Source organism: Podarcis gaigeae (genome assembly GCF_964106915.1).
Source record: "Podarcis gaigeae genome assembly, chromosome: 11".
In the NCBI taxonomy this organism is placed as follows: domain Eukaryota; kingdom Metazoa; phylum Chordata; class Lepidosauria; order Squamata; family Lacertidae; genus Podarcis; species Podarcis gaigeae.
Genome location: NC_139687.1, coordinates 8,426,900 through 8,571,078, shown reverse-complemented (window position 1 = coordinate 8,571,078; position 144,179 = coordinate 8,426,900). Strand labels below are relative to the sequence as shown.

Below are 144,179 nucleotides of genomic sequence, written 5' to 3'. Positions count from 1 at the left end.
GTACAAATTCCTGGGGCTGTTTCAAACCAAGGGTTACTAGTGGTTCCATGAAAGAAGGGAGACCAACCTGGCCACGTCTACCGGTCAGTGAAGCTGCAGCTGCTCCAAAGCTTGCTTTCCTCTACCCTCCTCATTCCTTTTTCCTTTCATGCCATGTGTATTACAAAAGTAAGCCTGCAGGCAGAGACTGATTTTTCTACTTGTACCAGCGCTTAGAATATGTTTAGATGATTTGGAAGTATCACACATTAAAAAATAATGCATATGTTCTACTCAGCAAGTATGTCTATATATAGCGGACAGTGTGTAGATTGCCATATGTTTCACTGATCCAGTACGAATGTAGCATTTCTTATTTCTTAACTAAGGCTTGTACACTCTTTCCCCTCTTTCTCATCTCCTATATACATTGTTTATTTTAACCATGGTGCAAGAGTACGTCTGAACCAGAGTTAACTATGGTTAATGTTCCCTCATAATAGGGACTCGAGTGGCGCTGTGGTCTAAACCACAGAGCCTAGGGCTTGCCGATCAGAAGGTTGGCGGTTTGAATCCCCACGACGGGGTGAGCTCCCGTTGCTCAGTCCCAGCTCCTGCCAACCTAGCAGTTTGAAAGCACACCAAAAAAAGTGCAAGTAGATAAATAGGTATCACTCCAGCGGGAAAGTAAACGGCGCTGCTTTGGTTTCGGTGTCCCGTTGCGCCGTTGCGGCTTAGTCATGCTGCCCACATGACCCGGAAAAACTGTCTGCGGACAAACGTCAGCTCCCTTGGCCTGTAAAGCGAGATGAGCGCCACAACCCCAGAGTTGTTTGCAACTGGACTTAACTGTCAGGGGTCCTTTATCTATTAATGTTCCCTGATAAGTAGGGTTTGTAAACACATTTCAAACCCCAGGGAAATGCTGGTCAGCAACCACTGCAGATGTGACACTGTACTGTGGTTAATACAAAACAAGGAAGGAAGGGGAATTCAGGTGCAACCAGAAAGCAAATGTGCAAGCCCATGACATGCTCCCCATGTCCTAATCACGGTTAGGAGACTGGGAATAGTTTGTATGCATTGGGCCACTGTATAAATGCACATGTAGTAAAATAAATGCATGTGTGATCATTAGAGTCCGTCTCCCCTGCCCCTAGTCCTTCCTACATGAAAGTGCATGTTTGAAGCGCCCCATGTATATTGCCCCATGTATATTGTCCATGTATATGGATGCGGGTGGCGCTGTGGGTAAAAGCCTCAGCGCCTAGGGCTTGCCGATCGAAAGGTCGTCGGTTCGAATCCCCGCGGCGGGGTGCGCTCCCGTTGCTCGGTCCCAGCGCCTGCCAACCTAGCAGTTCGAAAGCACCTCCGGGTGCAAGTAGATAAATAGGGACCGCTTTCTAGCGGGAAGGTAAACGGCGTTTCCGTGTGCTGCTCTGGCTCACCAGAGCAGCGATGTCACGCTGGCCATGTGACCCGGAAGTGTCTTCGGACAGCGCTGGCCCCTGGCCTCTTGAGTGAGATGGGCGCACAACCCCAGAGTCTGGCAAGACTGGCCCGTACGGGCAGGGGTACCTTTACCTTTACCTATGTATATTGTCCAGACAAAGGTTTTCGTTTTGCTTTTTCAAAAAAGAAAAGAAAAAAAGATTGAGTTGAGAATGGGATTTCATTCAAGGCCTCAGAGTAATTATACATTTTACATATCTTTCAACGCAATGCTTTATAAAGCCTGGGAATGCTCTTGCAGACTTGTAACAATATTTCCACACTGCACATTTACTGCAGTTACTCATTAAGTCAAATTGTTAGCACATGAAGTCATTGTAGCGGGGGGGGGGGGGAGAGAGAGATGTAAGGCACAACATTTGCTGGATGCAAAGATGAGCCTTAAAAAAAACCATAATTGTGCTTTGCTTCACAGTCAAAGCAAAATTCCATTGACCATACAGATTGCGATTAGTATGAAAATGACTTTTGCATTAGATTTCAAAGCAACTTTTTGTTTTCAGCTTCTTGTCAAATCCCTGGTAGAGAGCAGTTTCAGATCTGTTCCAGTAGAAATTAAATAATAACCCATGAGTCACACACACACATATATAATACAAAATAAAGATTATTAGAACTGCAAGCTTTACTGGGTAGAACAATCAACTAAAGTTTCAGTTGATTAATTGGTGGGGGTCAATTTGAATAAGGGGGAATCATTTCTAATCAGTAAAGATGTTAAATATGGGCAGGATATTCTGGTTCTGGCATGTTACTGAAGCATGTAATAAAAATAAAATGTTTTACATATTCCTCTTTTCTGAAAATGCATGACAGCTTTTTACACAGGGGTGTTGCTTAGGTCACAATTTGGGGGCTAGAAAAATTGCTTTATTATAAATGCATACATGCTTTTTTCCCAGTAATGTATGTGCTTTGAAGATGATTGAATCTGTCTCCAACCCTCCGCCACAGACAACCCCCCCCCCTGACATCCTTTGGCTGTAACATGAAAAGTGATTGATACAGCAAACCAGAAAAGTGATACTGAAATAATGATACGTATTTTGGCTATGTGGTCCAAGAAAGACGCCTGGAGAAAGACAATATTACTATTTGCAGCTGAGGCAGGATGAATAATGATAATTTCCAAAAGGGGAATCCTGACCCGTAGGCATGAAGAGTCCACCTGCCTTATTCCATGCTACAGGCTCAACTGCACATTATGTTCACGGGCAAGTTTGCACTTGCTTCTTGTTTTCTTTCTTTTTCTTTAAATAAGTGCTGGGGAAGAGGACAGAGAGCTGGGTCTGGGCCACAAAAGAGGCAGATATGGTTTTAACCCTTTCTACTCACACCAAAGGGATGTGGGTGGCGCTGTGGGTTAAACCACAGAGCCTAGGACTTGCTGATCAGAAGGTTGACGGTTTGAATCCCCGCGATGGGGTGAGCTCCCGTTGCTCTGTCCCAGCTCCTGCCAACCTAGCAGTTAGAAAGCACGTCAAACTGCAAGTAGATAAATAGGTACCACACCAGCGGGAAGGTAAACAGCATTTCCGTGCACTGCTCTGGTTTGCCAGAAGTGGCTTAGTCAATGCTGGCCACATGACCCGGAAGCTGTACGCCAGCTCCCTCGGCCAGTAAAGCGAGATGAGCGCCACGACCCCAGATTCATTCATGACTGGACCTAATGGCCCTTTACCTTTACTCACACCATTGTGGTGGTCAATTCTGGCCCCCACCAAAAACAGGCTACTGTTTTTTCTACAGAGCAAAGCCACTACAGTCGTACTTTGGAAGTCAAACAGAATCTGTTCCAGAACTCCGTTCGACTTCCAAAATGTTCGGAAACAAAAGTGCGGCTTCTGATTGGCTGCAGGAAGGTCTGCAGCCAATCGGAAGCCGCGGAAGCCCCATCAGACATTCGGCTTTCAACAATAGTTCACAAACCAGAACAGTCACTTCCAAGTTTGCAGCATTCGGGAGCCGAAACATTTGAGAACTAAGCTGTTCAAAAACCAAGGTACGGCTGTATTGGTGCCAATAATGTAAAGCAATATGACTAAATGCAGGACAAAGTGGGGCCTCATCCATGATTGACCTTCCTTCACATTTGGTCCCCACAAATATTTTTCAGTTTTGTATTTATTGACTATCCTGAATCATCAGGAACTCACTTCTCTGTCGACTCTTTGGAACCTTAATTTGTACAGATTTGTCTCATTTTTCGGGAGTGGTTGCCTTTGTGTTCCAGTCTTGATATATGTGAAGCAGGGATGGGAAAATCTGTCAATTTCAGCTTCTCTCATTTCATCATTTTTCCTGTACCAAGTCCAATTCTCCACATTTTCACATGGATATATATATATATATATATATATATATATTTGCTTTCGTAGATTTTCACGGGTACAGGAATGCAGGTTTTGGTGTCCTCGGGTGTCTTCCCGTGTAAAAGTTGGGGTGTCTAGGCGACGTTTCGACGAGGTCTCACTCGTCATCTTCAGGCTGGTGCTTTCGGCTTCTTGTTACTGGAACAGAGCGGGATCTCAATGTTTGAGTTCCTATAAATACTGTAGAGGGGGTGTGGTGTCTAGCCTCCAATGTTCTGGGCAGAGAGGAAGTTCCCAGGCTAGTGTGCCTTTTCTTCTTTTGTTCCTTAATTACTTGAGAGATACCTTGAGTGATTTCTTGAGTGATATCCTGAGTACCACTTAGGTGGGTCATTAGGTGTGGATTAGTTGCAATACAGCCATCTTCTCAGGAAAACTCTTCACAAAGTTCAAGAGGTCAAGACACAAAGACTTTAGCAACTAATCCACACCTAATGACCCACCTAAGTGGTACTCAGGATATCACTCAAGAAATCACTCAAGGTATCTCTCAAGTAATTAAGGAACAAAAGAAGAAAAGGCACACTAGCCTGGGAACTTCCTCTCTGCCCAGAACATTGGAGGCTAGACACCACACCCCCTCTACAGTATTTATAGGAACTCAAACATTGAGATCCCGCTCTGTTCCAGTAACAAGAAGCCGAAAGCACCAGCCTGAAGATGACGAGTGAGACCTCGTCGAAACGTCGCCTAGACACCCCAACTTTTACACGGGAAGACACCCGAGGACACCAAAACCTGCATATATATATATATATATATATATATATATATATAGTCCTTATGAAAATTCACCTGCATTTTAGTGTGAATTTCTACTAATGTACACATTTTGTAGGTAATGTTGCCAAAAATATTTTTGCAAAACAATTTCTCCTACTATAATGCATTTCTATATGCAATTTTCATTAATCCATGAATTTTACGTATGCTTTACCTGAATGCATGCATTATTGTACTGGGCTTACTTGGCTGGAGAACGGAATCGCAAAATTCAAAGAAGTGCAAGTTTCAAAGGATGACAGTCTTTACGTTCATGTATTGTTTTGGAAAGTTGGCATTTTATGTAAAGTCGCCTTCAAAGGTGACCTGAAACAAATTTCTCCTTCATCCCTAATGGAAAGACGTCTGCCCACATGGTTCAGATTCCTAGCATGTCTATAAAAGCCTTTGCAGTGTGGTTGCTTCCACCCTCATTGTTATTCCCATGCTATCTGGCTACCTGTAAGGACCTGCCCAAGCAGTTAAGCTTCCTGGCTTCTGCACAAACCTCACAAGAAGCTCCTTGGGAGGTCCTCTGTTTGTGTGGTTTGTAAGCGTGCCTGGAAGGGTGAGGTGAACCGTACAGGCAAAATCCTCTCACCTGTGTGGACTGCATGTAGCGGCAATTGCACAAGCATCCCGAAATCTCTTGTCAAAGAAAACAGGGTGAGAGGAATAAAGAAGGGGAACATACACGGGGGCTGGGCAAGCTTTCTTCCTGTCAAATGCTGCATTCCTTTGGGGGCAATCTCTGGAGAGCTTCATGGGGGCTGAAGCCGGGAGTGGCCAGAGCGGAAAGTAGGATGGCTAGTTAGACACTGCTAGAAAATAACAGCAGCAGCAGCAAGAAATTCAGAGAATATTTAACTAAATATTGTAATATAAGCTAAACAGAAAATTCTTGGAAGTAACAAATAGGCCTAGGGGTAGAATGAGGATATGTGGTAGTAAATATTAAGGATTAGTATAAGAATAAAGGAGAAGTGGTTAGTTAATGAAAAGGATGAATATTATTAGAAATATGAAGTTGGAGAACTGTTATACAGGTGATATAATGAAATTCGGATAGAGGGGATTCGAGGAAGTCAGTTATCAATGTAATGAAATTATGGATGTGAAGTAATAATTCTCTTTTGTGTGTTTTCTTCTTTTTTCATTGTATGTTTTGTAATGGTTTTTTCCCCTTTCTGTGATAATTGTGAAAATCAATTAAAAAAATTGAGAAAAAGAAAAAGGAAACAACAACAGCAACAGCAACAATAATTTTATTATTTATACCGCACCCATCTGGCTGGGTTTCCCCAGCCAAATTAAGATTTGCATTGGATGTGTGTGATGTGCAAACAACACTAGTGAGGTTTCAAGAAGCACTGTAATAGTTAAGATGTATTGTCAAAAAGAAATAGAAGAGGGAGGGAAGACAAATGGCAATATAATGAAGGGAATGCGTACTGAAGAATAACTATGGATGATTACCAGAGCAGTTGAAAGAAGTCCAAAAGATTTAATTTGTTAAAAAAATTGGATACAATTGTATAATTTTCTTGGAAAATCAATAAAAAAATTTATATAAAAAAAGATTTGCATTGGATTCCGAGAAATATAATGGCAATATAAATATATGGCAATATAATGAAGGGAATGCGTACTGAAGAATAACTATGGATGATTACCAGAGCAGTTGAAGGAAGTCCAAAAGATTTAATTTGTTAAAAAAAATTGGATACAATTGTATAATTTTCTTGGAAAATCAATAAAAAAATTATTAAAAAAAAAAGATTTGCATTGGATTCACCTGGAGTACTGTGTCCAGTTCTGGAACCACAGTTCAAGAAGGACACTACAAACTGGAACATGTCCAGAGGAGGGCAACCAAAATGGTCAAAGGCCTGGAAACGATGCCTTATGAGGAACGGCTAAGGGAGCTGGGCATATTTAGCCTGGAGAAGAGGAGGTTAAGGGGTGATATGATAGCCATGTTCAAATATATGAAAGGATGTCACATAGAGGAGGGAGAAAGGTTGTTTTCTGCTGCTCCAGAGAAGCGGACCCGGAGCAATGGCTCCAAACTACAAGAAAGAAGATTCCACCTAAACATTAGGAAGAACCTCCTGACAGTAAGAGCTGTTCGAGAGTGGAATTTGCTGCCAAGGAGTGTGGTGGAGTCTCCTTCTTTGGAGGTCTTTAAGCAGAGGCTTGACAACCATATGTCAGGAGTGCTCCGATGGTGTTTCCTGCTTGGCAGGGGGTTGGACTCGTTGGCCCTTGTGGTCTCTTCCAACTCTATGATTCTATGATTCTATGAAAGAATCCGAAAGAGAACATCAGTCTGCACAATATTTGCATACGGAAAGGTACACGTATTCATGTAAATTTAGAAATAATGACTGAGATTTAAATAGAAATAGAAATACATATCACCAGAGCAAGGAAGACACCAGGGGACTTGAGTGCCCGCTTGGCCTGCTGGCCCTGTGCTGATATTTGTCGACGGACAACTTTAAGGCTCCTTTTTTAAAGGAAGTCTTATCTTTAAACAAAACTTGGACTGGCTAGCACTCAGAGAACACTTTCAAATGTCCTCTGACAGCTCTTCAGAAAAGAAACAATTGTCCTCTACTGTATAAAGTGGGAGACATGGCCACTGTGGCCAAAATAAGACAGGGCACCTCGTTCTCCCTTTCTCTCTCTCTCCTGTGGGGCAGCAGTGGGATGGCTAAATTACTCTTGCCAGAGGTATGAACTTGTAGAGAGTTTTTGAAATTAGGCTAAGAAGGGCCTTGTGTGACACTAGGGCTGCAGTTTGTCCAATATAGAGAGTGAGCATTGTGCTGCCTCTTGACTAGCCACAAAACAGAACCCATATCTGCAGAACAGGCATAGGCAAACTCGGTCCTCCAGATGTTTTGGGACTACAACTCCCACCATCCCTGACCACTGGTCCTGTTAGCTAGGGATGATGGGAGTTGTAGTCCCAAAACATCTGGAGGGCTGAGTTTGCCTATTCCTGCTCTAGAATGAGGAGAAAGGCGATCACAAGGGAATGTAACCTACAGACCCCAATCATCTGATCTTAGAAATGAAGGCCAAGGGCATAATATGCCTTGTTTGCTTCAACTTGGGCACACGGTTGTGTGTGCAGAATGCTTTAAGTGTGAAGTATTTTTTTTACCATAGAGATTTGAGGACTTTTGAGTCTGGGAGTCTATGAAAAATGACGGGATTTAGTAAAATAACAAATTGGTACTCTCTGAAAGGATTAACACACACTGTTTGTGTGTGTGTGTGTGTGTGTGTGTGTGTGTGTGTCTTTCGACCTCCAATCAGCTACAAAGCTGGGGCCTCACAACAGAGCAAACACAAGAAAGCAGGCAGAACAGCAGAGCTGTTTCCTCTGTCCCTGTGCGAACCCCAGAGCAAGAAACAGAAAGCAAGCAGACAGCTGGCACCTTGAGATATTTGATATGGCATCGGAGAAAGACGCTTTCTGGTTTAAATCCAGAAGAGGAACAGATCCTCTTGCTTTTGCTGATCTTCACTTAAAAGCCTGACTGCCAAAGACAGAGTTGGTTTTAATTTCAAAATCAATACGAGGATTTCAGTTTTCCTTACTTCTTCTTCTGCTCCTTGTCATTGACACATGGACATTTTGTTCCCTATTTGCTCTTCCCAGGACTCTCCAGTCAAAGCCATGGCTGTTTGAAGTGGGACAACACTGCTTTAAAGGGGAAATGAAGACAGGGCCCCATTTTCTGCTGCCTTCTCCATTCCCTCCCTCTGGCTTTTTCCAGCTCCAGCTCCCTTCCATTCCACCTTTTCTATGGCCCACACCCTCTGTAGTAAAATACGTCACTTGATTAGTAAAAATGTTCGTTTTTGCTATCCCCCGCCCTCCTGAAAATCACACTCTTTTCCCCATTTCAAAACGAATTGCATCGAAGTGCTGAGTGGAATCCTGGGCTACCATCGAACAGAGCTGACTTGCTGCATCCAAAACAAATTGTTTTGTTTTTACCAGCATTGCTTCAAGGCAAGCTGTGCATCTTTTTATCCCTGTTAATTTATAAGCACTGTGGATTGTAAACTGTCATTCCACAAGCAAATGCCTCCTCCCAGTTTTACCAGCTGCTGAAATATATTTGGGAGTTTCAGCAGCAGATATAAGCAGAGCAAGTCACGCAAATGGGTTTAACTGATAGCAGTTTATCCACACTTTTGCCAAAACAAGCTACAACGGTGAGAGCGGTTTCTGTAATTCTGTGGTCTTTTAAAGGTAAAGGGACCCCTGACCATTAGGTCCAGTCGTAAAATTTATTGGGGTGGCCCACCACCTTAAGCAATGCAGTATCAGCTATGCCTGTAACCCAGGAGTGGGGAGAGTTCAGGTATATATACAATACAAATGGCTACAGCAGGGATGGGAAATTGGTGCTACACCAGATGTTGCCACACTGGAGCTCCTATCAGCACTAGCCTGCTTAGCCTATGGTTGGGGCTAAAGTGAGTTATAGCTCTGCAACTTCTGCAGTTCCGAACCACTGCTATAACCATGTGGTTTAAGCCACTGAGCTTCTTGGGCTTGCCGATTGCAAGGTAGGCGGTTTGAATCCCGGCGACGGGGTGAGCTCCTGTTGCTCCGTCCCAGCTTCTGCCAACCTAGCAGTTCGAAAGCACGCCAGTGCAAGTAGCTAAATAGGTACCGCTGTGGCGGGAAAGTAAACAGTGTTTCCATGCACTCTGTTTTCTGTCACAGTGTTCCATTGCACCAGAAGCAGATTAGTCATGCTGGCCCCATGACCCAGAAAGCTGTCTGTGGACAAACGCTGGGTCCCTCGGCCTGAAAGCAAGATGAGCACCGCAACCCCTTTGTCGTCTTTGACTGGACTCAACTATCCAGGGGTCCTTTAGCTTTACTGATACCTTTTAGACATACCTGAAGTCCATCTCTCATGTTTAATAGACATTTCATTCCTTTTCAGCCATGCAAATGATAACGCTTTCTAGCCATTTCAAACCTGGAGTGAGAACCAAGCAGCAAAGATGACAGCGCATGAAGCTCTTTTGATGAGAATGTTCAGAATTTGACGATCAGACTGGATGGGTAATGAGGACACATTACATCTGGTAAGCGACATTTCGTACTCTTTGTCATAAAAGCCCAATCTACCTTCCCTGAAACGAAAACAAGGTAATCTAAGCTTTCCGCACCGTTAATGCTGCTAAAGACTTATGGAGGACTGAAAATGCAAATGCAGCAAAGCAAGAGGGCAAGGGAGCTATGTTTTAGGAGATTAATTAATTAGAAAAAAAACACATTAGAAGCAAAGGCACACATGTGAATATTATTATTATTGGAAAGATGATTTCGCTAAAGAATTTTTATAAATGGAAATTGCTTCAAGTTCAAGCCATGCTTGAAAACACAACCATATGGGACAGTTGAGAGCAACAGCTGTGCCTAAATATTTTCCTAAGAGGGGAACATTTGTACTTGTTCTACTCTGTATCAAAACAACATCTATGTCTAGTTGGTTAATTTGTAAGCATGTTTGCAAGAGTCGTTGTTTTTGCCACTATGGAAAATTAGATGCCCATCTTCAAGCAAAGTGCTGTATTGCCCAATAAATGTGATAAAACAATGCTTTGGGGGTTCTGGCTCTCCAAACTGTAACGAGGGGGTGTGGTCTATTTTTCAGTGTTAAAAAAAATCAAGAAAAACATTAAAAAATAAAACATTTGAGAGCAGTCCTAAGTACTGTATTTATTACTATAAAAACATAAAATTGGAGGCCATATTGAAATATATCCTATACATATGATCATAAATCACAAAGTGCCGTAAATTTATGTAGCACTTTGCAAGGAATGGCAATCTAAATAAAAGAGTGACAGGCGCATGGAACAAAGCAACAGTTTTGCAGAGACACAGCGGAGGAATTATTAATGGTGAGAAAGGAGCTGGCATTGTTGAAAATGCTCTGTAGAATAAACAGGGAGGAGAGAATAGAAAAATAAAGAGTTGCATTGAGATGATTAATGCACCATGTGGCCCGGTAAAGTCTACCCTGATACAAGTGAGACGGAACATGACCATGTGTCATATTGTCATAAATTACACCGGCCCTGCCATGAGTCTCAAATTGCACCTCCTGGTAACTTGGTGGCAACAGAAAGATGGCTCCAGCCATCTCAGGAGCCTTGGTGGGTGGCAGCCAAATGGCTTGTGGGGTCAGGGACCCTTCATAAGCAGTGGAAGAAATCTGCTTCATGCTTAGGCCACTGGTCCATGAATTATCTCCGCTTACTGGCAGTGACCCTCCACTGTTTCAAAAAGGGTTCTATCCTAGCCTCATCTGGAGACATCTGGGATTGAACCTAGGACTGTCTGCATGCAAAGCAGATGGTGTTGGAGTTCATAGTCTATGTGCAGCTTGGCAAGGGAGCAATTGGTGCTTTGACTACAGGCTAGGGAGACAGAGCACGGGAGAAATTTGCCTGGAGATAAGAGGACCTAGTAACACCTGAGGTCTCTCATATAGGCAGCATGACTTATGACACCGTTTGGCTAGTTAGGAGTGTGGCAATCACACAGGGTCCCCGGATGTTTCACCATCTATTTATCCCTGTGCCACCACTTTATTTCTCGCTGCCACCACCCAGGTCCTACCTGGGACAATACTGAGTCCAGTCAGTTAGGTTTAAATTGGAACTAAACTTCTGTTTATTTATTGCAGTTTAACAAGTGTATGGTTCCATAAATGGTATTGGTCAATTACAATCATGGGGTGCCTATCCAGACCATAGCTGTCAACTTACAGATTTGAAAATAAGGGACCAGCAGCCTTGAAAATAAGGGACCAGCAGCCAAAATAAGGGACCTGCAGCCTCACCTGTTCCAGGCACTCCAGTCTTCCTGTCCCCCTGCAGTCTGGTCAAACTCATGCTGGGTAGCTTCGAGAACACTGTCCAACCAACTTTGTAACCAGAGGTTCAACTGAATAGAATCTGAATCACATGCACCACAAGGCCTATGCAGCTTCAACTTAAGATGGCTCCCCGGCCTGGCTTTGCACTGCAAAGTTTGCAGCAGCACGTGCAACAAAATGGCGTCCAGCATTCAAAAAACCCCTCAGCTTGCATTAACTAGCCACACACAAGGCATGCAAGCTCCACCCTCCAATCGTTCTTAGACTTCTTATTGGGTGAGCAACACAGCCAAGCAACACAGTTGGAGCCTCCCTCCTCCTTGGCCGGCAGGGAGGGAGGGAGAGGAGCTGCTTCCTTTGAAATTTAAGGGACATCATTTAAGGGACATCCATCAATAAGGGACAGCAACAGGACATGGCGCTGGAATAAGGGACTGTCCCTTCAAATAAGTCCCTTCAAATAAGGGACACTTGACAGCTATGATCCAGACCTATAACTTCCGCTACCTGCTCTCACTCACTAAACCACCTCTCAGATATTTACTTGTCTTCCTAGCCCCTAACTGTTCCTGACTCAGCTTATTTCACTACACTAACTCAACCTACCCACAGACTCTATCCCAACTCACTCCCACTCCAACCAACTACCCAACTCCCAACGAACTCCTCCCTTCGCCCCTCCCAGAGCTGGTTTTATAGTCCCTCTGACTCCACCCCCTTGGGTCCTGACTGGGCAGCCTGTTTAACTATTTCACCTCCAGCACTCTCTCATATGTTAACGTCACAAGGAGTATTCTGGAGTGCTTGGAGAGTGATAAAGTTTGTGTCTGTATATAGTAACTTGTATATAGCTTGTGAGTTTGCTGCCATATATAATAAACTACAAAATCAAGTTACTAGTCGTCAGCTTTGTTCCTGATCATTGTCCTGACTGAGCGGTCTTGATTGTTGCCTAGGAATAGCTGCACTACTCTGCTCCTTACGGGGTCCTCGCCATGGGACCACATTCACCCAGTGCTTTTCCAGCTGCACTGGCTCCCGGTGGAGTACAGGGTCAGGTTTAAGGTGCTGGTTTTAACCTTTAAAGCCCTTCGCAGCCTAGGACCCTCGTACCTACGGGACCGCCTCTCCTGGTATGCCCCACGGAGGACCTTAAGGTCCATAAATAGGAACACTCTAGAGGTCCTGGGCCCTAAGGAAGTCAGATTAGCCTCAACCAGGGCCAGGGCCTCTTCAACACTGGCCCTCATGAGACCAGAGCCCTGCAGGATCTGATTTCTTTCCGCAAGGCCTATAAGACAAAGTTGTTCTGCCTAGCCTTTGGCTTGGAACCAGCCTGATCCCCTCCCCCTCTTTCCTTTTCCTTCTGTGATGGAACCCCTATTTGGGGACTTCCCTGGCTTTTCTGGCCCACGTAGGACCAGTCTGGATAGTTGGATTTGGTGAAGATTTGATGTTTTCTCCCCCCAGACAGTTTTTGATCTGGACTTCCACTGAAATGAGGCTGCATTTTAAGTAGCATTTTAATCTTGTTTTTAAGTTGTATTTTAATCAATTGTTTTTATACCTGATGTGGATAACACCCTGTGGAACACCCTCCCTTCAGATGTGAAGGAAATAAGTAGCTATCCTTTCTTTAAAAGACATCTGAAGGGAAGTTTTTAATATTTAACGCTGTATTGTTTTTAACACTTGATTGGGAGCCGCCCAGAGTGGCTGGGGAAACTCAGCCAGATGGGCGGAGTATAAATAAATTGTTGTTGTTAGCCGTCCTGAGCCCGGTTTCAACCAGGGAGGGCAAGGTATAAATAAAAAATAAAAAAAAAAATAAAATAAAATAAATAAAATAAGGTCCACCATTGAGCGAAGTCACCTACACCTCTGAACACCAGTTCCTAGGGAGAGTGCTGTTGCAACCAGGTCCTCCTTTCAAATTTCCTGTAGGCATCTGATTGGCCGCCATGAGAACAGGATGCTGGAATGGATAGACCTTTGGCCTGATCCGGCAGAGCTCTTCTGATCCTTCTGTTTAGGAATGCTGCCTTCAAGCTCAAGGTGCTGTGAGCAGAGGTGTACCTAGAAGTGAAGGCCAGTGGTATGGAGGGTGGGGTGGTGCAAAAATCAAGAGTGGCCCAAAGGCTAGGAAAGCCCATCTGTCCAACAAGCAGATTATACATAGTCTGAGAAAAGGCAGGCAGAGGAGCAGAAGTGGCAAGAAAGTGGTGGACCTGTAAAAGGGTAAAAGAGTATTGGGAAATAATCCATAATCAATTGAAAAAAAATGTTTAAAAGTACTTTTCCAAAAAAACTCAAGAACAACAGAGTCCTTTTTTGGGGGGGGGGGAGATAATTCACTACTATGGCCCGTGTTTCGTTAGCCCAAAAATGGAAAACAAACGAGGTCCTAATTAAAGAAGAATGGCAACTTAAGCTGACAGAATATGCGCAGCTTGCAAACCTAACATATAGAATAAGAGAACAAGAAGAACATACGTTTAGAAAAGATTGGAAAATGTTTATTGAAAGGACGGGAAAAGATTGTGTACACTTGGAAATGTTGGCAGCATTAAGATAAATTCAGCAGTGTAAATAAGTTTTGATGGCTATAATAATGGAATACTGAATGCTTTAGTTTTTGTAAAATGTGCAGGGATTGTAAAACATATAATTTAATAAAAAAATTATATATATCAGAAAGTGAGGAGGAATTAAAGAACCTTTTAATGAGGGTGAAAGAGGAGAGCGCAAAATATGGTTTGAAGCTCAACATCAAAAAAACGAAGATCGTGGCCACTGGTCCCATCACCTCCTGGCAAATAGAAGGAGGCAGTGAGAGATTTTACTTTCTTGGGCTCCATGATCACTGCAGATGGTGACAGCAGCCACAAAATTAAAAGACGCCTGCTTCTTGGGAGAAAAGCAATGACAAACCTAGACAGCATCTTAAAAAGCAGAGACATCACCTTGCCAACAAAGGTCTGTATAGTTAAAGCTATGGTTTTCCCAGTAGTGATGTATGGAAGTGAGAGCTGGACCATAAAGAAGGCTGATCGCCAAAGAATTGACACTTTTGAATTATGGTGCTGGAGGAGACTCTTGAGAGTCCCATGGACTGCAAGAAGATCAAACCTATCCATTCTTAAGGAAATCAGCCCTGAGTGCTCACTGGAAGGACAGATCCTGAAGCTGAGGCTCCAATACTTTGGCCACCTCATGAGAAGAGAAGACTCCCTGATGCTGGGAAAGATGGAGGGCAGAAGGAGAAGGGGACGACAGAGGACGAGATGGTGGGACAGTGTTCTCGAAGCTACCAGCCTGAGTTTGACCAAACTGCGGGAGGCAGTGGAAGACAGGAGTGCCTGACGTGCTCTGGTCCATGGGGTCACGAAGAGTCGGACACGACTAAACGACTAAACAACAACAAATGTGTGTGTGTGTGTGTGTGTGTGTGTATAAAATCACCTATCAGAATATGGAGTGTATGATGCATATGTGTGCTGTGATGCACTGCCACTGTTGTGGTGAGATCAAACATAGGAGAAGCTTCCTGTCCTTCTTGCACAAAGGCATGTGGCAAAGTGATTAGGGGGGGGGACATCAATACAACTCCTAGCCCCTGGCTGTGGGCCTGAAAAGTCCCCTCCCTATAACCTCTCTCACATGTGCCAATATCTGCCTTCTCAGGGATCTCAACTGAAGCCTCGGAGAGCCCCATCCTTGAAGGACGGCGCTGCCAGTCAGCATCACGGCACCATCCTTGTCTGTCTATTATATATCCTGGCTGCTCAGTCATTTTATAACATTCACATCTCATTTTACAGATGGGTAACTGAAGTAATAATAAAACTACCCAGACCTGATGAGTAAACTTTTGGTAAGGTAAAGGTAAAGGGACCCCTGACCATTAGGTCCAGTCGTGGCCGACTCTAGGGTTGCGGTGCTCATCTCGCTTTACTGGCCGAGGGAGCCGCCGTACAGCTTCCGGGTCATGTGGCCAGCATGACTAAGCCGCTTCTGGCGAACCAGAGCAGCGCACGGAAACTCCGTTTACCTTCCTGCCGGAGTGCTACCTATTTATCTACTTGCACTTTGATGTGCTTTCGAACTGCTAGGTTGGCAGGAACAGGGACCGAGCAACAGGAGCTCACCCCATCATGGGGATTCGAACTGCTGACCTTCTTTTTTTAAAAAAAAAAATTATTAAAGATTTTATTAGTACAATAGAAAAGATAACAGAAAAAACAGAAAACTAAACAAGAAAAGAAAATATAGAATTAGCATCTTTTAGTAACCATATTTTCTTCGCTTTTTGGACTTCCTCACATCTCTCGCTCCTGCGTTCCAAATTTATACAGCTTTAACCAGCAATTTATCACATTGTTTCAGTTCTTATTCTATAAATTTCCAATATTGTGTCCCTAACTTTGAATACTTTTGTCTAAGTCTTAAGTCCCTGATTTGGGCATGTTATTTATTCAAAATTTATCTTTCTCTTAAAATTCACTCATTCTCATATTCTTTTCAACTAGCTTAATGGTGCCATGTTGTTTTCAGTCTCGCATCCATCTTAGCACTCAAACAATTTGCAATGTTTTTGTAAATAGTCCTTAAATTTCTTCCAATCCTCTTCCACTGCTTCCTCTCCCAGGTCTCGGATTCTGCCGGTCATTTCTGCTAGTTCCATATAGTCCATCAGTTGCATCTGCCATTCTTCCAGCGTGGGCAAATCTTGGGTTTTCCAGTATTTGGCGACAAGTATCCTTGCTGCTGTTGTTGCATACATAAAAAATGTTCGGTCCTTCTTTAACACCCTCTGGCCAACAATGCCCAAAAGAAAGGCCTCTGGTTTCTTAGGAAAGGTATACTTAAATACCTTTTTCAGCTCATTGTATATCATTTCCCAGAAAGCCTTAACCCTAGGGCAAGTCCACCAGAGGTGAAAGAACGTTCCTTCAGTTTCCTTACATTTCCAACACTTATTATCAGACAGGTGATATATTTTTGCAAGCTTGACTGGGGTCATGTACCACCTATATATCATTTTCATAATATTCTCTTTCAAGGCATTACATGCCGTGAACTTCATACCGGTGGTCCATAACCTTTCCCAGTCAGCAAACATGATATTGTACCCGATATACTGTGCCCATTTTATCATAGCTGATTTAACCGTTTCATCCTGTGTATTCCATTTTAACAGCAAGTTGTACATTCTTGAAAGTACCTTAATCTTAGGTTCTAACAGTTCTGTTTCCAACTTCGATTTTTCCACCTGGAATCCTATCTTTTTATCCAATTTAAAAACCTCTTTAATCTGAGCATAATGTAGCCAATCTCGCACTTTATCTTTTAGTTTCTCCAAACTGCAGCCTCCAATTATCTCCATCTTTTTCTAATATTTCCCAATACTTCGGCCATTTGGCCTCCATATTGGGTCTTTTCAGAGCCTTAGCTTCCATAGGTGATAACCACCTTGGGGTCTTATTTTCTAATAAGTCCTTATATTTTGTCCAGTCATTAAACACTGCTTTCCTAACAATATGGTTCTTGAAAGTCTTATGGATTTTAACCTTGTCATACCACAGATATGCATGCCATCCGAAAGCGTTATTAAATCCTTCCAAATCTAAAACACCAGTGTTTTCAGGAAGCAGCCAATCTTTCAACCAGCAGAAAGCTGCTGATTCATAATACAACCTTAGGTCTGGCAGGGCAAACCCCCCTCTTTCTTTTGCGTCAGTTAATATTTTAAACTTAATTCTGGGCTTTTTGCCCTGCCAGACAAATTTGGAGATATCTCTTTGCCACCTCCCAAAACACTCCATTTTATCCACAATCTGTAAAGTCTGAAACAAAAACAGCATCTTTGGCAATACATTCATCTTTATAGCAGCAATTCGGCCCAACAAGGAAAGTTTCAATCTTGACCAACTTTCTAAATCCCTTTTAATTTCTGACCAACACTTTTCATAATTATCCTTAAATAAACTCAGATTCTTGGCTGTTATGTTTACCCCTAGGTATTTTACTTTTTTAACCACATTTAACTCTGTCTCTTTCTGAAACCTTTCTGATTCTGAAGATGTCAAGTTTTTTTCCTAAAACAATGTCCAAACAGCCATTAATTTCCAAAGAACCTTCAGTTTTCTTGTAGTTAGCAGAGTTGTTCTTAAAAGCATAACAATGTCTCAAGCAAGTGCAAGAAAATGTGTTTCAGTGTAACAGTTCCAATAACACTCAGCTTGTAACAGACCCAAGTAACAAAGTGTCCAAGCCTGCAATCTGACAGTTCTGTTAATCAGGCAGTCCAACTGCCTGGGTTTCTCAGTAAAGTTGTAATTCCAAAAGAAGAGGTCAAATACAGTCCATACTAAAAAACAAGTCACTTAAAAAGTTAAATCCTGAATTTCCATGAAAACAGCTTCAGTGGATGCGCAGATTGATTACTTTTAGCGCCTCTTCAAAGGCTCCAAACATCAAAGTCTTTTGCTTTAGCTCTTAAGCAGAAGCGGGAGACGGACTTCCTGGTTGCGTCTCCCGCTTTTAACCGAATTTACAATAATTTAGACTCCGATTCTTTCTATCTTTTTTTTACTCACGGGTTGTTGCTTTTCAAATCGGATGTTTCCAGGAAAAAAGGTCAGCGCTCACCGACAGCGGCTATGCGGCTTCACTCCCCAGAAAGAGCGATCGACTCACAGCACCGCGCCAGCCCTTCCACGTTCCGAGACCCCTTACGGGGTCCCTTCTCCGTTTCGGGGGGCGCTTCTGGTGCCCGCTGAGTCCCACGGCCACAGGCTTTCGCTGCCTGTGGGTTTCTGATGTGGGTCTCCGCTTCGCCGTAGCGGACGACCCGTTTTCGCGGAGCTTCCCCCTCACAGCACAAGGAGGACCGCCATTGCCGTTCGCGCCGCCTCCGGAAGTCCTCTCGAACTGCTGACCTTCTGATCGGCAAGTCCTAGACTCTGTGGTTTAACCCACAGCGCCACCCGTGTCCCAAAAACTTTTGGTAGCTGTGTACAAAAAGCAGCAGCAAGTATAGAGCTCCTTTTCAGGTGAAGAAAGGGAAATTATGCAATGCAATAAGGAGGCCAGTAAGGGACAGAAGCAGGCTTGGCTTGGGAGCATGCTAAGTAGAGTTGAAACGGGCGATCTCTGCACATTTATTTAGCTGTATCATTTGCTTTATCTGAAGGGCTTAGGAAGATTAACAGCAATTTCTCATCCAAGTCTGTGTCCAGCGCTATGAAAAGGGAGGTCACAAACTTTCTCAGCGATCTGTCATGGGGAGTTCATGGCTTGATGGGCTGGCTTGTTTCAGCCAGCCGTGTTTTTCTTTCCAACCTCATTTGTAAGTCAATGCTTATATTGGACATTTGCTATATTGCAGTTTAACTACCTAGTGACAAGCCTTGTGCAGTTTCCAAGGAATTATTTACTCTTGGCCTTTGGAGATAGAGCTGTTGTCACCAAAGGTTTTCTCAGCCAGCATCTCCTACAATCACATTAAGATAAAGCAGGATCTTTCAAGGGAGTTTATGATGGCTGGTGTCTATAGAAGGATAGAGCACTGCACTTTGGGGGTTGCTGACATTAACCATTTTCCTGGTGGTTAAAGGATGCTTCCAGATGGGTGTTTATGGTGGATGGTGCTTCTCCTCATTCATGCAAGGGGGTTTTATGCTTTGGGGGGGGGTTGCAGCAGCTACATGACATTGTCAACATCAAAACAGCAGCCTATATTTCCCCCTATTTAATCCAGATTTACCATTTATCAGGGGAAATCTGATAAGTAACAAACAAAACCGTCGCCAACGAGACATTTGCAATATCTCAACAGCCCATTTACCAATTAAGCCCCAGTCTGGAAGCACTGAAAATCTACATTTACCATGATATATTATCTTGTTACAAATAGTGGTGGGTTGTTGTTGTTCTTTGTTGTTTTTTAAAGAAATGATCAATTTACCAGGATTTGGCATAGAAAGAGGTTAACAAATAACACACACACACACACACACATTTCATCCTGGCATTCATCACAGATTAAACAAGCCTTGCAGATTTACATTTGAATCTTTTAAACATCTGACTTCTTCTGGATTGAAGGTGCATCCTGTGAACATGCCACTAACCCATGCTAAATTTCTATGTGCCCTGAAAATCACTAGATTTCCTCCTACTGCCAAAGTAATAATAATAATAATAATAAATTTTATTTATATCCCGCCCTCCCCAGCCGAAGCCGGGCTCAGGGCGGCTAACAACAATCAAACAATCAAACTATCAGATATTCACACATTCTAAAAATATTTCATTATAAAAATCAATTAAAATCGAATTAATGGCAACTAATTAAGCAAGATTCTGTGCAGGTTGCCAGAGGAGGGAGTCAGGCTGTGCCCTGACCAAAGGCCTGGTGGAACAACTCTGTCTTGCAGGCCCTGTGGAAGGATGTCAGGTCCCGCAGGGCCCTAGTCTCTTGTGACAGAGCGTTCCACCAGATTGGAGCCGCAACCGAGAAGGCCCTGGCTCTAGTTGAGGCCAGCCTAACCTCTCTGAGGCCTGGGACCTTGAGGATGTTATTATTTGCAGACCGTAGGTTTCTCTGTGGGGCATACCAGGAGAAAGTAAACTGCTTTGAGGAGTGGGTTTTTGCTTTTGCAAGCTGTTTTGAGGCCTTTGGTGTGTGTTTGTGTGGTATATCATTTTTATGAAATAAATGAATAACTGCCTCAGAAATGTTTGTTGAAAATTTCTGATTTTGAAGTGTTAGGAGAAGTGGGAAAAGCAGCAAAATCTTTATTCTTCAAAGCTGGATGATCAGATATTGGTGCAATGGAGTTCATTTTGTAGGGACCAATTGTTTAATGGGGCAGGGATGGGCAGAGAGGAAGTGTCACCACTGTGTTGTAGGAATTGTGTCATTTCATGTGGTGCTATTTCCCAGTCCTCTGCATGGCAGACAGATGCAGTTTTCTCCGACACAAGCCCACCAAAGCAGATAAGAGAGAGAGAGAGGTAAATGATGACCCACTGTTAAGCTGCCACCTTTATTTCAAGAAATTTATTATGAAGAATCAGAATGTCACAAAACAGTGAGCAAGCTTTGGGTCCACCAGAACTTGTCCTTAGGATGGATGTCAAGCAAAGGAGGGGCAGGAGATGAGAATAAAGCTAGCTTGGCATTGAAGCCATTGGCCAAATTGTTAATTTTTTTTGTATAGTCTTTAAAAGGGCGTGGCTATGCTGGGTGCCACAAAGAGCACCTGCACGTCAGGATTTAGCATTAGGTGGGAGCTAAGAAGAAAGAAATATTGTTCTTTTAAGACAACAAAAAACAGAACCATATTTCTACGTTTGAAGCACATTCAAATCATATTCTGTCCCTCAAAGAATTCTGGGCACTGTAGTATATCATCCACAGAGTTAGTGCTCAGAATTCTTTGAGGGAGGAAATGTGCCTCAAATATATACCTTTTAAATGTATCATGTGTACATAGCCTTAGGAGACAAACCGCCAACTCCCAGTAGTCAGACAATGATGGTTGTAGATAGCACAATGGTAGCTGTCTCCTTAGCTATTCAGATATTTCTTCCAGCATAATGTACACACTTCCCCTGCCTACTGTAAATAATAAAAGAATATCAAGCGGTAAGAAAAAGAAGAGAAAGGCAAATGGACATTTAGGGCAGATTAATGGACTAGTCTTCACCTCTTCTTCAGTTTTTACAGCAATGTCTTTTTGGAGGTTCTTTGCTGAATGAATGACGAACTTAATGCGATTGCAGATAACATAAAAGCCTGTTCAAACTTTCTACCTCTGAATCACATCGGTATGCGAGGGGGAGAATGATGTTCATAGCTGTCAACGTTTCCATTTTCCCCCTTTTTTAAAGGGAAATTCTCTTATTCCAAATAGGATTCCTTGCAAGAAAAGGGAAAAGTTGACAGCTATGATGACGTCAAGCTATCCCCATCAAATAAGCATGAGTTGGAGAGATACCTTGTAAAGAAGAGAGTCTACACAACTCATGCTGGATCTTCTCCAAATTGCACAGGGAATCTACACAAGAAGTTGTTTCCTCACTTCAGCTCATTGAGGGTGATAGAGACAGTGACAGAGGTGGATCCAATGTCCTTGTATGTATGTTGATTTAACTCTGAGGTTGAAAACTTAATCAAGTCTTTTATCATCTATCTATCTTTCCAGCGCTGTTTTAGCATTTTCGCCGCTGGGATGAAAAGATCTGCCCAGCGCCCCCAAATTTAGTTTAGCCCCCAAATTAACTTTTATTATGCTTATGTCAGACACCACGCTTGTACCTTATCTCTTGTTTACAAAAGAAGGGAGGAAAAAGAAACAAACTTTTTAATTTGCTCATTTATTTACAATACACTTATACTTAAGTACACAACACCACCACACTTACACTTATAAGTACAGTGGTGCCCCGCAAGACGAATGCCTCGCAAGACGAAAAACCCGCTAGACGAAAGGGTTTTCCGTTTTTCGATGCGCTTCGCAAGACGAATTTCCCTATGGGCTTGCTTCGCAAGACGAAAACGTCTTGCGAGTCTTGCGATTTTTTTCGCTCCCCCCCCCTTTTCTAAGCCGCTAATAGCCTTTTAGCCGCTAAGCCTTTAACAGCCGCTAAGCCGCTAAGCCACTAATAGCGCTAAGCCGCTAAGCCGCTAATAGGGTTGCTTTGCAAGACGAAAAAACCACTAGACGAAGAGACTCGTGGAACGGATTATTTTCGTCTTGCGAGGCACCACTGTATTGTTTAGGCACCTTCTTAAGAGAAACATCAATTGTTTCAAAGGTGCCGCTGACCCTGCTGCCGCATAGCAGCTCAACACAATACGTAACATAATATGTTGATGTGAGAGTTAATTTTGCGTGCACAGCGTCATTGTGAATGACAAGCGCCACCATTGTGAATGACAAGTGCCGTCGCTGGTGCGGCGTGTCTTTGGTAAATGAGCGTACAAAGCCGAAAGTCCTTTAGTGAAACAGTAGGTATACATTTTGGTAATACCTAGGTATATATGTATTTTGTTTTTCTAGCTTGATCAAAATTATTTATTATTTCATAACAGGTAGATAGTTAACAGCCTAGGTGGCTTCAGCGGCGGGCACCTGGGCCCCCCCAGAATTTGGTGCCCAGGTGCCCTGCACCCCTTGCACCCCTGGGTAAAGATGACCCTATATCTATCTATCTATCTATCTATCTATCTATCTATCTATCTATCTATCTAGGTGGAAGGAGGTCATGTGAGAGCATCCAGAGAAAATTAGATCCTGGAAGCAGAAAACAATAAGCCACAGATAAATTTGCAGCCTCTGCAATTAGAATCCTCGTAATACTTTCATCACAGGCAAATATGGAGAGTTGCCAAGCTTCCCAGCTGTAACTAGAGCAGGTGACATTAAACCGCTCATTGCTTCTGGCTCTCCGTGGAGCACTGACAGGTAAGCATTTGCACACTCAGCCACAGGCTCTTATGATCAGAGGGTTGCTGCTATCAACAGTGACAGCAGGCATCCAGTTTCAGAGATACAGAGCTATGTTTGGGTTGGGAAAATCCTTTAAGGTTTATGATGGTGAGTATGTCATAACATTTCTTGTTTGATGTGATGCAGTGTAAATGCTGTAATGCTCAGTACTTGACGTAATAGGTAACATATTGCCTGTCACAAACTTTTGCATTAAAGCTTATTCGTAAGGCATGCATGTACTCCAAAATGAGATGGCTCAGAATCATGCGCAACCAGAAAAGGGCTTCTGAGCAAACCACCCACTTCTAACATTGATCACTCAGCAAGAGCAACAACACACACATTTAAAGTAAAAAAATCGAGTTAAATCTGAACTTGCATATGGTATGGATTCTGTTCTGCCTGAGTTCTTTTAACTTAAAGTGGGCTTTAATGCATTCATCTGGTCATGGCTGGTGCCCTGCAACCAGAAAACAAACTTTGGGTCACCAAATCCTAATGTTACACACATACTGATGGAGTCTGAACTGGCTTGTGGCATTGGAATTAACAGTGGAGGAATTAGATCCAGTTTGCATTTAAAGCCAAATCTATCCAATTCACACTGCCTCAAACAATATGAAAGTCAAAATGCAGCCAACTTTCAAAATTCACAAATCTGAATTTTGCGATGTCGGAGAGTGCAAATAAAAATGGATATATTTGTGAAAATAACACACACAAATGCAATATATTATATTACATCTTATTAGTCAAAACTGCATACAAAAATGTGTTCCTTAGCTAAAATGCTGAAGAACTTTAATGAGGACCCTTTTTTAAAATTGAAAATTGCTGCAGAAATGTGGAGAACTGAATTTAAGATTGGAAAAATGAGAATCTGAGAGAAGTGAAATTGACAGATTCTTCCATCCCTTCTCTTCCCATCAAGGGAAGAGATCATGGGGGTCATCGTGAGTGAAGAAGAAGAAGAAGAAGAGTTTGGATTTGATATCCCGCCTTTCACTCCCTTTAAGGAGTCTCAAAGCGGCTCACATTCTCCTTTCCCTTCCTCCCCCACAACAAACACTCTGTGAGGTGAGTGGGGCTGAGAGACTTCAAGGAAGTGTGACTGGCCCAAGGTCACCCAGCAGCTGCATGTGGAGGAGCGGAGACGCGAACCCGGTTACCCAGGATTACGAGACTACCGCTCTTAACCACTACACCACACTGGCTGAAAGCTCACTGGCATCAGCTAACATCAATCCGTTGCGCCCAAACAGTGAAAGGGGCATTTTAAATTCTGTATGTGTGCCAGGGGAATAATTTATTATCCAAAAGGCAAAGGGAAGCTTGTAAAAATCCACGAGAAACAGATTATTGCTTGCCCACTGGCACACTGATTAGATCCAGAGGAACAATAAAACAGAATGGATATACCTTAAAGCAGCCTTCTCCAGTCTGATTTCCTCCAGATGTTCTGGACTACAACTCCCATCAGCCCCAGCCAGCATGGCCAATGATTAGGATGATGGGAGTTGTAGTCCACAATACCTGGAATACATCAGGAATGGGGGAAGCTGCCTTGAAGGATGAGCACATGTGAAAGAAGAGCAGTACTGGAAGAAGAAGATGGCGAAATGAAAAAAGGCCATAAAAAAACAACATCTGTAAACTGCATGAACTGAAGGACCAAACAGCTGCATTAGTGTGCTGCTTTGCCCTAGAATAGTAAAGGTAAAGGGACCCCTGACCATTAGGTCCAGTCGTGACCGACTCTGGGGTTGTGGTGCTCATCTCGCTTTACTGGCCGAGGGAGCCGGCGTACAGCTTCCGGGTCATGTGGCCAGCATGACGAAGCCGCTTCTGGCGAACCAGAGCAGCACACGGAAACGCCGTTTACCTTCCCGCTCGAGCGGTACCTATTTATCTACTTGCACTTTGACGTGCTTTAGAACTGCTAGGTTGGCAGGAGCAGGGACCGAACAACGGGAGCTCACCCCGTCGCAGGGATTTGAACCGCCGACCTTCTGATTGGCAAGTCCTAGGCTCTGTGGTTTAACCCACAGCACCACCCACGTCCCTTTGCCCTAGAATAGATGCTGTATTTTACCAATATTTTAAAATATTGGAACCATGGCAGGTTTTGAACAAAAGAGCAACCAATCTTTATTCCCATACAAACATGGTTTTTGTCAAAGAACAAAGTTAATAGCAAACACCAGGGATTATATCAGAGTACTGACTCCTAGTGCTTCCCAATCATTGTTCCTTATGAACTAGCTGCACAAATTGCCTGCTGGACACTCTGGCGCACAACAACAACTTTCTCTAAATTCAAATCATTATTCGCATTCTGCATCCTATCTAGCAGTGGGCAAACCAGCTTATTTGCTTGAAACAGCAGTTATAGTCTATACAAAAGGCACTTTCAGCATATTGCACATTTGGCTTGCAGGCCTGAGGTTCCTCATTCCTGCTCTAAAAATATACAGAAACATAAATATAAATGTAGAGCTACTGCTGTGGAGTTGGTCTGAGAAAGCTCACCTTTGAGTACTCTGGTTATCAGTGTTTATTGTGTCTGTCTCTCACAATTCTGATCTTCTTCCATTATGAAGACGTACCCTCCAACATTTCTCTGGTGAAAATAGGGATGTCCCATTCTGTAAGGGTAATTTTGCTATTTATACCCCATACATCTTACTGGGTTGCCCCAGCCACTCTGGGCAGCTACCAACATATATAAAAAAATAGTACAGTGTTACCTCTGGTTACGAACTTAATTCGTTCTGGAGGTCCATTCTTAACCTGAAACTGTCTTAACCTGAGATACCGCTTTAGCTAATGGGGCCTCCCGCTGCCGCTGCACCGCTGGCGCGCGATTTCTGTTCTTATCCTGAGGTAAAGTTCTTAACCCGAGGTACTACTTCCGGGTTAGTGGAGTCTGTAACCCGAAGTGTTTGTAACCTGAGGTGTTTATAACCCGAGGTACCACTGTAAAACATTTTTTAAAAAACCCACTTCCCTATACAGGATTGCCTTCGGACGGCTCAGCAGTCGGATAACTTCATACCCTCCAACATTTCTCCAATGAAAATAGGGACATCCTAAGGGAAAGTGGGACATTCCAGGATCAATTCAGAAACCGGGACAGCTTTTCTAAATCAGGGACGTCCCTGGAAAATAGGGACACTTGGAGGGTCTGTGAAGAGCATGTGTGTGTCATACAGGGAAAACGTAACACTCAGTTCTTCCCAAAAAGGATAGTGGTGGCCTAAGCAGAAGGAGGGTTATGCATGGGAAGAAAAGGTAAAAAAAAAATGTTTTTCCATGTCCCCCTCCTTAAGGAATTTACCAGCACTACACTTCTCCTCTCCCCAGGCATTCTTTTTTATATAAGGGTACAATAGGGTGCTTAAATTTTATTACTGTGTTAGCCAAGTACTTCAGTCTATATGCTGTATGTCCCTCTAGAGGCCAGCAAAGTATCATAAAACAGCTGCGGCAAAAACAAAACAAAAAAAGACGGCTGCTGTGTAAATCCAAGACTTACTGCACTCTGTATATTGCATTACAAGCTTCCGCCAGCTTTCCAAGGTCTGCCTGGCTGTTTTATTCAGTCTGATTCACACAGCACTTACTGCTGCAATTTAAAACCATTCTGTTCCTTGTTAGGACCACAGATGTTCAAAATGCAAATATACCACTCAGTTAAGGCCTCTTGCCCTGATGTGCGTAGATGGATCTGCTGGGTTTTTCAACATGTACACAAGCACATTCCCAGGAACAAGGAAACCAAACCTAGCCATTGAAACGTGTTTTAGTTAGAAGGATAGAGGCAGGGAAATTAGGGCCCTGCGCAAATTCCTGATTTATAGTGTCTCTGGCATGGATTTCTACCTCTACCAATATTATTTCCTTTTCTAAATAATGGATATTACATTTTATCTCCCCAATGGAATGTCTTCTAAAACGCTTTGCACACGGATTCACATTACTGCTTCCAGTTGCTGTGGCTGGCAAGATGGCGACACCATGTCGGGAAGTAGCAATGGGAGGAATACTTTGAAACTTTCTGACTTGAGGTAAAAACACAGCTAGGCCATTTTTTTTCTCAATCTGGATCAATCAATCTGGATTTTTTTCTCAATCTGGTTTGGGGGGAAATGCACCAAAATATCTATTATGAAAAGAACAGATTCAGGATGCGTGTGAATTGGGGCAAATGTCGTGTGTACCCAACTTCCCAAATCTGCAGTTGGAGCACATTGGTTTAATAATAATAATAATAATAATAATAATAATAATAATAAATAATAAATAATAATAATATTTATTATTTATACCCCGCCCATCTGTCTGGGCTTCCTCAGCCACTCTGGGCGGCTTCCAAAAAAACATTAAAATACTGTAATACATCAAACATTAAAAGCTTCCCTAAACAGGGCTGCCTTCAGATGTCTTCTAAAAGTCTGGTAGTTGTTGTTCTCTTTGACATGTGGTGGGAAGGCGTTCCACAGGGTGGGTGCCACTACCGAGAAGGCCCTCTGCCTGGTTCCCTGTAACTTGGCTTCTCGCAGTGAGGGAACCACCAGAAGGCCCTCGGTGCTGGACCTCAGTGTCCGGGTAAAATGATGGGGGTGGAGACGCTCCTTCAGATATACTGGACCGAGGCCATTTAGGGCTTTAAAGGTCAGAACCAACACTTTGAATTGTGCTCAGAAACGTACTGGGAGCCAATGTAGGTCTTTCAAGACCGGTGTTATATGGTCTCGGCGGCCACTCCCAGTCACCAGTCTGGCTGCCGCGTTCTGAATTAGTTGTAGATTCTGGGTCACCTTCAAATGTAGCCCCTTTGAAGTGTTTACACAACCATGTTTCTTCCAAATATAGCCTATGCCTCTCCAAAAGGTGATGCATTGTGAACTGGATCCATGTCTGCAATGGCTGGATTGAAACATTATTTCTGGTCTAAAAGGTGCATCCTTCATCAGGGAAATCAGGTGGTTTTTGAATCATGAGCAAGGCTCATATTACTCAGAATCAGCAGCCCAGACTGAGGAAGAGAAGGTGTTAAGGTAGGAAGAAGGTACAGTGGTACCTTGGTTTACAACCATAATCCGTTCCGGAGGTCCGTTTGTAAACCAAACCAGGTTGTAACCCAAGGTACACTTTAGCCAATGGGGCCTCCAAAATAAATTAGTTCATAATCCAAAAAGAAAAAGAAAAAAAGGGTTGTAATCGAAAAAAAGTTTGCAAACCGGGACACGCACTTCCAGGTTTGACGTGTTTGTAATCCAAAATGTATGTAAACCAAGATGTATGCAAACTAAGGTACCACTGTACCTGTGACCTTCCAGATGTTGGATTCCAACTCACAATCAACCTGAGCCAATATGGCAGGTTGTCAAGGATGACAGGAGCTGTAACCAAGCTATATCGGGAGAGCCCCTGGTTCCTTTTGTTGTTGTTGTTTAGCCGTTTAGTCGTGTCCGACTCTTCCTGACCCCATGGACCAGAGCACGCCAGGCACTCCTGTCTTCCACTGACTCCCGCAGTTTGGTCAAACTCATGCTGGTAGCTTCGAGAACACTGTCAACCATCTCTTCCTCTGTCGTCCCCTTCTCCCTGTGCCCTCCATCTTTCCCAACATCAGGGTCTTTTCCAGGGAGTCTTCTCTTCTCATGAGGTGGCCAAAGTCTTGGAGTCTCAGCTTCAGGATCTGTCCTTCCAGGTCCCTTACCTCAGGCTGATTATCATGTCATTCCCCGCTCCCACACAAACCAGACATAGAGCTATTAATGGTGTAGCGCATCTCATCATGAAGAAGCCATTGCCATGGGACCCAATTGACATTTGAACAAGCCTGATGTGTCAGGGCGTTCACACAACCGGTCAGCACCACCGCCAAGAAAATTTATTGATGTTGGTAATCTGAATGCTTATCTGAATACCACTTCATGAAGGGGGGAGGGGGGACCCAGTTTGGTGAAGTTGCTTCCTTCTTCTGTTGAGAAACATGCATAAACATGTTTCAATTGCTGTTCTGTCCATTTAGGACAGATATGAAAGTTTTGGATTTCCTCCCATGGGATATATTTTATATGGATTCTTAAGTAAGTAAATGACTTCTATGGGAGATGAAGAAGAATGTGACTGAGTAATGTTATCAAGACTCTTTCTTGTGCAATGTTGTTGTTGTTGTTTGCAGCTGTGAGAGAGAAATACAGTGGTGCCCCGCAAGACGAACGCCTCGCAAGACGAAAAACCCGCTAGACGAAAGGGTTTTTCTGTTTTGGAGGCGCTTCGCAAAACGAATTTCCCTATGGGGTTGCTTCACAAGACGAAAAAATCTTGCGTCCCCCAGCGGGTTTTTTTTGCTTTTTTTGCCCTTTTCCTAAGCCGCTAAGCCGCTTATCAGCTGTTCCGCTGATAAGCCGCTTAACAGCTGATCGCTGGAAGCCGCTTGACAGCTCTAGCACTAATCCGCTAAGCTGTCAATGGGCTTGCTTCGCAAGACGAAAAAACCGCTAGACGAAGAGAATCGCGGAACGGATTAATTTCGTCTAGCGAGGCACCACTGTAATCTGCATGACAGCTAACTCTTCTTTCTTCTTTCTTTCTTTCTTTCTTTCTTTCTTTCTTTCTTTCTTTCTTTCTTTCTTTCTTTCGCGACATTAAAAGCTCCAGATGCAATTTTATCTCTTTGGTTTTACCATAGGGCTGAAGACCCAGTGTGGGGAGCGGGGGGGATTGAAAAGCAGAATTTTCCACACTTTTGTAAGAAGGAGGCATTTTTCAAAGCCCTTCTCGTCATGTGGGTGGGCAAATGGATGGATAGATAGAGAGACGGAAAAGGGAGTTTCCTTCATGGGTTTCCAATAATTGGTATGTGGTTTACATTCCATTCATCTGAAGGGCTGGGATATTAATCAGAACCAGGCACGGGCTACTAAAACTACCTCTAGCATTCAAAAACATGTGCCAGTGTGTTTTTTCACATGTGTCTTTGCCTCAACACCCACAGTCCCCGGAGAGAGCTTGTGGTCATTTACTACGCTAAGCTCAGCTGCAGGTACTATAATAGGAACAGCCTTGGAGATCTTTTTCCAGGGAGAGGTTTTGATGATTGCTAGCTTCAGAAGTGAATTCGTTTTATAGCCGGGGAGGCCATTCTCTCTCTCTCTCTCTCTCTCTCTCTCTCTCTCTCTCTCTCTCTGTCTTCCTGTCAATTGGCTTAACTCAGACGCAGGAGAAATGAAGGTAGGGGCCATGCAGCTTTGGAGGGGGGCGGGGAGCTCATCTGGACGGAGTCATGGAGGTCTGGCAGTTTCGTCTGGCACCTGGGAGCCGGACATTAAAGCGGCCAGGCAGTGAATAAAGCCCTGCTGCTGGCAGTGGGGTTTACTGTGTGGTTAGGAAGCGTACAAAGAATCCGTCTGGAAGTACCTCGTGGTCATACAAACTTATTTTTCAGCTCTCTCCCAGAGGAGGGCGAGGAATGTGGCATTTGGCTTCAGTGGCCACTCACACGGGGAACTGGCTAATAAGAAAAGGATGGGCAAGGATGGCTGGGATCGTGGCCTGCGATTTTTGGCTAGAGTCACTGCAGATTGCATACCAGAGGTCCGAGTTCAAATCCCAGCACTACCAAGCACGTACCAGGTGGTCTTTCATTAGGTGCTCTCCCCACTCGCAAAAAAAATAATGAGGGGGCATAATTATAAACGCCCCTTGCTGCCATCACAGCCGCCCTGTGTGGAAGACATTTAAGGCACATTTAAACACACACACCCCTCCAAATCCTGTGCACTGTAGGGAAGGGTTAACTACAGGATATATAAAAACATAATAAAACATTAAACTTTTTTTAAAGAAAAACAAACCCTCCCTATACTGGGCTGCCTTCAAATGGCTCGGGGGTTTAATAACTCCTTACCCTCCAACATTCCTCTGATGAAAATAGGATCACCCAAAGGAAAAGTGCTGGGACGCGGGTGGCGCTGTGGGTTAAACCACAGAGCCTAGGAGGTGCCAATCAGAAGGTCGACGGTGTGAGCTCCCGTTGCTCAGTCCCTGGCTCCTGCCAACCTAGCAGTTCGAAAGCATGTCAAAGTGCAAGTAGATAAATAGGTACCGCTCCGGCGGGAAGGTAAACGGCGTTTCCGTGCGCTGCTCTGGTTTGCCACATGACCTGGAAGCTGTACGCCGGCTCCCTCGGCCAGTAAAGCGAGATGAGCGCCACAACCCCAGAGTTGGTCACGACTGGACCTAATGGTCAGGGGTCCCTTTACCTTTAAGGAAAAGTGGGATATTCCAGGATCAAATGAGAAACCGGAAAACTTGCGATACTTGGAGGGTCTGCAGGATTTTGTTAGGGGGTAGAAACGTGCTTTAAACGTATGGTGTATAAGCATGCTAATTCTCAACTAATGGGGGTCTGTCATGGGCAGTTCATCGAGAGTACCAGACAAATTTTCTCCACATGCCACAAGGAACTCAAGAGGAGCCTGCCCAGTGCTTGTAGAATTGCTGCACACAAATGGCTCACCCCACAGAGATAGCTGCCAGGTGATGTGAATTGAAGTGGCGTCCAGAAGATAGGATAGACAAGAAGGTGGTTGCTCATCCCAGAATGAATTGTGGCCCATTGAGCAGCCTGGACAAAGCTCCAAAACCCTTCGAGGGTAAGTCTGAAAGGGCCCAGTTGCCCCACTCCTACCAACCAACCCATCCTGTTCCCAAAGTAATCCTAAAACTGTATAAATGTAGTGCTGCTCTAGGCCTTCAGAGCTGAAGGGCAGGACACTCGGGCTCCTGCCATTGGCCAGGAGATTTTAAGAACATGGGAAGTTGCCTTACCCCAAGTCAGGTCCCTCTAGCTTTTCTGAGTACCAGGTTACATGTGGCCATCGTGGAGTCACGACACAGATAAAGCAAAGGTCTAATACTAACACTAGCTGACTTGGAGAAGAAGGAGATTGCAGATTGTGTTTTGTCTTGAAAGACCTACACTGGCTCCCAGTACGTTTCCGAGCACAATTCAAAGTGTTGGTGCTGACCTTTAAAGCCCTAAACGGCCTCGGCCCAGTAGAACTGAAAGAGCGTCTCCATCCCCATTGTCCAGCCCGGACACTGAGATCCAGCACCGAGGGCCTTCTGGCAGTTCCCTCGCTGCGAGAAGCCAAGTTACAGGGAACCAGGCAGAGGGCCTTCTCGGTAGTGGCACCCACCCTGTGGAATGCCCTCCCACCAGATGTCAAAGAGAAAAATAACTACCAAACTTTTAGAAGACATCTAAAGGCAGCCCTGTTTAGGGAAGCTTTTAATGTTTATTAGATTATTGTATTTTAGTGTTTTGTTGGAAGCCGCCCAGAGTGGCTGGGGAAACCCAGCCAGATGGACGGAGTATAAATAATGAATTACTATTATTAATTATTATTGTTGTTGTTGTTGTTGTTGCAAGTGAGTACCAAACTACATGTCACATTCCCTGTGTGATTAAATAGCACTGTTAGGACAGGGCACCAGGGTGAGCCCACTGCATTCTGGGAAAATAAAAATGGCAACTCCCAGGCTCCAATGCCAGTTAAAAAATAAAGTAAAATAAGGATAGTAAACTTAAAGTACGGTATTTTTCGCCCCATAGGATGCACTTTTTCCCCTCCAAAAATGAAGGGGAAAGGTTTGTGCGTCCTATGGGGCAAATGCAGGGTTTTGCTGAAGCCTGGAGAGCGAGAGGGGTCGGTGCGCACCGACCCCTCTTGCTCTCCAGGCTTTGCGCAGCTCTCCGCAAGGCGCTGGAGCCCAGCGCCAGGCTCCCATGGCTTGCGGAGAGTTGCCTGTTCTGGGGGCTGGGGGGGAAATAATTTTTCCCCCATTATTCCCCCCCCCAAAAAAAACTAGGTCACCTTATGGGACTGTGCGTCCTATAGGGCGAAAAATACGGTATATAAAACCATTGCCTGAGATTTATTTCCTTTCAGTAAGTGCACTTATGTTGGGAGGAACTGTAATTGGTATGTAGGTCGAAAGGTAAATGCCTGAGGAAAACTGCACACATACCATCCATTTAAAGCACATTTCCTCTCAAAAGAACATTGGGAATTATAGTTCCTCAGGGGTGCTGGGAACTGTAGCTATGTGCAGGGCAAACTACAGTTCCCAGAATTCTTTTGAGGGGCAAAGTGTGTTTTAAATGTATGGTACTTGCACAACCAAAGTTACAGCCTGAGCAGTCATTTAATCATTTCCCCAAGCCTTACCCCCATTTCCCTTTCTGACCATGATTTTATAGCCCTCTGTGCACATCAAGACCCTGTAATCTGGCTTTCAAACTAAAGCAGCCCCCCCCTAATAAGCATTCAGGTTTGTATTCTCTTTTTCCATGGCCATATGTTGCTTTAAAGTTGTTATGTTTAAGCTTCGGGGGAGGGGACACCTGAGTTAAATAAGTTCGCTTATTCATTTTTGCTGATAGTTGCAATCCGCCCACAGAGCCCTTTCAAATCTTTTTTTTTTTCCCTCCCAGTGTTTTGGAAAGTGGATAAGGGGCTCATTCAGTGACGCACAAGGTTTGCTTGAGCCCAGAATGAAGCATGAATTTCATAAAACGAGAAAATAACCTCAGACCACACACACAGTGCAATTTCTGAACTCCGGCTCACTCCTCCTTTTCCTCCCCTCCCACCGATCCTGCCACCACCCCCCCCCCCCGCAAAACAAGATGATGACTGACATTCTTAAATCCTTTAAGCATCCATCTACAACTAACGGCAAAAGGAGGTTTTCAGAGCTTAGGTGGCTGATTGTTAGCAATAAGCTGATGAAAAAATGGATTACTACAGTATATGCCTGCCATGCTGAAGGGGAAATCACAGAAATCCTTTCCCCCTAACCCTTCTGCTTTTATAGGCAGGTTTTGAAGGGAAAAGGCAGCTGATATCCTTGCAGTTTCAGACACTGCCTATTCAAGGGGAGGCTGGACACCGCAAGAGGCACAACTTTAAAGCTAGACTTCTTGCTGCTTTCAGAGACCATCTCTACATACAAGATGTGAAGGTTTGACAATGCTTTCCTTGAGCAATCAGTGCCTTTTTGTGCAGTAAAATGTGCTGCTTCTTTTGATTGGTGTAACAGGCCATTCTCTCAAGGTATTTCTACTGTTTGTGGGGTTTTACATTTTGCAGGCACTGCTATATTTTCTACCCGGAAAGCTGTGATACACACAGAGCATGGAGTCAGATACTAAGTACAGTCATACCTCGGGTTACAGACTCTTCAGGTTGTGTTTTTTTGGGTTACGGATGCTCCAAAACCCAGAAGTACCTGAATGGCTTACTTCCGGGTTTCGGCAATCACACATAAGTGCTAAATCGTGCTTTGCGCATGCACAGACGTGCCGAATGGCAACCCGCGCGTGCGCAGACATGGCATTGCGGATTACGAACGTGCCTCCCACACAGATCACGTTCGCAACATGAGCATCCACTGTATTAAATGGGTATACCTAGCAGTTCGAAGGCACGCCAAAAAGTGCAAGTAGATAAACAGGTAATGCTCCGGCGGGAAGGTAAACGGCGTTTCCGTGCACTACTCTGGTTTCGGTGTTCCATTGCGCCAGAAATGGCTTAGTCGTGCTGGCCACATGACCCAGAAAAACTGTCTGTAGACGAATGCCAGCTCCCTTGGCCTGTAAAGTGAAATGAGCGCCATAACCCCAGAGTAGACCAGGGATGAGGAACCTGTGGGTCAAATTTAGCATGGCACCAGTCCCAATTTGGTCCACTTTCCTCAAACCAGTTATTGAGCTTTTGTTTTTGTTTTCAGTTTCGTCCAAAGTTGTTGACCTAAATCTTAAAAAAGATAGGTGGAGATGCAGCTAGGTCGATTGTATGACCAAGTTCGTCATGCAACAGAAACCAAGATTTGAAGCCATACTTTTTGCACACCACCCTGGAACCTTTAGATAAAGTGTGACCCCTGGGCTCTCACTTGTGGGGTGCCTCAGGGTTCTGTCCTCTCGCCCATGCTTTTTAACATCTATATGAAGCTGCTGGGAGAGATCATCAGGGGGTTTGGGCTGGGTGTTCATCAGTATGCAGATGATACCCAGCTCTACCTCTCTTTTAAATCAGAACCAGTGAAGGCGGTGAAGGTCCTGTGTGAGTGTCTGGAGGCGGTTGGAGGATGGATGGTGGCTAACAGATTGAGGCTGAATCCTGACAAGACAGAAGTACTGCTTTTGGTGGATGGGGCAGGCAGGTGTGGAGGATTCCCTGGTCCTGAACAGGGTAACCGTGCCCCTGAAGGACCAGATGCACAGCCTGGGAGTCATTTTGGACTCACAGCTGTCCATGGAGGTACAGGTCAATTCTGTGTCCAGGGCAGTTGTCTACCAGCTCCATCTGGTACGCAGCTTGAGACCCTATCTGTCTCACGAGAGTGGTGCATGCTCTAGTTATCTCCCGCTTAGCCTACTGTAATGCGCTCTATGTGGGGCTACCTTTGAAGGTGACCCAGAAACTACAACTAATCCAGAATGCGGCACCTACACTGGTGACTGGGGGTGGCCACCAAGACCATGTAACACTGGTCCTGAAAAACTCCCAGTATGTTTCCAAGGGCAATTCATAGTGTATACCTGAAGGAGCGTCTCCACCCCCATCGTTCTGCCTGGACACTGAGGTCCAGCTCCGAGGACCTTCTTACGGTTCCCTCACTGCGAGAAGTGAGGTTACAGGGAACCAGGCAGAGGGCCTTCTCGGTAGTGGCGCCTGCCCTGTGGAACGCCCTCCCACCAGATGTCTAAGAAATAAACAACTATCTGACTTTTAGAAGGCAGCCCTGTTTAGGGAAGTTTTTAACGTTTGATGTTTCATCGTGTTTTTAATATTCTGTTGGGAGCCACCCAGAGTGGCTGGAAAAACCCAGGCAGATTGGTGGGGTATGAATAAATTATTATTATTATTATTATTATTATTATTATTATTATTATGGTTAAGAAATGAAATGAAATTGTGAATATTGTTCAAGGAGAAGCGGTGGAATTGGTAAAGAATTGTCTTCTGCGCTTTATACTTTTATCCAGATATGCCAGTTTATCTCATTAAATGTTCACTTGACAAATCTTTTATAATGTGGATGTGTTTTTGCTTTCAAAAGAAGAAGCAGCTTATTTACATTTATTTTATTTTTTTGCGGTAGTGATGGAATACTCTGCACCCCTCACAGGCACATGATAAACAGCAACCAACATTTGTGTGAAGTGTAGAAAAACAGAACGCTGCCCTAGTATAGCTTGTATCAACTCTCAAAAGCACTTATAAAAGGTAGGATATTTACCATATGGGGCATGTGCAGAACACATGCTAGATTCTGTGAGAGGTTTTACCCACACTTATATTGGATAGATCATCATAACTTCCTTCTCGTTTCACCACTTGTGAGTTATGTGGCTATCTGAATACAAAAAGGTTGGGGGGAGTCTGCTATCAGACTACATAGTCATTTATTTAGTCCCTTTTTAAAAAACCACAGCTTTTACCCTTAGGGCAAGATACAATCAATATCTGTTGAGGAGAAAACAGAAGCAAGCAATCTTCCCTTCTGGTGGTCCCTGTTATCAGATGTAAGGGCAAACAGGTCGTCCCCACAGTAAATCTTCTCTACCTGAAAGCTGTAATTTATGTGTCTGGTGGGGTGGGTGGGTGGGTGGGGGCATAGTAACATGTTACAGACCATCCTCTGCAACAGAGTAGATTGACTGAAGGGCCTTGGTAATAGCACAGTGGAAGGTTTTGCATGAAACTCTAAGTCAGGGATCCCCAAACTTGGCCCTCCAGATGTTTTGGGACTACAGTTCCCATCATCCCTGATCACTGTTAGCTAGGGATGATGGGAGTTGTAGTCCAACGGCATCTGGAGGGCCAAGTTTGGAGATGCCTGATCTAAGCCATAGAGGTCATAGCCACTCTACTCCTCCCCCAGTGGCCCTACACAACCATGTGCTAAGCCATGGCTTGGCTTAGTGCATCATCCAAACCTGGGTTCGTGGATTATCTCACTCCACACAAACTGCAAGCTGTAACCAAGCTTGTTCTTGGTTTTACAGCTCATGGTTTGTCTGGAGGTGAGAAACCATTAGCCCAGGTTTAGCTGGTGGGAACGTGGAAGCAGCAGGACCAGGGGAGGAGCAGGGCAGTCACAATCTCTTCTCTGGGAACTCCCCTGTTCAGGCATGGCCATGGTTTATATAGAGCAGCAGCAGGCAGAATTAGGTTCTCAAAAGTTCTCCGTGGCTCAGTGAAAGGAACACACATAAAAAAAAGGGTTCTCAAAGACCAAAAGAAGGTATGGAGGAAGGACAACACTCAGTGTGAGTGGATTTTTTTTTATTAGTGTCCTGTATTTTGAGACGGAATCCAGACAATGGTTGTGGGGAGGGCTTCCATGCAGAAACCTTAATCCAGTTTATTTTCTTTCTCATCCCTCTTTTATCAGGATGTGGGATACCACAGCGGCATTCACAACGTGCCAAATTTTATGTGTGGAGAGGGAGTTTGCTGGGGAGATGGGAGACCAGTTTTTCGGACATGAGCAAAATTATAGCAACTGCACTTGCCATGCTCTTTCAGATACCTGCCGAAAACTGTTATATTTCAGCAAGCTTACATATTTCAAGAGTTTTGCTGATTTTATGTTTTAATTTGTTTTTTTTTTAAAAAAAAATGTATACAGTGGTACCTCGGGTTAAAAACTTAATTTGTTCTGGAGGTGCGTTCTTAACCTGAAATTGTTCTTAACCTGAGGTACCACTTTAGCTAATGGGGCCTCCCGCTGCCGCCGCCTGATTTCTGTTCTCATTCTGAAGCAAAGTTCTTAACCTGAGGTCCTATTTCTGGGTTAGCGGAGTCTGTAACCTGAAGCGTCTGTAACTCGAGGTACCACTGTACTTGTTTAGGAGTTTTGTGCGTTTTAGTAGGGCTTTATCAATGATGGAGATGGAGTTGGGTCCCTGTGTCTACCTAACCCAAGAACATAAGAGCCTGCTGGATGAGGCTAATGGCCCACGTAGTCCAGCATCCTGCTCCCACAGCGGCCAACCAGAAGCCTGGGGATCCTGCAAACCGGACCTGGGCGCAAGAGCACTCTCCCCTCCTGAGGTTTGTAGGAACTGGCATTACTGTGTGGAAGCATTACTGCCACACACCACAGAGTCATGGTATAACCCATCATGTCTAGTAGCCATTTATAGTCTTAAAGGTAAAGGTAAAGGGATCCCTGACCATTGGGTCCAGTCATGGCAGACTCTGGGGTTGCGGCGCTCATCTCGCTTTATTGGCCGAGGGAGCCGGCGTACAAATTCCGGGTCATGTGGCCAGCATGACTAAGCCACTTCTGGCGAACCATAGCAGCGCACGGAAACGCCGTTTACCTTCCTGCCGGAGAGGTACCTATTTATCTACTTGCACTTTGACATGCTTTCGAACTGCTAGGTTGGCAGGAGCCAGGGACTGAGCAACGGGAGCTCACACCGTCGCGGGGATTCGAACCGCCGACCTTCTGATCAGCAAGCCCTAGGCTCAGTGGTTTAACCCACAGCGCCACCCGCGTCCCTTATTTATAGTCTTACCCTCCATGAATTTGCCTTATCCCTTTTAAACCTCTTAGGGGTACCATATAAAAACTCCTGCTTGAGAAGCCACTTCCAAAGAGGAAATGACTTGAATCCCACAGGAATTTGGTTATGTGTGGCCAGGGCAAATGCACCTGCTCTGCCACTTTGTATATTGCAGAGAATTTGTTGCATGCCCTCCTTTTTGGCACATGAACACACCGGGGGGGGGGGGAGCACAAATATATATCTTAGCATTAAGCTAGAGGAGAAATAGTAGTTTTCTAAAGGCCATTTTAAACTTAAGGCAGAAAACATGAGACCCCCACAGCTAATTCTCCCCTGGCCTCCTCGCTGGCCCAAGTAGGACCAATTCAGCCAGCTAGCCCTGGGGATTATCTAATACTTATTTCCCTTAAATTGATTTTTTATTTTTGAATTTTTTGTTATTCATGTTTTTATACTGTATTTTATGCTGCTTTTATAAGTAAGTGTTTAAATTTGTTGTTAGCCGCCCTGAGCCCGGTTTTTGAACCGGGAAGGGCGGGGTATAAATAAAATATTATTATCATCATCATTATCATCATCATCATATCCTGGCTGTACTTGGAATGACAAGGTTTATGGTAATTTTATTATTCTTGCACACTTTAAGAGACATAACTCAAGTGTACTTTTCTATTATGAAACATGTTACGTACCCGGAGCAATGAAGCCACCTCCTTGGAGTCTGATGTTTTTATTTACCGTATTTTTCGCCCCATAAGACGCACCTGACCATAAGACGCACCTAGTTTTTAGAGGGGGAATGCAAGAAAAAAAATATTCTTTAAAAGGAGCGCTGGGCAGAGCCTGTATGCATCCCAGGCTCTGCTCAGCGCTCCCTTTCACAAGCTGCGTGGAGCGTGTGTGTGGCGCTTGCAGGCTTTTCCCCAAGGAGGGAGAAGGGCAGCCTCTTTATCCTCGGGGAAAAGCCCCCAAGAGCCGCACACATGCTCCGCGCAGCTCTTGGAAGCTTTTCCGGGAGGTGGGGGAAGGGACTGAGGAGCTAAGCCAGAAGCTAGAACAGGAAGAGGGAGTGCTGCGCAGCGATGCCTCTTGCTGTTCTGGCTTCTGGCTTAGCTTGCGCAGCCTGCATTCACTCCATAAGACGCACACACATTTCCCCTTATTTTTAAGGAGGGAAAAAGTGCGTCTTATAGAGCGAAAAATACGGTATGTAAAACATGTTGTCAGGGGCTCAGGAGTGGAGAGCGAAGGGGAAGAATCCGAGGGGAGCGTAGGAGAAGAGGACAGTGGGCCGAGGGATTCCATGAGCCTCTCCAGCAAATCGGAAGACTCACAGAAGGGGGTGCCAGTGGCCAGGGGTAGGGGGTTCACAAGGGGAACGCCCCAGGAGCAAGGGGGCAGCAGGGAAATCAGGACCAGCTTCCCCACCAGAGCAGAGTGGGGGGGAAGAGTCCCAAGTATCGGGGCCAGTGCATTCCCCACCAGGGAGAGAAGACGAGGCAAGGCTGACCACGCCTCCATCGGAGAGTCGGACAATGGAGGGGAGGTCAGATCTGGCCAGTATCACGGAAGAGGGAAGCAGTGGCAGAAGTAGTGTAACGGTTAGGAGAAAGGTCACTGGGTTGGCGCGAGAGGCAAGTTCAAATGTACAGGAGCGCGGGACAGCAGAGAATGAGGATTGGGAACCGGGTCCTAAAGCCCGCCGGAGGCAGGGGGAGGAGCTAAGCGACTCAGCGTCGGAAGAGTCCAGAAAGGGCAATGCCCCAGCGGGCAGGAGGACCCAGAGGAGGAGAGAGCAGCGGAAAAGGTGGAGCAGGGCTAGGATCTTAAACTGGTGTCAGAGGGGAGGAGACTCAGACGGGACTTCGCCGATCTAGGGTTTAAGATGTAGGGCTGCACGCTGTGGCTTTGAAATGGAAACTGAACTTCAATAAAGACTTTTGTACATTACGACAGCCTAGCGTTGGTCCTCTGTGAGCTGGGACCTAGAGGCAGCTCTGACACATGTATATGACACTTTATATTTTGAAGTGTCAAAGTCATGTGTAGAAACAAATAAAACTAAACAATATAAGCAATAAGACACAAATTCATGATTAATATAAAAATCACAATAATTCAGTAACCACAGCAGCTGCCTGGATGTACCAATGGACTAGAAATGCTTGTGTAATCAGGTAGGTTTTCAGCATATTGCTAGAAGCACAAAACTGTTATGCCATGAGTATTTTTGAGGTTGTTTGGTGCAAACTACCTTGAACTTCAATATTTAGCAAACTAAAATGCATTATGTCTACTGCGAGGACAGAGTGAAGTTTATAGCATCTTCCCATGACCTAAAGGAGAATCTGCTACAGATAAAATTTACGTTTATTTTCAACTGGGCAATCCTCCAGACCACAAAACCCACCACAGTTCAGAGATTGCTGTGTTCAGTTTTCAGAACAATTTCCCGTTGCATGGAGCAGCCAAGTAATTTCGTTGTCCCCGAGAGGGGGCAATGACAATAAAGATATTATTATTATTATTATTATTATTATTATTATTATTATTATTATTATTAAACAGCTTATACAGGCAAGGACACCCACAAATCCTTTTATTAATGTAGTGTTAAATCTGAAATTTCAAAACTTTCAGGAGTCATACAAATCAAAATTGCTTTCCCACCCCTTCCAGAAACTATGCATCAGAAAAATCCCTCCCATAACCTGGTCCATTAATCCTTAGGCTATGCCACACAGTTTGCAGCAAACAAGAGACTATGCTGCTTTTAGTATTGTACAGGCAACTGCCCATTTACGCACTCACCACATGTTTAAGTGAAATCGCATATACAGTGGTACCTCGCAAGACGAAATTAATTCGTTCTGCGAGTTTTTTCGTCTTGCAAATTTTTCGTCTTGCGAAGCACGGATTTTGGAAAAGCTTCAAAAATCACCAAAGTCTTCAAAAACCTCAAAAAAGGCTACCACACCGCGTGCTATGAGTTGCTCCTCAAAGTCAAGTCGCAACTGCACCCCCTGAATGCACCCTGGGTATTAACGGTTTTAAGAAAAAGGAAACAAACTTGCAAGACGTTTTCGTCTTGCGAAGCAAGCCCATAGGGAAATTCGTCTTGCAAAGCAACTCAAAAACCGAAAAACTCTTTCGTCTTGCGAGTTTTTCATCTTACGAGGCATTCGTCTTGCGAGGTACCACTGTATTTGAAATACCATTGGAAAAGCCTGCAAACACCACATTCCTCCACCAGCCTTTTTGTGATGTTTTTGGGCCACTTCCAGGTTTGGTCTGATGTGTGTATGTGCAGTTGCACGAAGATTCAGCATCCATAAATGTGAGGTTGCCAATATAGTAATTTTGTAATCAACAAAGGACTAGTTTCTTACTAAGTGATTGTACTGCACACAGCAATGCCTTTGGAACAAGACATTAGCAGGAGGACTTGAACATATACATTTGTACCAGAATCCGTTCCGGAGGTCCGTTCAACTTCCAAAACTTCCTGCAGCCAATCAGAAGCCGCGGAAGCCCCGTCGGACGTTCAGGTTCCAAAAGCACATTCGCAAACTGGAACAATCACGTCCAAGTTTGGGAGCCAAAACGTCTGAGTTCCAGGGCATTTGGGATCCAAGGTCATCCATTGTATGGATCCATACAACTGAGGTTGTATCCTACCTGAGAGTCTACGGAAAGGACAGTCGAGGCTTTGCCAACCTAGTGCCTTCCATATGTTCTAGACCAGGGGTCAGCAAGGTTTATCTTGCCTGGGCCAGATCGGTCCTGCAGAGATCCCTCCATAGGCCGGATTGTGCATGCATGTGAGTGTACGCGCCTACGATTTTCGGCGTCTGCGCGTGCACAGATGCGATTTCCGGCGCCGCAGAAGAGTCCCCATGCCGCGCTGGTTTAGCCCAGCATGCGAGTGGGCAGCTCAGTTCGGGGACAGCTTATGGCCAACCAAACGACCTCCGCGGGCCGCTTTTGGCCCATGGGCCTTAGGTTGCTGACCCCTGTTCTAGACTACAGTTCCTTTTGCCTGTAGCCATTACAGCTTATATCAGGTTGGCAAAGGATGTGGCTAACCACCTGTTTGCAAGTTTCACGAAAAGCTTTTTACACATTACCTTGTCTTCTGCAGACTATTTTGTGGCATGGCCAAGGGTATTCTCTTCTGCACTGTCTCCTGACTAGCTGATAAGAGACCCCAGGGAATTCTTACTGTTTTTAATGGGGAAGCTGGGTGGCCTGCAGTGCAACAGGGTCATAGTTCTTTGGCAATAAACCTAAGATTTTCATTGTCTTAAATAACTTACGTGGGATGTAATGATAATCTATCCACAGTGCAGGCCATTCATAAAACTGAAAAGTGCCTCTCAGTACAAGAAATTAGCTTTCCTCAACAAATGTTTGTTTTAGCAGAACTCGATAGAGATGTTTTTCATTGAAGGGATTGTCAACAAAGGGTATTAAAAAGTTTTAAAGAGACTTAATTATGAGGTGCTCTACTCCATCTAGTTAAAGCAAACACTACTACATTATGCTTAATTATAGGCTTGCAAGCATTTAGATTTTTATTTATTGTACTTTCAATTATTTAATTCTAACTCGCCCTGTTCACCGCTATTGAAAGGGTGAATACAAGCTTTAATAAGTAAATATAGTAACACAGAAGATTAAAATCTAAAAGGCTGAGAATACTTTTGCAGGCAAAATACAGATAATGGAAGAGGCAAACGTGAGCTTCCAAATTTGCAAGGTTCTTCTCTTGACTTTGGAAAAAAAATAATTTCCAAATCTAGCTATTTAAAAAAAAATGGTTTTTATTAAAGATTTTCTTGGGTTACAAAAGTACATACAGTGTCTCTGCTTTCAGTTCATAGAATCCTTTTTACAGATCAGTTACATTCAATGTGAGACAGAAATGTTAGACCATGGGTAGGCAACCTAAGGCCCGGGGCGGATCAATCACCTCAATCTGGCCGGGAATCAGCGTGTTTTTACATGAGTAGAATGTGTCCTTTTATTTAACATGCATCTCTGGGTTATTTGTGGGGCATAGGAATTAGTTCATTATTATTTTTCAAAATACAGTCCGGCCCCCAACAAGGTCTGAGGGACTGGCCTCCTACTGAAAAAGTTTGATGACCCCTGTCTTACATAGTGCATGGGCAAGGTTACTGTTTCAGCATCGTGTGGGTAGGTTCTTTAAAGGTAAAGGTAAAGGGACCCCTGACCATTAGGTCCAGTCGTGGCAGACTCTGGGATTGCGGCACTCATCTTGCTTTATTGGCCGAGGGAGCCGGCGTACAGCTTCCGGGTCATGTGGCCAGCATGACTAAGCTGCTTCTGGCGAATCAGAGCAGAGCACGGAAACGCCGTTTGCCTTCCCGCCAGAGCAGTACCTATTTATCTACTTGCACTTTGATGTGCTTTTGAACTGCTAGGTTGGCAGGAGCAGGGACCGAGCAACGGGAGCTCACCCCGTCGCGGGGATTCAAACCGCCGACCTTCTGATCGGCAAGTCCTAGGCTCTGTGGTTTAACCCACAGCACCACCTGCGTCTCTATGGGTAGGTTCTTTAACTATTCATTTATTAGCTTTCGTTGGCGATGAGAGAGATTGGGGAGCCGAGGGCTTGCTTATTTGCCTTAGTTTTTACTACCATCTTAATTTCATCAAAAGGGACAGTACAAATCAATCCCCAAAAGGAGCATGTTCTACAAATCTACTTTGGAGGAAGTGAAGCACAGAGGAACCAATGACACATTGCTGATTTTATAAATGCTCACAGCTGCACACGTGAGGTATCGTATGTAAAAGGATTTCATTTTCAGACAAAATGCTTGCAATAAATTCATCCAAGCTGAAATTTCATCATTTTTCTGGCAAAACCACTTGGCAATTCACTTACCAATTTAGTGATGCGAACGTGGCAATTACTTATACACTTAGCCAATTGTAATTAATTCAAGAAAGTGGCACGGTGAAGTGAAACAGCAAGCAAAGGCTGCTATGCAGTTTTGATTCATTTAAATGAGGCTTGTGCATATGTTTCACAAGACACATTACAGCAGTGATGGTCAAACTTGGCCCTCTAGCTGTTTTGGGACTACAATTCCCACCATCCCTGACCACTGGTCCTGTTAGCTAGGGATGATGGGAGTTGTATTCCCAAAACAGCTGTAGGGCCAAGTTTGGCCATCACTGCATTACAGTATCTGGCAACCAGTGCCCAGCAATGCCAAATGCAGTTAACGGATGTACCTACTGAGTGTTCCAATTATGATACCTGCAAAATAATACAAATATTGAAGAACCATTTGAACTCCCCAGTTAAGAAGCTGAAGAACTGTTTAAACTCTCCTGTTATGATGGCCAAGAAGCTGATTAATAATAGAGATGTGTGATTTAAGTTGATTGGAAACAAATCAAACACTATCAACCACCCAGACATCACATGGGTGGAAACACATCCCATTGCGGCAAGTAGTGGCAGGTTGGATCACAAATCACCTTTATAAAATGTGCATTTATTTTAAAATTAGGCTGGGGGGAAAAAGTACAGTAAGGATGTGTTTTTTTAAGTCCTCAGTTTAAAACACTAGCATTAAAAGTTTGTATCCCCCATTAAAATCTGACAGGTTTCTGGTTACAATACTGCTTTTTTTCATACACTGATACCTTCAAGTTTTAGTTTCCAGCAGGTGTGAAATGAGACAACAATACATGCCTGCAAGGCTTGTACTGCTAAAGTTACACACCTTGCTGTATAAACGATCCCAGTGGAACTGCCCTATCTTTCAGAATCGTTTCAGATATCACAAAGTAGCAGAGTACAGCTACCTCTTCTTGCTCAATACCCCCTCCAGGCTAAGGTTGTGATGTCTGGTGATACATACTACTTGATAGATTCGCAGGAATCTCTTACGCTATCAGCTCAGCAGCTGCCAAACTAGTTCATCATCAAACAAGCACTTTTCAAGATGTCACAACGTTTGGGACAGAGCAATCCTGATTAATCCCAAAGTGTTTGCAGCGATTAACTTCGCTTGTGGGTGTTTTTAGATGTCTGAAAGTGTGCTAGTGTTAATCTAGTAGCTCAGAGGAGGTATCTAGTTAAATCCCACACTTTTGCCACTGCTTTGCCACTGCTTTGCTGATAGAAAACATGACAAAAATGTTGGAGTGTACAGAGGCCAACAAATTACAATGAAACATAAAAAGAATGTGGCCGTTCAACCCATGGTGTTGCAAGTCCTGTGCACAGAGGGATCGGTGTGTGTGTGTAAGGCGGGCAGACTTTTCATGTGTGCAGACAAGCAGGGGAAATGGGACTCTAACGGGACTCTGATATGGGTCTTATGGGGATGGCTCACGGCTTTGGAACATTTCCCTCCCAAGTTTAACTCTTTAAACCTGAATTAGGAGCCAGAAGCAAGAGCACTCACAAGTCAACAGCCAAACAGGAGGAAAATCTCCACAGGTGCTGTAAGAGCAACACACTCTTTTTCTTAACGCTAATGCAATGTGTTTTGTATTTCTTCAGCCTCTTTTCAAGGATATTTTCCTTTCACGATTCCTTCAAAACATAGAGGTTTCCTTCTTTCGAGAGAGAAAAGAAAACAACCTTTCTTTTGAAGGAGTTGTGAAAGGAGGGGGAAGGAAACCGGTGGAAAGAGCACTTAAGAAGCTTGCGAATTCATTGGGCCAGTTCCAGGGGGGGTAGGAATGATCTTTTTTGTTATCACCTGTGGATGTTTTCCTCTTGTTTTCTTCGAAATTAGACATCACGTGCCAGACAAAGATTTGTCATCTGTGTCAGTTGCATATCTTTTCCATAAAAAATTGTCATTTTTCTTCCAAAGAGACTTCTCGTCATCCTCTTTCTTCTGGGATGAAGTGACTGTAGAAGCTCTTTCGCACAGTTTCTCTATGACTGCCACGTCTGTGAGTTTTTCGAGGCTCTCATCATTCTGTTCATTCAGCATGTCCCAGAAGTCTTTTGGCCGAGTTCGTGCTTTTTCTGCAGGGCCGGTGAGAGTCTTCCTAGGTGCCTCTGTTGGTCTATTTTCATGGCTCTTGAAGAGGTCGTTTAAAATAGAGATGTCTCCTAGCATGTCTGCGAAAGAGCTTTTCTTGCACATTTGAGCATGTCTGCTTTCTGGTGGAGACAGAAAGGGTTCTCTTGGCGACTCCATCCCCTTCAAGTTTGGCTGTCCTTTTGCAGACAGCCCCTCAATTATTCCTGATTTACTGCTTAATGAGTCAGATGCCATAAAGTCCTTGAATGCCTGGCTGTTTCTCCTACTAACGCTATCTTGGGTAATGACAGTGGGCAATTGTTTATCTTCCACATTATGGCACACAGCAGCCTGTATGAACGGATGAAATTGAAACTGCTTTGCTTCTGCGTCATGTCTTTTTTGGCCGTAGAGATCTGTTGAAGACTCAGACTTTGATTTTCCACGTTTAGAAATTGCCTTTCTTTTTCTAAACGGGGTTCTGTGCACATCTCCTTCCTCACTTCCTTCTGAAACAGATACTGGAACATCAACTTTTAATAGGTCCTTTAACTCTGGATATTTAGCACTGTAAAATTCTTTCAGCATTTTCTGCCTTTCTTCTGATGTAGTTTTGATAATATGCTTGGCGAGTTCTTCCACTGAAGCCTTCTGAAAATGAGATGCCATTTCTTCAAACTGTTTCCTACAGCCATCAGTGAAACAAAGCATAACTAATTATCCCAATAATGTAAAAAAATAAAGAAAAAAAGTGAATGGATATCTTACAACATGAATCAGTAACACTAATTTCCAGGTTTCCAGAAAAAAGAAAATTCAGAATTATTGCCAAGCCATAGTTTATAAAACCATGGTTTACAAAAAGCTGATATAACATGGTTTGCAAAAACATGAGGTGAGATTCACCTAATGAGTCCCAGCAGCGGAAGTCCTGTGGGACTTTTCCTCCTCTCCTCCCCCCATTTATTGGCTAGACAATAAAAGTTCTTCTAAAAATTGCAATTCCAACCATTAAAAGGAGGACACAATTCCAGCAACACTAAACTACTGTGGAAAAATTTCAGGATACATCAATATTATGTTTTAGACATGATTATTCTCATAGAAAACTAGAAGAATCAACATGCTCTAACTTTTCAGAAAAGGTGAGCAAACCTGACTGAAGGTATTTGCAATGCACCAGCAGAACTGTTCGTTTTACTGTCTTTCCGCAATATTTTCTGTTGTTTATTCCCCAAAGGTTACACTTAAAATCACAAAGGTTTCAAAACAATACTGCTTTTAAACATAACATTATGAATAATCCCCACTGAAAGCTAAAGATTATATAAAGCAAACTGAGAAAAGGCAGTAATGGAGGTCATTTTTGCAAATTGTATTCTTACCTGCGGATTCTTTGGGGTGTTTTTCCAACCAGGAAGGCAATGGCGCCAACTCGGTGAACCTCCTTCTTCTTTTGACAGACAGGATGTCTAATGTAAAGTACTGAAGGCTTGCTGGTTTCATTTACTGAATTATCCTTTTTGGTGTTCCTCTTCCTTGAGAAAGCTTCCCACGGACTCTTCCTGATTTTCTAAACCAAATGTGAAATATAACATGTTAGTCGTTTTTCACCTAACTTTTCTCCTATGCTCCTAGCTGAGGTTTGGTTTAGGTTTTTTTTACAGGGGACAGATGTGGCCTTTTTGAGTTGTTGATGTCAAGGTCCCCCAACAGCTGTTTGATATTTCTATTAGGAAATCGGACTGCTATGTTTTAATAAGTGATAACTTGTCCCTGGAGCCCTAACATGTCAAAAAATGCTCTGTGAAAAAAACATCACTTTCAACTGTCTCTGTATTCAGTATGCAGTTAGGTTGCTGACACCAAAAAAGGGCCCCTTCTAAAATGGGAGAGGGAGAGCTAGTCATTGAGAAACTGGTCATGTACACTTCATTACTATGGTCTCATTTATGCCCCACTTTTCCACAACAGGCTGCATTCAAGCAGTGTACAAAAACTATTATTATTATTAGTTAGTAGCACATTTATTTAAATATTAATAAGTTGAACATTCATAAAAATACGCTATGCACAATTACAATAAGAATAATTTTTAATAATTTTTAATAAATTAATAAAGTTAATAAATATTGGCTAGTAAAATATAATTCAGATTGCAGAGTCACATCATTTTAGGAGATGTTTCAAATGAGGCAGGACCGATTTCTTGCTATTTTTGCACCCAGGTTTCTCAAAGCAACCTGCACAATGAAAAGGGAAATAATGAAGACAACAACAACAACAGTCATCTAAAATAAAATAAAGATAAGTATGTAAAATTTAAAATACAGTAAAATTAACTGTAACTGTCTGAACACTGCAAACTAAGCAACATCATAGAATTAAAACAAAAACAAGCAGAATGGTAAGCATTGAAAGCCAGTCTGACAGGAGTAGTCCAGAGTCTGTTGAGGCTTTCTCTGGTGCTTGCTGTTGTTTAGTCATTTAGTCGTGTCCGACTCTTCGTGACCCCGTGGACCAGAGCATGCCAGGCACTCCTGTCTTCCACTGCCTCCCGCAGTTTGGTCAAACTCATGTTAGTAGCTCCTAGAACACTGTCCAACCATCTCATCCTCTGTTGTCCTCTTCTCCTTGTGCCCTCCATCTTTCCCAACATGGAGACTTTCCAGGGAGTCTTCTCTTCTCATGAGGTGGCCAAAGTATTGGAGCATCAGCTTCAGGATCTGTCCTTCCAGTGAGCACTCAGGGCTGATTTCCTTAAGAATGGATAGGTTTGATCTTCTTGCAGTCCATGGGACTCTCAAGAGTCTCCTCCAACACCAGAATTCAAAAGCATCAATTCTTCGGCAATCAGCCTTCCTTATAGTCCAGCTCTCACTTCCATACATCACTACTGGGAAAACCATAGCTTTTACTACATGGACCTTTTGTTGGCAAGGTGATGTCTCTGCTTTTTAAGATGCTGTCTAGGTTTGTCATTGCGTTTCTCTCAAGAAGCAGGCATCTTTGAATTTCGTGACTGCTGTCACCATCTGCAGTGCTCATGGAGCCCAAGAAAGTGAAATCTCTCACTGCCTCCATTTCTTCCGCTTCCATTTGTCCCTGGTGCTTACATATTTCAATAGTAATATAACATAACTCACTGAATAGCAATTGCAGTTTCTGAGCAGCCTTCAAAATCTCCCTGCATATCACACATTTCAAAATATTATTTATTAAACTGTGTACCAACATCACCAACAGTTTCAACTTCTCCCTTTTCAGCGCAGTCGATCTAGAAGGTCCACACTATAGGCTGCAACCCACAGTCTCCTTGATGAACAAACACATACCCCAAATTTCACTTAGCTACATCACCACCTAAATTGTCTGCTGTGCCACAGAAAACTTCGCTCTTTGATTCCCTGGTTCTATTTTCACCCATTTTGTGGGATTTTGTGCTGTGTTTTATTTTTGTTTCTTGTTTGACTCACTGTCATGGGCCAAAAAGACCATTGGAAAACCTATGGGCTGTGCATCCTCTTTCAGCTTTTTTGACCGAACCTAAGATCTGCACAGATGCTCTGCGCTGAAATCTACTGCAGGTGACAGAAATCCTTTTGTTTACATAACCTATGAAAAATACCTATGTAATACAAAATACAAGTGGCACAAAGGGTTCTTAATAACGCTACCTTTGTATTTACAGTACTCCACAGAGCACTTAAACCTGCACTGGGCATAGAAAGGGCACGTCATTGAACCCCGGGCTGACAGAATGCTTAGTTCCCTCATTTACACCACACTGCAATAACATAAAGAGGGGTTTACCATTAATCCAGGTTTTACTACAAAGCATCCTGTTATTTCTCTGTCAAAACACTGTCAAGAGTGCCAAGTGTCTGTCATCCAATTCAGGGGATTAAGTCTTCTTTTATAGTGCGATACTTGTACCAATTTATAAAAATACAGATATAGTTTCTTAGGGCTGGTCATAGTCTATATTTTGGACTGGATTCACTCCGCAAAGGTTGAATATGACAGCTGGCAGGAAGCTGAGGGGAGAATACATTCTCCCCCTTTTCAGTCACCACATTTCAGTTGCCATAGTGATTAATCCTCCATTCAATGGCTGTCTTTGTATATTCCTTTTCAGTAAAACTTTAAGTAAACTTAAGTTGAAAACAAGCAATTGATGGGGGGGGGGAGAGCCTCCGTATAAAACCAAGGTACAGTATTTTAAAAAGCAAATTAATTCTATTGCGGAATATTATTTCTTCAAACCTTTGAAATGTATCCTGTTCCCTTTCATATAATTATTTTTCCTCCTTTTTGCTACCAAGGATGGGGGTGGGTGGGCATTGCTTAAAGAGGATATCTTACACATAGTGTTCAAACAAGCCAAACAAGGGCCATTCCAGAAACCAGTAATTTCGAATTCTTATTTAGGCTGTTTCACAGAAGCTGTTTTTGCCAATTAACACATAAATTAATTAAGGAATCAAATGAGGTACCCAGACATCCAATTCAAAATAGACTGGCAACAGTAGAAGAGGATGTTTTCCCTGACTCCAGAAGGCTCAAGTTACTTTTATGTTGTTGGAGTTTTTATTTTTCAAAAAAGGATGCAGGCAACCTTTAAAACAAAATAAATTAAAGGAAATAAACCTGGAACACCCAATATGCAGACCAGTCAGAATGCGATGGCTTTCCCCCCAACATAGCTGTAATGTAAGCAAAGTAGAAATAAAAACTTAACAAATATTTAGTGGACATTTTAGTTGGCACACTTCAATTAGAATGGATATATCCAGTTTTATTTAACTCCATAAGGGTATTCTTCCATTTTGCTCCCATCTATTCAATTTTGAATGGAAACAGCTATTATTATTATTATTATTATTATTATTATTATTATTATTATTATCATTATTACTACTACCTTGAAATGTTTTCAAATTAGATTTACCTCCTCAAACAATGACAAAACATACATACATAACAATATACAGTAGTACCTCAGGTTACATACACTTCAGGTTACATACGCTTCAGTTTACAGACTCCGCTAACCCAGAAATAGTGCTTCAGGTTAAGAACTTTGCTTCAGGATGAGAACAGAAATCGTGCTCCAGTGGTGCGGCAGCAGCAGGAGGTCCCATTAGCTAAAGTGGTCTTCAGGTTAAGAACAGTTTCAGGTTAAGAACGGACCTCCGGAACGAATTAAGGTACCACTGTATTAGTATTTGCAGAAAGAGCAGTAGCAGCACTGAAAGAAACCGAAGCAAGATAATCTGAAATTGATCTGATATCCACCACAGAGGAACCAACTCTATAGACCTGAGGTGTTTTCAGCTCGGTTGGGATGGGGCTGAGGCACCCACAATCTGAACGGGGCAGAGGGGGTGAAGCACGGCCCCTCTGCCCAGCACCTTTCTCACAATGGGGCAGCCAGGACCGTCCGGAGTGTCCCGGGGGTGTGGCACCACAAGAGTGGGGGCCCTGCAAGGCTGCCTGGAGCAGCAGCAAAAGGACAGTTGCCCCTCTGGGGCGGCTGATAAGGGACAGAGTGAAGTTTATAGCATCTTCCCATGACCCAAAGGAGAATCTACTACAGATGAAATGTAAGTTTATTTTCAACTGGGCAATCCTCCAGACCACAAAACCTACCACAGTTCAGAGATTGCTGTGTTCAGTTTTCAGTGTTCAGAATAATTTCCAGTTACGTACCACAGAAAAATCCCTCCCATAACCTGGTCCATTAATCCTTAGGCTATGCAACACAGTTTGCAGCAAACAAGAGACTATGCTGCTTTTAGTACTGTACAGGCAACTGCCCATTTTTGCAGGGGTTACGCTCCGAGGCAGCACACGTTTAAGTGAAATCGCATATACCATAGATTTTGGCGTATAAGACGACTTTTTAACCCTGGAAAAGAGGTTAAAAAGTCGGGGGTCGTCTTATACGCCGGGTAGGGGCGGCGGGCGGCGCGCTAGGAGAAAGCCAGGCGGCGGGCTTATAACACAAGCCAAGATTTTTTTCTTTGAAAAACATGAATTGTATGTAAAAGCAGATTGTATATAAAAGCAGACGGCTCAAGCTGCCCACCCACTTCATTCAGTGGAACCGAAAGAAGACTAACTTCCTCTTAGACTGTGCCCATTAAGAATAAGTGAATAGCCAGTAGAAAAAGATAAGAGACCAGAGCAGCCACGATTTCCTATTTCATGAAACGTTCTTTGAGTTTATTACAGGGGCTGAGCTATAGAAAAGAGGAGGAAAGCAGAGAGAAAGTGTAGTCTTTTGAAAAAAAAATTATATGAATCATCAGCAATTAAACAGCGCACATGAAAATTAGCCGTACACTGAGGACATAGCAGTCAAAGACTGCAGAAAGATTAATGGCTTTGTCAAAGTATGTGGTAAAGGCAGTAAATGAAATCACTAGGCATTTCACCACCACCACCAACAGCCCTGAGGTTCCATTTCCTGTTCAAACTTTTCCCCAAGTAAGTATCTAATGCACATCAAGAATCTGGCATCTCCATCTTCACAGAAGGGGTGGTGTATGTGGTGCCAATCCACGTCCCGGCAAGGTATGATTCTTAACAACCACTACGTTGTTGTCTCCTGCTTCTATCCCTGCATTTAACACTTTCTGGGACAAGTAAGGTTAACATATATTGCAGCCTCGCAATGTAAGTGGCTTGCAAAGGCACTGTTTGAGAAATGATGCACCGTAGGTTTAAAGGTTTTCTTGCACTGGTGTATTTATGCACTGGTGAAGTAAGTGGGCAGGATCATGAATAGAGATAGCAAAATAGGGGAGCAAGATCCGATGGTCCTAATGAGGACTGTGTGCTCAGATAGGAGTGCGTCACAAAGGAAAAACTGGAGTCAGGGTCAGAGATTGGAGGGGCAGCAAATCTTCAAAAAAGATTCTCATTTCTTCTCTTCTGTGAGCTTTTGCAAACCTGCAGGAGTCTTCAGGGATCTGTGTGTGACTATAGAGCTGATAAATCTGTATACTTATACTACTTTGAGCATTAATATTTTTTATAATTTAGAAAAACTACTAACTAACATACATTACTAACAGCAATGAAAGCGTATTACGGGCTTATAAATCGTTTGGAGACTATTTTGTAGTGAACAGCTAACAAGTCAAATAAATAAATAAATATCATACAGTATAATTAATCTTATACTGCACATATAAATCTTAAAAATATTATACTGCGCGCACACACACACACACACACACACACAGCACATATAAATCTCTGGGAGAATAGGGGTATGAAATAGTTGTTTAAAAAGCAGATTCACAGCACATACCTAAAGCATTTCAGCAAACACTTTAAAGCGTACGACTTTGCCCATAGAATGCTGGGAACTGTAATTTCAACCTCACAGAACTACAATTCCAAACATCCTTAAACTACAGGCGCAATGTTTCACTGGGCAAAGCTGTGGGCTTCACATGAGTGATAGATGTGCTTAAAACACATTGTGTGGATCTGCTCTTAGTATTGGCACATGAGGAGGAAATAGATGAACTGCCTCATTGGATGTGTCACTATCAGTCCCACACGCCAGTCCTGTCAGCAAAAACTCCATCCCTGCAAAATGAAACAGATGCAGCTCTCCCCAATGCTGAATCCCTAATCTGGGAAAGCTACAGATTTTCCAGTCATAGCCTTCCCTGAAGCTTTTGAAGATGCAGAAACCATTCCACAGGCAACCCTACACACAGCTTAAGCACACAAAGAATGTGTAAATGGGAAAAGTACGACTGCCAACTTCTTTCTAGATGTGTTTCCATGCCATTGACAGTAGCTGACAAAGAAATTAAGTAGGTCAGATTTTCCTCATCACTCTATCTCTCTGCTAGGATACGCTTTCTTAATTTCTTCATAAAAAGCTACTGTTAAGGGCAGATATTGGTTCTTTAATCTGTATGAAATGGCACTTATGACAGTTGAGACTCTGAAACCAATTCAGGGAGAGTAACAATAGGTTGTATCCAACAAAGTTGTGCCACTAGCACAAGACCTTCCACCTACACAAACAGAATTCCTCTTCTTGACTGGTACAGCACCACCAATGTATTACTGGGTTTCTCCAAACCTTCTCCAGCAGATCTGAACAGGGTGCAAGAGGAGAGGAGGGACAGAGATCCTTGCACCTAATGGGAAAACTCCATTGGGTACAACCTGATATTTGCATCAACATGTGAACTGCTCTGGGAACAAGAAAAGTTTTACAATGCAGTTTTTGTGAAAGATGGTAGCTGTTTGGCTGGGATTAAAAGCTTCTCTGACTTGAAAGCTGACCTCGGGGATGTCTCAGAAGAAAGAGTACCAAAGGAGAAGAGAATCTAGGGGGCAGGGGAAAGAGGGTTTGAGAGAAAGGACTTCAGGCTCCAGGGTAGGGAGTCAAGTAGCTTATGACTGCCATGTCAGACACCGAGAGCTCTCCTGTGTCTGCAAAAGCAGTGCAGAAGGAAGACATTTGTCTGGTGCAGTTTCTACCATCACTGTAATGTTGTGGCCTGTAAATCCTAAACTGGAATTAGAAGCCAAGAGAGAAAGGAAGATGTGTGCTTAAATATATACAGTGGTACCTCTGGGTGCAAATGTTCCAGAGCCCCATTCGCATCCAGAAGCAAACGCAACCCACGAGTCGTGATTCGCTGCTTCTGTGCATGCGCATGACGTCATTTTGACCGTCTGCTCATGCGCGAGCGGCAAAACCCGGAAGTAACGCGCTCCGTTACTTCTGGGTCGCCACAACGTGCAACCTTAAAATACTTATCCCGAAGTTACTTCAACTCGAGGTATGACTGTATATTATTGAAATTAAGCAACACATGCATAGGAGACAGGCTTCTAGGTTTGCATGTATTATCAAACAAAAATAGGGAAATGGTATGCTTTTTTGACAATATTGTTGTTGGCATCCGTCTGCCTCAAGAGACAATGGCCTGTGCCTCTGGGGGTGAAGTCAAACCGCTGTGTTAGGAGCACCAAAGTGGCCTCCTCAGGGCGCAAGCCTGGGCAGCCTGCATAGAGGTCCTGGGCTGCCCAGATGCCAAGACCTTGGCCTCGCTGATGTGGTCCAAAGGAAAGCAGAGCATGCGCTTTACAATATTAGTTTAAAAAAAAAAATACTGCAAACAAAGGTACACAACATTGTTGGCTATTTGCAGTATAGTAGCACTGCAGAGAGCTTGCCGGGGAGACCATGCATTAAAAAGGGACTCAAAAATAACTTAAACAAGGTTTTAATTACAAAAACAAAAACTCCTTTTACAGTAAATACATTAACAAACATGACCCAACCACCAACCCATCCCCCAGGGTAATGGGAAAGCTAGGTGCTTCTCCTTATATACTCTACCCAATTGCTGACACAGCTTAATCAATACAACTCAGCAGCACCTGCTATGTTTCACAGCTGTAAAGCTGGGTCTCGTTATTTTGCTCTGGCCCCTTAAAGACATACACATCGGGTGGAACAATGATGGACCTTTAAAGAAACCATTCAACAATGGACATCCTTGGGATGTCCATTAAGTATTTCAGAGTGAAAATATATTTTATCTTTTGTAACGTATTATCCACCGAACTCCTAGCTCCCTTGATACAAAAATAGCAGCAAGCGCTTTGTTTGGACTCTGTTGGAGGCACCTTGTCCAAGGAACTAGGCCTTTGATCACTCACGGTTGCTAATATTGAAAAGCAAGGGAAATACTGAGGTCGAAAACCAGCAACAACAGAAGCAGAAAACATTCCACAAATCCTTCTCTTTACCTTGGCCGGGCGTATGGCTACATTTGCAGGGAGCTGCGAAAACTGCTGCAGTTCAAACACGTCTTGCACCGCCCACCGACTCATCTGATTTTCCGCCTTGCTTGAACCAACCACATTTTGATTTGAGTGAACATACGACACTTCTGCAACATCACCTATCAGTTGAAAAAAGAAACACAAGAGTTCATTCATCTAAGGATACAACACGATTGGCAGGTAGGCATTCAATGAAACAAAAGGAAACTTTGCACCAGCAGGCATTGTTAGGGGAGGAATGAGCCCTGAATCTCCTGCCCTTTCCCTCTTTTCTTTAAGTCCTTTTAAAAAAAACAAACCACAACACAATTTGTATACAAAACAGTTTTCTTTCTGAACTTTGGTCTGCGTTTGCATCTACTCTTAAGCAAATATTAAGCTTTGTGAGCCTATTCTTGAGTCTCTAAGCATCCTAGCAACTTAATTCACCCAAATGTGAATTTCAAACCTACAACCTTGAACTTTTAACCTTTTAAGGAAGATTAACCTCTCTTAAGGTGAAACCCCAACCCCCTTTTGTGCTGTGCTGTGCTTGGCAGGGGTCTGAATTGGGCAAAAGCTGTCCCTCCGCCCAGCTCTGCTGGCATTCATTTACAAAGTGATACCAGCGCCCCGTTCTGGCTGCTCAACAAACAAATAGGCAGAAGAGCTGGTGCCCAGGGGTGGAGGAAGGGGGTGCGGTGGGTGTGGTCCACCCCAGGTGTCACCACTGAGGGGGGTGACAATATAATAATATGATTATTTATTATTTATACCCCGCCCATCTGGCTGGGTTTCCCCAGCCACTCTGGGTGGCTTCCAACAGAATATTAAAATACAAAAACCTATGAAACATTAAGAGCTTCCCTAAACAGGGGCACCTTCAGATGTCTTCTAAAAGTCTGGTAGTTGTTTTTCTCTTTGACGTCCGGTGGGAGGGTTCCATAGGACAGGTGCCACTACCAAGAAGGCCCTCTGCCTGGTTCCCTGTAGCTTTGCTTCTCGCAGCGAGGGAACTGCCAGAAGGCCCTCGGCACTGGACCTCAGTGTCCGGGCAGGACAATGGGGGTGGAGACGCTCCTTAAGGTCTACTGGGCCGAGGCCGTTTAGGGCTTTAAAGGTCAGCACCAACACTTTGAATTGTGCTCGGAAACGTACTGGGAGCCAGTGTAGGTCTTTCAAGACCGGTGTTATGTGGTCTCAGATGGATGGCACTCACTGCAGGGCCTGCAGCCACAAGTCTCTCCTGCCCAAACTGTTTGCCCGCTGCCTCTCCCCCAGCTGTAGGGCAGCTGAGTGGGAGGAGGCAGGCAGGCTCCAGAGGCCCCACGGCTTGCCCCGCCCTCGCCCTGCCCGTGGGCGCATCACCCCAGGCGCCCAAACAGCTTCCTCCCCCGCCGCTGCTGATGCCCACAGCAGCCAGTGGAAAGTTCCAAAATGGGGCACTCTGGAGGCAGGAAGAGATATAGGCAGGGCCTGTCCGAGATCCATTAGATCCCAAGTCAGCCCCACTGCTGTCATGTGACGGCGTCAGCCCAAATCCAGGCCTGATTGCTCTTTGCCTGCTCTGCTGACAGATGCATCCGAGCTGTGGATCTTTCACTCTGTTAATCCTCATTGGGCAGTAGCCCAGGGTTTGGACTGCACTCCTAAATTGGAACATGGAATCTCTGTTGAAAGCAGCAAAAATTCGGAAGCAATTTTTGATCATCTTGAGATGCTAACAACACAAATGGTTCTGTATTGTCTGTAAGCACATACAATACAAACAGTGTCTGGTTAAAGTAAACACTCCACAATTTAGAGTCCAAACAGATAGCATAAGAGCAACAGTGAATCTACCATATTTACTCAAATCTAATGCTTATTTTTTGGCCAAATTACGTTGCGAAAATTAAGGTGCACGTTAGATTCGATGGCACATTTACATTTTCCAGCAAATACTTTTTTTGGTTTCAATTTTCTGAAAATGGAGGTGCGCATTTGATTTGATGGCGCATTAGACTCCAGTAAACACGGTAGTAAGACCAATAAAACAGAAGAAAGTTTTAATTTGAAATAAAGCTTAGTTTAGACTGTAATGCAGACTGGCAGTAAACCTGTCTCAAAAGCTCCCCTTATTCTAAGTGCTAATGGCAATTTCAAAGAAAGCTTTAATTGTTGATATAGGATTATGAGACAGCTAAGGCTTTGTCTTCACCAATATTTGTTTTTGTTTTAGAAACAGGTCTTTACAATTATTTGACAAAATAATCCTCCAGGTTTGTAAAGAAATTCTTCCCAACCCTGCCTGCTGCAAACACACTCATATAAGGAATTAGAGAAAACTCAAAGTGTCTTTGCTACAGGGAACTAGGCAGAGGGCCTTCTCGGTAGTGGCGCCCGCCCTGTGGAACGCCCTTCCAGCAGATGTCAAAGCGATAAACAACTACCTGACATTCAGAAGACATCTTAAGGCAGCCCTGTTCAGGGAAGTTTTTAACGTGTGATTTTACTGTATTTTTGGTTTTTATGGAAGCCGCCCAGAGTGGCTGGGGAGGCCCAGCCAGATGGGCGGGGTATAAATAATAAATTATTATTATTATTATTATTATTATTATTATTATTATTATTATTATTATTTGCTTTGAAGTATCATTCACAGAACCCTATTGGTTATTCTGCACCGTATGATATATTTGTAATTACCAAGAAGTCTGTCCAGGGATCCCACATTTTTTCCTTGGCTTTCAAATACTTGCTCGCTGAAAGAAGTCTGGCGCTTATCAGAATGGTTTCGTTTTCTCAGAGTCAAAGAGGGACTCTTAGGATACACTGGCGATCTGGGCTTAATTTGAATTCCACACCTCTCATTATTTAGCCTCTCTCTTCGTATATTAATTGGGAAGCCGTCTTCTGGTGATGAGAACTCATCTATGTGAGAATCGGCATCGCTTTCCCCAACACTCAAATTGCTCTTGTGCAACACAGTTCTTGTGGAGGAGGTATCAAGCCCCCTGTTACAGAACCGTTTTTCTTTCAGAATGCCGGTGAATTTCTGCTTTCCTGATCCAGACATCTCAATATCATCAGACTCATCACTGATATCACTTGCGTCTTTCACTGATGTGATCTTTCGGATGTTTTCAAATGGTGTCATTTTGCTGTAAGGTGAAACACTCCTGCTGCTGCTGTGCTCGGAAGTCAAATGCTTTTGCAGAGATGTATGCGTGGAGCCTTTTACTGTTCCTAAACATTCACAATTTGTTGCTGCACCTTTATTGCTTTTAACAGATTTCTGGTCAGTAGGAACTTGAGAAGGAAATATGATATCATCACTGTCACTTGAACTGCATTCTGTCTCCATAACGACCCCAACTTGATTTAAAATATGCATGTCTTTGTATTTATTTCCAGGGTCCTTTTCTTCTTCAGGGTGTAGTGAAACAGGATAATCACAGTCTGTAGTTTCTCTATGCAACTCTTGTTTCGCAGCTTTGATTGGTGACAATAAGTCTCTCCAAGGTCCTGCAGTACTGCAGTGGTCCTCAGTTTTCAGGGAACATTCATTTCGGGAGCTTTCTTTAGATATTTGCCACACTGATTTACCGCCAACACTTTCACCACTGGAGACAGCAATGCAACTATCATCCTCAGTAATTTCAGTGCCCTTTTCTAGTAGTTTAGGAAACCCACACTGCAGCAAAGTAAGCTGTCCCTGCAGAACTTTGCTGTTTTTTGTATTGCAAGATCGGCTTTGTTCTGCTTTCACTTTGGAATTTCTCGCAGGCTCCTCGTCACTGAAGTCACTGCCGCAATCAAACTCTTCCCGTTTTGACAGTTTCCTGGGGCTGGCAGTGTCTTGATCTTCACAACCACCCTCTGTGTGCTGAAATCATGCGAGAAACAGGAAAATATGAAACAAAACTGCAATTTAAAACGTGTCTTCAAACTATCAGTGCTTACTTTCAATCTTCAAATGGCATGCCATAGTCATAATTATTAAAACAGAGGGTGGGAGGAGCCTCCTGAAAACCTGCTCTAGTGCACTGTGGGATCTACGTAGGAACTGGAACAGGGGCTCCCCTCCCTCTTTCTACGGATTGCTGGATCAGAATTCCTGCCACGGAGAGAAGGAGCCCTTCTATTTGAAAAGGATGTGCATGGATCCAGCTCATAAAATACAATGATCAGACATTTAAAAACGTGGGAAAACTGCATTATATATATATTTTTTAAAAAACCACAACTAAAGTTTGTAAGTCCTTCTAGATTATCTGCTTATTGACTGTTATTATCTGCTTATTGACAAACCATTCCCTCTGGTTTGTTACCTACGATTTGGTTATGGAAAAGCTACTTCCTCATTTCCTTACCATATCTTCCAACGTCTCGTTTTTGTGCAGCTTTTAAAGATGCATTATTATTTGACCCGACAGCAATCAAAACTAAAAAGCTCAACTTATAGGCTGATGCTTACAGGGCAACTGGGAAGCAAGTCCAACTGCATTCAGTAGGACTTACTTTTCAATACACTTACAATTACAGGCTTAATTGAATTATTTGTAAGAAGGCACACTGCAGAAGTAGCTAATCTTTAATGACAGAAACAAAAAACTTCTTGATAAAAAAAGACATTTTACATATTCTTACAGGACTTGTTTGGATGTTTAATGGAGTCTCTGTTTTATTGTGTGACATTTTGATGATACCGTTTACAGTATATTTATGGTATAGTAGCTATGTGAGCTACATTGGACTTCTTTTAGAAAGTTTTTTTAAAAAACACCCACACAAATAGCAAAACTAATTATAGATAAGCCAAGGTACCCAATTATAACAACATTAGAATTTAAAAGCAGAAAACAGGCCTTTCTAAAATTATGTAGAATTATACCCATTTGTGCCCACCCCTCTTCTGATGGAAAGCTCTTTGATCCAGTGGAGGGAGGAAGTGGGTCCAGTCAAATGCAACTATGGGGTTGCGGCACTCATCTTGCTTTCAGGCCGAGGGAGCTGGCATTTGTTCACAGACAGTTTTCTGGGTCATGTGGCCAGCATGACTTAACCGCTACTGGCGCATGGAGGACCATGACAATAAATTATTGTCATGGATAGGGGGCACCGTGACAGAAACCAGAGCGCACGGAAACGCCGTTTACCTTCCTGCCGCAGTGGTACCTATTTATCTACTTGCACTGGCATGCTTTCGAACTGCTAGGTTGGCAGGAGCTGGGACAGAGCAATGAGAGCTCACTCCGTCGTGGGGATGTGAACCGCCGACCTTCTGATCGGCAAGCCCAAGAGGCTCAGTGGTTTAGACCACAGCGCCACCCGCCTGCTGGAAGGAAAAAAGCTTCCATCAGCCAAGGAGACACCATTTAACTCAACCTCTAATCGCCACATTTTCTTTCTTTCTTTCTTTCTTTCTTTCACAAGTGTATGCTTTAAAATTACCAATAATTTATTATTAAATTCCTTGTTCCTCTCCATTTATTATTTGGTATGATACGCTGTTCTGCCAAAAAAATCACTTGGCAGATTCAAAATGAAAAAAGCCACATAAGCTCATAAGCCAGAAAAGTAACTTTATACAATGTGCACAGAAATGTTTTGAAGTATGAAGAAGTTTAGGACACTTCTAATCCCGCCGTCCTAGGTTTTTCCCCTCGTTTCCTCCGGGTCTACTCCAACTGACAGGTCAAGACTTTATCACAGTTAGCAGATCCAAAATCTTAAAAGCAGTACATTTCATAACATGTGAAAACAGAAAGGCAAGTTGATAATTTACCGTTTCTGCTGTGTCTCCTTGGGGTTCCTCTTTTAACCATGTAGTAGCTGTCATGACACCAGCTTCCACTTGTCCCTCTCTCTAAAAAATAAAGCAATTTACTAATGGTTAAGTTTACATCATGTAGACTCGCTGGTCTGAACAGTCACCTTTCTGCACATCAGTGCATGCCTGTTCTAGATACTAATAATGGAGCCATTCTCTGAGTGCTGATCCTTGTGTAGCCAAAATGGCAACACAGGCACACACAGAGAGCTATGTCAGGGCATCAGCAGACTTGGGGGAATTGCTTTATTTGCATTCAAGGACAGAGTTAGCAGACCTTAATTCCTGATATTTTCCTGGTTGGGTATTATTAATACACACACAGACACACACACACACACACACACACACACACACACACAGAGTCATATCTCGAAAGTCGAATGCCTTGCAAATTGAACGTTTTGGCTCCGGAACGCCGCAAACCCAGAAGTGAGTGTTCTGGTTTGCGAATGTTCTTTGGAACCCAAACGTCCGACGTGGTTTCCACAGCTTCCGATTGGCTGCAGGAGCTTCCTGCAGCCAATTGGAAGCTGCGCCTTGGTTTCCAAATGTTTTGGAAGTCGAACGGACTTCCGGAACGGATTCTGTTTGACTTCTAAGGTACGATGTATGTGAATAACTAAAATATCCACGATGTGGCAACAAACGAGAGGGTTTTTCTCAGTAATGACTCTCTGCTCAGGGAATGCCGCCTCCTCTCACATTCGACTGGCGCTATGATGGGTTTTCGGCACTAGGTGTTTTTTGTGTGTGTGTTTTTCAATCATTCAGCTAGATTGGTGCAGATGGGCATCTCTGCCCTTGATGGACTTGATTAAGTTGTTTCTTGTTTGCTCTTTGGAACTATACTGGCTTTAACTGTATTTTATTTTGTACCCTGATCTGGGAGCATATTCAATGAAAAGCAGGTTAGGAGTTTCTCAAACAAATAAATATTAAAATATCAAGTTAATGTGGTGGTGAGGAAGCTCAAGCCTTCAGAACTCTTCCCAGCTTATACCTTTTCTCTGTCGGGGGATATTCTGTGCCCTTCCCAAATACTTTTGCCTGGCTGGAATGTTTCTTTGAACTGTGAACATGATGGTTGCTTGCTTGCGTGTAAAGAGGGCCTTGGTCCAGTATACCTGAAGGAGCGTCTCCACCCCCATCGTTCTGCCCGGATGCTGAGGTTCCCTCATTGTGAGAAGCAAAGCTACAGGGAACCAGGCAGAGGGCCTTCTTGGTAGTGGCGCCCACCCTGTGGAATGCCCTCCCAACAGATGTCAAAGCGACAAACAACTACCTAACATTTAGAAGACATCTGAAGGCAGCCCTGTTCAGGGAAGTTTTTAATGTGTGACATTCTAATGTATTTTTAATCTCTGTTGGAAGCCGCCCAGAGTGGCTGGGGAAACCCAGCCAGATGGGCGGGGTACAAATAATAAATTCTTATTCTTATTATTATTATTATTCTGACTGGAAGGTAGCCTACTGTACAAAGGGTTACGCCAACTGCTTGGCCTACTTTTTTGCCTCTGGCCCTAGCCACCATTGGCATGTGCCCCCCAAATGGATGCCCATTAGGGAATGCTGCCCTTGAGACAAAAAAGTTTCCCCAGCCCCAAGTTAAGGAAAAGTTACACTAGCAACTAGACTGGATCTCTCTTCTGTGGTGAGAAAAGCAACATTACTAACTTTACTGTTGTGAAAATCCTCCCACATTTCAAAACATGTGTTTCTTCACAGGCCTGGTAAGATATAGAGAAAAGATGCACAAATATTATTCAAAAGGACCAAGGTAAAACACCACACCTCCAGAATCTCTTTTGTCAGACAGCATCCATGGTCCTGAAGCTTGAAAAGGTTATGAATACCAAAAAGTTCTCCTTGGTGTTGCTTTGATCCTTGCACAGCCTCAAAATACCGCTTGGCATTTTCACTTCCCACTACAGCACAATGCAGTTGCTAAAACAGAGTAGAACATAAAAAAATAATAATAATTCAGGAGCATGTTCCTGCAACATGTCAGAATTTCCTGGCATTTACAGTTTATGTGCCGATTTAGCCAGAGCAGGCAGAAATTCCTAAAAGAGTAAAATATTGTGTTTTATTTTCCCTGGCAGATGCCACCATTGTGGAGTAATATTAACCTGAATAATGTTATTGGAAAATAAAGAAAATGTGCTCTGAAGTCTCCCATGTACCCTGTATAACATAGTGTAATGGCATAAGGGGTTGCTTGTGCGTAAGCGCTAAAACGCTCCCAGTTTTGTGGTTAGTTTTAAACTCTCTCTAGCCGGACAGCCATGAGTGCGTGGCTGCCTTAATCACTGGCAGAATCCGTCAGTGGGCGTTTCCGGAATTTCTTCCAACATAAAAGTTCTTTGACAGAAAGTCTCCTCCTAGATTCTCTGCGCGACAGCTTTCTGCGCAGAGTGGGCGTCCCAAGGGGAGGCCCCGAGCTCTCACCACTGGTCTCGCTTGAAGCGTCTCTGGGCCTCACCTCCAACACTGTCTCCTCCTCCCCTCCTTCTTCAGCGGAAACTCTCCCTCTCCCCCTGCTGGTTCCCTCCTCAGCATCCGAGGGTCTCCCAGCATCCGAGAGCCTCTCCACCACCCTGCGCTCCAATGGCAGTTCCCTAACACATAGGAAACCAAATAACTGTGCTAATGTACTCCAGCAGATACACCGTTTTGCAACACACCCAGCTACATACTGCAAATAAAGAAACGAGCTAGGCAGTAGATTATCTCCAAGTGTAGGCCACAGCCCCACTGCCACCATCCTCAACAATCAAATGAGAATTTAGTTAACATGAGCTAGGGGAAAGCAATATATGATCCACAGGCTACATCTGCACCACCAAGGCTTTCATATTACTTGAGAAACAGCTTACTTGTCCCTTCCTCATAGTCAACGGGCAAAATCCAATGTGGGACTGCAACTGGTGAAAAAAGGCTTCCCACTACTCTCACTTTCCACCACCTTGCTGTAGAGCAATAAAATGCTCCTTCCTGAAAAATCTACATGCCTGAAAAGCAATATGAAGCTCCTGTTCAAGGCTGCCTAGAGCCCAACACTGGAAAAATCCTTTTACAGATCTGCAATGTTTTTTGCATGTTTCACCTGTTACTATGTTGTACCATGTTGTGAGGCTTGTTGTCCCCTGAATTGCCAAAAGCCAGAAAAATCTCTGGACCTCTCTGTTAAGTATATTTGGTTTAATTGACACAGAAATGGAAAATATATGCGTATCAATGAAGGTTTATAATGGAAAATGGCTAAATGTGTATTGCTAACATTGGCATACACAGTAGTTTTCTAACTGGACTCAAAGCTCTGGATGAGTTGATAATTAACTAACTGTTGTTTTCTGCTAGCTAACATGTGATGTTGTAACTTGAGATCAGATGACAAAAGTATTGAGTTGCATCTTGAAGGGATGATGGCTGTTAGCCTTTCTCTGATAGAGAACAAAAGGATAGGATAGTGGCTCTCCAAAAAGAGCTGCATAGCCTTAAGAAGGCTAGAATAGGGGAGAGAGGCACCATTTTAATTCTTGGAGCTATCTTTTATTTCTAAGATGCTGAGTCTGTGCTGGATGGCACATGGATATTTTAGATGTATCTTTGATGCTTATGTTCTGTTTTTGAAGAGTTCTGCATGTAAAAGTTTGAATCATATTTTTATGGGTCTGGACAATGATTTCTTTCAACAGAAGTCAGGTCTTATGCTTCTGGTCGCTTCAAACTGCATGATATTAATATCTGCAATACTCTCTTCCTAATCTAACAAAAAGGTGTAATCACTTGCTGGTCAAAATCCCGGCACTATCACAATTTAAAGAATAATTCGATTGCAAAACGGCATTGTGATTATTATTATTTTAAGGTTTTACACGGATACATGGAATGACACAATCTGAAAATACTATTGGGAAACTTCACATGAATTTCTCAAACATACATGCTGCCTGTAAGCTAATTAACAAAATGTATAGCGGGAAAGATTTTTAGAATGTTTAAAGTCTTGTCAAAGGTAGTTGGCCTAAAAACTGATCTGTTTTGACAGTGTTTTTCTGTAAAAAACCTGAACTTCAGGACCTCAACAATTATTTATTCTGAACTGATCACATTACCAGCAATATTACTTTCCTCCTCCCCAAACAAACAGTGAGACCAACACTAGTAACATTCATTATTTCAAATTATTTCAAGAAGAATATTAGTTGCAACTTGTGTAGAGAAGAATTCATTTCCACACAGAATGTTTAAATTAAGTCGTACTCAGAAGAGATCCACTAAATTTCATGAATTTAAGCCCGTAAGTTTCAATGGATCTGCTGCTCTGAGTAGGACTTAGTTGGATATAACCCAGTATTGTTAAAACCATTAAATGTTGGTTCTTGGGTAATTCTTATTTTAATTTTAATATTTTATCGGCCAGGTGTCAAGAGAAGGAGCTCAACGTTGAAGGAGTTTAATGTACATAACCCATTACTGAAAACACACAATAATTTCCCTGCAGAGGAAAACACACAATAAGGTTCCCTGCAGAGGAGATTGCAGCTGCTGCACTCCTCCTCTGATCCTCTTGCCATAAGCTAGGTCATGGTTTAGTGCAGTCTTTCCCAACCTTGGGTCTCCAGCTGATTTTGGACTACAACTCCCATCATCCTTCACTAGCAAGGGCAGTGTTTAGGGATGATGGGAATTGTAGTCCAAATACAGCTGGAGACCCAAGGTTGGGAAACACTGGTTTAGTGATGTGGTTCTCCAGGCAAACCATGAGCTGTAAATCCAAGAATAAACCTTGGCTACCGCTTGTGATACATCTGGAGAGAGATCAATGAAGAGCCCAGGTTCAGACAACACACTAATTCAAACCATGAGAAGATAAGTTTTAGAAGACCAGTGAACAATGTGAGAAAATTCTAATGTTTATCAGGGCGCTTATTTATAAAGCACCACTGGTGTATACGGCGTTTTACAATGTAATAAATAAATTATTATTATTATTAATAAATAATAATAATAACAATAATAATAATAATATTATATTATTATTCCAACAGAATATTAAAATACAATACAGTGGTGCCCCGCAAGACGAAGGCCTCGCAAGACGAAAAACCCGCTAGACGAAAGGGTTTTCCGTTTTGGAGGCGCTTCGCAAAACGAATTTCCCTATGGGCTTGCTTCGCAAGAAGAAAGCCCATAGGGAAATCTCCGGGGACCCCTTTTAAATGCTAGCGGTGGGGAGCAAAGCCTTTTCCCCCCCTCCGGCCTTCAGAAGAGGTCCAGGAAGGCCGGTGGGGGCCGAAAGGCTTTGCTCCCCACCGCCAGCATTTTAAAAGCAGTCCGGGATAGCAGGGAAGCGCTTCCCGCTATCCCGGATGGCTTTTGAAGGCAGGCAGGGGGGAGCAAAGACTTTTGCCCCCCGCCCGCCTTCAGAAGAGGTCCTGGACCTCTTCTGAAGGCGGGCGGGGGGCAAAGGTCTTTGCTCCCCCCTGCCTGCCTTCCGGGAGAGCGGAGAAACACAGCGCTTTCTCCGCTTTCCCGGACGGCTTTTGAAGGCAGGCGGCGGGGGGGAGTAAAGACTTTGGCCCCCCACCGGCCTTCAGAAGAGGTCCAGGACCTCTTCTGAAGGCCGGTGGGAGGCGAAAGTCTTTGTCCCCCCTGCCTGCCTTCCCGGGGGCTTTTAAATCGCCCCGGGACAGCGGATAATTCCTCCGCTGTCCCGGGGCGATTTTAAAATGCTGGCGGGCAGCAGCGCTGCCGCCCGCCAGCATTTTAAGACCGCCCCGGGACAGCGGAGAAGTCTCCGCTGTCCCGGGAAGGCAGGCGGGGGGGGAGCAAAGACTTTCGCCCCCCACCAGCCTTCAGAAGAGGTCGGGGGACAGACTGTCCCCGGACCTGGTCTGAAGGCAGTTTCCATAGGAACGCATTAATTGATTTTTAATGCATTCCTATGGGAAACCGTGCTTCGCAAGACGAAAAACTCGCAAGACGAAAAGACTTGCGGAACGAATTAATTTCGTCTTGCGAGGCACCACTGTAATCTGTTAAACATTAAAAGCTTCCCTAAACAGGGCTGCCTTCAGATGTCTTCTAAAAGTCTGGTAGTTGTTTTGCTCTTTGACATCTGGTGGGAGGGCATTCCACGGGATGGGGGTGCCACTAGCGAGAAGGCCCTCTGCCTGGTTCCCTGTAACTTGGCCTCTCGCAGCGAGGTAACCACTAGAAGGCCCTCGGCGCTGGACCTCAGTGTCCGGGCAGAACGAGGTGGAGGTGGAGACGCTCCTTCAGGTATACTGGAACGAGGCCATTTAGGGCTTTACAGGTCAGCACCAACACTTTGAATTGTGCTCGGAAACGTACTGGGAGACAGTGTGGGTCTTTCAGGACTGGTGTTATGTGGTCTCAGCGGCCGCTCCCAGTCACCAGTCCAGCTGCCACATTCTGGATTAGTTGTAGTTTCCGAGTCACCTTCAAAGGTAGCCCCACATAGAGCGCATTGCAGTAGTCCAAGCGAAAGATAACTAGACCATGCATCACTCTGGCGAGACAGTCCGCGGGCAGGTAGGGTCTTAGCCCTAAATTTGGACAGTTGAGAGACTACAAAGGAAGTGAAGCAAGGAGCAAAGAAAAGAGGGAAGAGGAGTGAGAAAAGAAAAGTACAGTGGTACCTCAGGTTAAGTACTTAATTCATTTCGGAGGTCCGTTCTTAACCTGAAACTGTTCTTAACCTGAAGCACCACTTTACTAATGGGGCCTCCTGCTGCTGCTGCGCCGCTGGAGCACGATTTCTGTTCTCATCCTGAAGCAAAGTTCTTAACCTGAAGCACTATTTATGGGTTAGCGGAGTCTGTAACCTGAAGCGTATGTAACCTGAGGTACCACTGTATATAAAAAAAATTAATGTGACCCAAAGCAATTATATATGTACTTATGCTTCAAAATCAAAAAGCATGGGCACAAATGCTGTAAATGCAAGTGAAACTTGATAATTCGTTGTAAGAACTAGGTACTTCTTAAGAACTAAAGGGGAGTGTCAGAAGTGTTTAGGTGTTTTATTATTTATGCCTCTGCCATGATAAATGTTGCCCTTTACTAGTAAATGATGAATTAAATGTGAACATTTATTGCAGGCACCCTAGTATATGTTCTTTTGTTCTATTCTCTCTAGGAAGAGTTTAAATTATATATGAGAATTATTAAATTAGCTTAAAAGCCATAAAGCAAAGATAAAGATCATGTTATATTAGGTCAACTTTAATTTTTACACAAACAACTGGTTAACAAGTGCAGTGATTTGATATAAAAAAAATCAGCAATGTGAACAAAAACACAGTGAAAACTTTACCTGTTTATAAACCTGCCGTAAGTACATCATCTCCTCCACCGTCCCCAAAGAGATTAGCCGAAATACTTTCACATCCCTGCATTGGCCAATCCTGTAAGCTCTGAAAAAACCAAAGTCCAGGGTCAAAAAGAAGAAGAAAAGAGAAAGAAAAAAGAGAAGCGTCATCTATATTTCAAAGTAACCAGTTTTTAGCAAGTTGACTGTACCTGTCAATGGCTTGAAGATCATTCGCTGGATTCCATGTTGGGTCAAACAGTATGACAATATTTGCACCAACAAAATTGAGCCCCAGTCCACCAGCCCTTTATAACAACAGAAGAAACAAAGAGGTGAAGAAATGTGTTTTTTTAAAATGAGATCGCCATTTGTACATAAGTTAGCCTTATTACGAGCATTTTTCCTAGACAAACTGGCAGAAAGTTCTCAAGTTTCCAAAAGGCTATAAATAATGCCACTAACTATACTGCTTTCAGTAGAAACCACAAATAGTATTTCTCTCATCATAACGAACAAACTTACTGCAGTTTCACTGTCCCTGTGCAATAGAGCTACTGTCCCATCATCTTCCATAATCTCACAATACTAGCGATGGAAAGTGACATTCACATTTATTACGCTACAAACAATGTACATTTTCCAACCATGTTGTTTTGTATAAGATACCTCAAGGTCATTTTCATTCTTCCCCAAAGCTATACAGGATGAAAGAAGGGGGTACAGAGGTTTACATTAACTACGTTGCTCCATTTACAGGAAAAGTCGCTTGCCACATTCAATTAAACTAATGTGCTGTACTTCAGTTTGAAGGGACAGGACACAATTTATGTTCACTTGGGTTCAAAAACTCCAAGGAAATGAAGCTTACTAAACTTTTAAAATGTTATGCTTCTACTTTCCTTGCAACAATTCTTTTCCACCACTTAATAAACTAGACCGAAAACAGTCCAAAACAAGCCATTAAGAAGACACTCTTTTAAATAAATTGGCTAAACCTCAACCATATTTACAAGTTCCATGGACAAGATGTGATGACTTGCTTTCATTAAAATCCTCAGAGTTTTTGCTTGGATCAGAGATAAGTTACCCTGCATGTATTTTCCAGGGAGTCAAAATATATGTGTCAATGTGGCATTTTTTTCTCCAACAGTTGCATATTGAACACATTTTCCTTACAAATAAAGCAGCTCAAATTCTGGGTAGGCTTCAAAGATGAAATCGGAAGCATTTTGTAGGAATTTTACATCACATCAATAACATCATATGGGTGTGCAGTCTCTCTTTGAACCCAATCCACCAAATTCCAGTGAGTAATCCTATTACATGTCAATTGGCAGGAAATAACTTCAATAACTTCAACCCTAACCCTCCCAATACCCTAGGTCTTCTGTTTTAAGAAAAGTTATTGGAATTAAAAATAGAAAACAAAAGAAACATAGTTGAGAAAAGACCAGTATGGTGTAGTGGTTAAGAGCGGTAGTCTTGTAATCTGGGGAACCGGGTTCGAGTCTCCACTCCTCCACATGCAGCTGCTGGGTGACCTTGGGCTAGTCACACTTCTCTGAAGTCTCTCAGCCCCACTCACCTCACAGAGTGTTTGTTGTGGGGGAGGAAGGGAAAGGAGAATGTTAGCCGCTTTGAGACTCCTGAAGGGGAGTGAAAGGCAGGATATCAAATCCAAACTCTTCTTCTTCTTCTTATACTGTATTGGTATTAAATACAGCAAAACAGAATGGTCTCTTTGGGGGGGGGGGGCTTTGTGAGTGACAAACAAAATGGCATCTTGTGAACAGGAATGTGATATTGTGAAGGGCGAGTGAAAAATATAGACCGATTAACTCTAAGCATTAAATACAGCCGAGGCCATAACTGAATTTTTAACTGAATTTCTGAGTTTCTATTTGTGCATGTCACTACTAATTTCTTTCAAACGAAACTGAGGATGGTAGCTTTCGAAAACAACTGCATTCAAGATTATTCTGGTTCCAAAAGGGGAACAAAAGGGAGGGGGGCTTTTATTTATTTAATATTATCACTCGTCATTTTCGATCTCAAGCGATCCTCAGAAAGGGTAGACGAAGATGAAGACCGAAGAAATATGGAAATACGTAAGGGATATGACTCATTTCTACCCTAATAGTCTTGATTGATGCAGTCTACTTCCCAGTCTTATAACAGCAGACAGTAATGTTATTGCTTCTTCCCAAGGAAGTGACAAAATGCAAGATCAATCAAGTGGGAGTGCAGTAAATTTGCTATAAATCTCTTAACTACCTAGACAAAAGCAGACACAGCGTTTTCTTACATTGTAGAAACGAGGCAAATGTTAACTTCTTCCATGCTGTTGAACTCTTTTACTATCTTGACCCTTTCCTCCGCTTTTGTATTTCCATCAAGTCTTCGGTAATCTAGCCCAGATGCCATGCAATATTGCTCCAGAACATCAAGCAACTGGTGGAAGAGATGGGGAGAACAGGCAATTAGTACTATTTAAAAAGAACCACAATAAAACAGGCAGATCAAGTGTCTTGAAGGTCTGCAACAGCTCAGAGTTTTCCTACCATCACTCTTTCTCCAAAGTCATAGAATCACAAATATTTAATTAACTTGCAGAAACACTTAACGTTTTCCATTTTCCATTTAGTGCAGTGGTATGTTTAAATAGTGTGTGCTTTTCCAGTGGAAGCAACGAACTATTAATTTGATATGGAGAACTCAGATAATGTTTACATTCATTTTTTAATTCAATCCAGGCAACCCTGCCTTATCTCATGTGCCATTTCCCCAAGTCCCATTAGTCAGTTGCAGGAATTCACACATAAGAGAAGGAGGCAAGAGAGCTTGGCCTAGGCACTGACGAGAAAGTTTCGCAGGATAACCCTCATCTCTGCTCAGAAGTAAGTCCCACTGAGTTCAATGGGACTTACCCTCTGGAAGTGTGAACAGGATTGCATCCTCAGTTTATCCAAGAGCTGCCTCACACCTTACATTTTTCCGACAAGGAAATCCTTCTGTGTGAGGAAAAGCATTAAAACTTCATAATATAATAATTGTACATGCATCTGTTTTGTTATGTGCGCATGCGCACAAGGGAGCATGCAACTGAACAGCCATAGGTGTGATCGTTACGGGGTATGAGGAAATACTCCCAAGTTTTTCCTAAACAACAGTGTTCAGGGTGTGTGTGTCATGGTTTGACTTTCTCCAAACTAGAACAAGGTTTGGTCTTGGCTTACGATTCATGGTTTGTTTGAGTAAAACAAACCATGGCTCCTGGTTCAGTTATACCATTAAGCTGAGGATGATGGTTTGTTGCTCCTGCTGGATTGAAGGGAGGCGCAAAGCAGGAGCAATCACCTCAAAACTATGAACTATGAACTGGGCTATTATCATATTTAATACTTTAAGTGGATGATGATGCAGGTATATTCATTGCTTTAGGCTTTACTATACATAGTTACAGTCAGTTCCATGTTCTCTTACGTTGCCCCTATTAAGTCGTACAAAGACTATTATCCCATTGCTTAGAAGAGTGCCCAGGAGTTCCAAGTCTGGAATTTACCCATTTTACTTCTTGAAGACGGAAAACTAGAAATTACAGCATTATTCGCAATATTTTGCATGACAGCCTACAAAATACATCAGTCGTTTTTACCTACTAGGCCAACATAGACTTTCTATCTTTCTTTAAAAATACAAAGTTTTAATTTGGTATACCTACCATTTTATTCTACTTCATTTGAACTGTACTAGTACTTATTGTTTTAAATAGAGTACGCTGGTTTTTAACCATATAACAAAGAAAGCTATAGTCAGTTTTGTTACAAATCAGATGAAGCTCACCTTGGTTGAGAAGGAAAAAAGGAGCACTTTATCTTTGTTTTTTCTGAAGTGATTTAAAAGTTTCTGAAGGACCTGGAAGTAAACCATAGAAAAGAGTTATTGAATAAACCTCAGGCAAAATATATTTTCACATATATTACAACTTTCCAAAGTTGAGGGTTTAAAAAACACAACAACAAATCCAGAAGAAGAAGAAAAAACAAGTCAACTGATTTGAAGTGACATCATACAAACTAAAAACATGAGCAGGTCAAAGAAATGACAGAAAGCCAGTACAATTTATGCTGGGATATGTTATCCTGATGTAAACTTCCCCTGTTCCAAACTCTGTTCAGGAGTAGGCCTACCGCCAGCTGAGCCATCCCAAGCCTAGCAGAGGCAAAAACAGCCTTTAAAATTGTGTTTGCTTTACACCATGCTATTTGCCAATGTAACTTATGCTGGGTTGCATTTGACTGAGATGAACAGAGTTTGGAATAGGGGTAAATTTCTCCCTGTGATGGCTTGTCCCCTGCCACTACCCCAGAATGCCCCATTTGTGGAACTTGTCCCAGGCGAGCTGCGGCTGTGCTAGAATGAAAGGCTTACACCAGTGTATCGCCAGCTGAGCCAGGATGAGGACCCCAGCTGGCCTAACCCCAGGTGAGCCTGTTAGAACTCCTGCTCCGTGATTGCAGTCATGGGATTTTTGTCTATCACATGACGGTTTATGCTTTGAGTCCACAGAGTGGGAAGTGACGGAGACAGGATGTTTGTGTTACTGTGTTACATGAAGTGGGACTATTGTCCTTTGTTCTTTCTCTTTGCTTTCTGATGCTAGAGAGAGAGGGAGCCATGCTGCAGTGCTCCGTGTGTGTTTATATGTAAATAAAGTAGATTAGCCAAAATGCTGAGTTGCTGAGGTCTGTTACGCAAGCTGCGAAGACTCTGCGGATCCCTAAGTGTGCCAGTGTCGGTTGGCATCGGTCGCTGTGATGTTCGGGCTGAAGAAAGCTTTTGAAGCTCCCGAACGATTGACCAGGAGGGAGAGAACATGCCACTCGGGCATGTATCTCTGCCAGGGTCCTACTCGAGTGTAAGACAAGCTCCTGACAGACCCCAGACCCAGCTAATTCTGCTGGAGACGCACTTATTCCAACCTCCATTTACACCAGTGAATCTTGTGTTTGGATTGCTCCGTAAGAAGATATCAAATGATCAGAAATACAGTTGTGCGAACGCACTCATTTAAACATGTATAAAATAAACATTTTACAAAATGTACAGATAACGCATGGCTTTGGTTAAAACAGCTATAAAAGAAAATTCATGAAACAGTGCAGGAGGTGTGATCTTAATGCAAACAAAATGCAAGGATGGCAAATCACATATTTGTATCATTGTAGCTGCCCAGTATGTGATAGCCTTAATCTACAAGGCCATGACCACACAATGACATTTTTCTAAAAACCCAGAGTATAATAGTCACCCTGAAGTGAGCCAACCCCCTTTTAAGCCTGCTGTACAACATCCAAGTTCAGAACTTCTTGGAACTTGGCTTCTCATAATAATCAGCCAGCTGTATGCCCTTCCCCGCTCCCAGTGTCCTCTGTTGGTCTGTTTACAGTAGGTCGTGGCTTCCCAGACTTTGCACAGACCTTGAAATGCCAATAATCCGCCCACACGCAATGCTCTTCTGGTAGGGAAGCAAATAATCGAGAGCATTCTGTATAACAGTGATACTGTTATTCTCCAAAGGAGCATGTCCACATCTGGCAAACAGTAATTCCAGAGCACCGTGCAGAAGCAAGACACAAAAGGGGAAAGAGGAATTTTTCTGTCCAATGTCGGTAGCCTATTCCCAATGGGCAATAAATATTTAAACAATGCTATTGATTCAGTGATAAATACTTAACCTCTTAATTTGTACAGATTTTCCTGAAAGCAAAACATTCCAAATGACAAGAGGAGACTTATCTGATTAATTCTATAATGGCAGATAAAATCTTGAATACAAAGCAGCAATCGTACTGTTCATAACCCACACTGTAGGCCCAATCATCCAATTTCACGGTGAATTGAAGAGGCACGAATTGGAAATATTTGGAGAGCTTTGGTTTTCAATTCAATTAGAAATTGTCAAAACTGGATGGTCTTAATGGGTAAAAAAATAATTAAGTCCTGCCATTTCAGACTCCAATTTTATTTTCTTAGGTACAAGGAGGTCAAATTAATGGGTAAAATGAGTTTACCTACAAAACAACCAGGGGAGAAAGTGAGGAGAACAAATATGCTCACATAATTAATCCCCAAATGGGTATCCTGAAAACAAATCCACTTTGCTTAAAGAAAATAAACCAATGTCATGTCATTTTGGAATTTAAGGGGACTCCACAGCATGGTAGGTATTTAAGTATTCCACAAGGCAGATTAGAAGAAAGGCAAGGAACAAATAGATAAGACTGAAAATGAAAACTATATGAATCCAGAATGCCCAAAGCCTAAAGGATAAGCAGACTGAAACAAATAGAGAACCAATGTGGTGTAGTGGTTAGAGTGTTGGACTAAGACCTGGGAGACCAGGGTTCAAATGTCTAATCAGGCATAAAGCCCACTAGGCCAGTCATTACTTCTCAGCCTAGCCTACTTCTGAATACAGTGGTACCTTGGTTTACAACCATAATCCGTTCCGGAGGTCTGGTTGTAAACCAAAACAGGCTGTAACCCAAGGCGCGCTTTCGCCAATGGGGCCTCTCCCCCCCCCAAAAAAAGAGTTGTAATCCAAAAAAATTGGGTTGTAATCCAAAAAAAGGGACACGCACTTCCGGGTTTGATGTGGTTGTAATCCAAAAGGGTTGCAAACCAAGGTACCACTGTACTGGTTGTTGGGCATCACCAATGGGAAGAGCATACTGCTCTCAGTTCCTGCTATGGGGTTTCCCATAGGCATCTGATTGGCCACTGTGAGACCAGGACACTAGACAAGCCACTGGCCTGATCAGCAGGACACTTTAACCGTCTTATTTCAGGAAAAAACACTCACTAAGCGGCAGTGGCGTAGTGTGAGGGGTGCAGGGGGGCCGGCCGCACCGGGCGCAACATGGGGGGGGCGTGTGCTCGCACTCGCAGCTCTCTGCCCCCTGCTAAAATCCACGGGTTAGGGGGCGCAAATTACTTGCCTTGCCCCGGGTGCTGACAACCCACGCTACGCCACTGCTAAGTGGTGACCAATAATGGCGTGTCAGATGCCTCCTGTGTTATTTCACACAGAAGTTATCTTTGATACTCTGTGGATGAACAAAAGCAGGGGCACGGCAGAGCTGAAATACTTTGGAAACTGCACAAGTTGATGCAATAAAAAGTAAAAATCCCAAACCCCACCTTATTACTGCCCTAGCTATTCAGCCAGCTCTTTCACTCTTGCTCAATTTCTCAGCCGTAGTGGTTTATTGATATAGGTCAGTGTTTCCCAACCTTGTGCCTCCAGCTGTTTTTGGACTACAATTCCCATCATCCCTTGCCACTGGTCTTGCTAGTCAGGGATGATGGGAGTTGTAGTTCAAAAACAGCTGGAGGCACAAGGTTGGGAAACACTGATATAGGTTATGCCTGCCTTTTTATATGTTAAAAACCCCAGAATTAAAACAGTTGAGCTTTTGAAGTAAAATATAATTTTAAAAGCTGTCTTTGCAATATTTTCATAACCTTTTCTTAGCTGCAGCTTGGCAGACTGTTTAAAATTAGAACAAACCTCCTGAGAGCAACAATATCTGATTAAAGCCTTTATTTTACTGGTGTCTTACTATTTTCATTTTTTAAAGTGCATCTGTAGTAGTAAAGTATAGATTATAAAAATGCAGAAGACTGTAAAACCAGGGACCTGATTACATGGAGAAGAAGGTTCATTCTTTTCCATGTGTGCTCTGGTCTATTTCTTTTCAGACATCTTACCTGCAATGAAGTTAGGGTGGAAATAGGCAAATTCAATATATATACAACCTGATCCACAAGAGATTCAACATGCACATAGATGGTACATTTGTTTGCACAGAAACCCAGTTTTCAACATATTTGTCCTGAGTGGAATAACAATGAAATATGCAGAAAATTTCAAACTTCATGGAATTACATGGTAATGGAAATGTAAATATGGACCTTTATCTTAAAGAAACCATGAAAGCTAATACCAACTATTTTTTGCCACATAATGTATACTTCAATCCCTTCATATATTTACCTTCATTTTCCCACTATACTTTGGATCAGAAATGGTTTCAAAGGCTGCATCTTTGCTAAGCTTCACAAAATCAGGAAATTTGGAAAACACTTGGCTGCACACCCTTGTGATGTAGGCTTCCTGAAATGAAACACAAATTGTGCAGAAGGAGGATAAAATTTGGCAAATCTGTAATTAACATCCTGGGCATAAGAAGAAATCGAAAACAAAAAGAAGCTTTCATCACATTGATACCCAAACTAGAATCTGAAAAGACGCAACTCAGGAATTACCGCCCCATGTCCCTTTTAAACGTGGATTATAAAATATTTGCAGACATTTTAGCAAGAAGATTTAAAAAAGTACTAAATGAAGTAATCCATAAGGACCAAGCAGGCTTTCTCCCAGGTAGACATTTGTTTGCTAACACAAGGAACATTATTGACATTTTGGAACTTTTGCAAACAAATATTAATACAAAAGCTGTTTTAATCTTTATAGATGCAGAGAAGGCCTTTGATAACATCTCTTGGAAGTTCATGAAGAAAAATTTGGAAGGAATGGGAGTGGGGCGGGGGCTTTATAATGGGATAGAGGCAATTTATTCAGAGCAAAAAGCTAAATAGATAGTCAACAATGTGGTGACAGAAGAGTTCAGAATTGAGAAAGGAACACGACAAGGTTGCCCTATATCCCCTTTATTATTTATTTCGGTCCTGGAAGTGCTCTTGAATATGATTAGAGGAGACCGGTTGGTGGAAGGTATCCAGGTCGGAGCGAAACAATATAAACTGAAAGCATTTGCAGATGACCTAGTTTTGACCCTACAGGAGCCAGAGCCTAGTAGTAAAAGGGTATTGCAACTGATTCAGGAATTTGGTCGAGTGGCAGGATTTAAACTTAATAAACAAAAAACTAAGGTTTTGGGGAAAAATTTGACTTCTTTAGAGTCAGAAAGGTTTCAAAAAGAGACAGAATTAAATGTGGTTTAAAAAGTCAAATATCTAGGGGTAAATATAACAGTGAAGAACAGAAATTTATTTAAAGACAATTATGAAAAATGTTGGTCTGAAATTAAAAAAGACCTAGATGTCTGGTCAAGATTGAAACTTTCCTTGTCAGGACGTATTGCTGCTGTCAAGATGAATGTATTGCCAAAGATGTTGTTTTTATTTCAAACTTTGCAAATAGTGGACAAAATGGAGTGTTTTGGGAGGTGGCAACGAGATATTTCTAAATTTGTCTGGCAGGGCAAAAAGCCCAGAATCAAGTTTAAGATATTAACTGATGCTAAAGAAAGAGGGGGCTTTGCCCTGCCAGACTTAAAGTTGTATTATGAATCAGCAGCCTTTTGCTGGTTGAAAGATTGGCTGCTTCTTGAAAACACTGATGTTTTAGATTTGGAAGGATTTAATAATGCGTTTGGTTGGCATGCATATCTGTGGTATGACAAGGTTAAAATACATAAGGCTTTCAAGAACCATGTTGTCAGAAAAGCAGTGTTTAATGTCTGGTCAAAATATAAGGACTTATTGGAAAATAAAACCCCAAGGTGGCTATCACCAATGGAGGCTAAGGCCCCGAAAAGACTCAATATGGAGGCCAAATGGCCGAAATATTGGGAAATAATAGAAAAAGATGGTGACAACTGGAGATTGCAGAGTATGGAGAAACTAAAGGGGAAAGTGCAAAATTGGTTACATTACGCTCAGATTAAAGAAGTCTTTAAGTCAGACAAAAAATTAGGATTCCAGGTGGAAAAATCAAAGTTAGAAACAGAACTGTTAGAACCCAGCTCTAAGACACTTTCAAGAATGTATAATTTGCTGCTAAAATGGAATACACAGGATGAAACGGTCAAATCAGCTATGATAAAATGGGCACAGGACATAGGGTACAACATCATGTTTGCTGACTGGGAAAAGTTATGGACCACCGGTATGAAATTTACGGCATGTAATACCCTGAAAGAAAACATTATGAAAATGATATACAGGTGGTACATGACCCCAGTCAAGCTTGCAATGATATATCATTTGCCTGACAATAAATGTTGGAAGTGTAAAGAGGCTGAAGGAACATTCTTTCACCTCTGGTGGACGTGCCCTAGAGTGAAGGCTTTCTGGGAAATGATATATAACGAGTTGAAAAAGGTATTTAAGTACACCTTTCTTAAGAAACCAGAGGCCTTCCTCCTGGGCATTGTCGGCCAAAGTGTGCAAAAGAAGGATCAAACTTTTTTTATGTATGCCACAACAGCAGCAAGGATACTCATTGCTAAGGGCTGGAAAACTCAAGATTTGCCCACACTGGAAGAATGGCAGATGCAGCTGATGGACTATATGGAACTGGATGAGATGACCGGCAGAATCCGAAACCAGGGAGAAGAATTGGAGGAGGAGAACTGGAAGAAGTTTAAAGATTATCTACAAAAGCATTGTAAACTGTATGAATGTTAAGAAAATTGTATGATCTGCAACATCAGGGCTCCAACAAATTAATAATTTATATCTGTAAAAGTTAATGTAATTGAAAAATAAGATAAATTGTGGATAAATGGTATTCTATAATTAACCTTCGACAAGAGAAATTTAAAAGATTAAATTTGAGATTTGAATATTGGGAAATTTTAATAGACAAATTAAATTAAGTTAATAATTTGCTGGTAAAACCTATGAGTGTAGAGAGTAGGAACAAGAGGCGTGAGGAAGTCCAAGGATGTTTATGAAATGAGGATATCTGAACTTGGTATTTTTTTTATATATATCTTTATTGTTAAACAAAAATTTAATAAATATTATATATAAAAAAAGAGAAGAAATCGAAAACACTTTTTCAACAGTTACAGGAGCAAGATGATCCGACTAACTTTAAGGGTTGAAAAATACATTAAAAGCTATAGGAATTAGTACTGCGTTTTCTGAATAGGAGCTGAATATGACTGAAACAATTTTCAGCAGTATGAACAATTAACAAAACATCAAAATGGGAAAAGCAATGCAATTTAGCCATTAAGTTCTTCCTCAAAATATTGTGGGTTCAAGCAGACTGACCTGCTGTTTGCTTGTGTGGTTCGTTTGTAACAGGGCAGCATGGTTAGCAATCTTACGAAGGACTGTCAGGTAACTGAAATATAATGCCCGCATTGTTTCGCCATGAGCATTTGTCTGCAGAAATATATAAAAAAAAAATAACCATCTTAGAAAGGGGAAGAGAAGCTCAAGGCAGTTCACTGGCAGGAAGCTTTGGCAGAATTTTTGAAAATGGTACTGTTCCCACCTGCACTTGGAAGTGGTACAGGCCACTTTCAACCACCTTGTGCATCTACTTTGCATGCAACTGACAGGAATTTTTGAATGCACGACATTGAAAAGAATGCAGACAGTGCAGAGCATCCCATTTTTACTGCTCAGTAATAATTCCTCTCGGACAGTACAAACTTACAGCACAGATCTCCCTCCTCCCACCTCTATACAAATGGTCTTGCCTGTTGCAAAAACTGGATGGTTGGTTGGTGTCCTTTTAAAAAAAGTTTAAGACCCCTATGGTGCTGGAGGAGACTCTTGAGAGTCCCATGGACTGCCAGAAGATCAAGCCTATCCATTCTTAAGGAAATCAGGCCTGAATGCTCACTGGAAGGACAGATCGTGAGGCTGAGGCTCCAATACTCTGGCCACCACATGAGAAGAGAAGACTCCCTGGAAAAGACCGTGATGCTGGGAAAGATGGAGGGCACAAGGAGAAGGGGACGACAGAGGACGAGATGGTTGGACAGTGTTCTTGAAGCTACCAACATGAGTTTGACCAAACTGCGGGAGGCAGTGGAAGACAGGAGTGCCTGGCGTGCTCTGGTCCATGGGGTCACAAAGAATCATACACGACTAAACAACTAAACAACAACAGTGTTCAAGAAGTTTACGTTTCTGATCACCTGGTTTGGCTTTATAGCCAGACACAGTAAAATGGCATGTGTGCCTATTAATTGCAAAAGAGCGGAATGACCACAACTTGTTGGCCGTTCCTGTTGCCAACCATAACTGAGTAGCTCTGTCAGTGCGTGGAAGAGGGTGATACACAGGGTGGCACACATTTCTCTGACTCTCAGACTATAATCCTGGAATTCTAACGCTGTTGCTTATTGGTGTCATCCAATCTCAGCAGATCTCGATAAAGGTGCAAGGAAATGAAGCTGCAGGTGCAACTTCAAGCAGAATTTACCTTTTAACCTCAATTTCCCCTAAATTGGAAATGAGGCCAATTTAGGGTTCATGGCTGCCGCAGGCCTGGGGAAGGTTCCCTCACCCCAGTGTTTCGTTTCCATGCTGGAGTCTTCCCTGAGGGATTGTATCCCATTTATCACAATTGTTAACACTCATTGCTTTCTTTAAAGGAAAGTTAGGCTATGATCTTACATAGATTTAAAGATAAGGGAAAGGTACTCCTAACCGTTAGGTCCAGTCGCGGACGACTCTGGGGTTGCACGCTCATCTCACTCTAATGGACCGAGGGAGCCGGCTTTTGTCCGCAGACAGCTTCTGGATCATGTGGCCAGCATGACTAAGCCGCTTCTGGCGAACCAGAGCAGCGCACGGAAACACCGTTTACCTTTCCGCCAGAGCACTTGCACTTTGACGTACTTTCGAACTGCTAAGTGGGCAGAAGCTGAGATCGAGCAACAGGAGCTCACCCAGTCACTGGGATTCGAACCGCCGACCTTCTGATCGGCAATTCCTAGGCTCTGTGGTTTAGACCACAGTGCCACCCACATACAGAGACTTACTCCCAAGGGAATTAATGCCAAACTACGTTTGCTTAGGATTCAGGGTGTTGTTTCTCATACATCTAAAACATATTTAAACTAAAAGAACTCAGAAAGTATAATCCAGCAGCTTCTTAGTGTACCAGCAATGACATCAGCACCTATATCAAATAACTACTTTCCCGGCCATGCCTGGCTGATTTTTAGGTGATGATTCACTGACCATTTACTCTGTGGTAGTTCCACTGAGGTAAACATGACAAAAAATTAAGACCGTGCATTTTATGACTCTCACGAGAATAGCAAAAGTAAAGCTATTCTTTCATATACCATGATTTAGCAATATAACATCTAAGAACATGTCACAAAACATTCACTATCCTCCCCACCTTCTCCTCTATTTTGCCGTATTTTAAAAAGTAACCGACTAGCCTGCTTTATGGATAACTTCAGATCAACTGGAATATTTTAAGGGTACAGATATATGAACAAATATCAGCCAGCAGATCAGTCCAACGTAATTTTGCACCATAAAGAAGTCACTCAGGGAACAAATTAATATTCAAATAAAAAGGAACTCACTAGGTATTCTTTTCCAGAAGTGTTTTCATCAACTATTTTCTACATGTTGTCTGCTTATTACTATTTTACCAAGGCTGCTGAAAAAGTACAGCATACATAACAATGTTTTACAATGTTATTCTTCAACCCTTGTCTATTTGTGGGGCTTTATTTTATTTTATTTTTAAGTCAGCTGTTTTGGCTGAAGCCAGTCATGAGAGCACAAATGCAAAGAAACCATCCACCACAAAGGTTTATAATAGCACAAAGAGAATCGTGTAAAGGAAATGTTTATATTAGTGCAAAAAGACCACAGGCAGTGGGAGTAATCTTCAAAACCTACACGGCTTAGTCCCTTAACCCCACGTGAAACAAAGACTCAATGTGCCTGAAACACCAAGTCTCGGTTCGGCAACTGGAAGCCTGCTCAGCAGACCCCCTCCCTCATTTTTATCAGCAGGTTTGCCATGACACCTAAATGGGCAACCGATGATTGTTGTTGTTGTTGTTTAGTCGTCTAGTCGTGTCCGAAACTTCGTGACCCCCTGGACCAGAGCACGCCAGGCACTTCTGTCTTCCACTGCCTCCTGCAGTTTGGTCAAACTCATGCTGGTAGCTTCGAGAACACTGTCCAACCATCTTGTCCTCTGTCGTCCCCTTCTCCTTGTGCCCTCCATCTTTCCCAACATCAGGGTCTTTTCCAGGGAGTCTTCTCTTCTCATGAGGTGGCCAAAGTACTGGAGCCTCAGCTTCAGGATCTGTCCTTCCAGTGAGCACTCAGGGCTGATTTCCTTCAGAATGGATAGGTTTGTCTCCCTTCTAAATGTGGATTACAAAATATTTGCTGATGTTTTGGCAAACAGACTTAAAAGAGTTTTAAGTGAAGTAATACACAAGGACCAAGCAGGCTTTCTCCCAGGCAGACACATGTTTGCTAATACAAGGAATATTATTGACATTTTGGAGCTGTTGCAAACAGAAATTAATACCAAAGCAGTGTTAGTCTTTATAGATGCGGAGAAGGCCTTTGACAATATCTCTTGGAAATTTATGAAGGGAAATTTAAAAGAAATGGGAGTGGGGAGGGGTTTTGAAAACGGGATTGATGCGATATACTCAGAACAAAAGGCAAAACTGATAGTCAACAATGTGGTTACGGAAGGGTTTAAAATTGAAAAAGGAACACGACAAGGCTGCCCAATTTCCCCGTTGTTGTTTATTACAGTTCTGGAGGTGCTCCTGAATCTTATCAGAGGGGACCGGTTGGTGCAAGGGATTCAGGTCGGAGCGAAACAATATAAACTTAAAGCTTTTGCAGATGACCTAGTTTTGACCCTGCAGGAGCCAGAATCTAGTACAAAAAGAGTTTTGGAATTGATTCAAGACTTTGGTCGGGTGGCGGGATTTAAATTAAATAAACAGAAAACTAAAGTATTGGGGAAAAACTTGACAGACATAGAGTCAGAACGGTTTCAGAAAGAAACAGAACTAACATTGGTGAAAAAAGTTAAGTACCTAGGGGTAAATATAACAGTAAAAAATCTGAGTCTATTTAAGGATAATTATGAAAAATGCTGGTCTGAAATTAAGAGAGACTTGGACTGTTGGACAAAATTGAAACTTTCTTTGCTAGGCCGAATTGCCGCTATTAAGATGAATGTATTGCCAAAGATGTTGTTTTTGTTTCAAACATTACAAATTGTGGATAAGACGGAGTGCTTCAGGAAGTGGCAGAGAGATATTTCTAAATTTGTCTGGCAGGGCAAAAAGCCTAGAATTAAGTTTAAGATACTAACTGATGCGAAAGAAAGAGGTGGCTTTGCCCTGCCGGACTTAAAGTTGTACTATGAAGCAGCAGGTTTCTGCTGGCTCAAGGACTGGCTACTTCTTGAAGACACGGATGTGTTGGATCTGGAAGGTTTCAACAATGCATTTGGTTGGCATGCATATCTATGGTATGACAAAGTTAAGATCAATAAGGCCTTTAAGAACCATATTGTCAGGAAAGCTGTATTTAATGTCTGGACAAAATACAAAGACTTGTTGGAAAACAAAACCCCAAGGTGGCTTTCACCTCTGGAGGCTAAGGCCCGGAAGAGACTCAATTTGGAGGCCAACTGGCCAAAGTATTGGGAAATATTAGAAAAAGATGGTGACAATTGGAAATTGCAGAGTTTGGAGAAAATGAAGGATAAAGTGCTAGACTGGTTACATTATGCTCAGATTAAAGAAGTTTTTAAAAATGACAAAAAGCTAGGATTCCAGGTGGAAAAATCGAAGTTAGAGACAGAACTGTTAGAACCAAAGAGTAAGATATTATCAAGAATGTATAACTTGCTGTTGAAATGGAACACACAAGATGAAATGGTTAAATCTGCTATGATAAGATGGGCACAGGACATTGGGTATAATATTATGTTTGAAGACTGGGAAAGGTTGTGGACCACTGGGCTGAACTTCACTGCATGTAATGCTCTGAAGGAAAATGTAATGAAAATGATATATAGATGGTACATGACCCCTGTTAAACTTGCTAAAATATACCACTTGTCCGAAAATAAATGTTGGAAATGTAAGGAAAATGAAGGAACATTCTTTCACCTCTGGTGGACTTGCCCGAAAGTGAAGGCCTTCTGGGAAATGATATATAACGAGCTGAAAAAAGTATTTAAGTATACTTTCACTAAGAAACCAGAGGCCTTCCTCCTGGGTATAGTCGGCCAGAAGGTGTTAAAGAAGGACCGAACATTTTTTATGTATGCTACAACGGCAGCAAGGATACTCATCGCTAAGAACTGGAAAACTCAAGATTTACCCACACTGGAAGAATGGCAGATGCAGCTGATGGACTATATGCAACTGGCGGAAATGACCGGCAGAATCCGAGACTTGGGAGAAGAAAAGATTGAAGAAGATTGGAGGAAATTTAAGATTTATTTACAAAAATATTGTAATTTGGTGGAATGTTAAGAAGGGTGCTTGATTACAAAAAATTGGCCATCACTAATCTGGATTTGAATTGGAAGATAAGTGAGATTTTAGAAAACAAAAATTGCTGAAGAATTGTTATTTATCATTTAAAAGAGTGACTATAAATTACATGATAATTTGCTTGGAAAAATGTATTGACAATGTAAGTGTGAAAGGGAAACGTGAGGAAGTCCAAAAAGGTTTGAAAATTTGTTAAGACAAAAGGAATGTTGTTTATTATTTTTGTATTTTTTATAAAAAAACCCTAATAAATATCTTTATAAAAAAAAAAAAACAGAATGGATAGGTTTGATCTTCTTGCAGTCCATGGGACTCTCAAGAGTCTCCTCCAGCACCATAATTCAAAAGCATCAATTCTTCGGCGATCAGCCTTCTTTATGGTCCAGCTCTCACTTCCATACATCACTACTGGGAAAACCATAGCTTTAACTATACGGACCTCTGTTGGCAAGGTGATGTCTCTGCTTTTTAACATGTACTTTTAACATGTACTTTTTAACATGCTTTTTAACATGTACCGATGATTAGTACCTCCCTTCTAAACCAGAATCTGAAGCGATGGTTTCCAAACCCACTTCAAGCCGTGGGTCGAGGCACCAACCACATTCTGTCAAAGTGGATGTCTGCAAGCTATGGACTAAGAAAGCCAGGAAGTTGAGAAGCAGTGGAAAGAGCTCCTGAGCCCACCAAACTATTCTCAGCTGGCAAACCTTAATTTGGCATTATGTCTGATTTGAGCCTAAGCACAGGCAACTGCTTTTGAACATCTTGACCCCTACTTCCCCTACCTCATTGCTGCTTCCTACACCATTTCATTTATGCCTTATATGTGTAACTAATAATGGCGACATTCACTTGTAACCAGCCAATCCACACTCGGATCTGAAGAAGCAAGGCTCCAATGTAAACCTGTAAAACTTTATGTGGTATCAAAAATTAAGTCTGAAAGGGTGTTCCTGAATACTTTAAATGCTAAACCTAAGACCAGCGGTGGAGGAAGCCGCCCCTATGGGCGCCTGGATGGCGTGCCCAGGGGCGGGGCGAGACACCCATAGGGTCAGGGCAAACCACAGGGCCTCCAAAGAATCTGCCTGTCTCCTCCTACTCAACTGCCCTACAGCTGGGGGGGAGGCAGCAGGCGGACCGTTCGGGCAGCATAGAGCCTGCGCATACCCAAGCCACCGCGTGGCTCTGGCATGCTGCAGGCCCCACGGTGAGTGCCGCCTGGCATTTTGTCACACATACACCCCCGTGGTGAAACCCGGGGCGGACCGCACCCCCCTTCCTCCACCCCTGCCTAAGACTAACAAGTGTAACAACAACAACATGTTTTGGATATTTAATGATGATTTTTTGAGTAATTCAACCTCAGTGCTTATTAAATCCAAATAGTAAGAAGAAAAGTGAGTGGTAAAAAAAAGTACAGTGGTACCTCAGGCTACAGACGCTTCAGGTTACAGATGCTTCAGGTTACAGACTCCGCTAACCCAGAAATATTACCTCGGGTTAAGAACTTTGCTACAGGATGAGAACAGAAATCGTGCAGCGGTGGCACAGCAGTAGCGGGAGGCCCCATTAGCTAAAGTGGTGCTTCAGGTTAAGAACAGTTTCAGGTTAAGAATGGACCTCCGGAACGAATTAAGTACTTCACCCGAGGTACCACTTTACAGTCATACCTCGGGTTAAATATGCTTCAGGTTGAGCATTTTCAGGTTACGTTCCGTGGCGACCCAGAAGCAAGAGAATGGGTTACTTCCGGGTTTCACCGCTCACTCAAAATGGCATCACATGCATGCGCAGAAGCAGCAAATCATGACCCGTGCACGCGCAGACCCGTGTTGCATTCTGCTCAGGTTGCGAACGGGGCTCCGGAACGGATCCTGTTCACAACCACTGTACTGGGAATCCAAAAACCTAGACTGCCAGAGGGATGAGTAAGTGAGTTCTATGCCACATTGTATCCATTGTCTGTGCCCCGCTTTCAGATCCATGAAAAGTTGGCATGGAAGCAGAGTGTGCCAGTTGCACACTGAGTGGGAACTTGGCAATACAATCAAACCTGTCCAAACATCTTACTTTGTAGCAGCAATATTTCCTTTTGCGACCGCTGTTGCAGCTGCACGGTTCCCCTGCTCGCAGCACCAACTGCACATCCTCTGTCTCCAGCACAGTCTTATACACAGCTCTCTGGAACTCTGTCAGAGAACAATAAACCATCTGGCAGGATAAAATGCAAAACGGGGGGAAGAAAACACCACAAATAAAAATGTTAAGCTATTATGAACAATTGCAAGAAGGTAATGATTGTGACAGGCACAGCCTAATTCAACGCGATGTTTCATTGTTGTTGCAATGTTGCAAACTTTAGCACCATATAAAGGGGGGGGTCGCTGGCTAATATCTTAGATTTAAATGACACAATCTGTCACGAATATGAAAGTTAAATTGCGGCAATCCTTCTCAATCTGCAACCAGTACGTGCAGGAGGGGAAAGGACTCAAAATGCATCAGTGTAAGGCTACAAAGATTTCGAAGCTCTTAAAAGATCTATTTTGCCATTTCCTGGCACATACTATTGCAGAACACTAATGCAGACAAAGGGGATAAAGGGAAACAGCCAGCTCTTTAGATATCCATTGACATTCTGAATTGCTGGTGTAGGAGGGAGGGGCTCTGTACAGTGGTATGACAAACTTTATCCTTCCTCTCAAAGACCATGGGTGGCATCGCCATGACATCTTTTGGTCTCAACCAGCAGGATGCAGAAATCCCAGGATCCCTCCTGAATTTAGGCCACCCACAAAGCAGCAGCACCACGCTGTGCTATAATAATCCAAAAGTATCTTGAACATATACTCACATTATCAAGAGAATGAAATGAAATGAAAGCTGCAAGATTAAAGGCAACCGAGTGGCATTGCTGTTAATCTTCTCTTTAGAAAGCCCAGTTTAGACTGTATTATTACAGGCTTTGGCTAAAAGGTAGGTATAAATAAGGAAGGAAAAGCAGCAGACAAATGTGCATCTTTATTAAAAGTATGTGTGATTGTGTATTCTCTAAAATGTACTCTTATGCTCAATGTACAAGGCAAAACAAGTTAAATGCATGCACTCTTTCATGATGGTGATGCCAAGCCCAGGCAGTGTTTTTCCATTTAACAATTCAATTAGGTTTTTACATGCATTTATCAGAAGAAAAGAAAGTATGAGAGCAAAAAGCCTCTCACTAGTCTTTTAAATGAATACATCTTCAGAACTCCGGACCATTAACAAATTTTTGCATGGGAACTGAAGACGTTAAGCTTGCAGACTGAGCTATGGGGGTTATTTGGGCTTGTAATTACAAATTCTGGACAAAGTATGAAAGGTTAGATGTGAAAAATCATTTGTCTGCGGAAAGTCCTATTTTGAGAAAAATTGCTAATGACAAAAACAATATTGCTTAACAGCATTTTTTGATCCTTTCCTTACACTGACTCACAATACTAAAGTTACATTTTAGCAATCAAGGAGACAATTCAGTCCTTCTCTAGACCCATTCATGCCTACGTATTTGCAGAGCAGTGCTAACAGCAAATGGGTTTCCCATAACTGCACCTCACAGCCCCACCAGCCCGTCCAGTGCACAAACACAGCTGCGCATGTGCATTCCCACATGCAAAAGACAGAGTGGATCTCCAACCCACCCCAGATGTCTACAAGGTAAGGTAAAGGACCCCTGACAGTTAAGTCCAGTCACAAACGACTCTGGGGTCACGGCATTCATCTCACTTTACTGGCCGAGTGAGCCAACGTTTGTCCACAGACAGCTTTTTCCAGGTCATGTGGCCAGCATGACTAAGCTGCTTCTGGCGAAACCAGAGCAGCACACAGAAACGCTGTTTAGCTTCCCACCAGAGTGGTACCTATTTATCTACTTGCACTTTGACGTGCTTTCAAACTGCTAGGTTGACAGGAGCTGGGACCGAGCAACGGGAGCTCACCCCGTCATGGGGATTTGAACCACCGACCTTCCGATCGGCAAGCCCAAGGCTCAGTGGTTTACACGACAGTGCCAAATTTCATTAAATCCACATTGAAAAGCTATAGACAAATTTATTGTTGCTGATCACTCTTACTCTGTCCTCCTTCTTGGGCAACTGATCATTTATAAGAGCTTTTGTACGCCTTAAGAAGTAACGAGATATTTTCTGAGCTAGCCTCTGCATTGCTTTTCGACCTGTTGCTAGTTCTCTTTTGGTTGCAGTGTGCCTCTGACCATGTTCTACTGGATCAGAAAATTCCTTCTTGAAGCGTGCTTCGTTACCCAAAAGTCCCGGGACAGCCCTAAGAGACAGGAAAAAATCAGTAGACATATTGTCATTCTTGTTGTGACCTCTTTCTTCCATCTGCTGTGATTTCTTGTTTGTCACTCCAGCACTCACATATCCAGCAGGATTCTACAACCAAAGATCCAGATTCTCTGTCTGCTGTTGTGTTCCAGCTGCTGGTTAACTAAATTCCCATGCATATTTTTAAATATGTTCATTTTCTAGATACCCGAGAATGTACCCCTAAGAGTGATATCCATGTCACCACATGGACTGAAACGTAATATTGGAGCATTTATAATACTGGTTGTGCCATAACTAAAACACTGTGCAAAAAACACTATCTGTGCATGTAGATAAATAATAAAATGGCATCAACAGTGAACGAGCATTCAACCTATACTTGCAAGGTAAACTTTTCTTGTGCTTACCAGTCCATGACACACCAAAGTTCTTTCATGTTGTTCTGCAGAATCGTCCCAGTAAGTCCCAATCGAACCTTGCACTTTAGAGCCTTCATGGTCTGGGTTATTTGTGATTTCGGATTCTTGATTCTATGCACTTCATCTACAATGACAGCCAACCACTCTAAGCTGGGAAAACAACCAGAAATTATGAGAGTCTCCCTAAATCCTCCAAATATATTATTTCATAAGCTATTGCCAATGAGGTTTCCCATATTATGCAAAACAATGACACTCAAGACTGAACTTTCCATGGTTCTGGGAGAATGAGAGTACAGAGTATCAAAACAAAAAAAGGGTTTTTTTATAAAAAAACAACAACCAGCAAGTTTAAAAAAAAATGTAGCTGAAAAGTTTAAAAAGAACATTTCAAAGCACTCCCTCCCATCTATGCTCCATATTACATCTTTGTCATGGCTCAAGCCCCAAATACCTGAAAGGCCATCACTTTCCCTACAAACCCCCTCTGGTGCTTGGCTGTTCCACCACCCTCAGAAATTTGGTGGTAATAAATTATACGGATGACGATGACAACCCCCCAAACCCAGCCCCTCATACAAGCTTGAAGAAGAAGCAGATAAGGGGAAAATACAGACCATTCCACTCATGGGAGTCAACCTCTCCCCTGAGCCTCCTTGGCTTGTGGACATAGCTTGCTTGGTTTTCTCAGAGAGAAGCACCCATTGACATCCCCTCTAGCACAGATGTCAGTACTGACAGAACTGGACAAGGGCCTTTTAAGTCAGCATTGTCCATGCCTCAGGGAACTGGTGCCAAGTGCAGTATAGTACCTGCAAGCTTGCAGAACACCTAATATGGTTTTTAGCTCAGCCAGCAGGGCCCATTTGGAGATGCCCAGGTACCTGGCTTGATCAGCGAGACCTGGCTTGTCTTTCCCTGGGAATAGATAGATAGATAGATAGATAGATAGATAGATAGATAGATAATTTATTTGCTTGCTTGCCACCCATCTGACTGGGTTGTGCCAACTGATTGTGACCAGACATTCCTGCTTATTTGTAGCTACAGAGCTACAGAGAAATTCTTGACATTCCTTACAAACAGCAAGTGAAAAGAACTGATTTCTGTATTAGGGAGAAAGGGTTTATCTTTGAAGGGAGACGGGGAGAGAAACTGAATATAACTTTCAGCTGGGATTTTGTAATTATTCAAAGAAGTCCATAAGAGCCATAACTTAACAGCCACAGGCACAGCTAGATAACTTTTGATCGCACCAATTCGGAATGACTTGGAACTGATGGTCGGGAGATTAAACCAAGTACAATACATTATTTGCCATCCAGCAAGAATTCATTTCAGAGTGATTCATACTTTAAGGGAGAGGTTAGGGTTGGTGCTCAGCCTACTGAATAAAGTTTTCAAAATTACATGAAGAAACAGGGCTAGCATTTAATAAAAGCGCTAAATGTTTCACATTTCAGAAATATCATGGTTCTATTACATTACTGAAGCTTGCCTAGAGTGAGAGTGGTGTTTTTGGCTACAGCCCTTTTCCCTACACCCTCCCACTGACTGGTGGTTGCCAAAATGTTCCCTGCCCCAGACTTCATCAAATGTCACTCGTTGCAATTAAAAAACTCTAGAGAAGTATTTCTCCACTCCAAGCAAAAATTTGACCGTTTCCCCTTTGCACATATATTTCTGCAATGCAGCTGAAGACATTTTCATTCTCCTATGCATGTTTACTTGAAAATTAAGTCCCACAGTTTGCAATGGAACCACTGACAACTTGTGTGCATAGGATTACAGCCACAATATATATGCTCAATGCATTTTCTCTTATTTCTCCCAAAGGTTTCAGGCATTTGGTGTCCTGGGTTTGCAAGAGTACCTTTAGGATGTAACAACAACAACCCCACACTCATTGTCTGCAGTAGAGGTAATTTTTAGAATTGTGTTACCTGTTAAGGTCATCCAAACAAAGGCGAAGGGTTTCATATGTTGTTAGTGCGACTTCACATTTCCCCTGCTTGATTCGACTCATTTCGTAGTCCTTTCTATTGCCATGCAGAACTATCACCTTGAAATAGCCCCAGGTATCCAATTCATCTTTCCAATTATATAGGACAGAAAGGGGTGCCACAATCAGGAAAGGCTGGGAAGAAGAATGTGATGTGGTTTCTGAACCAGATACAAGGTGCTGAATACATACAAGCTGTGTCTGAGTACAAAACCCCCACACTGTTAATATGCCTATGCTATCCTATACTTTTCAGCTTGCCTGGGCATGGCACAGCATGAGAAACCCAGAAAAAAGGTCCTTCAAGCTCATTAAGACCCAGTCAGAAGTTTCTTTCAATGTAGCCACCATCTTGTTTCTATGGTAAGTTTATGTAATTTGAATCCCTTGAGGCCTGAAGCAGCCCATGCAGAGGCCTGCCAGTTGGCGGAACACCCCCTCCCCATTTTTGCTCAGGAGCATGCAAGTTCTAAGCATGCCTACTTGAAGAAAACCTGGAAAATCCCCAAGACAAGGGGAAGAACAGATGGCAAGGGAATGCCAACAGTCGAAGAGTATCAGCCAAGATCAGGTGACAAGCAAAGTTTGAGAGAAGACTCTTTGTGGTGATGGAGGTGGAATACTCAAAATACACTGCTTATAATTTATATCAACCTTGGAAAGTCACCCTCTCAAAGCAGGGAAGGAAGATCTGTCTGAGTCCTGTTACCAAGCACCTAGGGATTTTAACACAGCTGACTAAGAAAGAGGTAGGAACAAAAGGTAGGCCAGGAAGCAGAACCTAGAAGTGTCATGGTGAAGGCCAGCCCAACTACAGGTGAGAAGTACAGAGGCAAGAAGGTGGAAGAATCCCCCTGTATATTAACGGGGAAGTGAAACATATCCCCACTTCAGCTGCTTCTTAGGAACCAAGAGCCCACTTAAATTATCTGAAGCCTGTTGAGATTGCTTAGGCTTTATTGGGGTCACAAAAAATGTTTTCCAGGCAAGCACAATTATTCTCCAAGCTACTGGAAGGGTCAGCAAATGGTTCTTCAATTATCACAGGAGTTGAAGAAGCCTATGGATCAGAGTTCTCCATGCCACCAACAACCACCACATTCTATAACATATTGTGGGGGTCACGCTGTGTAATTGTGGTCCATAGAACCTCACCTACATAAAGCATATCTCCATTTAAAAATGGTTTGTATTGTTGTATCTTCAAGATGCCCCTAAGCTTACTTTCTTTGGAGCAGATGGCATTTCTTTTTTCATAGTTCTTCGCAAAAATTCAGGCATGTTATTTTCAATATCTGCACGTGTCCCCTTTTTGTGCAGCACTGCGGCCAGAAAGGAAATAACCTAGAAAGAAACGCAAGTTGAAGTGTTTAAGAGAAAATAATAACCAAATTGCACTCCAAACAAAACTCTGATGCACAGCGGAAGACTACATAACTCTGTTCGCATATCAAAAGGACTGTGGGAACAAGTAGGAATTTGATGATGGTTCAACTGGTGAAACGGCCTTTTCCACAAACAAGCAGTTAAGATTCACAACAAATGGGAAAGACAGTTTGCTAAGACTTGTTTTTCAGAACTCATACAGATACACTGCCTCAGGACTCCAAAGACAAGGAATCTCAACAGAACCTCAGCCAGCCCCACTGCTGCAATTAAATACAGCAACCCACAGCTAAGCAAGGGAAGGGACTCTTCATCTGTCACAGAGTCTCCAGCTCTCAAGATGAGGAAACATCTGCCAACTAGCCCTTCTTAAAATGTGCAGGTTGCAGAAAGGAGAGTCCTCCTGACAACAAATGCAAGTAATTTGTGCTGGTAAGTGTAACAGGGACAGACGCGGGTGGCGCTGTGGGTTAAACCACAGAGCCTAGGACTTGCCAATCAGAAGGTCGGCGGTTCGAATCCCCGCGACGGAGCTCCCATTGCTCGGTCCCTTCTCCTGCCAACCTAGCAGTTCAAACGCACGTCAAAGTGCAAGTAGATAAATAGGTACCACTCCAGCGGGAAGGTAAACGGCATTTCCGTGTGCTGCTCTGGTTCGCCAGAAGCGGCTTAGTCATGCTGGCCACATGACCCGGAAGCTGTACTCCGGCTCCCTTGGCCAATAAAGCGAGATGAGCGCCGCAACCCCAGAGTCGTCCGCGACTGGACCTAATGGTCAAGGGTCCCTTTACCTTTCCCTTTCCCTAGAGTCATGGGATTCCTCATATGCAGAATGAGAAACCTTGGATGGATTACTCGCACCATCTGGAATTAATTAAAATATTTGTGCCTAAAAGGTGCAAGGAAGACTTACCGCTTCCAAGGTCCCTTTACCTTTACCTAAGTGTAACAGGGAGTCCAACCTCTTCTGCCGGGAGTATCTCACTCCTTTTATTCATACACAAGACTCATTCTTCCCGGGCAGAATCAGAGCCAGGGCATTTGGAGCCACCAGAGGTCCAGTTCTAATGCAAGTCCCAAGATGGAACGAGCAGCATATAAATAAAGGGTAGCAAACAGTAGCCCTCCAGATGGTGGATTGCAACACCTATCATCCTTGACCCTTGGCCACACTGGCTGGGTGGATAAGAGCTGGAACCCAAAAATAGATCGAGCATCACAGATTCCCCACCCCACCCTTGCTATAAAGAGAACCATGTAGGCACAGAAAATGACCTGTATAAGTCAATTTGCAGCACTTGCTTTGATTTCACTAATTTGGTTACAGGCAATGATGCCCGTAGCTTGTTGTAGCATTAAAAGTCAATATTACTTTAATCACATTCACAAAGTAGTCCTGCTTAAACCAGAATTTTACTGTTCAGCTAGGTGACCGGGATGGAAAAAAAACAGGCAAGTTTAAAATATCCATCCATTAACCAGCTTTATCATTAAATGTAACATCCCATGCCAGCCTTGGTTTGGATTCTGCTTGGTTTTTATGCATTTGTCTCATGAAGTTTTATTTTATTTGGGTGATGTGGATAAAATTCCATGAAAAATACTTTTAAAAAGAAAAGAAAATATTCGTCCACATATCCACTTCAAGCTTACAATGAAATTCAAACTGTTGTGAAAAAGATGCTTCTAATTGGATTCCTGGTTCTCATCATGAACCACTGCTATTATCAAGTATAATGACACACAAAATAGGTGGCAAGCCATGCATGGAAACTTATTTTTTAAAAAAGAGAAAGTGGTAAATTATGGAAAGAAGCTGTAGAATAAAACCAGTCTGGAGTTTAATCCCTGGATGTCTCACACAGCAGAGTGCTATTTCATCCTTGGAGTGAAAGAATGAATTGCCATTCTGAGAAAATAATGTTGCAGGCTTCCTTCCCCACGCTGACAAGAAAGCATTTTTACAGTCTATCTTTCCTCACATACTGTCATTTTGCAATCAGTGGTATATACCAGTGGTCTGGGAAAGAGTGTAATAAAATTCCCCAACAGGCAATATAAAAAAAGCAAGAGGAAATCAGCCTTGTTTTTAAAAGGAAGCGTAGAGACTGTATACTCATGATCACTGTCTTAAGTTATTTTCCACTTTGTGACAATTCTGGAAAATTAAAGACCTCACTCCAGTCTCACCATCTGTTTGCCTTCCAGGTTTATCAAATATCATGGTCAAGACAGAAGAATGGACTCCCAACTTTCTCATTAATATCATTAGCTTAATTCTTTCTAGAGGGTTTTTTTAAAAAAACCTGAAGCATCTAAAGGCCTCACAACTGAGGAGAGAAAAACTGGGGGAGAAACGTGGCTATGGCTTACTAAGTTTCGTTTCGTTAATTATCTAATTATAAAACCTAGGTATAAATATTATCAAAGCAGCTACAGACAAACACAATACTAAGAAGCAGAACAAATCAAGGGGCAGGAGAAATTTAGTTGTCCTCACAAGTTCATGCAATGGGCTTTTCGCCCTTGTCCTCCACCTCTGGAGAGGAAAGTGTGATCATTCCACCTGACAAGCTGCAATACTTGGCACAGACTAAACACAATGTTGAATTTCACCAAAGTGGGGTGGATAGGCAAAGACATAGCTGAGATGCTAAAGGTCAGGTGTAAAGGGTTGGCCAGGTATGAAGGAGGGGGAGTTGACAAAGGGGTAAGCAGGCTTGATGAGCGGAGCAAACAGAGATGGCAGCCCCTAGCGAAAACTTAGAACCACTAAAAGCAGGAAACAACAATCATTCAAATGACTGGCAACTCAACAGAATTTGTGAGTTCCCAATATCATCACAAGCACAAATCATCATAAACACACGAGACCCTCGCAAAATTCAGCCAATTCTTTACTCTGCTCCAGACATCAACACATTTTTGTCCTTAGAATAGCAGAAAGGAGGTAAGATACCTGTACAGTTTTTCCAAGGCCCATGTCATCTCCAAGAATGCACCCGTTACCACAAACAGCGTGTCCATATAAAAACAGGGCCCCTTTTCTTTGATAATCACGTAGATATCTATTAATTGTATATGGGATCCGATCTCCATCCTTAGACAGCTCATAGTCAACTGCAGATGAGGGAAATCTTCTGCCAGGGAAATGAGGCTTCTCCAAATCTTCGTCATCAAATATTAAGTTCTTCGGGGCATATTTACTGGTTTTGATGCTACAGAGTTTTGCTACTAGTATTTTCTTTCCTTGAGAGCCCCTAAAAGATACAACTGCAAAGGAATTCCCATTCTCATCTGTTTCCAAGGATGTTATTGTGGCTTCACAAAGCTTCTCATTTTCAGGAAAAGGAGCAAGGCATTTATCTCCAACATGCCATCTGTCTGTTAAAAATCACATACAACAAAAATAAGTGTTTCAACCTAAGTGGAGTATACTTAATTAAATTCTATTCTTTTTTTCTGAATAAGACCACATAAAATTGGGATGCAAACTGTTTTAAATTAGTCCTGCAAAAATCAAGACGCATCCTAACACTGTTCTCTTCAAGGTAACAGAAAAATCACCCACCTGCCAAATCGTCACACATTCTTAGTTATAGATAAGCACGGATCCCCAAATACCTATAAAACTGAAAGGAAGAAACAAGCATAAGCAAAAAATTAGTATTAACAAGATAAGAGGCAAGTATCATTAACAGACATTTCGAACATACAATTAACCTCCATAAAGGAACACCGGAAACAAATGCTATCATAACATAATGTCCCAAATAATGACATCTCCATGCTGGAAAAAATAAGAAGAAGAGTTTGAATTTGATAACCCGCTTTATCACTACCCTAAGGAGTCTCAAAGCAGCTAACATTCTCCTTTCTCTTCCTCCCCCACAACAAACACTCTGTAAGGTGAGTGAGGCTGAGAGACTTCAGAGAAGTGTGACTGGCCCAAGGTCACCCAGCACCTGCAGGTGGAGGAGCGGAGACGCGAACCTGGTTCACCAGAGTACGAGACTACCGCTCTTAACCACTACACCAGCTAACTGTACTTTTCACTTCAGGGGAGGGGGAAAACTGTGTCCCTCAAGATGTTGTTGGGCTCCAGTTGCCATCAGCCCCAGCCAGTATGGCCAGCAGATCTGCTCCACTTCCCAGTGGGGAGAAGTTGCAGTGGACCGTGTGGCCACCCACTCCCCACCAGGGGATCCCGGCCATGTCAGAGCCCAGCCGGCCAATCCGCTGGCCGGGGGGGGGGGCTTGGCCAGATCTGTTTAAATTGGGGGGCCAGCCGGCAGGCTTCCTCTTTGGCTCACTTCCTCAATCACCCGCCCTCCCTCCCTATTTTGCAGGTTTTAGGCACTGGCCTTGCTATGGACTGCGGTTGGTCGCCGTTGAGGGGCCTGGTAGGAATTTTTCCACTTGGCAAATTGGCACGGGCCATTTGGTTTTCGCCTACCTCGTAGCAATCGTCACAACTTTGTTAGGGTTGCGGTTAGGCATTGTTTGACCTTGTGATGGGGGAAGTGTGGCCATCACCTGCCCCTCCAAGCTTAAGGGTATTCCGTTAAAGGAATCCGGGGGTACTGACTTTATCCGAAGCCCAGGTCAGAGGCTAGGGCCATGACACGACCCCGATGGGAATACCAGGGGGAGCTCGAGATAGTCTGCATTGACAGGGCTCCTCCATCCGGTGGTTTACCCTTACCAGACTTCCTGCACATCGGGCAGGAGTCAGATATAGTCAGGTCCAATCAATGCCTAAGCCAATACTGCTCACATTCTGTAATTCGATAAAGTTGTGGCCAAATTTGCCCAATAACATAAACCTAATATCCGTGTCCTTATGTGTGTTATTTCCCGATGAGGGGGTGGCTGCAGGGTCTTGACACGCAATCAACAGTTGTAGTCGAGCATCTTTTGGAGGGATTTGGGTTAGTCATCCAGGCTTTAGGAGATCTCAGGTGAGGCATCAAATCAAGCTAAGGGACCAGCCCTTCTTCTCCTACATCCCTATGAGAGGGAATAACAGTGCTCTGCACTTAGGACAAAAAGTCTCCCCCTCAATTATAATTATAATTCTTTTTTTTTAAAGGTGACAAGCATAGCTGAAGTGGGGTTCTTCATGAAATACCAATCTGCAGGAAATCAGTATAAAATGCTGACAGTTTGATGCCCTGAAAGGGGACTTTGGCCCAGGTAAGCGTGCAGTGAGCTGCAGCCTAAACATCTCTTGAGAAAGGGGCTAGTGTGTGACTAAACTGACTCAATTACAGTGTTACATCGGGTTAAGTACTTAATTCGTTCCAGAGGTCCGTTCTTAACCTGAAACTGTTCTTTACCCGAAGCACCACTTTAGCTAATGGGGCCTCCCACCGCCGCTGCACCGCTGGAGCACGATTTCTGTTCTCATCCCGAAGCAAAGTTCTTAACCCGAGGTACTATTTCTGGGTTAGCGGAGTCTGTAACCTGAAGCGTTTGTAACCTGAAGCGTATGCAACCCGAGGTACCACTGTATCAGCAAGCAGCAGGTGGCAGGAAAGAGAGCAGAAGCTGAAGACTATTATTTGTTTATTGGTATTTATAGGCCGCTCATTAACCACATCCTCTGTACAGTAAATGTAAGAACGTAAGAAGAGTCTGCTGGATCAAGCCAACAGCATCCTGTTCTCACAGCAGCCAACCAGATGCCTGTAAAAAACTCTCAGGCAGGACCCGAACACAAGACCACTCTCGTCTTCTGCGGTTTCCAGCAACTGGCATTCAGCAGCATTAGTGTAGTCATCATGGCTTGTAGCCACCAATAGCCTCCATGAGCTTATCTAACCCTCTTTTGATGCTATCCAAGCTGGTGGCCATCACTGCGTCTTGCGGGAGCAAGTTCCAAAGTTTACCTATGCGCTGTGTGAAGTGCTTTCTTTTATCTGTTCTGAACCAATAGGGCCATGGGCGTAGCCAGGGGGCAGGGGGAGGCAGCTGCCCCCCTCCATCAAGTAAATAAATAAAAAGACTTAACTAAAAGTAGAAATAATCATAATATTTGAAACTGAAATGCTTGTTAAAGTCACTTGGATGACGTTGTGGTGCATTCTAGCGATGCAACTGGCAACCCGACTGAGTGATGGACTATGCTACACCATGTGGAAGGAGAAGAAACTCAGCAAAGAGCAGTTGAAAGAGCTGGACATAGCAGATCTAGTAAAAGAGGCAGAAATCCTTTATCCTATCACAGAAAAGGTTCTGCTCATCTCTCTTGCTCAGCCATGCTCCCCTTGTACCCTAGAACAGTCATTCGGTACCATATTTTTTGCTCTATAACGCGCACCAGACCATAACACGCACGTAGTTTTTAGAGGAGGAAAACAAGAAAAAAATATTCTAAATGAAATAGTGGATATATTATTTTTGTGGTTCATGCTGTGGCCACAGACATGTGATCTGACAGTGAGTTTGGAGTAGCCCAATGCAAAAGTCCTGAGGATCCATGTGGATCCATGCTTTGTAACCACGGAGGAGGGAAGGAAGGGGAACCATGGATCCTCTGCTCACGACTGCAGCAGATCCTTCTCCCCCCCCCCCCCCGCCACCCGCAGGCATTCGCTCCATAACACGCACAGACATTTCCCCTTACTTTCTAGGAGGAAAAAAGTGAGTGTTATGGTGCAAAAAATATGGTACATTGCGGAGAGTATAACCTGGCTAAGGGTGATGATGGCAGGGGAGCGTCTCCATGGGTAATGCTTACTGAGTGCGCGCACAAAAACCACATTTGGGAGAAAGGAGGAGTTGGAGAAGGAAATGCAGAGAAGCATTTCAGCAAATCCAAGGGGTAAAATGAAAAAGAAAATAAGATGAGAAAAGGCGTGTTCTTTGTAAGTTTGCAAAATATACTTGTTAACTTTGGGAAAGGTACTCCCTGGTGTTACTTTTTATTTTATTTTTTGACTTCCGAATCTGCTAGACAGAGCAGGATAACAGGTGGGTGTCCTAACCCCTCCCCCAAACATAAATCCTAGCTATGTCCATGAATACGACATGAAAGAAGGGTAAGGCCTGCGCTTACAACACCCCTGACCATGCTGAAAATGCAACTGAAATGCAGCAACCTCTGGAGGGCCACAGATTCCCCAGCAGCCTTGACATCAGCTTAGAGCAGCCTCAGCCCAAGAACACACACAAAGGCAATGCAGGAGACCCTTCTTCTAAGCCAGCATTAAGATGCACAAGATAATATCACCAAGACAACTATCTGTAAACAAATAGTAAGCATCCTTACTATTGGCAAAAGAAGCTTCTTTCCCAAATCAGTTTTATCTTAAGCAACAGCAAACACAGTAAATAAAGAGTTCACTTGTTAGTGGTTCAGTGCTCATTTCTTCTCTTTCCGAAATATATATTTTATCTTGAACAATCGCAAACGCAGTAAATAAAGAGTCCACTTGTGATATACCAGTGGTTCAGTGTTCGGACTTTGTTCCGGTAAACCGACGTTTCGTTGCTAAATACCTTTAGTCATTGAGCTGTCAAAATCTACTGGAACAGCACTGCACCGAATGAACAAGGAAAATTAAATCAAAAAATAGGTTGAGAAAGCATAGTTAAGGCATAACTTTGTAGTGTAAACGATACACAAGAGAAAATGGTATGTAAGCGGATTAAATGTATAAAGGTGAGACAATAACCAGTCTATTTGCACATACCTAAAACAAAAAAATTCCTTCCAGTAGCACCTTAAAGACCAACTAAGTCAGTTCTTGGTATGAGCTTTCGTGTGCATGCACACTTCTTCAGATACACATGCACACGAAAGCTCATACCAAGAACTGACTTAGTTGGTCTTTAAGGTGCTACTGGAAGGAATTTTTCTGTTTTGACTATGGCAGACCAACACGGCTACCTATCTGTAACTGCACATACCTAGTTCTTACCCCCCAGTCCCACTCATACAAAAAAATCTCTGTAGAAACTTACCTGTCCCCATCTGCATGTTTCCTTTGGGAGGAGCATAGAAAGAGGACGACGTCCTTCAGTTTGTTAAATCTCCTTAGGAAACATGGGCAGGGCTCACAAACCTAAACCTATTTGGGAAAGAAACTACTTTTGCCATTTTCAATGGACGTTTATTGTTTATTTACAGGTGACATTACCTGTAAACAACATTTCAGATATTTGTTGATATTATCTTGGTGTCGACTGCAGTAGTCAGCCCTGTTCATTGTTTTAGCATTAAGATGTAGGCAGGAATAACTGGAATTAAAGGGCACTTCCGGGCTGGGGGAAAAGGAAGTTCCCCCGCGCGAGGCAAAAGCCCCGAACTCACGTCCGGGGTTTCAAAGCTGCCCTATTTCGAAGCGAGCAGCAAGGTCTCGCGAGATCCAGCCGTGGTCTCGCGGGGTCCGGGTCTCCACAGAGCATCTCCTCTCAGGATGAAATCGCCCTAGACTTAAAAAGTACAGAGTTGCCCGCCCGGCCTCAGAGTCTATGGTTGTTATCCGAGCTCCATTTCCCCTTCCTTGTCTCACCCTCGGTTGTCGGCGCCGAAGGTGGAGAATTCCCACAGGGCACGATGCGGGGCTGAGCAGAAGAAGCCTGCCCAAGCCAAGGAGAGGAGCAGGCAGCAGTTCCTGCTCTTAGGAAACTCCCGACTCTAACCTTTTTCCTATCTCTAGGGGGAAAACGAACGGCTTTTGATGCCGGCTCGCGCGGCCAATTCTCGCGATAACGAAGTTTGGTGCTTCCCCTCACCCCCTTTGCTGCTTCCCCGGCTGCTTTCAGTTCTCACTTTGCTCGCAGGGAGGTCGGAGGTGTTGTGCTCGCTCGCTGTCTCCGCTTGCTCCTTTGGCGCGGCGGCTGGAGCTCAGACCGCAGGAATAAAGGAGTCAAAGCCAAGGAGCTGTGTGAAGAAAAAAAAATAATAATAATTTTTTTCAAGAATAATTATTAAAGTTTTCAATAATAATACAATAAAAATCAAAAAGAAAAAAGCATAACAAAAATAAAAATAATTAAAAACACATAAAGTTTCCATTACTTATTTTTCATTAACTTATTTCCCAGACCTCCTCATACCTCCCTTTTTTGTATTCCAATTCAAATTATTAGTTCAGCAAATCCTTATTAATAAATTTTAACCTATTTCTAAACCTTTTTTTCCTCCTCCATATTCTCTTAAAGCATTACAGCTGGAAACCACTTAATTCCTATCCGACATCATTCTAACATTCATTAATTTTGCAATATTTCTGTAGATAATCTTGAAATTTCTTCCAATCTTCTTCCGCCGACTCTTCTCCCTGGTCTTGGATTCTGCCAGTCATTTCTGCCAGTCCCATATAGTCCATCACCTTCGTCTGCCATTCTTCCAGAGTGGGTAGATCCTGTGTCTGAAAAAATAAAAATAATAAAGCCGCTTTACTGAGCAGTTGTTGCGCCTAGAGCTGCCTTCTGGCAGCTTCGTGATTCAGCAGCGTCGCAGGCAGAAATTCAACAGGTGCAGCCTACCAGTGCACCGCCTTCCTGGGGGAAAACGCTGCGCCTGCCGGTTTTCTGCCTGCTGTGCTGCTGTGAAATTGCCTTTCAACAGCAGTTCTGTGTTTTGTCCTGTATTACTCCTGTATTACAAACCCACTGCTGAATTTGGACTCTTTCGAGTATCTTTCTGAGCCTAAGTTACAATGGGAAGCCCAACCCTTGGGGAAGCTGCTGCTCAGACTCCAGTTTACCGTCATTCATATAATTATAATTACAATTATTATTTATACCCCACCCATCTGGCTGGGTTTCCCCAGCCACTCTAGGCGGCTTCCAGCAAAATATTAAAATACAATAATTCATCAAATATTAAAAGCTTCCCTTTTAATAGTGCTCTCATGTTGTTGTGCAGTCAAGCAAGATAATTCAAGTAGCCATAGGCAATTTTAATAGGAATAATTAATAATAATGCCCTTGTGTACAAATAAAAGTATGGGTGTTCCATATTTGCTCTTCTATGACTTCGCAACAGTAATCACACCAATCTGGCGCTGGGTAATTGATTTACAGCCTCGAAATCAGACTACGGTTTCCCCTGTAGAGATTTCCAGTTCCAAACGTAGCAGATATTTGATCCATTTGTCTCTGGAGAAGGCCACAGTCTTAACAGAAACTATGAAAGATGGTTTATAGCTGGTTAATCCTCAAAACATGAACCATCAGAGTACTATTGCAGCACAAGGAAATCTCTACTCGGATTTCACGCTAGCTGTTTTGGAATTGAAGGGAGGTTGCTCAAAATCAAATGTAATCTACTACCAACGAACTGGCACTAGCCAAAATATACAAACAATTGGAAATTTGACTACTTTCATTCTGAAGCAATGCCACAAGAAATACACTTTTACTTAAATGTGATCTGTGAACATAGGTCCATGTATGACATTAAATGCTGATAAAATAAACAATAGGGATTTGCCTACCCTTGAGAAATTATATATATTGCGCTACATGAGGTCTTAGAAAACCAGCTAGCTGCACTAATCAGGAAAATTCTTATTGTTGCTCTATCCTTGAGGACCAACAATATTCTGTATTTAATTTTTTTTAAGTACTTTTGTTTATTTGAACTTAATATGCCACCAAATCCATGCTGATACGAAAAAAAGCACGGAGGGGTGTGTGCATAGATACATAATGCTTGGGAATTAGGACGTGGTTGCAGAACACAATGCATACTGAATACCTTAAGCTGGAGATCCCTTTGTATGGACAGGTGTGTTCTTGGTGGTTTGTTCTGCTGAAAATATAAGTAGACCAAAAAGAAACCTTGTGGACAAAGGGGAGTGGCAGTTCTAGGGAACAACAGATCATAAGCCTCATGTTTGGAATTTTGTGCAGTTATGTTTGCACATAAATAAGTCCTACTGAATTCAGGGGTTAGGATTGCAAGCTGAAATATTTTTATATAGGCAGACCTATAAACGGACTTCAAAATATGCTCTTCTTGGTTTTAATTGGTTGTCTTTGATTGACTGAATTAATATTTTACTTGCATGTTTTAATGTTGTTTACTTGGTGCTCTATTGCTGTTTTAGTTGTATTTTATTACAGAATTTGTTTGATCTCAGTGAGCCACGTTGAGGACCATTTGGTGAAAAGGGGGTATACAAATTAAATATATAAATAAAACAGTTGCCCATACAGCACATGCTGTACATTTAACCATATGAAGGATGCATGAATTCATTTTTCTTGCAATACACAGGAAGCAGATTGTGTGTCCTCGGTTATCCGCCAGCTGCAAACATATTCACCATTTTCTTATCCTGTGTTTGATGCAACACAGCAGAGTTGCAGGGAATTTAAAAGGTATTCATTGCTGGTATCAGGATTGGTATTCTTCATATTTGAACTACCCCAGATATTGTAATATCGCAGACTACTTTGTCTGAGGCCAGTTGCATGTTACCAATATGCATAATGGTTCATTCTTCCTCACCTACCTTAAAACTGACTGTACAACACATCTAAAATAGAATGCACTTGATTAGAATAAGCAATATTAAAAATAAATGTGGAAAGAAAACACATTTAGGTTCTCTAAACTTATTTCTCGTTCCATATTCTTGATCAAGATATAAAGAAATCTATCAGCCAGATCATGGGTAGGCAGACCGTGGACGGTCCAGGAATCAGCGTGTTTTTACATGAGTGGAATGTGTCCTTTTATTTAAAATCCATCTCTGGGTTATTTGTGGGGCACAGGAATTCATTCATATCCCCCCCAAAAAATATAGTCTGGCCCCTCACAAGGTCTGAGGGACAGGGGACCGGCCCCCTGCTGAAAAAGTTTGCTGACCCTTGAGCCAGATGAATTAGCACATTGACCTCTGGTTTTTAATACTCTTGCTTACTGTCTCATAATCTGTCCTGTCCTAAAATGTAGCACAATTTTCATCTGCCATTGTTTTATCTAAATCAGAATACGCTACCTGTGGCTCTCCAAACGTTGTACTACAATTCCCAAGATGGAATTGTACTACAACTACCATGATGGGAGTTCAAGTCTGACAACATTTGGAAGGCCACTGGTTAGCCACCTCTGGTCTAAATAATGTAACTGGTACTTAATCAAAATACATGTTCTGTTGGATGAAACCATAATTCTTTGCAAGAACAAGCCTCACAGTTGGGCTAGATATACGGTACTTTTATTCTGGGGGAGGAGTGTCATCTGTAATCACAGGGAAAGCAAGCAAAGAATACTTCAGCGTACTGTTCAGCCTCAAGCCACCACAAGCCTTTCAGCAATTTTGTTTTCTTGACAGCACGATCTTCTGCATGTTTACCAAGAAGTAACTCCCAGTGTGTCCTGTGGGGCTTAGTCATAGGAAGATGTGCAGAGGATTGCACCCTAAGAATATGGTTCAAATTAACACAAATGGAAAAAATGCAGGTCCTGGTTTTGCTGGTTTTATTTGCCCCCTGGTAAACTCTGGATCAAGAGACGTGGGTGGCACTGTGGTCTAAACCACTGAGACTTGGGCTTGCTGATCGGAAGGTCGGCGGTTGGAATCCCCACGATGGGGTGAGCTCCCGTTGCTCGGTCCCAGCTCCTGCCAACCTAGCAGTTTGAAAGCACACCAAAAAGTGCAAGTAGATAAATAGGTACCACTCCGGCAGGGAGGTAAACGGCGTTTCCGTGCACTGCTCTGGTTTCGCCAGAAGCGGCTTAGTCATGCTGGCCATGTGACCCAGAAAAACTTGTCTGCAGACAAACGCCGGCTCCCTTGGCCTGTAAAGAGAGATGAGCGCCGCAACCCCAGAGTCATCTGCGACTAGACTTAACTGTCAGTGGTCCTTTTACCTTTTTTTTAAACTCTGGATCAGGGACAATCTAGAAAATTCTCAGGACTAAAGGGGTAAGATATAAAGATATCACAGTAGCATTTTAAATGCTGACTAATGTTACTATGATTTATGATGTAGAAATATTTCAAAATAGGACAATATTGCAGTTTTAGGCTGAGCAAATTTTCATTTCAATCTAGGGTAACTCCAGTAATTCTACAGTGATCAACAATCCTTTTTGTAAATCATTAGGCCAGTTTTTCTCAGAGGACACTTTAGTTCTAAAAATAAAAGTATTTTCCCAACGCTGAAGTATGTTGTCAGAAAGGTTCTAGTGAGTTTTATAGTCAATTTATATACCTATAATATGCCACTTTATGTTTTCCCAACAAGCCAAAAATCTGCCTAGCCACTCAGAAATATTACCTTTTCCAAAATGTGTTGCAAATCGGAAGGCGTGTCTTTCAGCTTGCGTAATCTTGAAAGTATTTAATTCTACAAATGCTATGTACTGTTGATTCATTTCCCCACTGTGTCTGTTTAATTAATGGGTGACCTGAAGAAACTCTGAAATCGCGTCCTTAAATAAATATTGTCCATAAATGGATCATGTCAGCAACACTCGACTTACACAGTTGCCTGGAATGGGCAACGTAACGAAGCTTGTCAGTTCTATTGGATTTGTAGCTGATTTTTAGGCGGAATGGCCCTGTTTTCTTTTTCTCAAAAAAGCATGTGAACACTTAGAGGAGAAGTTAAACAAGCTCACTTCTATGGTGACTCTGGTTCCATTGAATCAAAGTAATTAATTATCCTTCAGAGAATTTTTTTTAATTATGTGTTAGTTACTTCACTTAAAAGGGGGAAAAAGACAGAAAGAACATGGTTCCAAGAACACAACAGAACTTTCCCACCAGGCATAGTAGTTGAAGGAAAAGCTTTATGGAGATTACAAATGTATTTTAGGTTGTATTCAACTAAGTCCTACTCAGAGTAGACCCCTTCTAATGAACCTGGGTTTATCATGTTTATTAACTTCATTGAGTCTATTCTAAGTAGGAATAGTGTTCAGTACCACCCTTAACCTCAAAAAAATATTTATTTATGGTGACAGAAAACAAGTACTGCAATAAATAATTAGTATCATGGGAGTAATTCCTATTTTCATCGACCGTCGCATCTTCTTTGACACAGAAGGCTTTGGTGCAACCTAAGAGCTCCTCCACACTCCTGTTTGTCTACAAACCTGCTTAAGATTGCAATTCTATGCGCACTTCCCTGAGAACAATCTGCACTTAATGCACTGGGGATTACTTCTGAGTAACCACGTGCTTTATTTATTCGTTGTAATTGTTTCTAAAGCTCTTGCAAAACAAAATGTTGTATGATAAATAACACTAAGGACACTAAAGTGCTTACAATCTTTTAGCACTTTGAACTTAGAGCTTTTTTGTTGATTCTACTACAACATGCTAAAATGTCTTTGCTTATTTTGTCTTGTTTTGTAAAGTCGACATGGGATGTTATTATATATGGGTTTTGCAACAATTGTATCTTAGTTTGTGTAGTATGTTTGCCAATCTTCTTTATTTTCAGGTTTGAAAAGATTATATTAATTTGCAATTCGCTGAGGTTGCCATCCTGTAAACACTTATGTGGGAATATATTACATTGAACTCAGTGGAACTTACCTCTGAGTAAACATGCATAGGTTTGGACTCCATTCATCCCAGAAGTATTCCATTCTCTCCCCTCCTATCTAAACCCCTAAAGCACGCAAAGCCATTGTTTTATGTCAGTGTTTCCAGAGCCTCTGGACAAATAAGCACATCTTGGAGAACCTCTGTCACAAACCGCAGCTTTTGAAATGTCTGGGTGTTGGCTTTGCAGTTTAAAAATAATGTGTGGGGTTTCCAAAGTGTATTATTTTCCTGTGCGTTCTTAACTCAGACCACACAGCCATTTTACAAACTACAATTTCTTCAGAGTGGCATTTAGCCAGTGTTCAAACTGTTAAAAAGCCAGCGAGCCTCGCTGAGAGCCTAAGGGAAAGTAGTATAACATGTAGGTAAATAAACAGAGGGATCAGAACCTTTCAGTGGCTTACGGGACCTTTATAGACTTGTCTCCATATTGCCAACAACAGATGTTCTACAGAGGGAATCAGCTGGAGAAGACATGACTTCAGTCACCCCCACTAAGATTGTTAGCAACAGTGGCATCCAGTTGCTGGAGCATGATACCCTTATTTACGGGACCACCTCTCCTGGTATGCCCCGCAGAGGACCTTAAGGTCCATGAATAATCATGGTTTAGAAGTCCTGGGCCCTAAGGAAGTCAGATTATCCTCCACCAGGACCAGGGCCTTCTCAGTGATGGCTCTGACCTGGTGCAATGCTCTGTCCCATGAGACCAGGGCCCTGCAAGATTTAACTTCCTTCCGCAGGGCCTGTAAGACAGAGCTATTCTGCCTGGCTTTCAATTAGAACTTAGTCTGATCTTTTATTCCCCTTCCTTCCCTCCCCCTCCCCTTTTTATGAAGATTACCCGCTCTGCGATCCCACACAGCTACGTAATTCTCCCCTGGTCTCCTCGCTGGCCCAAATAGGACTAATTTAGCCAGCTAGCCCTGGTGATCATCTAATGTTTATTGAATGGATTTCCCCCTAAATTGATTTTTGAATTCTGAATTAATTGATGCAACAAAAAACAGCATAAAATACAGTATAAAACATGAATAACAATAAGGTGTTTTAAATTTGTTGTTGGCCGCCCTGAGCCTGGTTTTCTGAACCGGGAAGTGTTTAACTTTGTGGATAGTAGGTTTCTCAGATGTCCAGTACTATTTTGCACACCAAATCAATGAATGGACACTCTTAGAATGACGGATCAATCTGCATCCTTTAATATAACTTGTTGTTATATTAAAGGTAAAGGTACCCCTAACCGTTAGGTCCAGTAACGGATGACTCTAGGGTTGCAGCGCTCATCTCGCTTTACTGGCCGAAGGAGCCGACATTTGTCCACAGACAGTTTTTCCAGGTCATGTGGCCAGCATGACTAAGCTGCTTCTGGTGAACCAGAGCAGTGCACGGAAACGCCGTTTACCTTCCCGCCGAAGCGGTACCTATTTATCTACTTGCACTTTGACGTGCTTTTGAACTGCTAGGTGGGCAGGAGCAGGGACCGAGCAACAGGAGCTCACTGCATTGTGGGGATTCGAACCGCCGACCTTCTGATCGGCAAGTCCTAGGCTCTGTGGTTTAGACCACAGCACCACCCACGTCCCTTAATATAACTTGTTGATATATTAAATCAGTGGCTTTCGAAATATTTTTCAGGGAACCCAGGGGAGGGGTGTTCTCCAAGACATCGCTGTAGTCACACTCTTCACCAAAGGACAGCGTGTTTAATGTGACTAATAATCTTTTTCAAAACACAGACAAGGGGCAGTGCTGGGTGTTTTCTAGAACTCTAGGGAAGCTTGCAGCAACCTCCGTATATTTAGATCCCATTAGCCCTGCCCACCACAGCCATACATGGAGCCAATGGGAATTGCAGCCTTGCTGGGTGCTGCATGTTGCTGTTCGGCATCTAGAGGGCATGAGGTTGGCAAAGGCCTTTCTAGGGCATACTTCCGGTTCATTAGGCATAGCATGCTATGACCTAAGCATATCTCCGCAAAGATAGCCCGGGATCTGCTGCAAGACAGAAGCAGACCAGGCAGAAGGAAGGTTGATGTCACAGTCCGGTTCACGAGCGATCAAAGTCCTGGCTTAGGACCAGGGGCAAGGCTTAGGACCAGGAGCAGGAACAGGAGTCCAGAAGCCAGGAGTCAGAAAGCCGAGGGTCAGAGAACCAGGAGCCAAGAAGCCAAGGGTCCGAGGGTCAGGAAGCAAGGAGTCACGAAGTCAAGGGTCCAAGGATCAAGAAGCAAGGAGTCAAACGCAGCAAGGCAGGGAACGTGTTGCTGTGGCAAAGAGCTGAAGGGAAAATGCTGACCTTATATCCCTTTCCAGCTCTTGCCACCAGGTGCTGTGAGTTACCAATTGGCCTCACCTGTGAGGCCGCGCCTTGCCTCTCCAGAACAAACTTAGGAAGGCCCCAGTCCTGCAAAGTCCTATTGGTCACAGGGCCTGGATCCTTTTTTTTAAATAATATTTATTAAGGGTTTTTGATTACAATATAAGAAAGCAAGCAAGAATATTACATATCATAACATATTTTCTTATCTCCTTTGGACTTCCTCACATCTCCCGCTCCTGCGTTCCAAATTATAAAAATTAAACCAGCAATTTATCACCTTATCTCCATAGGTAAAGGTAAAGGTACCCCTGCCCGTACGGGCCAGTCTTGACAGACTCTGGGGTTGTGCGCCCATCTCACTCAAGAGGCCAGGGGCCAGCGCTGTCCGGAGACACTTCCGGGTCACGTGGCCAGCGTGACATCGCTGCTCTGGCGAGCCAGAGCCCCACACGGAAACGCCGTTTACCTTCCCGCTAGAAAGCGGTCCCTATTTATCTACTTGCACCCGGAGGTGCTTTCGAACTGCTAGGTTGGCAGGCGCTGGGACCGAGCAGCGGGAGCGCACCCCGCCGCAGGGATTCGAACCGCCGACCTTTTGATCGGCAAGTCCTAGGCGCTGAGGCTTTAACCCACAGCGCCACCTGCGTCCTAAATCTGCGTCCTTATCTCCATCCTTACTATCTAATTTTCCAATGTTGTATCTTAAATTTTAGATACGTTTATTTCACTCCTTAAAACATTACACTTAGCCTAATAATTATCTAAAAATTTGTTTTTTCTTAAATTTGACTTATCTTCATAGTTCACTTCGTCTGTTTCAATGGTGCCAGGTTGTTTATAATCAAGCATGCTGCTTAACATTCATACAATTTACAATATTTTTGCAAATAAATCTTTAATTTTTTCCAGTCTTCTTCTACCGTCTCCTCTCCCAGGTCTCGGATTCTGCCAGTCATCTCGCACAGGGCCTGGATCCTGCATGCACTCCTGACAGTTGAAAAGGCACTGGATGATAACCACTGCAGAAAGGAGAACCTCATTCCACTACAGAGAAGCATCCTGGAAAAGAGGATTGTGCATATACATGTGCCTCCAAATGCCCTTCGAACTCCAACACACTGGGAGGCAGTGTGGTGTGGTGGTTAAGAGTGGTGGACTCGTAATCTGGTGAACCAGGTTCGCTTCCCTGCTCCTCCACATGCAGCTGCTGGGTGACCTTGGGCTAGTCACACTTCTCTGAAGTCTCTCAGCCCCACTCACCTCACAGAGTGTTTGTTGTGGGGGAGGAAGGGAAAGGAGAATGTTAGCCGCTTTGAGACTCCTTCAAGTAGTGATAAAGCGGGATATCAAATCCAAACTCCTCCTCCTCCTCCTCCTCCTCCCCTTCTTCTTCTTCTTCTTCTTCTTCTTCTTCTTCTTCTTCTTCTAACTTATTCCCGTTCAGTGTTAACCCTGCCCACCAATCTCACCCCCCATCAGCACATTTGGGAGAGCAAACTCGCATCTGGAACCCTGCTTGGTTACAGGAAAGTTGCAGGAAGAAAGCAGAAGAAGGGGATATGATGCAGCACCCTTCCTCCTACCCACCACATCCGCCAGTGTTTTGAATCAGGACTTGGCCATATAATTTGCCACTCCACATTTTATGGCCAGCTACTCGTTCAAGGCCCGAAGCTGTCAAGCCTGGTTTCAGCAGAGAGGAGACAGAGAAGGGTGACATCAGCCTGCATATGACATTCTACTGTACTCCAAACTTTTGGATGACCTTTATTGGCAGTTTCATGTACAGTTATTTTTAAAAACAACACACCATGGGCAATAGAATATATCCCTGCAGAACCACATCAGAACTCCCTTCTGGAATCACCATATGTGGTAGGAATGGAACCATTACAAGACAGTGTCCCCTGCTTCCAGTGCGTGCAATTGACCCAAAGGAATACCATGTGCAGTGGCACTCAGAACCACCAAATTTCAAGGAAAATGAATGAGGCCACATGAAACCAATCAGACTGCTACATTCTGGATCCTATTCAACTCAATACATAACACCACACTTCCTCTATCTTTCTCCTAACAAAGAATGTTAATATGGGCAACCAAGGCATTCTCAGTCATGAATTAAAAGCCTCATTGCTTTTTGAATGATATGACTGGGGTAGGGAACCGGAGACCCTCTAGGTCAGTGTTTCCCAACCTTGGGTCTCCAGCTGTTTTTGGACTACAACTCCCATCATCCCTTGCTAGCAAGACCAGTGGTCAGGGATGATGGGAATTGTAGTCCAACAGCAGCTGGAGACCCAAGGTTGGGAAACACTGCTCTAGGTTATCCCCACCCAATGTTGTGGGGTGGTCAATGGTCATTGATGATGGGTGTTGTAGTGACATTTGAAGGACTGCAATTTCCCCACCCCTACAACCTGTGCTTGCTTAAGAAGAAGAAAAACATATTTTTTTGGGGGGGGGGATGAAGGACTATTATTCATTTGCTTCCATCTGAATGCCCTAAATTTTATTATTAGAATTGTATTAATTGTAAGCCAGCCATTCTGGATGGCTTCCGACAGAATATTTAAAAAGCAATAAAATACCAAACATTAAAAACTTCCCTAAACTGGGCTGCCTTCAGATGTCTTCTAAAAGTCAGGTCATTGTTTATTTCCTTGACATCTGATGGGAGGGCATTCCACAGGGCAGGCGCCACCACCGAGAAGGCCCTCAGCCTGGTTCCCTGTAACCTCACTTTTCGCAGGAAGGGAACCGCTAGAAGGCCCTCAGCGCTGGACCTCAGTGTCTGGGCTGAACGATGGGAGTGGAGACGCTCCTTCAGGTCTACTGGGCCGAGGCCGTTTAGGGCTTTAAAGATCAGCACCAACACTTTGAATTGTGCTCAAAAACGTACTGGGAGCCAGTGTAGGTCTTTCAGGACTGGTGTTATGGTATCGGTGGCCACCCACAGTCACCAGTCTAGCTGCTGCATTCTGGGTTAGTTGTAGTTTCTGTGTCACCTTCAGAGGTAGCCCCACATAGAGCACATTGCCATAGTCCAAGCAGGAGAGGGTTGTTGGTAAAAGTGTTTATACTATATTGTTGTATCTCTTTCCCAGTCCCAATCCAGATCTAATTCACCTTCTTCCATGCATCCTGGAGAGTTAAAAAAAACCTGTTAGAATTATTAGATTAATCTTGATCCTCGGTGACATAAGAGCAATTTAAAATTAACTTCCGACTACATTTATGTAAACTGTGTATCCTCCCTTGGACAGAATAATCCACTATATTCACATATAAACAGAACCTTTAAATATGCAACAGATGTTCTCTTTTTAAAAATGGCTCTTGAATTCATTGACAGGCCTTTGGCTAAACAGATGAATTAATTTGTTCGGGGCAGATTTCATAAACCCTCTAATAATTCTTACCCATACACATCTTGACTTGATTTCTCGGGTCTACGGCATGTGTTTTAAATATTTTAACCTTTACTACTTTAATCAGGTAGCATTTATTTCAGATTTCGATGATGATCGGTCATTGAAAGATATAGTTAACTAGGAAATAAAATCCAATTTGTCAGTTAAATAAGCTCCACAGATCTATATAAACATAAGAAATCAGTCGATTCTACTGAATGTTTTGAGAACGGTTCCACTGAAGCTTTAACGTCACCCTCACCGGGTGATGTAGCCGGGATTTCTCAGTTATCAGCATGTGAGGGGCTGTTGCGCACAGAGGGTATTTCATGTTGCTGCTTTGCCAAAGCAAAAAGACAACACATTTGAATATGCGTTTTTCAGAAGGGAGTCTCGGCATCTAAAGTGTAGGCTTACAGAAGGAAAATAGAACCTTCACAAGTCAGGCCTGCAATAAAATGTTGCAGTGTGAAGAGCTTCTCTTTAGCAGACTCCATTCTATTTCGTCTCCCAAGGGTGTCTTTGTTTGTTTAATCCTAACCATCAGTCAGTGTTCCATGTCCACTAAGCATGCTCAGTCCTCACTGGGCTGGTTTTGGGGGTTCACTATGGGAATTATTTTATTCAAATATGTTGCACATCTTCAAACCCTGTGATTTCTCCCAAGTCTGCTTATACCTTCCTCTCGTGTATGTTTGGTGCTGTTTTGACTACATACGGCCTGACACTCTGAAACTATTAGCATGCTAATTTCAAAAAGCCATCTCAGACCATCACCCCACGGACTTTGGAGGACCTTCCCAGATGTACTCATTTAAAAATCTGAGTCATTGTTGAAACAGGCTCCCCCCTTCCTTAATAATGATGATGATGATGATAAAATTTATTTATTTCCCGCCTTCCCCAGCCAAAGCCGGGCTTAGAGCATCTAACAACGGTAAAATAATACAGCATTCTAAAATCAATTAATTATAAAATCAGATAACCAGTTTATGGGCCTTCCCTACTGAATGCTGATGGCCTGTACAGAGGAGGTTGGGCGATCCAAAATAAGAGCGTGGAGGAGTTGTGTTTTCATGCTGAGGAATCAACATCATCCTTGCCCATGTATTTTATTTCTCACCTACTTCCATGCTTGCAACAGGTTTTCAAGTTTAGTCTGTTCTTCTTGACAACCCCTAGCTAATGACTAGAGAAGTGAACCGATGGACAAGCTTTCCGAAGTCTAGTTTTCAAGTGTCAAACCATGGTACCCTAAGTTGCCATTAAAGTTGTTTATTTGGTAGATGCAGTGTGGTGTAGTGGTTAAGAGCGATAGTCTCGTAATCTGGTGAACAGGGTTTGCTTCCCCGCTCCTCCACATGCAGCTGCTGGCTGACCTTGGGCTAGTCACACTTCTCTGAAGTCTCTCAGCCCCACTCACCTCACAGAGTGTTTGTTGTGGGGGAGGAAGGGAAAGGAGAATGTTAGCCGCTTTGAGACTCCTTAGGCAATGGTGGAAGAGCCCTCAGGGCAGGGCAGCCTATACAGACTGCACATGTGCAGCATTCCATACAGACTGTGCATGTGCGGCATCCCATACGGAGTGCGCACGCATGGCAGCCTGTACAGTTACCGTGCAAGAGGCAGGCCATACGGACGCCCGTATGGACTGCGTGCGCCCTCGGCCGCTCTGCAGCTGGAGGGGGAGAGAGGTCATCTTGTCACACACCCCCTAGTGGCTCCCTGGGCGGACCGCCCCCTCTGCCCCCCACTTCGTACGCCCCTGTCCTTAGGGTAATGTAATGGTTATATGGGGTTGCTCGTGCGTAAGTTGCCGCCACTCCTGGCTAGGTTGCCTGGTTAAACCTTTTCTGGCTGGACAGCCCTTCACTTCGTGGCTGTTTCAGTCACTAGCAGAATCCGTCAGTGGGCGTTTCTTGAACTTCTTCCAGCAAAGAAGTTCTTTGACGCCAAGTCTACGCCTACTTTCCCTGCGCGGAAGTCTTCTGCGCAGGGTGGGTGTGGGTAGCGGAGGACCTGTGCTCTCCCCGCTGGTCTCCGGCTAGGAGTCCTGGAGCCCCCTCGCCGATTCCCCCATCTGCCCCCCTTTATCCCTGGTGTTACGCTGATTTCCTTCCCCAGCTGATGAGTTCCCCCTCTCCCTGCTGAGCCCTTCTCTGGCATCGCTTGGGAGCCTTGCCTCCACTTCTAGCTCCGATGTCCGTTCCCTGACAGGTAGTGATAAAGCAGGATATCAAATCCAAACTCTTCTTCTATCAGCCTCAAAAGCAAAATAGCCTCAACAAAAAAATAAGGCTATAAAAACATTGCATGCCATGCTTCCCCCCCCCCAGGGGGTACGCAAGGTTATGTAGTACTGGCACCTCTTTTCCAGTTATTAAAAAGTGTGGCACTTACTAAAACAACTTCATGGTGAGTACTGGCACCTATTTTTCTAGAAAAAAGCACTGACTGTATGTACCAAAGACACTCTAGCACTAGTTCAATTAATTTTATGTCATGTGGAGAAAGATTGTGCTAGCCACAGTATGGACCTTTAAAGATATGTTATGTTTTGCTAGCTCTGGCCTAGATGTAGCCTTACTGAGTGACATTTGGATGCAAATCTGATCGTCACACCTGATAACTCAGTGATCTTAACCATTTCCCAGATAACGTGATAACTTCATTTGGCTGAAATCAGAATTATTATTACTCAAAACGTAAGTTACATCATTCACTATGCAAGTGTTGGGAAACCTGAAGGGGAGAGTGCATAGAGTTCACCAAAAGTTAGCTCTGAATTAAAGTTTACAGTTTATCTTTCACCAGGATGAAGAAAATTCATCGTGATCAGAGGTCTCTTAAAGGTCCCAAGCAAAATAAGCCAAGTTCCTTTTGGACTGTAATCTGTATCGTATATCACATTTGGCACACTGGCTTTGCTCTGCTAAAGGCCAGGAATGAATGTTCCCGAGAAGCAAGATTCTTTCATCTAACTCACTAGAGATTAATTCTTGCAGGTTAGGTCTTGATTTACGGCACACTGAAGGATCAAGGCGCATGACAATGTGCTGTCCACATTGCAGCAGGAAAGCAAAAGGACTTAAAGCAAGCTTTGAATCTTTTGCCAATAGCACCAACATTATAAAAGCCCCTCTAAGGAAATTACAGTTAAATATCATCTAAAGCAGAATGTAAACCTAAACACAGTGCTCTCTCGTGAAATTTGATTCAAGAAATAGAGGTAAGGCTCAAATAAAAAGCATTTGCGGATTTAGTAGGAAAGATAGGCAGCTGTGTGGCTATGGATCCTGGACATCGAGTGGTCCATGAAGGAAACATGAGTTAAGTTACAATTCTCTCCACACCCTCCCAATCAAAAACAGCATGGGACTGAGCCATGAAAATCACAAAGGGGATGCAAGCCTTTTCTTTAAGGAATCTGAAAGATACAGTTCTTTGCGTGGACAGGCAGAGACCCCCCAACCCCAGGCGACTCCCTAGTGGAATAATGACTCACGACAACGTGCTATGGGATTAAAATTGGCTCCAACTTTATTAAAGATTCAGATGTAGGGAGACCTTGGCTCAGGCATTGGGCGTTTATCCCTCCCAGTTCCCAGCCGGGGATATGGGGAACTTCAGGGTTATCCAAAATGTGTGGGGATTGGGCTGACCCTGGAAAACGTATGTTTAAGCAGAGAGCCCGCCCCCCATTTCGCTGCAACACAGGGGAGCCCACTGACAACCTAGCGGTGTATGTGTGATGTCCTGGGAATCCGATTCAGAGGCTGAACCGGAGGAATCCCAGCCTGCACAGGAGTCCCCACCTTCAGGGCCGGCTGAGCTGGGGCAGGGCCTTGATTCTGAAGCGCCTACACCTGTGCCGGATCCTCAGGAGCAGGCACCAGGTGAATCCACTCTGGCTCCGGAGGTGGTTGAGGACTCAGTGCCTACAGGTGAGTCTCCCCCTGGGTCCAGTAACCCTTCAGCCTCTCCTGAACTGCAGAGGCTCAGGGCAGAGAGGCGAAGGGAACTGGTTTCTCCCAGGAGGAGTGCTCGCCTTAAGGCCAGGAGAGGCGGGTCTCCTGGAGGCCGGGGCCGCCCCTGGCCTCAGAGAAGATAAAGGCCAGTCAGCCCGGTCCCAGGTTGCAGGAGCAACGTCGTTGATGAGCTGTTTTGGCCAGCATCCAGTCCTGTTTCCCCAGAGTTCCTGTCCTTGCCCGGCTTCTCGCTGTGGACCCCGCTTCTGTCTGCTGAAGGACTGTCTGCTGACCCTCAACTCAGGTCCTGGATCTCACCCCATGGTAACCTCCCCTCTGGACCAGCACAGTATGACCAATGACTCCCCTCAAAACAAACCCTTTAACAGGGAACGCCGGGATCGCTGCCGCACACGGGGGGGGGGGGGGAGTACGTGGGTCACCGCTGCATGTCCCCCCCCCCCCATTTAGGGAAGATAGACTAAAGGATTCCGCCCAAGGCTTGAAACCGCTGAATTTTTTTTAAAAAAGGTCTTATATATATAATAAATGTTCATAAATGTACCAACCAAGCACGTACATGGATATGTGGACCACATGTCTGGAGCAGCACAGGAAGACCTCCCTGAAACCATTTTGACTCCCAAACTGACCAAATGTTTTCTCTGCAAGGAAGGAGGGTGTGAGGGAACCTTCCCATTGTCTCAGGAATTGGGTAATCATCATCTCAAAGGAATGGGCAAACTACCAGGAAGGGCAACCAGATAAGGCATTATCAGATAACCTGGCAGACAGGGGGGAAAATAACATTCAAATTTCTGTTGTAGACCACCTTTTCTGTGATGTAGGTATGATGCTTGTGGGGGGTGGTCTTGGGTTACACCCCTTCTGTGATGTATGTGTGATGTATGGAGGGGTGGTCTTGAGCTCCAGGGCAGGGAATTTAAAATGTCTATACAGTGGTACCTTGAGTTAAGTACTTAATTTGTTCCAGAGGTCCGTTCTTAACCTGAAACTGTTCTTAACCTGAAGTACCACTTTAGCTAATGGGGCCTCCCGCTGCCGCTGCGCCGCCGGAGCACGATTTCTGTTCTCATCCTGAAGCAAAGTTCTTAACCCGAGGTACTATTTCTGGGTTAGCGGAGTCTGTAACCTGAAGTGTCTGTAACCTGAGGTACTACTATATAAGGGCAGGTACACCTTACAGAACAAAGAGGAACACCAAGAAGATTGGAAGAAATTTAAGGATTATTTAATTAAATATTGTAATATAAGTAACTAGACGTTACCTGAAAGCACCAAATAGGTTTAGGATTAAAATAAGATTGAATTGTAAGTAATTTGGATTTAGAATATTAAGAAAAGAAGATAAGTTAATTGACGGAATTAATTTTAATAGAAAGATGATATTGGAGAGCTGGTATAAGGTGATACAATGAAATTCAGATAGGAGGGATCTGAGGAAGTCAGTTAACAATGAAAGATAAATTGGGATTTACAAGTAATATGTCTTTAAATTTCCTTTTCCTTTTTCTTTTTTTAGTATTGTAATGTGTTTTCTTTTGTGTGTGTTTTCCCCTCTTTTCTATGTTATAATTGTGGAAAACTTAATAAAAAAAATTTGGGGGGGGGGAATCAATCAATTTTGAGTCATGTGACTCAAATTGGGTCTAGTTGGACAGCCCCCCCCCCATTAAGTGATGTGGACTAAATTTGCTCCTGGGTCTCCTCCAGGATTAGGTGCCAAAGTCCTGGGGGCCACTCAATATGCTTAGCACTTTGAACTGGGCCTAGGAACATGGGTGTAACCAAGATTTATTTTAGAGGGAGCAGGCTTTATTGGGGGGGCAAAACCAAGTTTTCTGTGATGCAATTGGTCAGTTAATTAAGTATTTTTTTATTGATTTACTTGATTTAGAGGGGGCACCTGCATCCCCCTGGCTACGCCTGTGCCTGGGAACAAATGACTAGCCATGCAGAAATGTGAAATATTCCAATATTCTAACTACAATTTAGCAACAAGAATGATATGACGTCCTGCGGGACTGTAAGGCTGCTTGCCATTGATGAATTCACCACCGCCACAGCATTCACATTTATCTCCATGTAGAGATAAAAATAGCAGTCTACCTCACACAGTGCTATAAAGCGTAATTCATCCACCCGCACCCCACCTCGAATACTCTGAAAGCCGTTGGCAATAGGCACCAGAAGAGTGGGGTGGTGTGTTATAAGAATATTAGCATCCTATTTACAGCACTCTGTAATTTACAAAACCAAAATTAAGTGGAACGGAAGCCAACTTTTGGCTGGTTGCTTCTATTAAACTCAGGACTTTTATATGACTGGAAAGGATTCAACTATTTTCCCCCTACAGCGCTAGCAGCCAAGAGGAGCATACCAAATCAACCTGGTATTTATGGGTTTAAAGTAATCCTGACATCATTTTCTCAGTTTACAATTTAAGGGCTGGGGGGCGGGGGAGGGAAACCCTGGAAACTTTAATTAGCAAATTGCTCAGCCTAGGTGACAGAAATTATGTTTCTGCACTTAGCACACCTGGTATATGATTAATGGTCTCTTCACATGATACCTCTATTCCTGTACACAGCATCTGTGTTAGACATTCTAAGACACTCGCTTAAGAATTTGTAGAGGAATCACTTCTGTGCGTTACCTGCAAACAGATAACAGCAGCAAAAAAATAAATATTAATATTATTCTTTCACATCTTGCATAGTGTTTGGAGATGACATTATTAGCTGACTGGAAAGCTTTGTTGTGGTGAAATATTGACGGTTATTTAAATAAATAAATAGCAGCTGGGATTTTTTTCACTGTGTATGGTGTGTGTATGACTACAAATTACAATTGCATGATAAATCACAAGTCTGTTGGCTTTACCCAGACAATCTCAAGTGACCCCCAAGTGCGTAGTCCTCATTAAGAATAACCATAAAATGCTGAAGCATTTGGGTCAAGAACAAGGGTCTCAATGGGTCTTTCATTAATTATAGGAGTGAGATTTATTTATTGGGCAATGCCATAGTAGTAAGGCAGTGTAAACAAATCACTTTTACGAAATATTTGGGTCTCGTGACCCCTTCCTTCTTTCAAAAACTGCAGATTGCTGGAGTACTATCCCATATTCTGCTGTCCTGTATTTCATTTCTCATTCGCCTCATGAAACAGGCATCTCATTCAAGAGATATTTATTGCTTTTTTTGTAAAGCCATAAAGAAAAACAGCTAAAATATTTCTTTACTTACTCAAACAAATTATATACCGCTTAACTATTATCCTATCTAAGCGGTTTAAAAAGATACAATGGAAAAAGGAAAGGAAAAGAATCAGTTAAAACTATCAAATCAAACTTCAATTAAAATGCCTACTGCTGTAAAAAGAAAGGTCTTCCATAGGAGACAGAAGTTCAATAGGGACCTCAGCTAGAAAAGAATTCCATATAGTTGGGCCCACAAAATTAGGCCCCTAATGGGGATACAAGCCATGGGGAACCATAAACAGTGAGTGGCTTCCCCCAAGATGTCAGTGATGGGGGGATGTGAGGGATCAGGCAGGCCTTAACATATCCCTGACCCAAAGTGTTAAGGGCACTGTGAATTAATACAAGGTGTTTTTACACCCCTTTTGCAACAATTCACACATTAAAAAAAGTTATGTCAAAAATAACAGAACAGCACATAATTGCAAAAAGTCAATACAAAGCACATTTTACAACCAGAATAATGTGTTGCATATGTCAGAGCTGTGTGCTTGATATGTTCATAACAGCTTGGATCCTGTGGAGTTCTATTTTCTGCTCCGTCCAATTTTGCCTATACCTGGCAAGCGGCCCTTAGAAGGTTGTGCAAAAATGCCCAAGCCCTGATGTAGCATTTGTTGTTGTTTAGTCATTTAGTCGTGTCTGACTCTTCGTGACCCCATGGGCCAGAGCACGCCAGGCACTCCTGTCTTCCACTGCCTCCCGCAGTTTGGTCAGACTCATATTGGTAGCTTCGAGAACACTATCCAACCATCTCGTCCTCTGTCGTCCCCTTCTCCTTGTGCCCTCCATCTTTCCCAACATCAGGGTCTTTTCCAGAGAGTCTTCTCTTCTCATGAGGTGGCCAAAGTATTGGAGCCTCAGCTTCAGGATCTGTCCTTTCAGTGAGCACTCAGGGCTGATTTCCTTCAGAATGTATAGGTTTGATCCTTTTGCAGTCCACAGGACTCTCAAGAGTCTCCTCCAGCACCATAATTCAAAAGCATCAATTCTTCAGTGATCAGCCTTCTTTATGGTCCAGCTCTCACTTCCATACATCACAACTTTTCCAAACAGGGTTCCATGATCACTGCAGATGGTGACAACAGTCACGAAATTATAAGACTCCTGCTTCTTGGGAGAAAAGCAATGACAAACCTAGACAGCATCTTAAAAAACAGAGACATCAGCTTGCCAACAAAGGTCCGTATAGTTAAAGCTATGGTTTTTCCAGTAGTGATGTATGGAAGTGAGAGCTGGACCATAAAGAAGGCTGATCGCCAAAGAATTGATGCTTTTGAATTATGGTGCTGGTGTAGCATATAGGACTACAAATTGAGAAGAAATTTGATGGACTCCACCCCTCTTTACACGAACGGAGGAGCAACTTAAGATCCAGTTTGGCGTGGTGTGTGGATCCGAAGGTGTCCTTCTGCATGTGAAAGCTGGCTTCTATTCCATTATCTCTATTATCTCTGCAACAATTCTGCAAGGCTGTCCGGTCACCTGCATTGGTTTTCCTAAGAAGCCTCTTTGGGGTTTCAGGGCTGTGGGGAGTAGGGGGTTAACCCCTTTGCTACCAGCATTCTTATCGGATCCTTGGATCTGAAATCTTGCCGTCTGATGATCAATGAAGGCATGCGCTATATTGTAAACTGCAAAAAACTTATTTAGGCTGATGTTTTGACACTTAAGTGTGTTCTCTTCATCCAAACAACGGAGGCAGCCCTCTCTCTTCAACCGACTATGACTTTGAAGGTCAAAAGAGGACCAAACAGGACAGACACACATATACCAAGTGTGGAAAGAAAGAAAGAAAGAAAGAAAGAAAGAAAGAAAGAAAGAAAGAAAGAAAGAAAGAAAGAAAGAAAGAAAGAAAAAGACCTACATTAAGGTTCAGAGCCAATATTCACCAATTAAGATTAAAGAGGGCAATGGCAGGCGTTTGACATCACAGTCAGTGTCGTATCTACCCGAAAAGTCTGCTTCCCATGAAGTGGAGATGCTTAGCACACAAGTGATGACAAAAATTGTTTTTCTCATCAAATGATGATGTTGCAAAGTGTTGACCCGAATTGGGACATGCCCCTTTGTTCTGCACTGGGACGGAAACATTGACAATGTATTTGCGGCTGAAAGGAGGCTCATTATACAGTGACCTCGCACAGAGACCTTTTGTTTAGCAGCAGAGACAAAGTAAGCATGCCAGCCGGGAAGTATAACTGTCCGTTTCATCTGCCTCTGCATGAAAGGCTTTTAAGTTGCCCTTGGCCATGCTTAAACTACAGTAGCAGTTGCAATTGGGGAGGATTCTGTACATATGAATGAATCCCCTGCCCAAGAATCCATCCTCAGACACGCTATGTACAGTTTATTCCAGAGGTCATTGAATAGTAGCAAGCAACTTGTCATGAAATGTTTTGTTCCAAACAATTCTCCGTCCTAATATTCCTCTTGAGACCACCTCCCTCAATTTTGTGTTCACTGAGCAGATAGAATGTATAGTGGGGCATGTAACTAGTTTCTTTCCACGCTGTCAAAAACGTCTTATATTAATTTAACTTGTAAGTTAACTGGTACAGCAGCCAAGCCTTAAATGGCACTTTTCGGCATTCAATGCGATAAATTTAGTACAATAAATAGATGGGCTTTTACCCGTCATTAGCAAATGGTGCAAGAGTACAAACTGTTGTATTAAAACTGGGGGGGGGGGGGGAATACAAGTACCATATATACAGTAAATAGCTTTGTTGATTTCACCGGGATTTTTCCACAGTTCAAATGTTCACAATTAAACATATTAAATGAATGCAGAACTATGTTAGGTATTAGCCTGGAACACGGATTCCATATTCATAATTATCAAGATTTATTAAACCAGATAGAAATTGTACTGATTTAAAATTAACTTGTATCATTAATGAAATGATCATTTATGTTCACTCTCTGAGTTAAGAGAGCCATCAGCCTTAATGAAATGCATATGAATTATTGAGAAAATGATTTAGTTATCAGTTTAATTCATATCATCAAATTCCATTTATCAATTATTGAGAAACTGATTTAGTAATCAGTTTAATTTATGTCATCAATTTCCATTTATCTATCCATATCATCAGTTTGATTGATCCCCAGTTATACTACATTGTAATAATTTGACACGATCTTCTTGTCATTAATTCTTTTGGAGAGCCATGTTTTCAGTGCTTTTTTTCTGGGGGGTACGCATACCCCTAAACATTTTGTGAATCTTTGTACTTTTGTCCATTTACTGTATTTATTTTTCCCAGTCTGAACTATAAAATGGTGATTTTCTTGAGTCAAAATTAGAGTACCCCTAAACATTTTTTAAGAAGAAAAAGCACTGCATGTTTTATGGAAATTATTTTTACTCATGAAAGCTCTTTCTTGCAGAATGTTTTGCCGGCTGTGATACGAGCTTGACTGACCCATCTTCATTTGGGAAAAGAATTTCTCCTTTCGTTGATATTTTTGCTTTATTATTTTTGCGGGGCGGGGCCAACGAGTTGCGTTCTCTCCCTCTGAGCAATATTAATTGACGCTGTTACCTCATAGCTTCCCTTCCACTGATTGATAGCAGATGTAATAAGAAAACAATTCAGTGACGGCAGTTTTCTGTGTGCTGGCAGGCAATTGACGGTTGCAATTAACATGTATGAGAAATGTTATGTAAATCTGCCATTGTTCAAAAGGAGCAACTTCTGGAATGACTCTATCGGGCTCAGACCAGTACTGTGGTTCTTCTGTTATATGATGCTGTGCTTGACTTTGGCTCGTCTACACCATGTTCCGCCCCCCCCTCCCGCCCCCAATGCAGACTGCCCCATTTGGCACACACCAATTTCCCTCCCTTGCCTGACCTGCCTTCGTGTCACTGGGCCTTGTGCCGGAAAGTGAACAAACAAAACAAAAACGTTGAGCACAAGAATCCCGTTCACATAAACTTGCATTTAGAGTGGCAGAAAAGTAAACCGATGCTGGATTCCTAATTTGTATTTGTTTAACAAAACTAGATTGTTGACCATAAACTGTCTTCACTATGCCAGTGGTTTGTCTGCATATTTCTTAGGAAAACCAAAAAGAAAATGCCAGAAAACATATGTTTGGTAGGAAGGGGCCACAGGAAGAGCACAGCTTTAATCTTCATTCTTGGCTCGGAATTTCAAAGCTATCAATAAATGGACCGTTCTGAAGTGACTGGAAGTATCTGGGTGGTATCCAAATAAGTTATACTCAGAGTTGACCCACTGAAGGTAATGGAGCGAAGTTAGGCATGTCCGTTGATTTTGATGGGTCTACTCTGAGTATAGGTGGGTTCAATGCAACTCTTTGATCTGTCTCATAGCCTTGCTCCATCGGCTCAGGAATCTGTCAACTGCAAAGTAGTAACAACAATACTTCTTCCTTTCCCTTCACCAGGAGGCCCTAGGGCTCATTACAACGTATGAAAACCATAATGAAATTAAGAGCAATAAACAACAACATTCATGACCCCATAGAATACATTACAGGGAGAACACCAGAAATAATTTTTCAGTTTTCAAGGACCAGAAGAAACAAACAGAAGCTGTAAAGAGATGGTGCCAGAGGCACTTACAAGGAGAGGGAGTTTTGCATTCTTGGGCCCTTCGCTGAGAAAGCCCTCTCCTGAGCCACCATCACCCAAATCTCTGAAAGCAGCAAAACTACCAGGCAAAAACAGCCAAGGGATAGTGGAAAGCAGGAATGGTGGAGGATATGGAATGGGAAGAGGACATGTGGCTGGGGAGAGTTCCAAGGGTCAGTCCGAGAGCCTTGGAGGACATTTGGCCTCCCAGTTTGTGGTCTTTTGCTGATGTTCCTTGCCCCAAGGATCTAGTGACAGCTCGTGTGTGTCCTTTTGGTAGGGCAGCCATACTTTCCCAAACATTACTTGAAAGGAATACAGTGGACACTCGGGTTGCGAATGTGATCCGTGCGGGATGCACATTCACAACCTGCAGTGTCCGCAACCCGCAGCGTCGCGTCTGCGCACACGTGGGTTGCGATTTGGCGCATCTGCACATGCGCAAAGGATGATTTAGCGCTTCTGCACATGCGCGACCGTCAAAACCCGGAAGTAACCTGTTCTGGTACTTCCGGGTTTCGATGGTCTGCAACCCGAGAAAACACAACCTGAAGCGTCTGTAACCCGAGGTAGGACTGTATCCGAAAGGCGGTTCTTTGTCCTGGATCTTAGACAAGTCAAGCTCAACAACTTTGGGCATTTCCTAAAAAGAGATTGTACCCAACAAATGCATATGAACATAAATTGCACACAAGAATCATACCTAAACATAACAAAAATGGCATGTACAATAAATAAGACATACATAGAAAGCTGAGGCTTCCTCTTGTCCCACTGCTTTCTCCTGGGTGAAAACTGCTCTTTAGTGCTCAACTGGGGCAAATGGCAATATAGGTTTTCCACAAATTGACATTTGTTCCAATTTAAAGCTAAAGAATGGGTTTTCCCTGGAAAAGAGAGAGTGTCCTGGTTTTTACTTTTTGAAATACAGAATGCAACCCTGCTTTTGGAACCTAATTACCTCCAAAATCACCCCTGAGCTTCCTCTCCCACATCACGGAGACCGCTTGGCTCCCTGAGCTTAGGGCGAGGAAACAAGCTGGTAAACGTGTCAAGCACGAGTGAAGGAAAACTCCAGTTGAATGCAGCTGAACACGGGTGAGGGCACATCATCAAGCCCACCTAGTGGCAGTGAAGGCAGCAAAGAAGGCATACTTTGCTGCCTCCATTGAATCCTCATTGGGCCACCTGACAGAGCTTTTCAAGGTAATGCAGGGCCTCTTACAGTCTGGCGCAAAGGAGGTGGCAGAACCGACGGTAGCTCAATATTTGCAAGGACGTGGCCAGAACACTGTCTAGTCCTGTTCTGTTGGATGAGTTTCAGTTGGTAAGGCTCGAGGATGCGGACAGCTGGCTGGGCCAGGGAGGTGATTAATGCCCTACAGTGAAAGAGGCAGCAATAAAACCACTCCTCGAGAAACCCTCCTTTGGAAGTGGCAAAGACCGCCTCTCCCCAACCTGGACCCTGTAGTCATAATCTGAGGCCCTTCTTTGTGTGCCTCCTCCACAAGATGTCCAGAGGGCAGCGACACAAGAAAGGGCCTTTTTTGTGATGGCTCCCCACTTGTGGAAGGCTCTCCCCAGGGAGGTTTGCCTGGCACCATTCTAACATATCTTTAGGCACCAGACAAAAGCATTCCTCTTTTCTCAGGCCTTTGGCTAATGAAACCATCTATGGCCTTTTAAACTGTGGGGGCTATTGTTTCCATTTGTTACTATGGTATGCATTTTTGTGTTTTTACGTTGTGATCCTTGGATGAAGAGTGGTACAGAAATTCAACAAATTAAAAAAAAATTAATAAACACTATCAACAGAATGTGTCCCTCACTGTCTTTGGGACTGCAGTGTCCAAGTTATGATGGCGCATGTTAGGTTCTTCTGTTCATGCATAGCAAATGCCTGCATTTTGAGAGAGCATTTGGGTTTCCTGCACAAGAGTTCTCACACACTCTCTGTTACAGTTGGGGGCCCGAGTCAGGAGTTCACTGGTTTGGAAGGTTACTGGTTTTTGTTCTAACACTGTTTTCGATTTTCTTCAGGCGGTGGGGGTGAGGAATCACATGGTCTTACAAGGTCTGCTCAACTCACATAGATATAACGAAACAGCTTTGCAAAACCTTCCTTAAGAAGGTTCTACTATTTAGGCTCTGTATTTTTCCTCATAAAAAAGTAGAGACATCACCTTGCCAACAAAGGTCCATAGAGTAAAAGCTATGGTTTTCCCAGTAGTGATGTATGGAAGTGAAAGCTGGACCATAAAGAAGGCTGATTGCCAAAGAATTGATGCTTTTGAATTATGGCGCTGGAGGAGACTCTTGAGAGTCCCATGGACTGCAAGAAGATCAAACCTATCCATTCTGAAGGAAATCAGCCCTGAGTGCTCACTGGAAGGACAGATCCTGAAGCTGAGGCTCTAATACTTTGGCCACCTCATGAGAGGAGAAGACTCCCTGGAAAAGACCCTGATGCTGGGAAAGATGGAGGGCACAAGGAGAAGGGGACGACAGAGGACGAGATGGTTGGATAGTGTTCTCGAAGCTACCAGCATGAGTTTGACCAAACTGCGGGAGGCAGTGGAAGACAGAAGTGCCTGGCGTGCTTTGGTCCATGGGGTCACGAAGAGTCGGACACGACTAAACAACTAAACAACAACAAATTTTTCCTCATAGTAATAAGTTTGCAGGTAAACAGGCTCCCCCTCTCCATGCTGGAATCCTCACAGGCCATTTCTTCCTCTTGGACCCGGTGAAGGTTACACTTGTGGACCTCCAGTTGTTGTTGGCACTCCAAATTGCAACAGCCCCAGTGGGGGCTAGTGGGAAAAGGTGGTGGGAATTGGCGCCAGCGTCATCTGGAGGGTCACAGTTTCTCAACCCCTGAATCACAGATAAGTGTTAATCCATGTTTCCTGAGCCCTTTCAAATGAAAGTTTCATTTAATGGAGATCACAAACCGCCTGGAAACTAATATAGGCATAAGTGAATATATCCCTCTTTTCCTTGATTGCCTTGGCAACATTTGCATTGCATTTTGTCTGAACCATTAGTTTCTAGCACTAATTCCTACTTAGAGCTATGATTTGCCGCAGACTTTCCTACATCAGCAACCGAAAGATCCCTCATGGTAAGCTCGGAACGGTCTTTAGGAAATGTCTTTAATCTTTCTTCCAAGCCACAGTTTTATAACCATCATAAAGCACTGATAGGGTTAACGTTTCCAAAGTGTTCTCTGGGATATTGCAGAATAAAAAAAACCCCAGCAGAACATAACAGCAATTTCATTCTTCATCCCCTCTCCTCACTCCAAACTCAACATTTGTTTATGTATAGGGTTGATACCTCACCTTTTAACGTAAACACCCTCAAGATGCCTTACAGCCATTAGTAAAAGCAGGGAAAGCAGCCAATTACACCCCCCCAAAAAAACCTATGAAAAACCCCCAAAGCAACAACAAAACTCTGAAGCAGATAATCTTACTGTGCATTCTGCATGCTTATTCTTTCAACTTACTATTTCTTCCATATTTTAAATATTTTAGCCACCTTTCAGCATTTCAGAGTGGCTTGCAGTGATTGACTTTTTCCTTCCTATGTTTACATAAAGGTAAAGGGACCCCTGACCATTAGGTCCAGTCGTGGCCGACTCTGGGGTTGCGGCGCTCATCTTGCTTTATTGGCCGAGGGAGCCGGCGTACAGCTTCCAGGTCATGTGGCCAGCATGACTAAGCCGCTTCTGGCAAACCAGAACAGTGCACGGAAACACCATTTACCTTCCCACCAGAGCGGTACCTATTTATCTACTTGCACTTTGACATACCCTGCAACATTTCTCCGAATTTTGATGAGGATGATATTTATATCCCACCCATCTGACTGGGTTAACCCAGCCACTTGGAGGGTCTATGTTAAGCTACATGTCAAACACACAGAGGCTCGTTACCACACATACACAGGCTCAAGCACCTCCCCATTTGTCCTGCAGAACCAAGGTTCCCAACCACACCACCCCTTAAAGACCTTTTCTCCAGTATCCACCCATAGCAGCTCACCCAGTGGCTGCATCCAGCAAAGGGCTTCTGAAGCATACCAAGGGTTAATGTTGTTGTTTAGTCGTTTAGTTGTGTCCAACTCTTCGTGACCCCATGGACCAGAGCACGCCAGGCACTTCTGTCTTCCACTGCCACCCACAGTTTGATTAAACTCATGCTGGTAGCTTCGAGAACACTGTCCAACCATCTCGTCCTCTGTTGTCCCCTTCTCCTTGTGCCCTCCATCTTTCCCAACATCAGGGTCTTTTCCAGGGAGTCTTCTCTTCTCATGAGGTGGCCAAAGTATTGGAGCCTCAGCTTCACAATCTGTCCTTTGAGTGAGCACTCAGGGCTGATTTCCTTAAGAATGGATAGGTCTGAAGCCATTTGCCAAAGTTGTGGAATACACAGCATGCATTTAAAGCACAGGGCTTCCACCAAAGGATGCTGTGAATTGTAGTTTACCCTGCACAAGGGTACCATTCAACATTCCAAAAAACCCAAAGTGCAGTACCAACAAGCAGAAAACAATCCCTCTGCAACACCACATATCCAACTCAATGGTGTAACGATGGAAAATGTCCATCACTTCTCCTACCTGGGCAGTTATCTTTCCATATGGGCCGACATTGATGCCGAAATCCAGGATCGCCTGAGGTCTGCAAGTGCAGCTTTCTCCCAGCTGAAGTGCAGAGTGTTTTGAGGACCAGGACATTTGCAGGGAAACCAAAATGCTAGTTTATGAAGCAATTGTACTACCAACCTTACTGTATGCTTGTGAAACATGGACCACTTATAAATGCCATCTCTAACTCCTCAAAAGATTCTGTCAACGCTGTCTCCCAGAAAAATTACACATCACTTGGGGAGACAGGCAAACTAATGCCAGTGTACAGTGGTACCTCGGGTTACATATGCTTCAGGTTACATACACTTCAGGTTACACACTCCGCTAACCCAGAAATAGTGCTTCAGGTTAAGAACTTTGTTTCAGGATAAGAACAGAAATCGGGCTCCGGTGGCGCGGCAGCAGCAGGAGGCCCCATTAGCTAAAGCAGTGCTTCAGGTTAAGAACAGTTTCAGGTTAAGAATGGACCTCCGGAACGAATTAAGTATTTAACCGGGTTAAAGCCTCAGCGCCTAGGACTTGCCGATCGAAAGGTCGGTGGTTTGAATCCCTGCGGCGGGGTGCGCTCCCGCTGTTCGGTCCCAGCGCCTGCCAACCTAGCACTTCGAAAGCACCTCCGGGTGCAAGTAGATAAATAGGGACCGCTTACCAGCGGGAAGGTAAACGGCGTTTCCGTGTGCGGCTCTGGCTCGCCAGAGCAGCGATGTCATGCTAGCCACGTGACCCGGAAGTGTCTCCGGACAGCGCTGGCCCCTGGCCTCTTAAGTGAGATGGGCGCACAACCCCAGAGTCTGTCAAGACTGGCCCGTACGGGCAGGGGTACCTTTACATTTACCTTTACCACTGTACTGGAAGAAGCAAATATCACCAGTGTTGAAGTAATGATTCTTCAACATCAACTTTGTTGGACTGGTCATGTTGTGCGGATGCCTGATTATTGTCTTACAAAGCAAGTACTCTATTCTGAATTTAAAAATGGAAAATGTAATGCTGATGGTCAACAAAGGAGGTTTAAAAACTCTCTCAGGGCAAATCTTTTAAAAATGTAGTATAAACACTGACAACTGAGAAACACTGGCCTGCAAGCGCTCCAATTGGCGAACAGCCTTTACTGAAGGTGTCATGGGCTTTGAAGACACTTGAACTCAGGATGAAAGGAAGAAATATGCTAAGAGGAAGGCACACTTGGCAAAACCTCACCATGATCAACTCCTGCCCGGAAACCTGTGTCCCCACTGTGGAAGGACGTGCGGATCCAAAACTGGCCTCCACAGTCACTTACGAACTCACTGTTAAAACCGTGTTTATGGAAGACAATCTTACTCGGCTACACGTGATCGCTAAAGAAGAAGAATTGTAGTTTACCCCATGAAGTGTACCATTGCCAATACACTTATGTGGTGAAGATGATTTGAATATCTAGCAGATAGGCACCTACTTCCTCACTGCCAACTCTGCCCCCATTCCCCCGGGCTTTGGCCAAGTGTTCGGTGGTGGTGGTGTTTTCTGTGCAGGCATACCTAAAAGCATGGAGCTGGGGGTGGTTAGCAATTGTGCCCCGAAAGCTATGAAGCCAAGAGGAAAGGCCTGCTATGACACAAAGCGTTTGCAGATGGGTGAAACGCCTTTGAGGTGCTATTGTGAGAAACATGCCCCGACAGTGGGAAGGAAGTTTACAGAGTCTCAGGAATGGGAGTATACAGAAGAAACAATTAGCAAATAACTATTTTGGCCCTTGTGTTTCTTTGCTTACAAAGCAATGATTCCTGCTGCAAGCATCCGGGTGGTTTGGAAAGCCTTCAAGGCAAATGGCACTTTGCATTGACACACTGCTAGGCCACACACAGAGTACAACCACACAAACAACTTGCAAAAACACATCCTATGTGCGGCCCCATCTTTCAGCACGCATCTCAAAAACCTCTCCCACAGAGCCTTTAGGACCTTTGTTACGGGTTGTTTGTACAGCACGATTAGGGCAGAACAAGCAAAACAGAGAAAACAAAGGAGATATTCCTCAAAAAGCGAAGCAGCACAATGGCGTATCGAGACCAATCAAAACATGTTATATAATCCTTGTGTGTGCAAGTACCTACTACACGAACAGGTGGTCTTCCAGGCATTTTGGAAATGGGAGATCTCAGGTGTCATATTGTACTATTAACTCTCCATTCATTGCATAGCAAACCTTAATGCAAAGTAACAGAAATTAAACAAGTCTGAAGAATCTGTTCATTTAATACAGCTTACAGGGGAAGAGATGTGCTCAGTCCATTTTATAGACATGTGACTGCACTCCTTTGCCAGATGAGAAACCCAGTCTAATAGTATGTCACTTCTGTTGCAAATATTGGATTGTATCCAGATAGAGGCTAGGTACACATTAGCAACTTGGAATGCATCAAGGTCATTGTTCCCGCTCCCTGGCACACACACTGTGTTTCAAGTCACATTTCTACATTGCTGTACACACAAGAGAGGGAACAGGGATGTCTTCACCCAGTGCAAATTACCTGATTTGTTTCCCCATGCCTGCAACCCCACAGACTCCATATCTGTGCATGTGTTGTTATCTGCACAACAGCGGACTGAAATGAACACCTCAGCTTAGATTTTGAAATCAGATGGTAACTGATGGTTTGAAGGAAAATGCATCAAACCAACTACAATTCCCAGGGTTCTTTTAGTGAAGCCACGACTGTTTAAAGTGGTATGATACTGCTTTAAATGTATAGTGCAGATGGGCCCTTAGACACTTTTCTAAAATATAACTATATATAAATAGTTCCAGTTACAGATAGGTAGCCGTGTTGGTCTGCCATAGTCAAAACAAAAAAAATTCCTTCCAGTAGCACCTTAAAGACCAACTAAGTCAGTTCTTGGTATGAGCTTTCGTGTGCATGCACACTTGTGCATGGTATCTAAAGAAGTGTGCATGCACACGAAAGCTCATACCAAGAACTGACTTAGTTGGTCTTTAAGGTGCTACTGGAAGGAATTTTTTTTGTTTTTATATATAAATATATAGTGAATCAAGTACAGAAACAGAGGATGGGGCTGAAATAAGGCAGCATTCTGAATAGTGCATGTAGATATATATCTTGTAAATATAAATTTTCTATCTGTTGTAAAAGTAAATACTGTATATTTTATATATTGTTTGGAAACTATATATTAATTCCATGCAGGGTTGTTGTGAAGTAAGTGCTAGTGACGTTTAACCCAAATACCATATTTTATAATCAGATTGACAAAACCAGTAAATTACCTGAAGCAGAAATAACTACAAGGTTTGTTTGCTTTATTTATTCTGTCCTCAGGTAAGTTTACAAGACTTCGTGCTGGATGATATGTTCAGAAATATGATCACAGTATGATAGTTTCACTGCTGGAAACAAATGCACAGATGGAATGTATCGTGGGAATTTTAAAACACCTAATCATATTAGGACACAACCTATGAGTTCCAAATAAATTGTCCATAGCTAGCATACCAGTTGTGATGAAATTACATTTTCAAAGCAACTCAAAACTGCAAGCAGTGTTTTTTTTTTGTGGAAATGAAATCCCTTCTCCGCTCCAAACTTCTAGTACTGTTGGTTGTGCCATCTGGGGCACAAGGTGTTTCACAATCTCCTACCAATGAGGAAGACACCACTGACAATAAGTGGTGCTTACTCCAGTGGTTCGCGGGTGGCGCTGTGGGTTAAACCACAGCACCTAGGACTTGCCGATCAGAAGGCAGTTCGAATCCCTGTGACGGGGTGAGCTCCCGTTGCTTGGTCCCTGCTCCTGCTAACCTAGCAATTCAAAAGCACGTCAAACTGCAAGTAGATAAATAGGTACCGCTCCGGCGGGAAGGTAAACAGCATTTCCGTGCGCTGCTCTGGTTCGCCAGAAGCGGCTTAGTCATGCTGGCCACATGACCCGGAAGCTGTACGCCGGCTCCCTCGGCCAATAAAGCGAGATGAGCGCCACAACCCCAGAGTCGGTCATGACTGGACCTAATGGTCAGGGGTCCCTTTACTTTTACCTTACTCCAATAACCTCCTCTTCCAAAGATGGCATGTGGAAAACACGTCAACAGCACCTGAAGGGCCACAGTTCCCCTTCCCTGGTACACAGCCTTCTCAAATAAGCTTCCAAGTTTCCCCTAGAGACTGAATATTTGTGTAAAGGTGCTTTGTCCTTTTTCTTTGAAAAACCACTCCCAACAAGATGTGAAAAGCTGAGAATAGTTCCAGCTGTAGAAATACAGTGGGGCTATTTCTGCTTTGGGGCCATTTCTGTTTTCCTACATTTGTTAAGTTAAAACGAAGCAGGGCTTTGCGGGATTCTTTTAACTTTACCATTATGTTGCATGTGGCTCTGTGTCCAGTTCAAGTAAGTGCCAAAGTGTACAAGATTGAAGTAACCAAGCGGTTTGTGCCCAGTAGAGGGAGTGTGTGAGATATTGGAGGTCCTTATTTAAGGCGGTCAGGGCAATAGTAAAGAGAAAGGCAGCACACAGGTCAGGAAAGTTCAGAAATGCAAACGGCAGCTCAAAAGTTACAAAATTCTGAAAATATTTAATGATAATTCCTTATTGCTTCAATGCTTGGGTAATTCATGCATTTCCAAAACGGGGGGGGGAAATCTACTTTCGGGAAAATGGAACATTTTCAATGAAAAAGGTAAGATTTCAAGCACCTTTTCAACTCTGTAAGCTAACATGCTATTTTCTCTAGCTTGTCTGAAGAAGAAAATCTACCTAGAAATATTGGGAAGTCAGATTTTCATCTTAGCCATAAGGCAGAGAAGTGAGTAAACCAGTAACAATGTATCATGGAAGTTCTGCTCATGGAAAAGTGTTCTGCTAAAAGTAGGTGAACTAAACCATGGTTTGACATAACACGTTGTCTTAACATAACATGGGTTTGGCTCCCTGAACAAACCACGAACCTTGGTTACAAGCTCAGGGTTCGTCTGGAGAGAGTTCAACCCCAAACATGGCTTGGGATGGCTCACTAAACCAAACCATGGCTTAGCTCAGCACAGCGCAGCAGCAAAACAACCAGAAAGGAATAAATCAGCTGCAATCTCCTCTCTGGGAACCTGGAGAACCATGGTTTGGCTAAGCGTGATGTGCCAACCAGACCATAGAATCATAGAATCATAGAGTTGGAAGAGACCACAAGGGCCATCGAGTCCAACCCCCTGCCAAGCAGGAAACACCATCAGAGCACTCCTGACATATGGTTGTCAAGCCTCTGCTGACAACCCAAAAGTGAATTTTAAAAAATTCAAAACCTAAAATTCCTGGTGCTCTAATCTGCCGCCTACCAAAGTTTTTTAAGTCCAGAGAACATATCCCAAAGCGGAGGAACCATGGCTATTTCAGCACTGAAACATTCAGAGAGGAAATGTTTTATAATGTGCCACACTGTGTGATTGCAGAGCCATCATCATATATGTAATCAGTACCTTTCCCTACCCCAGATGAATATTTTTATGTTATAATTTTAAAGCTGCCAATTCTGGTAAGAATAAAGCAGAGGGTGTAATGCTAAAGCAGAATTATCTTTTAAAAGATTAGACAACCAAGAAATATTGGTTATGTGAGCCCCTTCTTTAAGGCATACCCCCCACCCTGAATGGTAATTACAATATCTTGTGTAAGGCGAAACCAGTGCTTTAAAGCAGTCAAGTGTGGTGTAAATTACAGGCTCAGCTACACAAATACTTTGTACTGAAATGTTTATCAGGTCCCTTCTGTAGCTGCTTCCATTTATGAAGTATTGTTATTGGAACTTCCACAGGCCCCCCCCCATCCCCGCCGCCACCCCCCGGCATCTGATAACACGACTTCAAAACAAGTCATGAAAATGTCGGGCAATTATGGGATCCTCTGTTTGTGAGCATGTGTGTGGTCTTTTTCCGGAGGCAAGTCAGTGCCCACACGTGAGGATGTTAAGGAGCTCCCATTTAGGTTATCAGTGTGAGATGTCTGTTTTGTGACATAAAACCCCAGGGGGCCCCCTTCTCTGGTCTTCCAAAAAGAGCCTAGATTTAACAATTAAGGCTCTAATCTGACACAGAGATGATAGCACACCAGCACTACAAAAATCGCAGACATTTGTGAAACTGTGGACCAGGTTGTGGTCTCAAAAGACCAAAGGTTTCGTTACTTATATCATACCTTAATTGATTCCATTTGGTAAATCATTTGATGTTACCAAATGGAAGAAATGAATTAGGCGGCAATTAATACACACTTACATTCCGACTTACTTCGGGAAAAATCCGCCTAGGATTTCACTATTAAAATTAATTGCTCATGGGGGTCAGAGAACTGGATTATTCAAGACATCAAAAGAACAAACATCCCCCCAAATATTACAGGGGCTGCTGTCACCAGCAACATTCAGCATCCCTGCAAAGTTGAAAATAATGGTTAATTCCATATATAACATTCAAAGAGACTGTTGGATTCATCTAGAAAATAATTATTAGGCTCAATTTATGTGCTAGACTAGGCATGTCCAACAGGTAGATCGCGATCTATTGGTAGATCATGGGGTGTTCCTGGTAGATCTCTGGCCCCTCAGTGAACTACTCTTCCCCCCAAAAAATAGCTCAAGAACTTTGGCTTTCCTAAAAAAGCTCAGCAACTTTTGCTTCCTAGCAAAAAAGTGGGCCATCAGATTAAGTTCCACTATAGGGGTTTCAGGACCCACAACTGTGTTTTATATAATCAACTTTTGATTATGTTGTTCTGCGTATATCACAATGCTCATTCAGTTTCATTCATTCATATATTCAGTTCCATTCATTCATTTGCTCAGCCACCTTGGCTTCCCCCAAAACTGCTCAACAGCTTTGATCCATCCAACGACAATCGGTAGATCACTGCCAGTTTTTTTACACTGTGAGTAGATCACAGTCTATTGGGAGTTGGACGTCCCTGGACTAACATTAACATAGCTATGTGTTCATATTGAGCCCTGCTTTTTACACAAACACCTTGATTCACTGCAGAAGAGATGCCCTAAATATCTCTTGGCTAGAAGACCCAAGCATTACAAAATCTAAAATTCCTGAGTGCAGGGAAAATATCCTCAGACATATTGGCAACCTGTTGCATGGAATTGTCACCTTTATTATTTCTTTACTGAAATGAAGAAAGCTTGATGGGGGAAAACCAGGTGTAGAGGAAGGGACTTGTCTACTGGGGTGGAGCCATGGTGCTATTTAATTTGTTTGTTTGTCGGTTTGTTTGTTTGTTTGTTTGTTTGTTTGTTTGTTTGTGTATTAAATTTGAATACCGCCCTTCATCTGAAGATCACAGGGTGGTTCACAAAAAAAAAATGGAAACACAAAATACACAATAAAGCAAAAACAAAGCAATAACGCCCTCCCACAAACACATTTAAAAGACCATAGAATGTTAACCAGCCAAACGCCTGGATGATGAGAAGTGCCTAAAGATATGCAATGAAGGTGCCAGGCGAGCCTTCTTGGGAACAGCATTTCACAAACGGGAAGCCACTGCAAAAAAGGCAGGCCCATTCCCATGTTGCGGCCCTTCGGACCTCTCAGGGCCATCTTAAGCATATCCAGCGCTGTTTCCCATAGTTGTTGACCTTTTTTAAGGGGGGAACCCCTTTTTTAGGAAAGGTTCCCCAGAGTTGTCAACCTTTTTTTTTTAGGGAGCTAACACATTATCTCTAACAAGCCCTTAGAACAAAATAAAATGAAAAGGCAGGAGAAAATCTAATGAAGTCCTCAATTCCAAAGCAAGGCTCATTCAAGATTCAGCAGTTCTTCTAATTCATCCTCATGATTCAAATCACCACATATCAAAAAGTTAAAGCAATCACCAGTTTGTTGTTCTTTAAATAAATTGATAAAGACACAGAGAATGAAGTTCCCGGCCAATTTGTGTTTAAGTACAAAGCTGACGTTTTCAAATGTTGGGGAGTGGGGGTGGGTGTAAAGCAGTGACATCCTGAGCCTAAAAAGGACCCTAAACTTGGGTCACAAAGGCTGAAGCTCTAACTGCTCTTACCTGAGAGTAAGCCCTGCTGAATCTAATAGGACCTTAAAACCCGCCCTTGTCTTTAAAGGACTTTTTGTTGGTGTGTGTTTGTTTTTAACCACTAACTGCATGGAGAGCACGCTCTCAAGTCCATCTTTCCCTCCGAACTGAGTCCTAATGGTAGTGCGCCCCTCCCCAGCTTTCCCCTCCCACCGCCCCAAATCTGAATTAATCCCTCCTCCACCTTTTCCCTTGATGACAGAAGAGGCGGGTGCAACGTTCTTGGCACACCTCCCCCTCCTGTCCACCCCCTGCACTGGGCAGCTCGGTGCTTGCTTGCTGCGCAGGCTTCCTCAGCAGTCCTGCTATTGCCGCGGGGCGGGCAGGAGGGAGAAGGATGCCGCGTATCTTTAACCCTGACTGGACTCAGGTAGGGCCTGGGTGGTGGCAGTGAGAAATAAAGTGGTGGCACAGGGATAGACGGTGAAATGTCCAGGGACCCTGTGTGATCGCCACAGTCGTGCTCCGTTCTACAGCATTGTTTTGGCACCCCTTGCAGCACGGCACCCAGTGCTGCCCTAAAACTTCATGGAGGATAAGGCTTATCAATGACTACTAGCCCTAATGGCTATACTCTGCCTCCACAGTCAGAGGTTGCAATGTTTCTGAATACCTAAGTCCTGTATCCTTTTTTTCTACAGCAGCCATCCAGACACCGAAGAGAAGCTTGCAAGCATGTCGTCTTGTGCTGGCCTGTTTCAATGAGGCTTGCCCAGAAGAATGTCATGTGGAATGTGCCCAGTGTAGACCATTGCGAAATCCAGTAATGTCTTCTTGAGCCATTGATGCACTTTCTAACTAGAATTAATTATCCTTAATCTGCTCAAATATTCTCTTGCACGCTTATAATTCTCAGACTTGGCTGTGTGCATTTTGAACTCCTCTGGTTTCAGCTGCTAGCAGCCCCAGGAGTAGATGAAATATGTGTCAAGACATAAAACATCATTCAGTGTTCCTGTTTGTATACGTTACAAAATTGCAAGTGAAAAAAAGCATGCCAGACGTGCTGTTCTAGCCAAAAGAAACCACGTAAGGCTGGGTTCCAATGGCTCACACTTTGTACTTACAGTCAGTGTCAATGAAATATTGTTTCGGCAGGAATATCTTATCCCAAATTAGATCTTAATGACAGGTAGGGTCCTCTGCTTCTTCCTCAACATCATAGCTTTTATTTTTCTTCTTATTTTGTTTTTTTAAAAATAAGGATGAAGGGAATAAGACCATCCGAACTATAGACACCAAAGAGAGATCTGCAAGGAAAGTCTTCAAAATATATGGAACCATAACAGAGACATCACCTTGCAAACAAATGTCCGTATAGTTAAAGCTATGGTTTTCCCAGTAGTGATGTATGGAAGTGAGAGCTGGACCATCAAGAAGGCTGATCGCCGAAGAATTGATGCTTTTGAATTATGGTGCTGGAGCAGACTCTTGAGAGTCCCGTGGACTGCAAGAAGATCAAACCTATCCATTCTTCAGGAAATCAGCCCTGAGTGCTCACTGGAAGGACAGATCCTGAAGCTGAGGCTCCAATACTCTGGCCACCTCATGAGAAGAGAAGACTCCCTGGAAAAGACCCTGATGTTGGGAAAGATGGAGGGCACAAGGAGAAGGGGACGACAGAGGACGAGATGGTTGGACAGTGTCTCGAAGCAACCAATATGAGTTTGACCAAACTGTGGGAGGCAGTGGAAAACAGGAGTGCCTGGCGTGCTCTGGTCCATGGGGTCACGAAGAGTCGGACATGACTAAACGACTAAACAACAACAAGAAGCTACGAACATGGATGCCCAGCAGCTAGAATTAGTCCTTTGGTGGACCTGCCCAAAGATTAAGGCCTACTGGGAAATGATCTATAATGAAATGAAGAAAATTCTCAAGCGGACATTTGCTAAAAAACCAGAGGCTTTTCTCTTGGGCATGGTCGACCAAATGGTACCAAAGGAAGACAGAACATTCTTCATGTATGCAACCACAGCAGCAAGAATTCTACTAGCAAAATATTGGAAGAAGCAAGAACTACCCACTCTGGAAGAATGGCAGACCAAGGTGACAGAATTTATGGGATTGGCAGAGATGACCGGCAGAATCCGTGACCAGAGGAGAGAGACGGTGGAAGAGGACTGGAGAAAATTTAAAGTTTATCTTAGGAACTGTTGTAAAATTTCGGAATGCTAAAATGTCAAGGGATATAAGATAGAGAATTATAGCTGTTAAATCTTAAATTTAAATAAAATATAAAGAGAATCAGTTATGAATTGGAATGAAGGATTGCTAGAAATGCTGTCTTAAAAAAAAAAATAAGGGTGCAGTGAAGGGAAGGCTTGGGGAAGTCGTGTTATGTATGTTATTGTATGTTATGTCTTAGTATGTTATGTTATGTTATGTCATTGTATGTTATGTTATGTTTTTATTTTGTTATATTTGTGAAAATGAATAAAAAATATTTTAAAAAAATAAATAAATATGAGTTTGACCAAACTGCAGGAGGCAGTGGAAGACAGGAGTGCCTGGCGTGCTCTGGTCCATGGGGTCACGAAGAGTCGGACTAAACATGTGGTGGAAATGTGAAGAAGTTAAAAAATTTTGGGATTCCATATACAACGAACTAAAGAAAATACTTAAATACACCTTTGTCAAAAAGCCCGAAGCCTTCCTTCTGGGAATGATCAGAGAGGAGATTAAGAAAGAAGATTATATAATGTTTCAATATGCAACTGTAGCTGCCACGATTCTGTTAGCACAAAATTGGAAAACCCCAAATACCCCGACCGTTAAAGATTGGCAAATTAAATTATTTGAGTATATGGATCTGGCAAAAATGACGCAGAACATTAGACAGCAAAAAGGTATAAGGTTTATCGACAATTGGTCTAAATTCATTACATATATGGAAACAAATTCTAGAGATATAAAAATCACAGTAGGTTTAATATAACCCTTGCGATGTGTTTACGTTAAAAAATGAAAAACTGCAGAATGGATTTAATATTCACATAACCCAAAACCGAGATGGAGGGAAGTCAAACGTTATTTATTGTTAATTAATGTTTGTTTTTTGGTTGGTTTAGGTGTTCTGTTTTGGTTGATGTTTTCTTTTCTTTTCTTTTCTTTTTTGGTATGTGTTGGCTATTTTTCTTTTTCTTTCTTTGCTGTTGTTTGGTTATAGAAAATGAATAAAAAGAAGTTAAAAAAAAAGAGTCAGACTAAACGACTAAACAACAACAAGAATAACAATATAGCTTACCTTCCACAGAGTTTTCTTCTTAGCGTATTAGCAGAACCGCTTAATTTGTAATAAACTTGATTGCATTGTATTCTTTTGTCATTGGGGAAGGGCTGTAGGTCAGTGTTAGAACATCTGACTTGCATATACAAGGTCCAGCTTCAGTCTCTGGCATTTCCTGGTGGTGGCTGGGAAATACTCCTGCCTTAAACCCTGTAGAACAGCTGCCAGTCAGTGCAGACAGTATTAAGAGAAAAGAACCAATGTTATCACTTGGTATACATCAGTTTTCTATGATAATGAAAGAGTCTCTTGGTTTCTTAATGTTGATGTAAAATGCTAAAAATCTGCTGGCTTTGTCAAAAGTTAGATACTTCCTCCTCCTCCCATTCTGGTGATTGAGATCCCACCCCCTGCATAAATATAAATCGTACCACCACCATTTAATTTTGAAACAAAATCTAAATGTTGTCCCATAGCTATGTGTTCATATTGAGCCCTGCTTTTTACACACAAGTACCCCCATTCACTGCAGAATAGGTGCCCTAAATATGTCTTGGCTAGAAAATACGAGTATAACAAAATCTAAAATTCCTAAGTGGGGAGGAAATATCCCCAGACATGTTCTAAATGTCTTTATGAGAGTGTTTGTCACAAATCCAGTATGATGCCTTCATTTTATCATTTGTAACAAGCATAGGATTTCATCCTCCTAGCCTGGAATCTCTCTCAAGCACTAGCTTCACGTACAAAATTAAAACTTGAAAAAATGTATTAAGCTATATTAGGTTTCTTATTGCTGTTTGTTTTAGCAAAATCCACACTCAGTTTACCTCGGCTTGCTTGTTTCAGCTCATAAATCTGTACCGCTGTAGGTGCCAAATCAAATACTGCTTTGGGAATGAGAAAGTTATTACTATATCTCTTATCCAAGGGCTTCTCGCCACAGCGGCACAAATGTTCTAATCCTCTCTAGATCTGCCTGTGGTGTCTTAGTAGGTTGAAAAATAAAAAGATGGCATTTGATTGTGTTGTTTTATTTTGTGAGAAATAGCTATGAGCGCCCATTGTGGAAGAAAGAAGCACACACATTGTATTCAGTTGCCCTGATCTAAACTGCATTCAGGAATCCCATTGAGTTGAATGGGGCAGTTCTGTGCACTTGATGGAACTATATTCCCACTTCTGAAGTGAGAGAAGCAGCCCTCACAGATGTCAGGGAGAGTTCCATATACAGATTAGAACTTCTCTCTCTCTCTCTCTCTCTCTCTCTCTCTCTCTCTCTCTCACACACACACACACACACACACACACACAGAATTAATTGCTGGACTAGGGTGCCAGTTCTAAGCATTATTAGACTGAAATGGTAGCTGGAACATACAGAAGGGATGGGAACCTGCGACTCTCCTACCAGCCCCTGATGGCCAATGTTCAGGAATGATGGGAGTTGTAGTAACAATTTTTGCAGACTAGCAGCATTTTGGGTTGTGTATTGGCTTGGGAAGTACAACCTGAGGAGGGATGTGGGTGGCGCTGTGGTCTAAACCACTGAGCCTCTTGGGCTTGCCAATCATAAGGTTGGCGGTTCAAATCCGCACAACAGGGTGAGCTCCTGTTGCTCTGTCCCAGCTCCTGCCTACCTAGCAGTTTGAAAGCACACCAGTGCAAGTAGATAAATAGGTACCGCTGTGGCGGGAAGGTAAACAGTGTTTCCATGCGCTCTGGTTTCCATCACGGTGTTCCGTTGCACCAGAAGCAGTTTAGTCATGCTGGCCACATGACCCAGAAAGCTGTCTGCGGACAAACGCTGGCTCCCTTGGCCTGAAAGCGAGATGAGCGCTGCAACCCCATAGTCACCTTTGACTGGACCTAACCGTCCAGGGGTCATTTACCTTTTACCTTTACAACCTGAGTAAGTTTGCATACTTAACAATTTTCTCCCTCATCCCT

General features: G+C 43.1%; 1 protein-coding gene and 1 long non-coding RNA gene across 10 annotated transcripts; one reads left to right on the top strand and one right to left on the bottom strand.

The window, feature by feature from the left end:
• The first annotated feature begins 42,678 nt into the window (after positions 1–42,678).
• On the top strand, positions 42,679–45,214 carry LOC310826835. The gene is made up of 2 exons (XR_014556010.1): positions 42,679–43,865; positions 44,239–45,214. It is a non-coding gene; the product is annotated as an uncharacterized lncRNA (long non-coding RNA).
• On the bottom strand, positions 44,471–102,506 carry ERCC6L2 (ERCC excision repair 6 like 2). Of its 9 annotated transcripts, none has more exons than XR_014555936.1 (21): positions 102,294–102,506; positions 97,721–97,781; positions 97,109–97,533; positions 93,988–94,107; positions 92,705–92,898; positions 90,750–90,911; positions 90,127–90,334; positions 88,085–88,225; positions 80,751–80,864; positions 77,719–77,838; positions 73,503–73,574; positions 71,965–72,110; positions 69,869–69,964; positions 69,663–69,762; positions 64,109–64,261; positions 62,270–62,350; positions 59,188–60,367; positions 56,485–56,639; positions 48,072–48,259; positions 45,008–47,371; positions 44,471–44,929 (listed from the first exon to the last, which is right to left on the bottom strand). XR_014555936.1 is itself a non-coding variant. In XM_083701881.1 (20 exons), the coding sequence occupies exons 2-20, from the start codon at positions 97,737–97,739 to the stop codon at positions 46,453–46,455; spliced, it is 4,593 nt and encodes a 1,530-aa protein (XP_083558007.1). In that variant the 5' UTR covers positions 97,740–97,781; positions 102,294–102,506; the 3' UTR covers positions 44,471–46,452. The 9 variants fall into 9 exon arrangements, 5 of the variants coding, with proteins under 5 accessions (XP_083558007.1, XP_083558006.1, XP_083558009.1 ...); XR_014555937.1 differs by having other exon boundaries at positions 44,471–44,750; positions 45,042–47,371; XR_014555938.1 differs by having other exon boundaries at positions 102,118–102,468.
• Positions 102,507–144,179: the final 41,673 nt, after the last annotated feature.

Excerpts from the sequence above, each read along its gene's own strand:
- ERCC6L2 (XM_083701881.1), bottom strand. Across the intron at positions 90,335-90,749 it reads CTTTGGTGTGTCATGGACTG|GGCTGTCCCGGGACTTTTGG; the intron begins GTAAGCACAAGA and ends CCTGTCTCTTAG. Across the intron at positions 77,839-80,750 it reads ACCACACAAGCAAACAGCAG|GAAGCCTACATCACAAGGGT; the intron begins GTCAGTCTGCTT and ends GTTTCATTTCAG.